General features: G+C 39.4%; 2 protein-coding genes across 11 annotated transcripts; one reads left to right on the top strand and one right to left on the bottom strand.

Moving 5' to 3' along the window:
* Positions 1–9,320: 9,320 nt before the first annotated feature.
* Positions 9,321–96,674, bottom strand: DCAF6 (DDB1 and CUL4 associated factor 6). 10 transcript variants are annotated; one of them, XM_078389820.1, is made up of 22 exons: positions 96,366–96,498; positions 91,592–91,711; positions 84,244–84,368; positions 83,891–83,952; positions 74,421–74,513; positions 73,611–73,796; positions 71,620–71,733; positions 70,627–70,762; positions 68,951–69,165; positions 65,873–65,966; positions 52,795–52,914; positions 52,353–52,595; positions 42,491–42,658; positions 33,054–33,165; positions 31,933–32,048; positions 30,423–30,500; positions 21,500–21,818; positions 14,249–14,387; positions 12,869–13,025; positions 11,011–11,099; positions 10,189–10,294; positions 9,321–9,752 (listed from the first exon to the last, which is right to left on the bottom strand). In XM_078389820.1, the coding sequence occupies exons 3-22, from the start codon at positions 84,338–84,340 to the stop codon at positions 9,688–9,690; spliced, it is 2,709 nt and encodes a 902-aa protein (XP_078245946.1). In that variant the 5' UTR covers positions 84,341–84,368; positions 91,592–91,711; positions 96,366–96,498; the 3' UTR covers positions 9,321–9,687. The 10 variants fall into 10 exon arrangements, with proteins under 10 accessions (XP_078245946.1, XP_020666100.3, XP_020666108.3 ...); XM_020810441.3 differs by lacking the exon at positions 91,592–91,711 and having other exon boundaries at positions 96,366–96,504; XM_020810449.3 differs by lacking the exons at positions 91,592–91,711; positions 96,366–96,498 and adding an exon at positions 95,483–95,546.
* A 522-nt stretch (positions 96,675–97,196) lies between these two features.
* On the top strand, positions 97,197–114,383 carry MPC2 (mitochondrial pyruvate carrier 2). The gene is made up of 5 exons (XM_020810490.3): positions 97,197–97,479; positions 107,643–107,683; positions 109,925–110,009; positions 112,312–112,423; positions 113,771–114,383. Exons 1-5 carry the CDS (start codon positions 97,371–97,373, stop codon positions 113,814–113,816), a joined length of 393 nt encoding a protein of 130 aa, XP_020666149.1. The 5' UTR covers positions 97,197–97,370; the 3' UTR covers positions 113,817–114,383.
* The last annotated feature ends 4,920 nt before the right edge of the window (positions 114,384–119,303 follow it).

Below are 119,303 nucleotides of genomic sequence, written 5' to 3'. Positions count from 1 at the left end.
TATTTCTTGCAGGTCCTCAGGAAAGCCATAGTCAGGAAAGCCAGGGGTCATTGTCCGTACATTCCAGGTGCCCAGCTTTAGGGCAGAAATTTTCTTACAATTGTTGCATGGTGCACGGTTATCGATCTGCATGTCGGGTTTGACCCTAAACCCCACGCACCCCGTGAGGTTAACAGACCGTGGCGAGGTAACACCTTACTGGCTGGGGGCTGCCCAGCTTAAGGCGGGCGGTATCTACCTATTGAGATGCAATGACCTCTCCCACCATCAGAAGTAGCCCCTGGCGTCATGCTCTACGCCAATTGAGCAACGACTTAATACTGGTAACTGCTACTCCCCGTGTTGTTTCAACGCTGTACGCGAAGCTGGAGTGTCCTCTCCAGAGCACGAAGCCTGGGTAAGATAATATGGAGGATAGGCTGTTACCCAGGCAGCAAATCCCCCCTCTCCACATCGCTGAAATAGTCCAGTGGAAAGGCAAGAGCCAATACAACAGGTTCCAACGATGTCGCAGGAGTTGGCAGAACAGTACGAATTACCTCCGGGACTCCAGCTCCGGATTTTTCCTCGAGGTTGACTCCTGAAGCCTTTTCCATCAGTGGATATAGCCACAAGGCAGTGGAGGTTTGAAATCAGAGTTTTCCTTCTCCTAGATGGGCTGCCTTCCAGGGCTGACAAGCTCCACCTGCCGGCCTGATCTCTAATGTAACATGTTACAATGTAACATGTTAACATGCCTTGTAACATGTTAGAAGGCACACACCTATGTTGCCTTGTAACATGTTAATTCATACATTTTTATGTAAATGAACATACGTAGTTTTCCAGTTCAGCTGGTAACTTTGCTAAAGCTCTTCAGCTGGGTCTTTTTTGATGTATTAGTTTCGCTGAAGTCACAGCAGCTGCACATTTCCATATAATCAGATATTATTGTTGGAATAGAGGGAAATCACTTTGGTTGAGTATTTTGTGGAGCTATTTTGCCTCTAAATCCAAGATGCTTCATCATTCTGCCTTAGGAAGTTCCAATCACTGAATTAATTTCATCCCTAAATCCCTCATTTACTTTCTGTCTAAAAGGCAGCATAGCAAGTAAACGAGGAGAGAAAGGGTTCTGGACTTTTAAAACAAAGTTCTTCGAGGAGGGCACTAATCTCAAAGTGTGGGTGAAACTCCACACAAGAGTGCACTGCCTCCAGAGCTAAATCCTCAAGGCATATTTTATTATTGCTAAATAAAAATGGATGGATTAGCATGAACTGTGATTGTGAAGAGTTGGTGCCAGATGTAGCTGAAGCTGGCAACATAATCTTGGCCATGTTACTAGGGAAACACACAGAGAGGCAGAAATATTCTAAATGCCCACCTCTCTGCCACTAGCAAAGTCGTGAGCTTCAGACTTATGAGTGAATGCTTATACATATGCCACCCTTCCTTTAATTCCAAATTCATTAACCTGGAAGAATTAAAACCTTCTATTCAGATGAATGTATATTCACACAGTATGGATACTCGGACAGTTGTGAGAACCTCTCCTCATAAACAAAATAAACACAAAAGATGGAGAAATCTTTCCCTTTGCACATGGAAAAATGGCCTTCTGAAGGCAAGAGCTTCTTCAATGTGTGGAGCTTCTCTGCCCTGGTCCAGAATGTTTTTTTTCATCATATGTGAATAAGGCAACAGGAAAAATGCAGCCACATCTGTTTGGTATGCAAGTACTAGATTCCTATCCAAATTCAATGTAATATTTTATATGAAATATCAACATTTGACAGTCCACCTGTTGGGAAGTGTTGGGAAGTCTTGCTTGTAGGTTCTTGTTGCTCAACAGTCTAATTTCACAATCTTGACACAGTATGAACTTCACTAAGGGTGCGCACGTGATTGTATAGATATATGTGTTTTCACTTTGTGTAACCATGTACTGTGTAGTTCCCTGCAGCACAACTCAGTTGTGCTTCAGGGGCTGCCTTGGAACATGCTGAGAAAGATTTTTGAGGCAATTTTGAGGGAAATAGAACATATGTTAGACAAGAGACTGAGAAAGACACAGAGGGAAAGTGTGATTTCAAAGTATCAGCTATAAAAGACAGTGAGGGAGAAAGTATCAGCCCACATAGCATTAATCAAGCAGCAGCAATGAGGCCAGAGAGTAATAGGTTGAGTCCTGTAAATGAATTTCAGCTCAGGAATGGCTAACAGCATTAAGTGGATAACTGATTTATTGGCTTATCCTCTTATGTTTTGTTTTGAGACTTAAATTGTATAGCTATATGACTTATTTCTTTTGCTGCCTTCCCTCTTTCATCCTCCTTGTTAAGTAAATACTTGGGAGAAAATATTTTTCAAATTTATTAAGATTTTTTAAAACCAATTTTTAAGTGTTTAATATTTGTGCTTTGAGTGGTTACAGGAAATAAAGAAAACTACAAACCTTTGGACAATTTACATTTATACTGGGTTAAGCAGAATTAGTCATTTTTTTCAGTAAGTGCAATCCTATACAATTCCCAGTGAACAAACTGAGATTCATTTCTATGTACAGAAGCAGCAGGCTATTAATGAGGAATTATTTCAATTCATTTTAGAAGGTAATCTATTTATTCAAGACCTGGACAGAAAATGTGCAATGAAAGCAAAGAGGCAGCAATGCAGAGAAAATGCTTAGCATAAACGGAGACAAATTGCCTTCGTGCATACAATATATTGTCACAGTTGTTCTTAAGGCTGAAGTCCCTTGGAGATGCTAGATGAGGTCAGGGATCTTGGGAGGCAAGCCACACAAGTCAAACCTGAATGACAACAATAATGAAAGCCTGTTTAAAGCTTACCAACATAGACTATTCTCTGAGTCAAATTGTCTTGTTTGCCATCAACCTGCCATCAGAACCGTAACCTCACAGTGACCGAGCCAGAGTCTAGATGAGCGGCTATAATTGTGACCAGCACACATTGCAAGAATATGTTATGTGTTCCAACATTCTCCTAGTTCCAAGAGATGGTAGCACTGAGAAGCTTAATGAAAGAAGATTTCCCTGAGCAATGTCAAAAACAAGTTAACAGCCGATTTCCGCTACTAAACAGAGTGGAGAGGAATACAAATACAAGGAAACATGCTACAACAGATTACATATGCTCTTAGCCAGTAATCCTCTTCTGTGTATAAAAAAGGAGATTGTATACAAGAGAACTTTTCAGTGCCTCTGAAAAGACCCTTTAGGATATGTACAGAATCCATGAGATGATCTGCAGTGCTACTTTCCTTGCATGGAAACTTATGTGGGATTGTACTCCTAGCATATAACAAAGAGGATGCCTGCAATTTAGCACAGCAAACCTACAGATCTCTTCCTGAATGCATTAAGAATTCTTAGTGGTGACTTGGTGAGAAGATAAACCCTCTTTATGCAGCGGTGGGCAACCTTCAGAGGTCCACAAACAGAGTAGTTGTTACTCTGTTTGTGGATCTCTGAAGGTTGCCCATCGCTGCATAAAGAGGGTTTATCTTCATATATCGAGGCCCTAAATGGCTCCTGTACTTTTTTCCTCAGAGTAACACCTACTCTGTGGCCTTCATCACCCAATTTTTAAAAAGTAATTTGGGGGCTGCACAAAAGTAATGAGGGTGTTTATGCCACATATTCTCCATCTCTAATAAGATCTCTTGTCTACAGAGATTGTGGCACTGGGAGATCCCAAGACCAGTTAATACTATACAGATAGTATAATATTTCAAATAGCTTAAGGGGGTCAATACAGGTAAAGCATCAGTTCTTGATGTGACTTTCCATCCTTGAGGAAGCAGCCTGGTTGAGCTCTAATATTTATGTGTGGCAGTGAGAATCTGTAATTTGTGTTGCGTTTACTGCCATTGCTACAACACTAAGAGTTTTTACAGAGCGTTTTACATGTACATTGAGATAACAAACTGCTCCTTTTTTTCCTTTCTAAATTTTTAAATACTTTTTCATATTTTAGGGATCTTTCCAGTTGTTGCTGCATTTCTCTTGTATGTAAACTAGCTCTGTTTTGGGAATACAGAAATCCACACCTGGAGAAAAAAATTGTTCTTGATCTTCTATATATTTACACTGATGGTGCTTTACCTGTGCAGAATTACCCCCTTTGGATCCTCAAGACTCAGAGTGTTTGATGTCTGTCTCCTCATTATCTCTGCTTTATTTATTTATTTATTTATTTATTTATTTATTTATTTATTTATTTATTTATTTATTTATTTATTTCTTTATTTCTTTATTTCCTGCCTACCCGGTCTTGCGACTATCTAGGCGGCTTCCAACACATAAAAACCACATATCAATATAGCAAAAAGAAAAAGTAAACAATTTCTTCAAGATGGGAGGAAAATAACAGAAGAAGAAGGAAGAAGGAAAAATTAAGTATTAACCGGAGGGAAGGCCTGCTTAAACATCCAAGTTTTTAATTGGTTTTTAAAAATACCCAACGAAGGGGCTGCCCGAATCTCTGGAGGAAGGTTGTTCCAGAGGCGAGGAGCCACCAAGAAGGCCCGTTTTTTTGTTTTTTTCTTACGGGCCTCCCTTGGCATCAGGCTCCTAAGCCTCACCTTCTGACTTGATTGGGTGATACAGGTAGATCTTGGTGGGAGTAGGCGTTCCGTCAAATATCGAGGCCCTAAATGGCTCCTGCACTTCTTTCCTCAATTTATAAATTTTGGACAATACAGTAGCCATTACCATTCAGCTAAGGGTGCCAAAGAGGATAGGAGGAGTTAGTTTTCCAATATGTTTCAAAAAGTGAAAAGAAACATATTAATAAAATATTGAAAAGAATTAATATAAAGTATATCGTAACACTATTAAGATGTCTTTCTTTAATCAGATGACATCTCTAATCATTATGGCAAATGTATAGTACTAACCTTCCTAGTTGAAAAATAAATGCTCAGGCAATATATACATGAGGTTCCATCTCCAAACATTATTACATGTAAACAAACACAGAAGGTATTTAAAAAAGAATTAACTACAAGGAAATGGGTGGTTTGAAGGCTGTTTCACATTTTACTCTTTTCTTATTATATAATTTTCTTATAATTTATAATACCTATGGGTTGGGTGATGGTAGTTAAAGCATTTAATATTTATACAGAGATTTATAATGTTGAATTTTTAATTCTTATTTATTTAAACATTTTTAATGATCTAGTTTTATGCTTTAATTGCTTTTCTAAAATGTTGTAAACTGCCTTTAGTCCCCTACATAGGGAGAAAGATAGTAAAATAAATAAATACATATCTATATGAGGATGCTGGGGGAGGTCACCAGGAGTTTTGGAGCTTTGTGTCGCCAATATGCAGATGAAACCCAGCTCTATTTCTCCTTCCATGCCTCTGCAGAGGATGCTGTTCCATCCTTTGAGTACTGTCTGAATACCATGCTTGGATAGATGAGGGATAATAAACTGATGCTGACAGAACTCTTGTGGGTGGGTGCCCCTAGTGTCTACAGATTGGGGGCCTCCCCCTCCTAGTGGGGGTACTCTCTCCACTAAGGATGAGGTTCCCAACTTGGGTGTACTTCTGGAGCCAGCACTATCAAGGGGTCCCAGATAGTGTCTGTGGTCCAGTCCACCTATTTTCATCTGAGGTGGATTGCCCAGCTGCATCCCTATCTTGACACCAGGCCCCTCACCATGCTGGTCTATGCATTGGTAGTCCCACAATTAGACTACTGTAATGCTTTCTATACTGAACTCCTTTATATACCAAAGTATTGTAGAGTCAAATGTAAGGCCATCTGTCTGACAGCTAAAGCTTGGCCAAAACTGGGTCATGCAACAGGACAATGATCCCAAGCACACCAACAAATCTACAACAGAATCTACAACAGAATGGCTAAAGAAGAAGAAAAAATCAAGGCCCAGTAAAAGTCTAGATCTCAACCTGATTGAAATGCTGTGGCAGGACCTTAAGAGGGCTGTGCATAAACAAGTGTCCACAAACCTCAATGGATGCAGTGTTATAAAGTAGAGTGGGCCAAAATTCCTCCACAATGCTGTGAGGGATTGATAAAGCCATCCAGAAAATGATTACTTCGTTATTGCTGCTAAAGGTGGTTCTACAAGTAACTTTGAGAGAGGTAACAAGATCTTAGTATAGTGAGAAGAGGATTGATAAGAAGTGGCCAGGTGGTAGAAACAAAGAATCTGAAGGGTGGAAAGTAAAAACAGAGCAGATGGAAAAATCTCCTCAGTAGAATGAAAGTATGGCCAAGAAAAAACAGTTTGCTCAGTTGAAAATAGGAAATAAATTCTGTTTTGTATGTGGAAAGGACATCTCCGGGATGCCTGTCCAGAAAAAGTTATTAGAAAGAGAAGGAATACAGAGTCATCAGTTTACTGTGTCTCAAAAATCTTGAAGCCAGGGTTAAACAGCTCACTTAATGGAGAAACTAGAAGACACGTTGCTATGGAGACAGGAATGTCAAAATTGAATGAGACTGGGTCAAGTCAGGAGAGAAAAACATTCATTTATTTACTGCAATAAATACAGAATTAGTTAAAGAATATGGAGAACTTGAATTCAAGACAAAGTTGTGTGGGACGTGAGAGACACATGTTCGCAATTGTGTGTGTGTCACCCCGATGTGATACTTAAGGAAAATATTTTACCTCACAAAAGTGTCCTAGTAAAAGATTTTGGAGCACCACCATTGTCTGTACCTGTGGCCAATGTACATATTCAGTATAAGGATTTGGAAGGGGAATGGAAGGTAGTTGTGTCTTATGATAACCTGGTCCCATGCCTAATAGGAAAAGATTTGGCAAGACATATAAACAATGTGTGTGTATATATATACCCAATCTTAGGGGCAAATCCAACCCTTGGTGCAGTCTGAGTCTGGAACTGAGGAGGAACCTTTTGACAAAAATACTCCTCTTCCAAATGATTATCCTGAACCTGATGGGTCAACTAAACAGACAAGAGGAAGACGGTTATATTAATGCTTTTAAGGAGAAAATATCCTCAGACCACAGAACAAAAGTCAAATGAAAGTTTGAAACCATTTTTCTACTTGTGAAGTCAGAGGGAAATGAAGCTAGTTATCTCACACACGACAGTTATAAGAAAGGCAGAAAACCAAATAAATTACAAAGTTTCTGCTGTGGTAAAATTTCTCTTATTTTGAAAGACTAGTATGTTCACAAACATGTTAAACAAAAATAAATATTTTAAGTCTGAATAAACAAGGAAAAGGAAAAATAGGAACTGAACCAGAAGTAAACCAAAAGAAAAACAAACAAACATATGTGATGTTTAAAAAGTTTGTGGCAATGGTCAGTAATAAATTTAGAAAAATCAGTAGTAAACATGCAATGTATTTAGAAATACATTGATATGCTCAAGAAAATAGATAAAAGAATAGATATACTGGAGAACGCTGATGAGAAAAATCAGTACAACACATCATACACTGATAAAAATGTACCAATGTGTTCAATGCCCTGGTGGCTATATTGTGCAGATGGGGATTTCCAACTGAGATTGTTTTGGATTTAGGTACAAACTTTACTTCAAGATTATTGCAAAATACTGTACAGGCAGTACAGTGAGAGAAGGAGAAACAGATGGTGATATTCACAATGTTAGTTATCTGGAAAGGCCCCTTGTACTAATAAGGGTTTCCAGAATCACTTATCAAATGCTCATCACGACAGAATCATGACAAAGCTCTACTTGGGAGGAAATTGCTTTGTATTCCAAAGGCAACAACTGTCCAAAAGGAAGAGAAAACTATATCGGAGGTAAAGTTGCCTTGAAAGCCTTATACAATAGGTACTACTGTACAGAAAAACCTTTGAATGAAAGTGCAAGCAATTCACATTCAAAAGTTTATGTGAAGAACTTAGAAGGAATAGGGAAGGAGAAGCAGTAGTTAAAAGTAGAAGAGAAAGTTTGGGGGTGAACAAATGACTGTGCCACTTGCTATAGTTAAAATGGCAGAGTCGTCAGCTCCAGTGATTGCAAATTCTGAAACTCCATTGACATCTGGAAAAACTCATCCAATTAAAAAAATTACTGTTGGTGAGATCCCAGGAAACAGTGCCAGAGAATGTGAGAGCTTCGTTTCAGCCTATGGAACCAAAAGTTAAAAAGCCTGATTACGTGTCCTGCATTTCAAGGTTGTTGTTCACAAATAAACCAAAATGGATTGATAAAAGAAGTGTATATACAACAAGCACCAGATTTCCTTGACCCAGAGTACCCAAAGTTTGTTTACAGGTTGGAGAAAGGACCATATGGACTAGGACATGCAGAAAAAGTACAAGTGATACTGATTTTAAAAGAACTTCAACAAGGTGTTGGGGATAGGTGTCTTTTCAGAGGAGGAAGAGATGAATGTTGTACATACGTTGTTTCATTTGCAAATGATTTAGTAATGACTAATGGTAGTGAACAGTAATATAATTAAATAGCAAAAATATTAAGTTGTTTGAAATTTGCATGGTAACAGGAGAAAATAGGTGATTGGCTGGGGGGTACAGGTAGCCAGTCTATCCAGGACAGCCTGAATTAGGAGGGGCTAAAGGGCTGGAATGGGGGAGGGGGAGAAGTTTGGATGTATTTGAAGAAAAAGGTTGTTTTGGGCAGTTGGGCGGCAAATTAAGAAAAACTGATGTTGAAATCTGTTTCCCTAAAAATTGTTACCTTGTAATAAAGATATCATTTTTTTTCATTCTTTAACCACTTGGTCTTGTATAGCTAATGGCTAGAGTAAAGCCCTTTAAAGTAAGGTTATTTTATAATGTGACAGTCTGGGCAGAGACTTGTCACACATGGCTTCTCCATTTTGGTTCCATTTTTGTTAAATAAATCATGGCATGGTGTGATATGTGATCTGTTGTTGTTTTTCTGAGGTTGTGTTTACCTAATTTTCAGATCTGCTGAGGACTAGATGATCTCCATCCTTCCATTCACACAATCTTTGATTCAGGAGACTGCATCAGTGTACACCAATTTCAGGGTGCATGGCTGCTCTTAGAGATGAGTACTATTCTTCATCATCTGAGCTGACAGCAAAGCTTGTTGATTATTCTGGCAGCAGCCTTAGTTACTAAAGGATAAGTTGTTTTTGGAAAGATCTGCAGAACTGGTTTGCAGTCTATCTGGGCACACTTGATTGCTTCTATGCTACTTAAGTTATGATAAGAGACCACCCATCCGCACAAGACTATTAAAGAGAAAAGGTAGAAAAAGAATCTGTGTATTTACTGAGGGATGTGATGAGTTCTGTTGGATTCATTGGCTGCTATAGAGATCAGACAGACACAAATGTAAAACAACCACATCTTTTAATAGAAAGCAACAAACATGCAAATAGCAGGTATAGAAATTTATTTGAACCAATGTTTTTACTATAAGGTAAGTTATATTAAACATTGATCCAAGCTCCCATGTTTGCAAGTTAAGGGAAAATATTGCACTTTGCATTTTCTAGCACCCCTCATTCATGGCAAAACACTTTAAAAATGTTTTGTTTTGTTTCTTGCACTCACAAATCATGCACACATTCATTCAAAATCAGAATTTTAGGTTACCCAAAAGCAAAACCTTAAAATTGCACTAAAGCTTTGTAAGGAAAAATATAATTCATGACGTATACAAATTTCAGGACGCCTAGCTGCTCTTACACAGGAGTCAATTACTCTTCATCCTCATTTTCATTCTCTTGGCCAGAACCTTCAGACCGGTCACCTTCGAGACGATCTGCAAGACAGAAAGTATTTTTAAAGCACTGAAATGAGTTTAAAACACTTATTTTTAATTTAGAATACAACACTACTGTTGATGTACTTAGTACAAAAGACTACCGTATGTGGAGTTATATCTACAAGTATAATGATGGAATGGAAACAAAGGAACACAAAACAGCACAGTATTATAAATTGTGATGGTGTATCAGGAAACAGCAGTATCTTCGCAGAATGTAACATGGAGGTGGGGATAATAATAAGGCATAATGAGTAAAGTTTGTGAAGTTTCTCCTTTCCACATACAGAGTTCTTCACACCTAGATTTACAGTGTTCTGAAACAAGAAGACATTATTTTTCACAATATGGCTAGAAAAAGAGTGTATGTGGAAAAGTATGGCCTTCTTTCTGACAAGAAACCATGTTAGATATCTCTCTACATTCTTCCTACCTGCTCTTATATGGTTCAAAGATGCCAACATCCTTAACATAAAGGAAGCTGGAACAGTGATTGTGTTTCTGGTTTCTTCCAGCATTAATTCATTTCGAGTTATCACCTACACAGTGAGGTGGAGAATAAAGTAGTTACTGAGCGAAAACTTAACAGACCACACATTTCCTTTCTGCACCAAAAAAATGAAACAACCCCCCCTCGAAAAAACCCAACAGTAGCTTCTGACAGGGGTCTAAAAAAGATGCATGTAGGCATGGACCATGGATAGGCTGGTTCATGTTGGCCTGTCCATCATGTAATCCCCAAGAAAGCAAATGAGCCTGTCCCCAGAGCAGACCAAACTGTGGGACAAATCCCCATCAAATTACACTCTGAAATTTCTTTCTAATTTCTTTCTCTTACACATAAATAGATATTAATGGTACAGACGTACATAGTATTACAGTGAACCCTTGACTTACAGACGGCTTGACTTACAGACTTTTTGAGTTACAGACTTCTCTGGCCGCAAAATTTAGGTTTGACTTGCAGCCTGAGAATTGACTTACAGACCAGAAAAAAAACCAAAATGGAACAAAAACGGCCTATTACGGGATTAATCGGTTTTCAATGCACTGTAAGTCAATGGAGACTTGACCTACAGACTTTTTGACTTGAGAACCGCCTTCCAATACGGATTAAGTTCTCAAGTCAAGACCCCACTGTAACTTCCTCAAAGTGATATAAATAGTATCACAGTAATTATCAGGAAAGAAAGAAACATATTGGGAAAGAAACTTCTATAATTAGGAGCATTATTAATGCAAAAGGCTACCTTACCTCATCAGCAAGTTTCCGATTAAAAATCTTGGACTCTTCTAAAGGTGACCAGATTTTTATATCATAATCAATACCTGATGAGGCTAGAACTAAAGAATTGTTTTAAAATGTGTTAGAAAACTGTTTCAAAACAAAGATTTACATTTATAAATGCAAAAAGTATTTCATGATTGATACACCTTGTTACATCCCCTCAATTTATTTTCATTTTTAATCTCACTCCTATTTTAATTAAGAACTTCCAACCCCTTATTCTGTAATCCTAAATGTGTAATTATTGAAATGTGCATATTTTATAAAGTGCAGTTCAAATAAAGGAGAATACTACTTATAACATTCTTCAAGTAATATTCTTTATGTGGCAAAAGATGTCTTTAATGTGTGTCAGAAAATTAAACAGGTATTTTATATATTCTGGGTTTGTTTTTAATGCTATCTTCTAATTGACACAAAGAAATGTATAACAAAGGAAACAAAACAGAACAGAACAGAACAAAACACAAAGTTATGTGGCAGCTTTAAGAGTCAGAGATATATTTCTCTGTGAGCTTGAATAGATTCCAATCCACTTTTTCAAACATATAGAATACTGCCATCAGGCTATGGACTTGTATATATACATAGTGCAAATTTGTGGCCTATATATTAAGACTTATGTGTCTGAGGAAGTAGACTGTATTCCACAAACGTTCATACTACGTATCTTAAAACAGCAACAAGTTTTTAGCTGTAATCCTGTCGGTTGTAACTGTTTCTGTGGAAGGGTGGGTGATGACATGATCAGCTGGAAGATAATTTTGGTAATTAAAGATTTTCCCCTTCTCTCCTGTGGCTTGTCTGATTTGCAAATACTGTAATCTGTTTCATCTATGGAAGCTTGGAATTCATGTGGAATTCTTTTGTTACTGAATTTCACCATCACCAAATAGTGTTAGCAGGGGGAGACTTTGAGCAAGTAAAGACTTACTCCTTCCATCTCACAGCTTCAACATGATGAAACAGAGAGAGGAGGGGGAACTCTATAATTACCTACAATTGCACCCCACTGGTAACATTATAACTCTCCTGCAGGTCCAGTTATGGCAACAGGATTTCAGCCTTTGTATTTTATTTTGTTTTTGTTACACATGGTGAAAAAGACTATGTGGTGTCAAATCACTTCTGATATGTCCTTCCTATGAATTAATGATCTCAGAAAAGGTCTATCATTAACTACCCTACTCAGATGTTGCAAACTAAAGGTCACATCTTCCTTTAGTTAGTTAGTCAATCCATCTCTCTCTCTTCTTTTCCTAATGCCTTTCACTTCTTCTAGCATTACTGTCCTATCCAGTAAGCCCTGCCTTCTCATGATGTATGCAAAGTACATAACAGCATAATAGCATGAGTTTTAGCTTCTAGCAGGAATGGAGACTTAGTTTGATCTAGAAATCATTTGTGTTTCTGGCAGCCCATGGCATATGTAACAAATAAATTATATGATCTCACAGGTTACTTCCAATTCTGTGATTCTGTAGTATCAAGTATTGCTGTGTCAGATCTCCAAAGCAAGTAAGATAATATTTCTACATATACAATGTTTGGGGTAGAAAGTGGGGAGCCAGCACATATACATATATCTCCAGGGAACCTTTTCTATTATTTCATCTTTTTCCTTTCTTAACAAGAGTTATTTCTGATCAGACAAGTTGGTGACCACCTATTAGCATACTATGCAAAAAGTAGAAAACCCTTCACAATCCAAGAGATTTTTTAAAAATGCCTATTATTTTGGTGGAACATGCATAAAGCATCAATCTTTAAGAATTCCCTTATAAGCTATAGATGAGCATGTGTATATAGAGAGAAACAACCTTACTTGGATCATATGGGTGTGGCTGTAGACAATTTACTACATGATTATCTGCTTCCAGCAGCATTAAGTGCTCAGCTGTGTGCCGGTCCCAAATGAAGATATGTCCACAATCTGAACCACTCATAACAAAGTTGGAACCCCAGAAATTGGCTTCTTTTATCTACAAGGAAAATATATTGGGGTGGGGAAGAGATTCAAGTGGATTTTACTATGGCTAGCATTCATAGCTAAGAAACTATTGACAAAACATATTAATTCTGGTTGCATTTAGACAAAAAGCTACGCTACAGTTTAGCACTGTGCAAATGAATATCAAACTGATGAGATCCCTGCTCTACCTCCAGCATAGTCATGAGTAGGATAATGGAAGTTTTCATTTCCATCTTTTACTAATCACCGTTAATTATAGTTAAGCAAACATCTTTCAATTTCAAAGCATTGTTTATGAAGCTAGCTTGTTTTAAGAACACAAATCAGCTTAACTTTAGGAACTAGACAGACACTTCCAATCTGCAGCTTAGAGGGAGCATTGGTACTTATGAGAAAGGAATATAGGGAAAAGTATGATTAATTTAATGATTTTGGTGCAAGGTAGATAGATTGTGTTTAACACATGCACATTCATTAAAAAAGGGGGAAATTGTAAGCAGAGCACTGTCATGACACATAGTCAGGGGCTTAAAATATACAGCTCTAAAACCTTTGCAAGTATATGCGTTATTTCAGCTCTCCCCCCCCTCCCCGAAGATCTATTAACTACTTTAAAGAGTATTAGACTGTGGTATAATTTATGTGCTCTAGTGACTAAATATCACAATATGTCAAATGACCAAAGTTGAGTTATGTCACATAAGAGTCATTTCACAAAATGGCAAAATTAAGTTTGAAATCAGTCTTAGGTGTAATTTTACTCTGTCATGTTTCAAAGTTTTGGAAAACATGGGACTTTGTCCCCTTTTTTCAAATGATTTCTTAAACAGAAATAAACATAATAGAACATATCCTACCCCTTCATATGGTGAGAAAACTAAAACCTTCATTTTTATCATGTCAAACCTGCTTACTCCCTAAATGTACTGCAGGGTCTGTATGCAGACCTATGGAATCCTGACTGGCAATGATAGAGCTTTCTGAGCAGGAATATTCCTTGCATTTCTGCAATATCCACTGCTTTCATAGACTTTATAAGCTTTATACACTTGACCCCAAGCCAACTACCACTGTAGGTATCTACCATGCTTTTGATTTCCTCATATCAGTGTTGCCAGAACTGTGCCTACCATATTCAAATAAAATTTTCCCCAAGTAATTCTGTCTAAAGGAGACCAGCGTAACACATGTTTAGTATAAACCAGCATATGACCTTAGCAACAAACAATGTACCATTGTCCGGGAGTTCCGATGACCTTTATAGACCATTTTTATGAGAGGACGCCTGATATTCAGTGTTTCCAATTCCTCCATCTCTTTTCTCTCTTTTCTTCTCCTGAAAAGTTCCTGGATGCGAGCAACAGCGGATCTTCTATGGATTATAAACAAAAAGACCATAATTGTTGGCAAGGTACACAATCACCTGATTTAAAGTCCTGTGTACAGTTAGCCTGTTTAATTCCCATTGAAATTATTAGGACTTAAGAAGTTCAAGTGCACATAAGCATTACAGACACACAGCCTACTATTTCTGTTTTTTGTATACAGTGGTGCCTCGACTTAACGACCATCCTTACTTCCAACCATTTCAAGTTACGACCAGCTCCGGCCGCAAAATTTTGCATAGACTTGCGGCTGGAGATTCCACTTAAGACCAGGAAAAGGCAGGGGGGAAAGGTGAGGAATAGCTAACCATTGGTGGCGAAGAGGCTGCTTCTTTGTAGCTCTTTTGCCCGAAGGGTTAGAGCAGGGGTCAGGAAATTTTTTAACTTTTATAGTACAGTAATGTACAATACTGGGAAAGGGATGCAGTGGCAGGGGGAGGCGGCGGCAGGGCCACTACCACTGCTGGGCCCTGGTCCTCGGCCTTGGTGCAGGGGCAGAGGGGGCCCTGATCCTGGCTCCTGGAGGAAGGATCCTCCCACGCCGCCGCCTCCTTCCTGGTGGGCTGCGCTCAATCCTTGGCACAGCGGGGGCTGCTCCCCTTCTCTGTTGGCAGGCAGCTCTTGAGCTGCTTGTCGGGGCTCCTCGCTGCCCTCCGCAGGCATACCAGGTCCCAGTCCTTGGCAGGCAGTGGAGGGGGCCCTGATGCTGGCTTCCCTTCTCCTCCGGCTGCTCACCCCGGCCTCATCCTCCACAGCTGTTGCGGTGCTTCAACGGCGGCTGCCCCAATGAGCAGCTCAGGAACTACCCCCTCTGCCTGTACCAAGGACCAGGATCCAGCAGCGGCGGTGGCATCAGCCCTGCAGAAGGCGGTGAGGAGCCCCAACAAGCAGCTACCGGAGCCAGACCGCCATCGTGGCTGCGCCCACATCCCGCTGGAAGGAGAGGCTCCTCCTGGCCAGGACCTCCAGCTGCTCACCCTGGCCTTGCCCTCCGCTATGGCTGGCCCTGCTACCGCCGCCTTGGCTGCAGCCGGGAATGAGTGCCATTGGAGGACACTTTGAACTGCCTGGTAAGGTAAGGTGCTGTTTTTTTCCATTTTAAAAACTTTCTGGGTGGGTTTGGGCTGGGGGTTATGTTTATGTGATTTTTTTTTTTGCAGTCCCAGTGTGGAACTTGCTCCGATGTGTGTGTATGTATGTATGTATGTATGTATGTATGTATGTATGTATGTATGTATGTATGTATGTATGTATGTATGTATGTATGTATGTATGTATGTATGTATGTATGTATGTATGTATGTATGTATTTATTTATTTATTTATTTATTTATTTATTTATTTATTTTGCAGCCCCAGCACATTCCTATGGGGCTTGCAGTGTTTTTTTGGTATTTTTTTAAAAAAAATACTGGAATAGATTAATCGCATTCTCATGCATTCCTATGGGAAATGATGCTTCGACATATGACCATTTCGAGCTATGTCCATCTTCTGGAACGGATTATGGTCGTAAGTTGAGGCACCACTGTATTATAAAGTAGTTGATTTTACTCTATCTCTCATCCTCCCAATCTCTTGTTTCTTTAAAGAAGAAATATCACAGGGCTTGCCTCTGAAGATAAAGGCTGTAGAAGTTTCCTTTTAAATCACATATATAGTGCCAACAGCTGATTCTATAAGCACTGTCATGTGCCCACAAACGTCAAAGGGTTTCAAATATTTGTTGTTTTTTCAAGCAAATGACAGTTGCAAGACACATGCAGAGTATGCCATCCTGACAGCACAGAGAAGAGCCTCTGCTGTATTTAAATTGTTTTGCACTAGAGTGGGCTACTATATGCCAGCTGTCTTAAAGCTGTTTGAGTTAAGTCATTTAATTAGCTTCAATGGAAAGCTCATCTGGACCCCTATTCCCTTCTCCTCCTCCTTAAAATTAGTTCAGTCTAAATTCCTGAGAACTATCCTATAAGAATGGGACGTGGTGGCACTGCGGGTTAAACCGCAGAAGCCTCCGTGCTGCAAGGTCAGAAGACCAGCAGTTGTAAGATCGAATCCACGTGACAGAGTGAGCTCCCATCGCTTGTCCCAGCTCCTGCCAACCTAGCAGTTCAAAAGCATGTAAATGCAAGTAGATAAATAGGTACCACCTTGGTGGGAAGGTAATGGCGTTCTTTGTCTAGTCGTGCTAGCCACGTGACCACGGAAACTGTCTTCGGACAAACGCTGGCTCTACAGCTTGGAGACCGGGATGAGCACCATGCCCTAGAGTCGGACACGACTGGACTAAATGTCAAGGGGAACCTTTACCTTTACCTATTCTATAAGAACCTCACTGTGCCCCAGACATAACTCTCTGACTAGATGTGAATTCTTGAAAGCTGAATCCAGGACTTTGTTAGTGTTTTTCAATTTCTGTCTGAAGCTAATCTTTTCCCCAATTGTCCTAGCTCTCTTAATCCTGCAGAATGACTACCAGTCAGGCCAAAAGCAATCTTTGTGAAATTCTAGCAGTGTGGATTTTTCACAAGCTACTTTATCCCTTTGGGAAATGAAACAGTCAGAACTTTTCACAGGTAATGTACACTAGATGATGAACATCCACACAACCTAAGATCAATTTGCAATAATACTCTGACAGAGCTGTTTTGCTCTATAAACTAAAGAACTACTTCTACACACTTTCTGATTCACCAGAGGACACTTACTATGGCTCATTTACATGCTCACCCATTTGAAGTTTTGGAAGAATGGTTCAAAAATAAAAATCCCTACTTTCAACATGTGTCTTTGTGACTCTGGAGAGGTAGAACTGATACGTAGAGGTGCCGTGTGGTGTAGTTGATAGAGTGAAGGACTAGCATGCAGGAGGCCTGGGTTTAAATCGCCACTTAGCCATGGAAACTCACAGGGGCATGGAACTGGTGAAACCACTCTTTAAATACCGTTCTCACCACATTGAAAGCCTTATTAGGGTCATTATAGGTTGGCTCCAACCTGATGACACGTAACAACAGAGCTGATAACTCACATTGTGTATATGAGGGGAAATTACTACATCTCTGGTTCACTGAAATTTTCTGGATGAGCAGATAAATTCTATGTTTCCTGTTTTCTGTCAGACTGGAATGCAGCTACTTCCTTCTATGTAACAAAATTTTGCAATGAAGGAACCAAAATCTTCCAGAGAATTCTTTTACTAAACCCATAACTTACATTCTTGCACCTTCAGTGTGAAACATCAATTAGTAATTAAGTTGTCACAGTATTTTATTCTATTTTTCTGCTATCTTAAACTAGCTAGTATTTTGTGTATTTGTTTTGTAACTACTAGTCACTGAGTACAATATTAATTGACTGATTATCCAACGATACCCTTTTAGATTAAAATAATTTTATTGATTATCTAGAAAAGCTGTTTTGATGATTATAGATCTCCATCTATATGCAGAACATTTTACAATGATTGAGAGACACTGAACAGACATCTTGGAGTAAATCTCCAGGTGATACGATAATGATCAGTAAAGATTTCTAACTACTAATAGTTTACCTATGATAACAAAACGTTTTCGTACAGCTAATTACACAGATGAAATTAGGAAAGCTAGAAGGGATAACCAGGTTTAGTTTTTGTGTGTGATCATTTCAGTTACATACACTTAATTTTAATAGTAAAATGTACTTGAGAGGCTGTTTCGAAAGCTTCATGGAAAGGGGGCTTAGGAGGCATCTGACTGTTAGGAATTTTCTCACAAAGTTATTGTGGGAGGGTGTTCCAAGCATAAGAGGCAATAATACAGAAATGACATATAGATACAGATAAGGAAGTACACTATCACAGTGAAGAACAGAGATGACAAGGTCATCCACTACAGTCTTAGCCAAAGTTTTTTAAAAAAAGAATTTGATTTATTTTTAACAAATTGAATTCTTAAAAAAAAGAAGCAGCAGCAGCTCTGGTTTATAAATGTGGGATAGTGCTCTTCTGTATCCATGATTCAAAATGCTAGGAAATGACCCAATATTGCTGCACAATATTGTGCCTGTGTTGGTAGCAGGAAAAAGGATGGCAAGCTTTACACAGCAAAGGGCAGCCTGAATATTGACAACATCAATGACAGAAGTCAAGATGCTCTATAATGGCTTCCAATCTTGGGTGGCTCCCAATCCTGGCTAATCCAGTAACCCCTGCAACTCTGAAACCTTCATTACCAGCCGTCCGGGCTGGGCTTGCTAGGAGTTACAGTCCAAGAACACCTGGGTTACCAAGGTTGCGAACCACTAGTCTACAGGATACCCTCTTGTGCTCATACCATTCACAAAGTGACACTAAGCAATAAAAAAATTCCAGAAGCTCCTTTTTTTCCCATCAGTTCCTTGTTTCTGCGTGTGGGGGGGTTGCTTTTTTAAACTTTGTAACTTGAAAACCCTGAATGTTGACACCACCAGGATACCCTCTTTTGCTCACTACCATTCACCATTGCTCACTTATAATTCACTGTTGAAAAACAGCCCTGACAATTGCTTTGGGTGAGAAGTATTCAACTGATGAAAAACAGAGTCAGCTTCTTGGATTTTCCTTTGCTTCATGCACTTTGTGAATGGTAGTGAGAATAAGAGGGTATCCTGCAAACCATCTTATAATAAACATAGAACTGCAGAGGTAGAAGGGACCCTATGAATTATCGAATCCAACCCCTGTCAAGGAGGACCAGTGAAGAAGTGAACTCCCAACCACTGGCTCCACGGCCAGATACCTAAACCATTGCACTATCCAGCAACTGTGCTTTTGTAATGCAGAAATACTTTGAACATGCCCTACAAAACTGTATGCTATTTCTCTGGAGATACATGGCAAAATGTCCCTTTCTGGAAGACTGTCACTCCATTACTTTTGTTAAAAAGCCTGGGTTTTCACCCCCCACTCTTTAAAGAAGAACTGTTTTTTTACTCTGTTTCCCTGACCTTTCATTGTCTTACAAGCTTCCCCCATGAAGCTGCAACATTATATTTAATTTGGACTGCTCTTGCTAATACCCTATTTCCCTTCATTGTTTTTAAATTTGTAAACTGCCCAGAGTACCTTTGGTTTAGATGGGTGGGATAGAAATCCAATAAATAAATAATAAATTCCTCTAAAATAAGACCTAACCTGAAAATAAGCCTAGTATGATTTTTCAGGATGCTCATAATAAAATCCCTACCCCAAAAATCAGCCCATTAAGTGAAACCCCACCCTCCACAATTGTGCAGCAACCAGAAGAAGATGACATGACTGTACAGTGGTGCCTTGCTTTACGCTTGCCCCACAAAACTGCATTACGACGATCTTTTTGCGATCGCAAATGCGATCGTAAAACAATGGTCTGAATAGGTTTTTTTCACTTTGCGATGATCAGTTCCCTGCTTTGGGAACCGATTCTTCGCAAAACAACGATTTTCCTCCAGCTGAGCGGCGGTTTCAAAATGGCCGCCAGGTAAATAAAATGGCTCCCCACTGTTTTCTGGGACGGATTCCTTGCAAGACAGCCACCAAAAATGGCCGCCCTATGGAAGATCTTCGCGGGACGGTGAATTTCCAGCCCATTGGAACGCATTGAAGGGGTTTCAATGGGTTTCAATGGGCTTTTTATTTTCGCATTACGTTTTCGTTCTACAGCGATTTCGTTACATTTTGTGCTAACCACAAAATGCGGTTCTTGAACAATCTTCTATGGTGGCTCCATATATAACATAATTAGAAGTCAAGAGAGCTGTGATTAAGGCATGGATCACTGTGGCCATACCTACCTTCTGCAAGAGGACTCAGAACTGAGACACCAACTGAACCTAGCTAAAACGACTATTTGTAGCTGCCACCTAGCCTTCCAACAACAATGCTATATCCAGAAGCACCCCAGAGAGGTGAACCTGATCCTTCAGAGCAGAAGTGGTCCCCAAGGCAAGAGGTCCCGTATATGGTGGTGGGGAACACTGTTATTGTGTTGTAAGTGTATATGTTTTATGTATATGATTTTTTTTTGTTATAGTTATAAATAAATAAAAAAATATTAAAAAAAAAAGAAAAAAAATCCCCTGAAAATAAGCCCTAATGCATTTTTGGAGCAAAAATTAATATAAGACCCCATCTTATTTTGGGGGGAACATGGTAAGCCTGTTTCCTTGTATCCTCAGTTTATTACAAAGTCAGTTTTTCCCTTCGAATGTCCTTCACTGAGAATCAATATCTCACTCTTGCAACCTGGATTCTTACCAAATAAAATGAGCAGGTGGGGTCAACCATACTCTTTCAAGATAAGCAAGATTAGTCTTTTCAGTATGTATGAACTATTTTAAATCTGGGGATGTTTAGGGTTGCTTATTTCTGCAGGGGGTAAGTGTTAAAAAACTGTAACTCTAAATTCCTTGCTCCAAACTTCCTCAAATTTGGCAAAGACCAAGAGCAGACTGGCTGCTACACCTGTGCCAAACTCAAAGACCAGTTTCAAAGTTATATTTGTTTGGGCTGTTCCTGTTTCTAGAATTGCCTTGTAGGATGTTGAATTGTTCTGCTGCACAATAACATATCAACTTTAATTACACCCAGGAGAAGAGAACTCTAAATGTGTGAAGAAACTGTATAGAACACCGTTCCATATAGGCCACTCTTGCAGAGTTAGCATATAGATACTATACTCTTACAGAACCTATATGTACACAAATCACTTCAGAAGTAAATCCCACTGCATTTACACATCTGTGATAAATGAGTACTGGACTTCAGTCTCAGGTATGCAGAGTCCAAGCAATTTAAAAATTATCACACTAGAAGCCAATATGTATAGAAAGTTCAAAATTATAGTAGACAATTATGCAAATCTAGTGGGAGAAATAAAAGTACTGCCTTCAAGCTAGGAAAATGCATTGCGGCATAATGCAAACAACCAGCCACAGCTGTAGAACCAGAAGCAGTCAGCAGTGAAATGAAAGAGCAATCTGTAATGCCTATTGTGAATGCAGAATGCCAGCAAGGCATTGATGAGATTTGAGTAGCCATGCCTACAAGGATTCAAAGATTCTGTTCAAGCAAAAGTAGAAAAGACAGCACAGTACTAACCTGTGGCCTACACCTCCACGAAACCGTGCACCAGGTATCAGGACAGGGTCATCATCACTATCATCTGTTTCTTGGAAAGCAGAAGTCCTTGTGGATGATTCTTCATGAGAAGCAAGCCCTGAGGAATCTGGCTGGGACTGAGGTTCAAGATTTGTATTATTTGGGTTAGCAGCTGACTCTGTCCTTTGCTGACTCAAGCTTTCTTGCTTTTCCATGTCCTTGCTCAATGCATCATTCCCTAGATTATGGCAGGGTAAGTCAAGATGAGGATCACTTCCTTGTTCCATACTACTTTCAGGTTGGTCAGACACACTGGTATCTGAAATTTTGAAAGGGGTAGCTGTATTAGCCACTTGCAACAAAAACAATGAAGAATCTTCTGGAGCCTGAAGAAGAACACTTTTTATTTAGCATAAGTTTTTGTGGACTGCAGCCTGTTTCTTCACATATATAGAATGCACCCTCATGAAACACACATATACATACATGGAGGAGGGCCTTGAAATGCAACTGATACTAAATGCAACAAATAATGACATTTGGTTAATTACTACACAACATTTACAATGTATCTAAAATGTCATTAAAACCAGACAGAGAAAATAGGAGAGATTATGTTAAGGTATATAATTTTTATATAGCCTGAACATAATATGTGTGTGTGCAGAACAAGATTGAGATGACGTCTTTCCTTCATCCCTGGCTGATGCAATTTCTCTGCAATATGAAGATTGCCACACCTGTGTGCATGAAGTCACCTTAGACGGGATTGGACCAGACTGATGCCAGAATTGTATTTAAGAAATGAACTCTGTACAGTCGTTCTCTTCTCCTTTATACTGATGTCTGCATGTCATGCTGCTGGTTTGAATACTGAAGTGCTGTATGTATGTATATCCTGTATATATTTTGTAAATACACTGCTGATAAGAAGAAGCTGTTGTGTGCGTTTATCTGCTCTTTACTCTGCGAGAGACAAGATAAAGTCACAGACGCACACTCCCTTAACAGAGGTTATGGGCCCAGCACGCTTCCGCTGCGCTGCAAACGTGAGTAAATGAGTAAATGAAAGAGGAGGAGAGCCTAAGCAGCAGTGATAGTGAAACCAGTTCGTCTGTAAACCCGGGGAAGGGAAGGATACAGAGAGCTGCAAGGATGGCATACAGCACGGGAGGAAATATAGGTGGCCTGGCCATAAATAGACTGAATGAAAATAATTATAGAACGTGGGCAATTAAAGCGGAGATGTTGTTGAGAAAGGAGGGTCTGTTTCGCTACGTTACAGCCCCCCCAGTGCAGCCCAGTGAGGAGGAAGAGGCAGAGCATGAGAGAGCTCTAGCCACGATCATTTTGGCCATTGAAGATTCCCTTCTGACCCACATTCAAGGACTGACAACAGCAAAAGCAGTCTGGGATAAACTAAAAGGCATTTATCAGAGGGAGACGACAGGCACAAAGATTTCTCTTACCAGGAGGTTGTTCCAATGCAGGATGAAACAGGATGAATGTGCTTCGGAACACTTAAAAAATACGAAGGACATGTTTAATCAACTGCAATTAATGAATGTTGTCTTCCCTCAGGAACAGCGCGTTTATATTTTGCTAAGTTCTCTGAATGACGATTACTCCATGCTAGTAACAAGTTTGGAAAGCATGCCAGAAACAGAGCTTTCAGAAGAATATGTGACAAACAGAATTCTCCAGGAGGAACAGCATTTAAAACAGAGAATGCTGAACAAAAAGGCAAGCCACGTGCGTGCTGACCACGAGAGACAGAGATACGCTGATGGCAGCGTGGCCAGGAGGCGGGCGGACGGAGAACAAAGAGGAAGGGTGATGATGACGAAAGCCTGTTTCCTCTGCGGATCCACCAATCACCTGCAACGGAACTGTGACAAAAGCGGAAGTCCTCCAAGCAACAAAGAAGGCAGGAAGAAGGTCTCCAAACGGTTTCAACAAAGAAACGACATGAGGCCGGTCTCCTTGGTTACCAGAGGAACGAGGGACAAGGTTCCCGGCAGCCACACATTTGAGTGGCTCATTGACTCGGGGGCTGTCGTACATTTGACTAATAATAGGGATCTCTTTTGTCTTTTAGATGAAACCAGCCTCAGAAGTGTGATGATGGCAAATTCACAAGAGACAGCCGTTGAAGGACAAGGAACTGTTTACATTCCTTCGTTGAATACTGAGATAAGTGGGGTATTTTACGCTCCTGAATTGTTGTTTAATATAATAAGTGTATCAGCGTTGGCTGAGCAAGGGTTCACTGTCACTTTTGAGAAACAGGAGTGTATAATTAAGAAAAATGGTAAAATAGTTGCAAAAGTGAAGCAAGAAAATAATTTGTACATGTTAAAGAGCCAGACACATGAAAGTGCACATGTGATACATACAAACAAACCACAACATGATAACTGTATACATTTACTGCATAGGAGGCTGGGTCATGTAAATTTTAGATCATTACAGAAAATGGAACATTTTGCCAGGGATGTAAACATAAAGGAATGCAAAAATTACTTGGACTGTAATGTCTGTAAAAGTAGCAAGACAAATGTGGCCCCAAAAGGGAGGAAAAGTGACAGAGTCACAACCAGGCCATTTGAATTAGTTCATGCAGATTTAATGGGACCATTTCCTCCATCATTAGGAGGAGCGAAATATGCAATGGTTCTAGTGGATGATTTTACAAGGTTTTCTTTTTGTTATACACTAAGATCTAAAACAGAAGTATTTGATACATTTAGAAAATGGTTATTTTCAGTAGAGAGGAGATTTGACCACAAGGTGGCGCAGTTGCAAACGGATCGAGGTACAGAGTTTACAAACACTAGGTTTCAAAGATGGTTAGAAAGCCTGGGAATTAGACATAGAAAAACGAGCCCATATAGCCCATTTCAGAATGGTGTTGCTGAGAGACGCAACAGAGTGTTACAAGAGATGAAAAATGCATTGTTGGCAGACTCTGGGTTGCGTCATGGTCTGTGGAGTGAAGCGATACTAACCTCTAACTTTTTGGTTAACAGAATTTATTCTTCCTCGATAGATGACACACCATATTTCTTGTTATACGGTAAGAAACCATGTTTAAAATATTTGAGGGTGTTTGGATGCACGGCTTGGGTGCATATCCCGAAACAACTCAGAAGAAAAGGTAAAAATAAAACAAGAAAAATGACATTTGTAGGGTATGAACCCAATTCAAAGGCATACTGGTTTTTTGATGGGGATAGAAGTGTGATAATCTCTAGGTCAGCCAGTTTTAATGAAGGGGAAAACTGGGACCAAGTACATGCAAACTCACAGTTATACATCCCTCTACACGAAAGAAAAAGTCAATTAAGACAGACAGGAACACTTAAGCATGGCGTGGAGTCCTGTACTGATGATGAAGAAGGAGGAGCTACTACAGATAATGAAGAAGAAGAAGAAAAAGAAGATAGTGGTGACGAAGAGGAGGAAGCACATACTAGTAGTCAGATAGAAACACACACAAATTCACATGGTCCCAGGAGGTCCCAGAGGGCAAATAAGGGTGTGCCACCCAGTAGATTTGGAGTGAATGGTATTACAGTGTGTAATGTTTATATTGAGCCCAGAAACTATAAAGATGTTTTGAAGCTTCCTGATTATGAGAAGAATAAGTGGTTAGAGGCCATGGAGGAGGAGATGAATTCCATGAAGGAACATCACGTGTTCACTGAAACCAAACTACCACCAGAGCATAAGGTAATAGGTAGTAAGTGGGTGTTCAAAAGAAAATTGCAAAATGACGGAAACTACAGATATAAAGCAAGGTTGGTTGCACAAGGTTTTACACAGAAAAGGTTTATACATTATGATGAGATATTTTCCCCGACAGTTAGGTCTGAAACATTGAGAACAACGCTTGCCTTTGCTGTCAGTAAAAATTATGTAATTTACCACTACGATATAACAACTGCATACTTAAACGCAGACTTAAAGGAAGAGTTATATATGGCAAAAGCACCAGGTTTTGAGGGTACTAAACCAGAACTAGTGTACAGGCTAAACAAGGCAATTTATGGTTTGAAACAATCTGCTAAAAATTGGAATGATTGTTTACACCAAGTTTTGATGAAACTAGGATACAAGAACGGTCTAGCAGACCCTTGTTTATATACCAAAAAAGTTGGGAATGATTTAAATATTCTTCTGGCATATGTTGATGACCTATGTTTTGTAGCAAAAGATCAAAGACAAGTAGAGTTGTTTGAAAAACAATTAAAAAAGGAATTCAAATTTAAAAATCTAGGGCCAATACAAAATTATCTGGGTGTACAAATAAAGAAAACAGAACATGGACTTGAATTAAGTCAAGAACACAAAATAAAACAAATGTTAGAAAAATATTGTATGGGAGAGTGCAAGAATGTGAGTACTCCCATGACAGTGGATTTTCAAAAGGAAGATGAAATAAGTAAAGATTTTGAAAATAAAGATTTATATCACTCAGCAATAGGGAGCCTAATGTATCTAGCGAACTGGACGCGCCCGGACATAGCGGCGTCAGTAAACATACTCAGTAGATATATAGAAAAACCTAGTGAAAAACACTGGCAAGGATTAAAAAGGATTTTTAGATACCTAAAGGGAACATATAATTATCATCTAACTTTGCAACCATCAAAAAATTTAAAACTGTCAGCTTATGTGGATAGTGACTGGGCCAACGATGAAAAAGACAGAAAATCTATGACTGGATTTGTTATAAAATTTGGAAGTAATATAGTTGGTTGGAAATCACGAAAGCAAAATTCTGTAGCAATCTCAACTTCTGAAGCAGAGTTTGCTGCTTTGTCAGATTTATGCTCTGAATTAATCTGGTACAAACAATTAACAAAAGACTTAAAGTGTAAAACAGATAATGCAATAAAAGTAATGGAAGATAATACCACCTGTATACAAATGGCCAAAACAGATAGAGTAAAAAACAGGAGCAAACATGTTGATATTAAATATCATAACGTAAGGGAAGCTGTAAAAGGAAAACTAATTGAATTAGAATATTGTAAGACTGAAGAAAATATTGCAGACATATTGACTAAACCGTTGTGTGCTCAAAAGCATGAAATGTGTATAGATGCATTGGGAATGTGTAATGGGTTCAGGCAATTTAAAAATTAGGAGGAGTGTTAAGGTATATAATTTTTATATAGCCTGAACATAATATGTGTGTGTGCAGAACAAGATTGAGATGACGTCTTTCCTTCATCCCTGGCTGATGCAATTTCTCTGCAATATGAAGATTGCCACACCTGTGTGCATGAAGTCACCTTAGACGGGATTGGACCAGACTGATGCCAGAATTGTATTTAAGAAATGAACTCTGTACAGTCGTTCTCTTCTCCTTTATACTGATGTCTGCATGTCATGCTGCTGGTTTGAATACTGAAGTGCTGTATGTATGTATATCCTGTATATATTTTGTAAATACACTGCTGATAAGAAGAAGCTGTTGTGTGCGTTTATCTGCTCTTTACTCTGCGAGAGACAAGATAAAGTCACAGACGCACACTCCCTTAACAGATTATATCATTACTATCTCTGTGTGGAAAACCAGCAATAAATATTGCTAAAAATAAGTATCTGCAGAAGAGTTTAGTCTTGTCATGGTGATTTATAAACCTCATTTCTACAAATACACTCTGCTCACAAAAATTCACAGACCCTATGAATAGAATACCATAATAACCACAGACAGAAATTACAACTACAAGAAAACAGTGACAGATCTGTAACAAAACTAAGAATGAACCAAAGTAGGCGTGTGTGGAAGGTTTCCTACCTGTTCTGTACCCAAATAAAGGGCATAAAGATTGGGGCTCACAAACCTGTACCTTTCAGGAACTGTTCCAACCCATTCAGTCACCACCATGCCATTATGTGTGCATTTCGGGACGTCCATTAAAAAAATCCCATGCATATGGGGAAATGCAAACTGCCATGATCTTAGGGAGCTAGGCAGCTCTGTATATTTGGGGCCAGCATGCTATGGAAAATTTATACTGGCACAAATGAAGCTGCATAAACTGCAGTAGCAAACTGCCACTAATCAATGAGGTATTACGTCTGAGGTTCACTCTCCTCCAAAGTTACATTTGCACTTGAATTAGGAAAGAAAGAATGAGCTACACCTTCACTGCTCACCTCCCTCCAGTCCTAGATCCTGCATAGGTAAACTCTAGTTCCTAAAGTCACTTCTCCAAAGCCCAAGCACTCCTTCTCTGGTTCCCACCATTCTGCAGATCCTGTTCAAGGAAAGCTGCTGTTGGAAAAGCCACTGCTCTCCCCTTGAGAGCAAGGCAATCCGAGGCAATCCTTCCTGACTGGTTCTCACCTTTTCCTGGATCCTATCCAGCTGTAAGCTTCCAGCTGTCAAGTAGGACTGGATCCTCTGAAAGGAAAACATCTGTCTACTAGTAAAACATCTTCTCTTTCCATCCCCACAGTGAGCCATTCCTCTACTGCATGACTAGCACTCAAGCCCTGAAGGGTTTAAAGTCTGCAAAGTATAGGATCTTGCTTCTGCAGTCACTCACACACACTACAAACCCAGGAGGCTGCTATAAAACCAACAAGGCCAAGACAGATGCTTCTCCTTGTCTTCCAAAACCAAAACAAACATGACAGACCTTCCTGTAGGACAGCAAGGAAAAGGCACAGTAGTGCAGACAAGTATGTCGGTCTGCGCTCGAACAAGATTCAAGGAAGAATGTGTGCAAAAGAGTTCATGAACTGTCTTTTAAAATGCACGTACAGTGGTGCCTCACAAGACAAATGCCTCACAGGGCAAAAAACTCACAAGACAAATGGTTTTGGCAATTCGGTTTGTGTGTGTTTGTTGTTGACTCGCAAGACAAATGTTCCTATGGCCATGCTTTGAAAGAAGAATGTTTTCTGTTTTTTGTTCCTCCCTCATGTTTGTTGATTTTTAAATGTTTTTCTATGATGTTTAAAAAGTTAACGTTTTTTGATTGAAATTTTTAAAATCATCTGCACAATATGTATGGCTTTAAAGAGCATTTAATAAACCCTTTGCAAACCAAATTTGACTTTGTTTTGACCCATAGGAACACATTAATTAGATTTCAATGCATTCCTATGGGAAAACACGTTTCTTAAGATGAATTTTTCGCAAGACAACATTAACTGAGGAACGAATTAAATTCATCTTGCGAGGCACCACTGTATGTTCTAAAGAGGGAAGTTTGCCAACACAACACGGAGAGGCTTGTGTGAATCACAGCAAGCTGAAATGAAGTCCACAGACTAGGAAGGGTCCTATATTGACAATACTGAGGACATCAACCAGAGGAACTGCACAATAATAACAAATCCAGTCTCTTCTCCAAGTACCTTTTCTGAGAGAGAAAAAAGGAGTAAACAGGTATGATTGGAGCAGGTTTTTCTCAGTCTAAACAGGTATTTCCATAACCTAAATTATGCAAGAGCTAAGGATGTGTACCAGACCTACAAGATAATCACAAAGGCCTGCATATTAGAGGCTGACTGGGGACACTGCCCCATCAATATTTTGAAGTGTATGAATTTCTGATGTCTCTGTGGTGTGTCTGTCATCTTCCTCCTCTTAATCTGTGACTGCCTGGTGTGCCTCACCATGCAGAAGATGGGAAATGCCTCACTTATAGCAACAAGAAAAGAGCAATGCCCAGCAGGCAAATGTCAGCGAGAGAGAGACAGAAGATGATAGGTGGGCAGGAGAGTGATCAAACTGCCAAAGAAGCTGTAAGGTGGCAGGCAGGTTGGATTGTTTGTATAGAAGATGGCATTGCTTAGATTCTTGCCCTTTAATTTCATAGTGGCTGGACATATCAGGAATCATTAACTGCAGCAACATCAGGTATACATTGATTAGTTGAGGCTGAAGCTGAAGGGCAGGAAGGCAGGCCAGGCAGGAAATACATTAGGAAAGAAGCCAGCAGACCAGTGGATTTGTCTGCAATGAAGCTGGGCTGCGGACATTGTTCTGTTCTCATCTTTTAGTTTCATAATGGCCTGGCATATCAAGTATAAACTACTATGGGAATAGCAGGATGTGCCAGTTTAGACATGTCAAGATAGGAGAAGGCACCATCAGTCAGACCCCGGGAAACCACTGAAGCTAGGAAGCAGGCATCAAGCTGTCACTGAGCAGATTTTTCTCAGACCATCATCATGAGGCAATGTTAACCTTGGGTTATCTGAGCAAAATGATATTGGCTTTAGGAAAATGAACTGCTCCACAAAGTTGGGTTCTGAGAAAGAGCGGTGGTAGCACCATCCTGGCCTTGATACCCACTGTTTCTCCCAGAGTCATATCCCAACAGAAATTCTTGTCACATTTGAGGCACTCAAAACCTAACACCTCAGTGGTTGAAGCATCCAGGATTCATCTGTCACTGTTCTTCATTTTGTGGCCAGCTACTCTGTCTATGGTATTATTTCCAATTTCCACTCTCTTCAATTCAAACTGTTAACCATCTTCCCAATCATATGAATGCCAAAGAAAACAAGGCTCTGTTTTAGTGTTGTTCTACCTATTCCATGCTGTAGTCACCCCCAAATCAAAAAATTATCCCTATTTGGTCCATTTTTGCACATTTCCCTGAATATAGGTACATGTCTGAACTGAAGTATTGTGGCATCTTTAAGACTAACAATTTTATTTCAATGTGAGCTTTAATGGATTATTATCTACTTTTTCAAAGACATAAATTTATAACAGCTAAATTAAAACTTTTCAAAATATCACAAACTGTACCAATAAATCATAGGTAATAATATCCTTTACCTACCAGTAACAAGAACAATTCATGCAGCAGTTTACTTTTAGATTTAAAAAGCTAGAGTTCTTTGCTTCTTTGTATAAACATGCAGTCATTACTACTGTACATACCAGAGCATGATGTTCCAGTGTTTTCATTTGTAGATGTTAGCTCCTCAATATTTTCCTCTTGTGATTCCTCAGGGAGTCCTAAAATTATTTAAAATTGCTTATTATAGCATTAAAGTATTATAAAAATATTGCAAATGGGTATGAGCCATGCCTACAGTTTGTAGCAACATTCTGTAACTGCTATCATGAGACTTTAGTATGTCTTCTAGATGGAGCACATTTTACAGGATAAGTAGGAAATACAGCTAGACCTGACGCAATATGAAACGATTGATCAAGTCAGGAATGATTCACATGTAAACTGAGGACAGAAAAAGGTTGTTCCATTGCAACTCCTTTTTTTAGTTTATAAATTCCAGCTCTGTATGCAAACTACATCAGTACAGCATATTTTGTGAATGGCTATTACGTGAGTTCAACTGCAATATTACAAATACAATAAGAAATACTATAACCCAGTGGTTCCCAGTGTTGGGTAACCCAGGTGTTCTTGGATTGCAAATCTCAGAAGACTGTACAACTACCTGTGCTGGCCAGAGTTTCTGGGAGTTGCATGCCAAGAACACCTAGGCTACCCAAATATGGGAACCACTGCTATAACCTAATACAGACATCCACCATCTTATTTACATACCTGCTGTAATATGTTTTCAATTATTGCCAATCTTTTGTAGGAATACCATTTACACAGTTTGTACACATTTCTAATTTGAGTACAGTAGGACCCCCATATCCATGGTATCAGTATCCAGTTTCACTTAGCCATGGTCTGAAAATATTAAAGGTATTAAAAGAAAAAGAATAAGAAAAAAAATATTTTCACATGTGTTACTACAACAGGCCACCAGATAGAGCCAGATGCCATGTTATGAATACTTGTTACTGGAGAAGACATAGCATGGTTCCTGCACCCTCTAGTGGCCAGTACTGGTAATGCATGTGAAAATAATTTTTTTCCATGTTCTCTCTCTCTCTCATGTTTGCTATTACCCACAGCTTTCAGTATACACAGGGGTACATGGAAGAAAATTCCCAGCGTATATAGGGGTCCTACTGTTATATTAATAAATATTTAAAAACATGGCAGACTTTGTATAAGAGTTCATATAAAAATATGAATGTAAGGCATTTGATGTTTGATACAGGACTTTAGACTTACAATTGGGTACTAAAGCCAACATACAAAGAACTTTGAAAACTGTTACATATTTTTCTGTTGTTTTTCCTTAAAAAGTAACATCCACATGAGATCCACTTTTGAATCTGAACGTATTTTTAAAAGCAGATTGTAAAAGAAACAAAATCAGCAATATGTCTGAGTTAGCAGAAGTCTCTTATATGAGCCCAAAGCTTGTGGTCACCTAGCTTGAAGATTTATATTTAATTTGTGCATGTCAAGTCAGAAAATCTTATTATTCACATTGCACATAGTTTAATTATAACATATAGCTGTCATGATATAAAGGTAGAATATTGACCTTGGAATAATAGCAATAACTTCATCTCTTACTTGATTCTTCACTCTCTGGTGTTGGTGCTTCTGAACTCTGGGATCTTAGGGATTCTTCTTGACCTTCAGGTTTACTGTGATTTCCACTCCCTCTGGAACTTGAAGCTGTGCTGCTCCTAACAGAAGAACGATAGATGTATGCATTTATTTGAATTTTTTAATCTCTCCCTTTACAAAAGGAAGCTTGTAATAAATACAAAACTATTCAGTTTCTCGTTAAAAACCAAAACTAGGATCAGTGCATAACATAGCAAAAAAAAAAAAAAAAAATACAATTACGAATTCAAATCTCAATTAAAACACAGGAAAACAACAACGGTTTCAACCCATTTTTAAATAAGAGCCAAGCCTCCCTAGATACCACCATCAGCATCCTTGGACTCTACCTACTGTATCTGACAAACAGGATACCTTTTTCAGTTTTTTTTTAAAAGGCTCATATGGAGAAAGTGGGTACCCCAGACTCGAGCTATGAAGAGCTGAAAAGATAAATACCATCACTTTAAATTGAACCCAGAAACAGACCATGAGTTACATTTATCTGGGCATAAGGCTCAACAAATACGGTAGATGTTATTTCTGAGTAAACATGTACAGAATTGTCCTCTAAATTCTGTATTTATAAACAAACACAGATATCTATAGTCACTTATTTTATATAATCCATACATTCTGTAATTTTATGTAAACAATCCATTGACTGATGCTGCTTATTTATTCACTGTTGCTTGAAAATGCAATCTCACATTTCAATCCATATTGCAATAGTAGCATTAATAAATATAAAAATTACAATGTAAGCCCACTAATAACAGGAATTTAGTTGTAAGGAAAATCATGATTTCACAAGATGGCATGCTTGTTAAAATTAACTATCCCGATAAATACAATAAAATTATAATTAAAGGCCTTCTCCCATTTTTAACGTGTTTGTTCTGATATTTTAAAGGATACTGTGGAAATAGGATATATTTTCAACAGTGCCTAAAACCTATGTAACCATCCATGCCTTTTAATGCTGTATTTCTTTTCTAATGAAGTTATTATTAAAGCACAACATAGAAAAACTACAATCAATACAACAGACATGACTTACACCAGAAAAAGCAGCAAGGTCTTACCATTCATCTGTGAAGTCCAATTTTATCGTGCTTGTGGTTGTCCCTTCCGTACTGTAATGTAAACTTAAAACAGGTTCACCTGTGCCAGGTCGTGGGCTTGACTTTTCATCTTCTGAAAACAAAGTGTTAGTAAATGTAAATATATCACATTATGTAGTGAGATTACTTCATTAAAAGTATAACTCTCGTTCTAGCACAGTCTGTTCAGAAAAATGCTGTTCAAAGCTCTTACAGAGTAGGTACTATATGCTACTGTATTTTTTTTAATTCTTGGATAGAAACAAGCCAACAATAAATGGAGAAGGTGGGGGAGAGGGAATACATCCTCAGAAATGTTGTTACATTTCTACAGAACCAGATGGGTGTCATCTATATATAGTTTTGATTTATATTTCCAAAACATGAAAATGCAATATTCAGGAATAATGTTTCCAGTAAATAGGTTTATTTATTTAAACCTGATTTAACTCGTTAAGCTGGACTTAACGAGTGGCTAGCCCCTATGGCTGACCTGTCCACTCACGCATCTGCCAGAGGCGGCAGCCCCACTCATCCTTCCAATTGCTCCGGAATTCCGCTCTCTTCCTGCTCACCTGGCCACTTCAGGCAGTGGGAGGGAGGACGAGTCTCCCTGCATGGCTGCCGAGTTGCTAGCCAAGCAGGGAGAGAGTGGAGCTCTAGGAGTGATTGGAAGGATGGGTGAGGCTACTGGCAGTGGCAGACACATGAGTGGATGGGCAGGCTGCAGGGGCTGGCCCCTCATTAAGTCCAGCTGCGCGGGGATATTCATATTCATATATGAATGCTCCCATCTCTTGCCAAAACCCTGTTGCTTGGTGTAGTAAATCGCTCCTGAGCAGGCCCATTGAATCAATGAGGATTTGGTAAGTCTTTAGCATAGTAAGAAACAGTTAAGAGTAGGTTAATTTGAATCAATGGAATGTTGACTCACCAAATCCCCATGCATTCAATGGAATTATTGTACTGCAATCTACTATGGTAAGCAACAAGATTTTGGCCACTGGCTTCTGGTTTCTTAAAGATTAGTGAGTTTCATTTGGCTTAAATCAAGAAGAACAAAATGACTTCTGACATCTTAAACATTTAACTAATAAAAATGTCATTCAGCGCAAGCTTTCTTAGACTACAGCAAAACATCATCAGATGCAGCCCGCATTAAGAGAAGGGCCACAGTCTATGAAAGGAAAAGCCATATTCTATGATAAAACCAATGTAGTCTCTATTGGCAGCTGAACATACTAGCAGACCTTAATACTATGGGTGGATTCATAAGGAAGATAGTGGTCTTTCAGAAAGTCTGTCCTTCTAGCTTATTTAGGGCTTTATACATAAGAATCAGTACTCTGATATATGCTTACAAACTAGAAGACAGTATAGTTGATGCAGAATTTGAATGTGACCAAAAAGGACATGGTAGAAAGGTATCTAACAATTACATTTTGTGCTAACCACAAAATGCGGTTCTTGAACAATCTTCTATGGTGGCTCCATATATAACATAATTAAAAGTCAAGAGAGCTGTGATTAAGGCATGGATCACTGTGGCCATACCTACCTTCTGCAAGAGGACTCAGAACTGAGACACCAACTGAACCTAGCTAAAACGACTATTTGTAGCTGCCACCTAGCCTTCCAACAACAATGCTATATCCAGAAGCACCCCAGAGAGGTGAACCTGATCCTTCAGAGCAGAAGTGGTCCCCAAGGCAACCCCCATAATCCCCACAACTGCAAACTATAATTTAAATGTCTTTTCGGGGAAAGGATTCACAACATCTTCCTATACCTTCTTAGGGCCTGACTCCCATGTTTTGAGGGCCCTTCAACACCTACTCCCCATTTTTTAAAAAACAGCCAGTAAAGAGACAAGATAGGTTTCAGTAAACTACAATAACAACAAAAATACAAAATACAACATTTTATAAGCATTCTTGGGAAGAGGAGGAGGAATCCCAGATAACTGCAGAACAGTGCCCTCTAAGTAGTATACTGGCCAGGAAGTTCTTTGGCTGTGTGAGAAGCAGTGTACAGTAATAGTCTTTCTGGAGTGGAAGGATCAGGCTGTTGTTCCCAAGGGGACACAGTCCTCACATTCTTTAGGAAGGGTCCAGAAGGAGCTAAAATGCATGGTTAGTTGCTTTCAGGAGGACCATCAAAACCAAGAGAAGTAAATCTGCCTATACTACAATGTTGTGCTCTGCTGCTTTAAGCAGGTTTCTCCCAATCCAATTCATGTAACTGCAGAGATCTGAGAAAACTACTTATCAAGCACTGAAGTGGAAGGGGGAAAAAGAGCAGTGTATGCTTCCTTTCATGTACAAAGCATTCTCACATCCATATTATATGTGATCATGACATCCATGTGGCACATGGTTTCCACCCATGTCCTGTTTGATTTAATGCCTTTGTAATCTTGCTGTCTTAAAACTGTATCTCCCTGCCTGACCAGGTAAAACACACAGTAAGGATTTTATATTTGCAGCAATGCAGTTTATTCAACTTTGTGCAAGCTATGATGTTTAATTTTAAATAAATGAGTAAGCATTTCATTTGAAGTATTCTTGTATCACCCTTCAATGTGTACCTTTCCAAATTAAAAAAAAATATTCTCAGTTAAATTTGTGCAAGACTGTAGAGTTATTATTTTTAAAAAGTCTTGACATAAACAGTAAGGTGCATTCTCTTTTCATTTTTTTTCAAGCAGTTAGTAAGAACACGCTACTTACCTGTAACGGCGGTTCTTTGAGTGGTCATTCGTAAGTTCACGCATATGGGTTTCTGCTGTGCCTGTGCAGACATTCATTGAGAACATTCCAGAGATTTGCCTTTGCCCCTCCTCCCTAACAGTCATGCTCATCTACCCAATGGTTGCTCTGTAGTTCCCCCTACCCACCACCAAAACACAATTGGAACTACTGTAACTGACAGGGGAGGTTGGCTGAATTGTATGAATTCAGAGATGACAACTCGAAGAACCAGTTACAGGTAAGTAACTGTCCTTCTTTGTGGTCTCTGTGATTCACACATAGAGGTGACTCACAAGCTCACTTACCAGTTGGTGGGATGTCTGATCAACACAAAAGATAGCACTGCTTGTTCAAGTCTTGCCCTGACACCTAATCTGTAAAGGTTTACAGAAGTCATGCCCTCAGACATATTGGATTGAGGCCTTGCAAATGTCCTGTAAATGAACCTCCTTCATCAAACTCCTGTTGATGCTGCCACTGTTCTTGTGGAATGTCTCCTCAAAGAGGTTGGCAAGGGATGTCTAGTCAGTTCATAAGGAAGCAAGATTACTTCAATTAACCACCTAGAGAGTCATTGTGACAACAGCTGTATGCCTTTTTTTCTCCCTTGATAACAGTCTATTACTTTTTCTCAAAGACTTTGCCCTATCTATATAAAAGGGAAAGGCATGCCTAACATCTTAAATATGAAGAGTTCTCTCCATACTTGATGCTGGTGATGGGAAAACAGCTCGAACAATTCAATGGCTGCCTAGTTCAAAACTGTGTAAATATTTCAGTAAAAAAGTAAGATCTGGGACAAGAGTCAGTTGTTCTTTCTGAAACTGTAAATAAAGTTGGTCACAATATAAAGCAGCTAATGCACTAGCTCTTCTTGCTGAAATTATAGTAACTAGAAACACAGTCTTGTATGTTAATAAACTCAAATGGGTTTTGGCCACTGGTTCAAAGGGAGGTCTGGTGAATTAACATCACAGACAGAGACCACTGAGGGGTTGGTCACTTTATATGGAGCAGATATTATTTAAACCCTTTTAAAATCTTTTAACTGTTGGGTTAGTAAACAGTTTTGAGATTCTGAACCTTCAGGCAGTCCCCAACTAAATAAATCTTCAAAGAAGACTGAAAGTCCTTGTTGTTTAACATGTAACCAAAAATGTAAAACACAATGCATGGTATTGGGGAAGTATGATTCATTTATAGAACTAGCATTCTATACATTTCTTTCATTTGTAGTAGCAACATCTAATAGTAGATTGTTTCCTAGATTCCCTATGTATTCTAGCTATTAAGGGAGAATTCACCATGCTGTTTGTGCAATACATCATGGTAGAATTGTCTGTTATCACCTGTACCACATTTCCTACCTCAATGGATTTGAGTGCCTTTAATGCTTTGTTGACTGTTAACATGTCTAGCTGATTAACATGGTGGGTCTTTTCTTGCATAGACCATGGTGCATACATTCCTGTTCCCTGACAATGGCCATCCCAGCTTGTTAGGCTGGCATTTATAGTTATCGAGGTGTTTTGAATGGACTGGTTTTTGTCTGCCACCCACAATGTTGCAATGCAATTCTGCTATTACAGTGGTGCCTTGCTTAGTGATTGCCTCGTTTAACAATGTATTCACTTAGCGATGAAGTTTTTGGAGTGATCTTGCGCTCCGTTTAGCGATGTTTCCAATGGGGAAATTTTGCATAGCGATGTTCGGGACCTTGCTTCGCTTAGCGATGACAGTTTAGGCCCCCCTGTTTCACTTAGCGAAGTCCGTTTTCACTATTTTAAGTGTGTCTTAAAATGTTCAAAAACTGTTTAAAATGCTTGGAATCGTTAGTGCACCCTGTAAAACCTTTACAAACTTAATTTGGCTTTGTTCTGAGTCTTTGTTAATTTTTGGTGAATTCCCCCCCCCATTGGAATGCATTGAACTGTAGGTTTGACAGCTGATGGGCGGGTATTTGCAAAGATCGCGGGGAAGCCAGCTTCACAAACGCCACTCACTCTCTCTCTCCCCTTGCAGGTCCAGCCTGGGCAAGGAGACTGAGGCACCGCACCGCCACGGCCAGGGTGACTGAGTCTCCCTGCCCAGGCTGGAGTTGCGAGGGGGGGAGGGAGAGAACGAGAGCAAAGCTGGCTTCCCCGCGATCTTTGCAAACACCCGCCCTTCAGCTGTGCTTCGGGCTGGCTGAGCCAGCCCAAAGCACAGCTGATGGGCGGGTGTTTGTAAAGATTGCGGGGAAGCCAGCTTCGCAAACACCACACGTGCTCTCTCTCTCTCCCCTTGCAGGTCCAAGGCTCTCTTTCGGGGGGGCTTTGGGATGATCGTGGGGAAGCACTTCCCCACGATCATCGCAAAGCGATTTCCCCCATTTAAAACATCGCAATGCTATCGCTTTTGTGATCACAAAAACTCCATCGCTATGCGGATTCATCGTTAAACGGGGCGCTCGTTAAGTGAGGCACCACTGTAACTATCTTCACACTCGTCTGAAGTTTTTTCCTTGAATTTGCTACAATTAATGTATTGTAGATACTCATTTCTCTCACTCTCAAAAAGGCTGCAAATAGTGCTATACATTTGGTGAAAACTCTGGGTGTTGTGGCGAGTGGAAACACTTTGAATTCGTATATTCCTACTGCAAAATGGAGGAAATGACGACAGTTTGGTCCAATTTATATATGGAAGTAAGTAAACTACTCTCCTTTGAGCAGTGGCATTATATTTGTTAGTATTACCATGAAAAACGTTTGTGGAGAAATGTACTTGTTGACATAAATAAATAAAAATAAATAAATAAAAAATATAATAGATAATGGTGATAAGGTAGATTAGGTAGCAGAAAGAGTTGTAGTTTCTGTAAATTCTCTAAATTAGACACAACCAACAGTACAGTATAAGTCTGTAATCTCCAGAATTCTCCCAGGATGTTACCTCACCAGGAGTTAGAAATAACTGAGGAGTGACCCCTTGGGTGGATGAGCATGTCTGTTAGGAAGGAGAGGCAGAAGCCTTGAAGCTCCAGATTGTTCCTGAGGAGTGTCTGAGGAGGCACAAAGGAAACCCATATGTGTGAATCACAGAGATCACAAAGAATTTTGTTCTACTTTCAGTTTCCTCTCATGAAAGGATTTTACACATTTCTATAAACTGAGGAATTTTAAACCCAAATTTACATACTCATGATGGAAAGCAACTGAATATATACAAAGCACACACCATGCTCACGCCTATGCAAACCAAGCTGTAATTTTAGAACTTCTGGCTTTGCAAGGACAAGCCTCTTCTAATTTTGTATAGCCCATTACATATTTTCCAAAGCATAACACAAACACCTAAGATTTATATGCAGAATTCAACTCCTGCTTGCACAGTTGTTCCAAGGCAATTCTCTAAGCTGAACTATACCTTCTGCATTAAGCCTTGTTTTGCTGCCATTTGTAAGAAGCTCAGCCATGGTACATCTCTTTTCCAGCAGTGAATGATAATAAAGACACTCCATTGAGTATCAATGAGAAGCATTTACTACTCAGAGGGTTGCAGTGGCCTATAAAACAGTTGTAGTTCAAAACATGTGGGCTGTCAATGTAGAACTGTGTCAAAGTGGAAGAGGAAAAGGCAGGAAGTATAATACTCTAAGCCAGGTGGAAGTCAGATACAACTCTGTATAAGAAGTAACCACCTCCTCTGGATATCAAAGGAGGTAGGGCTGATATGCTCATAAGTACAAAGCTGCTCAACAAGTTCATGTAACAGCCACTAAAAAGGGTCCCATTGTCAGTTCCAAAGCAAAATAAGTTTGAAAGGGGCTTCCTGAGATGAGATGAAACTAAAGAAAGAAATGCAGAGCTGGAAAAGATACAAGTGGAAATCTATGCTGCACTCCAAGGAGAAATTCGAATAAACCCTATCAGCTGGGGTCAAATAAAGGCTACTTTATAAACTGCAATAGAAAAGAAAGACAATCCCTTGCCCAGCAACATTAGTACAAAATGCATAATGTAAACTGAATAGTTATTTGGATCAAACGAGTAGTCTTTATCAAATCAGCAAAGTCTGCCATCTGTAATCAAGCACATTTCCTCTTATCTTCCATGATTCTGTTTATTCCTTCAAAATCTGATCCTCCATGTATGAAGCTGAGAGTGTCCACAACAAGATCAAGGAATGATTTTGACTCTCTTAAGATAGCATTTAGCCATAGCGGAAGATGGTAGTATTCTCAATAACTGATCTGAACCAATAGACAAGACCAGGGCCAACACAGCACCCACAGTAGTATCAAGATTCCACATGGGTGCTTCTATCTTAATTTTGCTACACCTGTAGTGAGTAATGTGGAGAAAGGAAGTCTTTTTCCACCTCACAGCTGGAGGAGAACATGGCTTGCTGAAATTAAGAGGAAGCATATTGTAAATCCCTGATCAGTTCCTGTCAGATCAATCTCATTTCTGAAATAGCCTTTGAAGCAAACAAGAGGCTTCCATTTGTAAATGGTCCATTTAACACAATCAAATTATTCGTGTCTCTGGGAAAGAACCACAATGATGTGGATTTTGTGGCAGACACACCATTGGCAGAGGAAAAGCATGAGATCCAGTAAGTTCTTTGACCTTATGCCATCTTGTTGGTTCACATACCAGGTTGCTGTGGAGTTGCTGGTGGTTGTACTATTATATCAGTGAGTCACAGATTTTTAATAATCGTTTCTCTATCTGAGAACTTCTGCTAGGGTGGGGCTGCTGTGACATTTGAAACCAAATGGAGGGGCTGAATACCAGAATGTGTACGTGGTATAGTGAAGGGGCAGGGACACTGCCAAAATTCACTCTCTACATAAGAAGACTCTGAAAGTGTGGATCTGTACAGGTGCAGATCTACTTTTGTTTTCAGGGCTACAGATTTAATTAATAGTGAACAGATACATTAGAATAATGTGTAATCCTAAATATAAGTGAAAGGAAACAAATCCTACATGATAATGTGAGTTGCGAAATAAGGCTTGACCACTCTCTTCATGTATGCAGTAAATGTTTCAAGACACATACATACAACTTTTACAAGTTAACTCAAGCCAGCTGCCCATCCCTTTTTCACAACATAAAATGGCAAACCAAGCCATTTTGCACAGATTTTCAAGCATTTAGCTGTTGGAACTTCATGTTATTATGATGGACAGGTGAAACTCAAGCACTTGCTTCTGCACCTATACTACAGACTCTACATGCTGTGCCCAGGTATCAGCCCAATTTCTCTACTGCTTTGTTTCTGAGGGAAGGTTTATAAAGATTATTTTTCTTTCTCAAAATCTTTACAAATAAGCCACTATGCTTTGTGAATTTTCAGTATACATATTTAAAGCGATAAGCAATGTCAGGTTCTAAAATTAAGTGCAAGCCTTAAGGAACAAAACTGGCAAGCAGCAGGATTTTTTACAAACAGGCTGAAATCCTGTTGAGTAACTATGCAGGCATAAATGGTGATGACAAGCAGCCTACAAAATGACTCTCCATTTCAACTCATCTCAATTCAAAGCTTCCTATCCTCCCCCTTCAGGCTCTGAGGCTCCATTTTTACCTGGAAAAGCCTTTGTAAACCTCAGGATGTGGGGAGGGAGCTTTTAATATTGGAAAATTACTGACAGATTGTTGCCACGGAATTTGCAGTCTTTCCATATTAGAGGCTCTTCTCCTCCAAGGCTTCCTAGGTAAAAGGGATCCATATGGAGTCTTGGGACCAGGAAGGTCTTTTGGAAGCTTTAAATTGAATTAAAGAATAATGTCACAGTTGATGACATCATTGCAATTTACATTGGAAAAATATAAGTGGATTTCTGCCAATAAATAATAAGATATGTAAAAATTGAATTTATTGGACAAAAGGTTGGTGTACAACTTAGTGTTTATATTTCTTTAAAAAATCTCACTTTACATCTCTCAAAATGCAAGTCCTTGTATCTTACAAATAATTGTTTTTATCCTAAGTGGGTTTTGTGTGAAAGCAAATGATAATTGGAATACAATAGAAAGCAATGCCATATAGCTGTAAATAAATTTAGCAAAAATATTTTCAGGGTTATTTTAACATCAGAAACAAAATTTCCTACATGTTCCTTTATCATGCCCCTGAAAAGAGATGCTTGACCAAGGATCTATGAAAAATCATGCACAGCTTCATTTAGAGAGTGATCTCTGTCCTCTAACTGATCTGAAAGGGCTGCTCATAATCTCACTCCTTTCAGATAAAACTGTTCACCTTATTTGGGAAAGCTGTTAATGCAACCTATGATGAAAGCAAAATAGAGGAGCCCCATTAAAGGAACTCAATTAAAACTAAGTTACATATTAGTGAGTACCACAGTTCATTCATTTTCTCAGTGTATTACAGAGTGAAAAAACACTAATTCTGCAACTGAGCAGTCAATTTTTTATCACATTTTGTTTGTACATAAAATATATTTCTAAAAAAATGTTAAGGAAATAAGGAATAATATAGCCAAATATTAGTCACTCTGGAACAGTGTGATGATAAACATCACTAAATGCAAAGAACAAGCAAGCAGCAAATACATTCGCTGTTTTGTTCTCAAGGGGAAGCATCTGAGCAAACATTAGCAGCAAAAACTATGTAACTACACCAGCTGCTTAATAAACCTTGACAAATGACAACCTGTAGGTTGAGGGTCCTGTGAGGAGCCCTTAGGGGAAGACTGATCAGAGCTGGAGGACTGTTGTGCTGAACCCTCTGCTAGCTCTCGCTGTCTCTGCTGTTCAGCCTTCTTAAGCCTCAGCCGCTGCAGGCCCCTACGGAGTATAGCTAACTCAGGCGCCATTAATTCTGACAGACAGGGAAAAAAAAGGTGTAAAAAGAAACAGACACAGAACATAGGATAAAAAGAACATAAAAAGCTAAAGAGTGAGGTAATAGAAACAAGCAGAGGAACAAAAGCAGCAAATTTTCCTTTTAAAAATGCAGATTACTAATATTCAGCATGGAAATAAAATGTGTTTATCCTCCTAAATTAGAGGAATTATGAAGTTCATCATACAAGCTTCATAGTTCACTGAATTTTCAATCATTTAAGCAGTTAATTGAAAGAAAATGTAGAAAAGCTATGACTTGAAATACATGTGTGTGATATTTTTCTGCACATCCAGTGGGTGGCACCTCCTTTTAAAATATTCATTTGAATTAAAACATCAGTGTAGTTATAGGGAAAGGATAGAACTGAAGCCTAAGTACTGAAGTTCTTAAAATGACTGCTGTTACTCATGATTAAAAAATGTGTCACAAATAGTGAAAGAATGTGATGAAATACAGTTAAGACTGGAAAGTGATCTTAAGACTAATGCTAATGTGAGAGTTCTTACTCAAGAGCCTGAAATGAGGCCTGCTTCCCCACTACTGAGTTTTCCGTTTCTCAGTTTTTAAAATTTTGTATACTGATCTTTGCCTTAATATTGCCTGTTAATGATGCCTCCTTATTCACTGTTCATAGTTTTTAAATACTAGCTTTTAATTATGTTAACCAGCGTTGTATATTCATTGTTTTCAACTTTAAATGTTGTATTTCGTTGTTGTAAGCTACCCTGACTCCTGTTCAAGGAGAAAGGTGGGATGGATGAATAAATAAACAAACAAACAAACAGAAAGTGAGAGTAATTACTCAGTGACTAAAATCCTGTTGTTTAACACAAGTTGCACTAGAGTAGGCCAAATGAATCAGTGAGAATTTGGTGAGTAAACTCCTATATAAGTTTCACTGATTCAAATGGGCCTACTCTATTTGGGACTTGTCTGGCATGAATAAAGTAAGTAGACAACAGGATTTCAGCCAATATGTAGTGTAAAGTATTTTCCAACTTATGGTGAACTTTTCATGGTTTTCTATGTCCTAAAGTAATCAGAAGTAGTTTACTAGTCCCTTCTTTGGGCGGTAATGCACATTGCTGAGGTTTGCACAGGTGGCAGGGCACATAACACCCTCATCCACACATTTCCCAGTGATGTGGCTGGTCCCTCTCCTAGGAGGCACAGTGGGATTTGAGCTTTAAACTTCAACCCCCTGAGCAATATCGGCTCACTAAACTAGTATATTCTATGTATAGTCTGATACATGAAAATGGCTTTTATTTCATGGCACAGTGCAGGTGTTTAGATTGGATAACGGTTACATAGGTAAATGGCCTGTCTATGTACCTGCAGCAAAAATTCTCCACCTCCACTTTCTTCAACCACTATGCAGAAACTTCCCTGTATAGAAATTATCTCATAGCAGATAGCAGAGCTGAAAAGTACAGTAATGTATGACATGATTTGGGGAGGATAAAACCAGGGTTGGTTTTGCATTAGCAGTATTCAAAATTCAGTACACCTGAACTTTAAAAATTCTCTTCTACCTCCTGCATCCCCCAAACCATTTCTGATGGTTCTGAGAGTCCCTCATAGGAAAAGTATCTCAAAGATTAGAAGGTTTATATGGGTAGAAGTGAATTCAAATCAGGCACTGCAATCTGCATTAAGTAGAAGTGATTTCCATTATGACAAAGGCATAATTCCACACAATCAAATGTTTCTAAATGTTTCTAAAGTGAACACAGAGGAAGTTACTGAGAAACGGTAACTTGTCTGTAGCAAGCTGATAATAATACAGGTATTCATATAGAGCCCAATAAAATGGCTCTGCTTACTTGCAGATTCTCATGTTTTAAAAAACCCAGTCTTTACTTTCTAAAAAAAATTGTTGGAGTGACTAATTTTAAAATATTTTCATTGTTAGGGAAGATCAATTGGAATTTGACTTATATGGCTACAGACAAGAACATATATGCTGCATTTTTACTATTAATTAAGAGATTCATATACACAGGTACTTACTGTTTTCCTGTTATATTCCATAATTCTAATGAACAGCAATCCATTTTAAAGCAGAGTTTGAAAGGGAATCTAATTTGTTTCTGCAACTTGTTTTAGGTTTTTAGGCAACATATCACAACAAAAAGTTTGGCGACAACAGCCACAACACAGTGAATTATTAAAACTGTGACTAACTGCATGGAGCAAGATGTGCTTTGAGGGGAGTAAATTCCATGAAAAAGAAAAACCTGTGTGTCTCAGTCACTTAAAGTTATCGCTGAAGCCACCAGCAGCAAGTAATATACATAAAATGCAAATGGAAGAGACTAATAAAATTATGTTATGTCAGTTGTTTTATACTGACAGACTTGCTTAGGGGAACACAAAAGCTTCAGTCAGTGTCCCTTGGGTGAATAAATGTACCTTGAGTATACAGTAGCTCTTTTCCCAACAGAACAGTTATTTAACTCTATACAAGAATGCTATATTGACAGATCTTATATCCATATTACACCAGATAAGAATAATTCAGTACCAAAAAATATTGTGTCTGCATATAAAATGCAAACTTAAAAGAAAAATCTGATTAGATACATGCACGGTGAAAACTTGCTTGGAATGAAATTGAGACCAAAGTGAGTTAGTCACATTAGATATTATGCTTCTGTTTGGCTGTGATGAGCTTCCAGAATGCCTAATTTAATTCTTTATTTCTTATACCATTTTATAATTTTTAAGTCTGTTTCTATTTTGCACTACCTTGTTCAGGGTATTGTATTACACACTCTTTTCTTTTTTTTTAAAGACAGAATAAAATGTAGTTCCTTCCTAGAAATAATCCAGCTCACAATGGCTTTTGCATGGTGCACGTACCACAGAATTTCCCAGTGAAAGGAGAGAGCACAAACCACTAGGCTTGGAGACTTTGGGGTTTTCTTGTGTTTATCAGCCTTCTAAGATACAGGGAAGAGGACACATCCCACAACAAAATCTCTTCCATCTGTTGGTGAGTTGGGACCTCCATTCATCTGCAAGAGGTGGCAGAGGGAGAAACTGGTGACAGCTACTGATTTTTTTTTTGATACCAAGTAATTTTCTCTCTCAGCTTTTTATATAAGCTGGGGGGAAAGAAGCTTTATTTCATGATCATCTCCAAACATGCAAAGGACACAACCACATTAAATTAACTTGCACTCAAAACTGTCTTCAGCTTCCTTCCTGTAGTTGTCAGAATCATGCAATTGCATAGCTTTGGTACATGTATCCAAGGCTATGTGCATACATAATACTTTCCCTTCAAAAAGCACAATATAAAAAAAATCACATTCTACACTCCCCCATTCTTTCTCTCTTCCAAAATAAACTAAGGTAGTCTGCATTTTGCCTGGTTTTTTTTAAATCCCCACTTTCCTTCTTCGTTCTTCTGTTTCTCCTCCAGTTCCCAGCATGTCCAGAGAAGCAGCTGGGTATGAACCCTCCCACTGCCCCTGTCAACCACCTCTACCACCACAACTTTCTAACTGGGTGTCCAGCTGGCTTTTCAGATGACTCCTAAAAGTCTTTTTAAAACTGTCCCTGGCCTTTTAAGGTTAAAAAAGACCCCAAGGCTAAGATAATCTTAGCTGTCCTCATTCAATCAATGATCTTATTCTGCAGAAGTAAGAGCAAATGAAAGACTTCCTTGTTCTTCTAGGGAAGGGTAAAGGAATTGGAAGCTTTTCCTGAGCATGTTCAGAATTATGAATGGCTAATTCTTCCTGTTTATATGTGCCATCTTAAAGGACAAATACTTCATCACATACAGGATTACTAGCTCCAAAGAACAAAAAGGGTGTAGGGCAGGGGTGGTGAACCTTTGGCACTCCATATGTTTTGGTCTACCACTCCCAGAATCCATAGCCTGTATTGCTGGCAATAAAGGACTCTGGATGTTGTAATACAAAACATCTGGTGTATGAAAAGTTCATCTTGCCCTATATCTTTTTTTGTTCTTTGGAGTCAGTCTGTCCTGTACTTGATGAAATATTTGTCCATTAAGATGGCACTTTTAAACAGGAAAAGCAAGTCATTCACAAGTCTGAGCATGCTGTAGAAACAACTACTGTACAGGTTGGTATACTGTATTAAATTTATTGCATTGATTTGATGGCTGCTGCCCTCTAATGGTTGTTTAATGTATAAATTGGGGGGGGGACATATTTTATTTTACAAAAATCACAGCTTTGTAACTATCTGTCCAACCTTCCCAAATATGGCACAGAACAAGACCAGATTGTCTACTACTATTGTGGAAAACTTGGTGCTGATCCAAAACCAGATTTCAAAGTTATTATTATTATTTTGTTAGAGCTGTCCCACCCTTTTAGTATCGATTTACAGAATGTTTTTGGACTCAGCTGCACAAATACCATGGTTGGGTAGGAGCACATTATTTTACATGGTGGGCCCTAAAATTTTATTTTCCATTTTCCTGACTTTCTCCAATTAACTTTTGTCAATTTCCTTGAATGCCGTTCAAATACAATCCCAGTTTTTAAAAAATTGATAATTTACACTGCATTAATTAAAGGTTTTAGGAAAGGTTCTACTCTAAAACTATGCAAGTCATAAAGGCAAAAATATTTGTCATGGTATGAGACATAATATGTTGTTTAATCATCATTTTCTGCAGACACATCTGTTTTGAAATTGTACTAAAATTACATGATCATAAAAACTAATCTAAGCAATCTCAGAACAATAGAAATGTCATTTTTGTTTTATAGGTAGACTAAAAATTATATAAAAAATAATTTCCACTTTGGTCCTCTTGAGGAGAAAGGCAGGGTAGTAATATTTTAAATAATGAATAAATGAATGTTCTATCCAAAATGGTAACTGAAGTCACATTATGAAACTCATGGATTTGAAATTGGAATAAAAATCAAGTAAATTTTTTAAAAAGAAAATACAAGTTACAAAAATAAAGATTGAAGATAGAAAGCTATCACTTCTTTTGTTTCGTCACTCTTTTAGTTTTGGATCTATTGTTTCCTCTTCTATTTTGGCTTCTTTCAGTCTTTTTTAAAAGCATTTTCAAAATGTTCAATTTCTCCTTCAAGTTTCTTTTCTTCCTTCTGAGTTCTTCTTGTTGCTTATGCTGTTCCCCCCCCCGCATGTGTTCTGTGGGGCATGCATCAGCATGCGTGACCAACTGAACTAGTTCCTATTAATTACAAAAGATTCATGTCCTTGTGAATTCAAGACAGACAACAGTTTTTTTATGTAAGTTCTCTCTTAACAGGTTCTCTTATTAACTGAAAATCCACTTTTGACAGAAAAATTGCCATGAGACAGGAAAAGGTGCATTTTGACAACGTTCTACAGGTCGGAGGAACTTTTCCTGGCCATCAAAATACCTCTGTAAAAAGCATCCAGTCCAATGATTGTTGTGGTTTTTTCGGGTCTTTGGCCATGTTCTGAAGGTTGTTCTTTCGCCAGTCTCTGTGGCCGGCATACCTTGCAGTTGTGGACAGGTATATATTGGAACCACAAAACGCAGCATTCACACCAGAATCAAAGAACATGAGAGATACTACAGACTAAAACAACCAGAAAAATCAGCAGTAGCTGAACATGCCCTAAAACAAGCTGGACATGAAATTCTATTTCAAAATACTAAAGTACTATACCGGACAACACCAGCAATCTATGTTAGACTGCACATGGAAGCCAGGGATCATTGCACCAAAAAGACCAGCTAAAGGACACCCATCAATCACAGTGACAGATAATTTCTCCCCCCCTTTGTCACAACAAAAACATGCTGATCACCCTATCTCCTGAAAAAAGACAAAAGCTGTTCTCACAGCTATAAATACTCCATTATCCAACAAACAGCAACAGAGCATGGACAGAGTTCCTACTCCAGTCCTCTGAAGATGCCAGCCACAGAGACTGGCGAAACGTCAGGAAGAACAACCTTCGGAACACGGCCAAAGAGCCCGAAAAACCCACAACAACCATTAGACCCTGGCCATGAAAGTCTTCGCAAATACATCCAGTCCAACTTCGCCATCCTGTTCTGCAACATAATTCTGATAATGAGCCTTGAACTTACTGTGAGCGGCTATGGTTAAAACAGTGCATTGTTGCATCATTAAGTTGATTTGCTGCACACAGAGTTATATGTACAGCCACTATGCTGAGATGTGGCTTGTGTATAATGACAATAATCTAATGTTGATTGGCCATGAAGAACATTGAACTTCAAAGGTTTTCTCTGAATCAACAACTACTACTATGTTTCATCCTAGGTAAAACTTGGCCACTTGAAGTTCATTCAATTTTGTTTCTTTCAACAGGTGTTTTGCTACATTGTCACCCTTGCTTCTGTCAAGCAGCTTCTCTGACATTTTCATATCAATTGTTAACAAATGGGAACTAGAAGATATGTTCTGCAACTTCTCTGATTTAATGCAACTTCTCATTAGCCTCCTCATTAGCTTACAAAGCTCTTCATAGAAAAAAAGTGCCAGTATTTTTTGGTTTTGAAACCTTTGCAGAAACAGTTCACAATCTCCAGAAATTGTTTTCATGAAAGTCATTTTTGCATTTCATGAATGGATGATGTACAGTGGGGTCTTGACTTAAGAACGGCTCGAGTTAAGAACATTTTGACTTAAGAACCACTCTCATAGGAAAATATTGACTTGACTTACATACTTAGATTTAAGAACTAAAAAAAACCACGTGGGAGGCAGGGAAAGTGCAAAATTTGAACTTTCAGTTAACTGTTGGCCAGTGAAAATGGTGCCTGTCTGCTTCCTCACTCCTCCCAGCGTTTAGAGAGTGGATTGGGAGTCTTCAGACTGCCTGGTACTGCCTGGACTATTTTCCCTGCCTTCCCTGAACCTTTCTTGACCTAAGAAAAAAAGAAACAAAATATCCCCTCTAGTGGTCGAAGGCGGAATAGCAGCTTCCCATTAGTTTCTATGGACGGAAAAGAGCAGATACGGATCAAATGGTTTTCAATGCATCCCTATGGGAAATGCAGATTTGACCTGAGAACTTTTTGACTTGAGAACCGCCTTCCAATACAGATTAAGTTCTCAAGTCAAGCCCCCACTGTACTGTAACCTTTATGCAATTTACAGGTTAACTGTGGGGGAGTTTTGCGTCTTCCACTCAGTTCCTGATGTTGTCACAAATAGCAGCAGGTCTATCAAGACACCAAACATAATCCAACCACCCAACTGAGCAGAACTTTGTGGGAAATTGGGTGCTCTCTGTTATACCAGTGTTACTGTGGCGTTCACCCAGGTCATGAATATTCATATGCTATTTGCATAGACCAATTGGAGTGCTGGAGGGTGGAGTCTCAAGGTATAAAAGAATCAGCAGCAGGCGGAGGAGTTTAGATAAACACAGATAAGGTTTAGATAGGGTTTTGAGATGGAGAATTAGAGTGTAAGAGAGTTGAAAGAGTTTTGGAATTTGGGCAAGAGAATGGTGGTTGAGGGTGGGAAAAGAAGAATGTTTGTTTAAGAGTTAACAACATTGCTTGTTCTGTCAACACCTGTATCAATAAACAATAAACAATTTCTATTTGGTTCGTTTAAAATGACATATGGCCTGGACATCTAACATTAAAAATAGGTATTGTTGATGAAATCAAGGGGTGGCAGCTGAGGGGCATGTAGCATGAGCCTGTTGGTGAAACAATCAGTGGCCACATGGAATTGTGACATTTACCCTCTTAAAGGGGGGGGGGTCTTTGAATAAATGAAACATGCTGCATAAGACTGAATTTAGGTCCCATTGCACCGATTGCGACCCTGTTTTAAAACAACTGTGTACAACATGAAATCTACAAGTCTCAAAGCCAATCAGTTCTTCTTCGTTAGTTTGGGTGTCATTTCTTCTTTTATGTTTTTTTTAATTAAAAAGGTGATTTATGTTTGTGCCATCCATAAATATTTGTAATACTTTTGGAAATGATCATGAAAATATTTCTTTTTGAAACTTCAGAAGAGAATCTTCAACAGCAATGGTATGAAGAAAAATACAGGCTATATACCATGTGGAAACTTTATGATAATATTCATCTCCAAAACGAGCCACTAAATTCATCTATCCCTTTTGAACTACATTGTTCAATCCTCCATCAAAACAGTTAACAAACAATCTCAGTAGAAGATGGAAGCATCAACATACATTGCTTCTGTTTTTCCCAAAATGAAACCACCAGTCTATTCACCTGAGTAATTCTCTGGTTTTGTTACAAGAATTAAATGATATAGTCTTCATTGCCAGCTGCAAAATCTACAGACACTTTTCTGTTCCTAATACAGTTCTTGAAAACACAGGCAACTATACTCATTTGAGTGGAAGTTAGGTGTTTGCCATTTTCAACACTTTGAACACATTTTCCAGTTTTTGCTGGGCCTGTCTCTTCAAGCTCTCTGCTTTTACAATCTGAACTTGTACTTGTTTGAACTGAAACATATTGTAATGGACTGCTGACCTGATTTAACTTTCAGGTTCTTCTGATGTAGTGGTCTGTTCGCATGAGACTCCACAACAATTTCACTATTACTTAATTGAAAGGTTTTGTAGCACGCTCTACAATAACATTTGCCTTTGTTTCTAATAACTGGTAATGGCTATGGAAAAGAGTCAGCATAAAGTTTGATATCCAGTCATAATCAAAATGTAGTTTCAGATACAGCGTTGCACAGAAGCACCTACCTGACACTAAGATATAATAGATCTTACAGTACTTGGCTTTCAGCAATGTGGAACCCTTGCTCTACAATAAGAAACAGAACAAAACATGCCCTGCCTGGTCACCTTGTATACTCAGCACAAGTGCTAGCAAGTGAGAAGGAGTAACTGTTACTTTTTCTACCAAGAGGCTAACAATGTTTTCAGTTGTTTCATTAACATTCAACAGGTAATGTTATTCCCGCTCTTTAGACAGAAAAACAAAGAGTAATGGTATCAATGCTACTTTTTTTCAAGGAAGTAGCCATGCTAGACTATATAAAGGGAATAAAACCAATAAAAAACCAAAATATTGTGGCATTTTTACAACTAATCAATTTATTTCAGTTTGAGTTTCCTTGAATTACGACCCACTCCTTCAACTACACGAAGTTTAATATTTAGGCTGCAGGGTTATATAGACAGTATATATGACTCCAGCTTCCTCCTGAGAATACACCCCAAATAAAGGAATTACTTCAGATTTGATATGCTCCTTGTACAAAGTAAACATAACCAAAATAATTACAGTCACGATAGTTGCAAGATAAGCCACAAAAGATGGGAAAACTCTCAACCAAATGTTTGGGCATACAGTGAAAACCAGGAACATCCAAGACGTGTTTAAATCTGGGGAAGAATCCTCAACATTTTAGTACATGCCTTTTGGACAGCAGATCTCAACAGATGACTGTGTTGTAGCAAATTACAGCCAAACTCCAGTAAGAGAGTAAATGCAAAAATCTGATTTTAGAAATGATAGTCTTTAACAATTAGTCATTCCATTTGAGCTTCCCTTTCCTGTTAGCTATATACACAACTTTGGAAAATGTTGGTGTAATAAATCCACATTCTAGTAATATCAAACATTCAACGGATCTATAGGCACGGTATGCCTAAAGTGTTCTAAGGAGGAAACATAACAGCCTACCAGATTGATGGAGTGTAGGAGGTGCAGGTGTTTCCAAGGACGGTCTTTGTTCATTCTCAGGAGATGACAGTAAAGAAGTAGAAGGGGGACTTTCTGTAGATGATGATGTTGAGGGAGCTTGGGCTGACACTGTAGATGACGACGACTGCAGCTGTTCAGGGCCATCTACTTCCATCTGGGCCTCAGTTTCAGTACTTGTCAAGCCAGTGCCAGAAGCAGAGACATCAGATCTACTGGTCCCACCTTTGGAGAAAAACAGGACCTTCATTTTGTTAAAAACAGATTATCAGTGCCACACTATGCTAATTATTTTGCAAATATATCCACAGAACACTAAGAGAATATGACACTGCTGAGTTTGCAGCCTTAAAAAAAGACGTTATCTTTTATTTTATAAAAATCCCCATGTCATTTCACGTTGAAGGCTTTTAAAACCATTCACCTCTAGAACGAGATCGTCCTCTTCCTCTGTTGCTCTGTGCGACTTCACTTGCTTCTTCAAACCATCGTGATAACATGTCAGACATCCTTTGCATTAATGAAACATTAGGGCTCTGTTCACCTATATATAAACAGAGATCTTAATGCTTTTACTGCAAAGCAGCACAGTACATTTTTGCTACTTGAAATCTTGTACATTTATGTCTCCAAAGAATGGAAACTATTTGTAAAAGATGACACTAAACTGAAATGCTATCTGAACATATGAAAGAGAGAATCAATGGCACTTGGTTTTATCTATAACAGCCATCTTTTGTAAAGCTCTAATTCATGCAATATTTTCCAAAGCAATTGCAGTACAATTGTATCACATTGTTACTATTCATACCACCCCTCTCTTCAAGTCATATGTTGTTAGCAAACATAAAAGAATGGTATGGGAGCAGGGAGCACAATAAGGAGGATGTAGTGACCAAACATTGTGCACCAAGGGTAATAAATACAACATCAGCCCTCCTGCTTTCAAGCAGTCCTTTTTGCCTCCATTGATTTTTTCATTTGGAATACAAGATGGATAATTTTAACAGCCATGTTTAAGTACTCAGTACAGAGATCCAAGTCTTCACATGTATTGATAAGAATGTATTCTTGTCATAACAATTTTTATTTGAACTCAAGAAGCTGAAAACAGATGCATTGTAAGTTGTGAATATACATGCACTATCCTGAACTAAATTCATCTTGCAATTTCTATCCAAAAACAAATAAATTACTTTATAGCCTTGAATCTATTATACAGATGCCACAGATCTAACAGAGATAAACATATCATCCAAAGCACGCTGAAGTTCTGTAGTCTTAAAATAATGTTTTTGCTGAATAAGGTATAGCTTGAAAGATTTTCTGGACATGCAGCTCACCACAGGATAATACGGTTTTCGTATTATACTACTTCAAGCTGAGTATGTGGAATGATTGCTCTCCCCCAACAGAAAAGAAAACCTACTCACAAGGAGCTAAAATGACAGGGAGTAGGGTAAACTTATACACTTTTTAAAAAATGATATAGCACTTAGAATGAAAGGAAGCTTTAAACAGAAGAACCTCCACCATACGAAATCAAACTAGATGCAATTTAAAGAGGTACAATCTACTAACAGTTTTATTGCATGCAAGATGGATAAGAATAAACATTCCAAAATCAACCCAAATGTAAGCATGTTCACACACTGTATTTATAAATAAGTATTTTAAAATACTATTTGAAAATATTTGAAATAGGACTTAAAGGGCCAACTATGCCCCCCTCCAGCTTCTGGGAGAACAACTGTCCATTTCCACACAGGCATATACAGAAACATTAGGGCACGGATGTATACAGCCCATCTTCTGCATTTTGTTCACTTCTGATTTAAAGCTAGTATGAACTGATCAGAACTGGGTCGGCTATTGACAAAACATGAAAACTGAAATTTGCTTAAAGTAAACATGGCTTATTTTGTCTTGTAATGAACAAAAATGCTGCAAGGGCATTTACAAACACATAGCAGAGAACAGCACAGATGTTTCTATCTGTTCCTTACAAAGAGTATTGTTTTATTTTAGCTGCATGCAGAACAAAGGAAGATTCCCACCGTTATTTCAATTATTTAAAGAAGTGTAGAAGGAAACTGGCTTGAAACTGCATTTCAATTTTGAATGAGGGCCATGAGCCAGAAAGAAAGGTTACTTACCTGTAACCATGGTTCTTCGAGTGGACCTCTGTGAATTCACACATATGGGTTTAGTCTGCGCCTGCGCTGACATTCTCGGAGCATTCCAGAGCTAAAAGTAACAGTTTTATGGTATGATCCCCCATGAGGCATAAGCTCCTCCCACCCAAGATTCCCCTCAGTTCCTGCAATTTGTCCGCCGGGCATGAGAGTTATACAACAATAAGATACCCGTGACGGACAGAGGGGAGGATGGGCGGGTAGTGTGAATTCACAGAGGTCCACTCGAAGAACCATGGTTACAGGTAAGTAACCTTTCTTTCTTCTTCGTGGCCTCTGTGAATACACACATATGGGTGACTGGCAAGCTTACTTATTGGCAGGTGGGACGTCACGGTAGGAAGGATGCCAACACATTTCTGCCAAATCCAGTGTTACTGCGTGTACCTACATGTAGCCAGTATTGCTTTGCAAAGGTAGATGCCATGGATCATATTGGTGCACGCTAGATGTCGAGAGTCTCGATTCTACTCTGGATGCAGCCGAGGTAGACAGCACTCCGTGGAGTGAGGCTAAAGCTAATTAGACGGTGACTCGTCTGACCGCTGGCAAGCCATAGATACAGTCTGGACCATCGATCTAGAGATGGATAGGAAGAAACTGGACTTTTGAAATGAAAAGAATGAAAGCATCAAAAGAGCCTGTCATCTGTTTAGAAGCTCTGGTAGTGTCCAGAGAAAATGCTGGTGAGCATCTTACATAAATATTGTGGAGCATGTGCTCTAAAGGAGATGATGGTGATCTGAAGAATGATGGTAAGATGAAGCATAGATAAACATGAAAATTAGTCGAATACGTCAGGAATGAGACATTAAAGTAGGAAGTCACTTTATCAGGAAAATTGAATAACAGGTGGATCGAATCACAATCCAGCTATTTCGCGTGTTCCCTTGGCAGATATGACAGCCACTAGGAAGGCTGTTCAAAGTAAGTAATTTGGCATTGAAGAGAAAATGGACTCGAATGGCGGGCACATGAGTGAATTTAGAAATCTATAGACCATTGAGGAACAATGCGTTTACATGGAGGACGGGTGGTACTGAGTCCTGTGAAAAGATGTTTGACCCTAGAGTGAGACAAAAGTCCTACCTACCAGAATAATCTGGTTAATGGGCAACAATAGCAGATATATAACATTTTAAGGCATAAGCAGAAAGCCAAGTAGGCAACAGTTTCTAAGAAAGTTGGTAAGGTAGCTCTTTGTTTCAATATATTTAATAAAGATTTATTTATTTACACATCGACATCGAGTTCATGGTTTTTGAGCTCAATCAAGCACTGATGCCAAAGTGGGAGTATTTCCCAGGTTGCCAAGTTCATGGAAGTTAGGAGGTGAGGAACCAGAGGGAACTGACATGTGTCTCTCTATATCGATCTGAGACAGGCGAACTAGAACCAAGTACCTCAAGGAGGTATTTGGATCGCATTTGATTAGGAATGATGGTGATGGAAGATTCTCCGTAGAATGAAATGTATCGGAGGGAAGAGTTATGGCAAATTCCCTGTCCACTGCCATATGAATATGTCCCCGACAGTGTTTCCGTCCGCACCTGCACAGGAGCAATAAAACCTGTAGTTGGCGTACGGACCCCAGTGAATACATTGAAGGTCGATACTTTCCAATGGTGATAGAACCAAACTTGCAGTTACTTGGATTAGGGATCCTCTAGTTGGTCAAAAAGAAAAGATACCACTATTGGAGTGGTTCGAGGCTGAGTCTGGATTGCTTTAGCACTGAAGCCGTGGAGGTCATGAATTTGGGGAGATGATTGCTAGTAATTTTTTTTATTTTTTAGAAAAACATACACTATAGTACCAGTACAGGTAGATGTCCGTATCTCGCAGGGGAAGGTTATTATCAAACTGATGTCCTGTACCATCTGAAAGACCTTGCAAATGTTGAAAAACTGAATGGCATGAAACCTTAGGAATTACTGATTAGATAATAGTGTTGAGGCTGGAATCTGAAACTTACGGTAGAATACACATGAAAAGATTTCTGAGACCAAGGATGGGACGGATGCCTCCATCCTTTCTATGTATATAATAGCACAGAAGTAGAAGCCATGCATAAGCCAGATGTAGGAACTTGGATTATGGCATGTTTGCCCAGGAGGCAGAGGTCTCTTCCTGGAGGATATAGACAAAAAGAGTGAGTCTAACGTTACTCAAAGGGGAACAAAGACAATTATATAACGTAACCTTGAGAGATGTGGTGACATTCTTGTATGAACCGAAATGTCTGGGAGGCTGAAACTCCAGATATGATTGAAAGGACTATGGGTAGAACTGAAAGAGGGATGAAAGGGCTGTCAGCCCATATATAATTTAGCTGTTTTCCTATTCTGTGTAAATAATAATAATATTTCTAGTGTCACCAGTCTAAGACTGAAGAGACTGGTACCATGTAATGGAAGATATTCAATTCTGTCCTATGTGTCCTTGATGAGCCAGTGGATCGTGACTAGGTGAGCCTTCTATAGATACTAAGGATGCGACAGTAGTTGAAGCCCTTTGCATGTCAAGCAGCAATCCTGTGTTGCTTTGCTAGAGTCGTGGTCTCAGAGCAAGAATTTCTGAGCTCTGTCTTAATGGATTTTAAGAGAGGTAGAATTTGAGACCAAAATTGCTCCAGGTAGGCGCCTATTGTGATTGATAGTTGCCCACATGGAGCAGAAGTGAATGAAGGGAATAAGTCTCCCTGCCAAAGACATCAATGTTTCCGTATTCTTATTAGTAGGGTTCAGGGAAATCATTTCTCGTTTTGGATAAATTTGTTCTACGATGATAGAAATGGAACTGGAGTCATCCCAAAATTTCTATGTCATTTCCTCGTACCTTGTACCTGTGATACATTCTTCCTAGATCTTTAATAGGAAGTGGCTTGGTGCAAGCATCCTTTATTAGCTTCAGCATAGTTAGTGTAAGTGCTCAGCTAAGTGATGGCTGGGTCTGGAAAAGGCGGTTCCTCCAATCCCAATAGACGGGATGCGGTGAACCGAGAAGTGAGCTGTGCAAATGAAAAGAAGCACACTGAAGGTGACAGAGAATGATAATGGATCACATCATATTGGAGGGAGATTCGTTCAAGGAGTGAGATCCGAGCTTATGTCCAGAATTGGCAGATTCGAAGCCAGGACCGGTCGCGCTCGATCATAATGTGCCTTGACACGAGATGGATTGGAATTTGGAAAGCATCTTTTCCTGCCAAAGTGTTGTATGGTAGAGAAAAAGAACAAAGTTTTTTCCATGTTGAGGTCGATCCTAATGGATTCAACGTACATCGAAGATAGTGGCAAAGCTGGTAGCTACGATAGAAAGAAGTCAAACGGACTGACTGGTCAACAGCAGAGAAATAAAGAGCCCGCTCAGTTTGCAGTCCTACCAGCAATTCTGCCAGTCAAGGTACTGCCTCCCCACATGTCTAGGGGCGGCGGCTGGTAACTTTGGGGTTGAGGCTTTTAACGTTCCTGGAATGCCATAGGCTGATAGGAACATCTTTAGGCACTTGCAGATGTTACAGCACAATGAATGTGTCACCTTCTAGAGCCTGAGCAGGTTATCAAAAATAACAACCTTTTTCTGGCTAAAAAGCCATACACCAACAAATGGCAGGTCCTAACCTGTCAGTTGCTTAGACACTGGTTTTTAGGCGTATCGAGCAGCAGTGCGCTCGTGATGCACCTGCAACAGTGCCTCCCAGTGATGTGGAAGGCCTGAACTGTAAGCGTGCACATGAGCTACCTGCAGGGTGGGCAGAACCAAACTCCATAAGTGGTGATAAGCCCTCATGGCAGAGGAGTACGTGGCTACACGGCGACTAAAAACAAATAACAACGCCGACCAAAGAACTCATCTGTTGACAGTAAAAGAGTGTGACCATCTGCGACAACCGAGAGGGGTGTAGGAAGATTGGTTGGAAACTCTTCCACCCCCCAGTGACTCATGTGAGTCTCAAACCTGAATGGGTTAACAGCAGGTTTGATCAAGGCTCCAAACATTATGATGCCGGAGCCGAGTTCGAGGGAGCACTACATCTGTAAAGCGCATGTGGAGGCATAAAGTACTCCATAGCCCATGGCTCAGAACGATGCCAGGTAGAGCGGGATGGTGATGGTGGCCGAGACCTCATAGCTCCTATCCCAAACAAAAGGGACTGGTCCTACGCAACCTTGTCAGTGTGACAGGACCTACCTGAGGAAAATTATCCAGACTTATCAGACAGCAGCAGGGTTCTAGGGTGGACCCTTGTGAGTCCTTATGAGCCTATGCGGGCACTGGCACCTGAGACAGGGCTGCAGGCTACTTTGTGAGCGAGCCCATTGATAAAGAGGGCTGTTTTGTGCCAAATTAACAGCCACCTGCAGGTGCTACCCCAGGCAGGAATATCACCGACTAGCAGGGCTAGTGGTGGGAGTTGCTGCAGCCCCCCCCTTCAGAGGCAAACTAGGGCTGTCAAATGCTGCCAGAAAGCTTTCGCCTCTGCACTTGGTTTTGGAAATAGCAGCCACGTGAACAAGGCCTCTGATAAATCAGGCCCAACACACCAAACACCCAAGGGCGTTACCCCAGACAGGCAAAGCACTGACATGCAGGGCTAGCCGCAGGAGCTGAAGGGGCCCATTGCATCCCCAAAGGGAAAACCCAAGCCTTACCATATGTCGCAGGCACATCTACAGCCTCGGTGTGCAGCTCCCTCCAGAAGTCGCAGCTACCTGAGCAGGCGCACGAAGGAGGGTTGGTGTGCGGCACTCACACACAGAGGCGCTTCCCATGTCAGGAGGAATCACTGACAGGGAAGGAGACCGGGGCAACAGGAGGCCCTTCTTCTCCTAGGGACAGGGCAACAGAGCCCTAACTCCTGCAGGGTCCCTTGAACAAGCCCCTTGAAACAATCATCCATCGATGATTCACCAGTCTCTCTCATGGTTGCTCAGAGAGAGGGTGTGGTGAGACATGCCTCCTTTTCACTCTCTTCTCCTCATGAGATAGAGAGACTTAAGCTCCAACTCTGGAACATCAAATGCCCGCCCTCATGTAGGGCTAAAAAGGGCCACGGCCGGACTGGACGGTAGCGCAGTCACTAAATGGCCAGTTGGAGCAGAGGCTATCAGGCGATCCCAGAGTCTGTGCAGGTAGAGCTGGCACGTCGTCTCCTCAGAGGCAAATTCGCTGGCCTCCGGCAAGGATTCCTCTGTTGATGTAGACTTAGATTTTAAGGACTCCTTGGCATTGTCGGGTCCCCTACTGCGGCCTGCACCTATCTGGGTAAGATGTAGCTTACTCAGGCAGAAAATCATTAATGTGCCTGAGAGTCAAAATGAGTAGGCCGAAAAAGGCGGGAAAGGAGAAAGAAGCAAACAGTTGAAGTGTGTGTGTGTGCGAGGGAGGGGGTAAGCCAAATAGCTGGCAAGCAAAAAAGAAAACAACTCACGGGGGATCATAGATTAGATAATTGAGAAGGGAAAGAATCCAATTTAGAGGGAATTGATCAATAAGCTAAGGGAAAAAACCCTGTGGAAATAGCTCTATGCTCTGTAGAACTTTACAGCACGGCGGAAAAAAGGAACTGAGGGGAATCTTGGGTGGGAGGAGCTTGTGCCTCATGGGGGATCACACCATAAAATTGTTACTTTTAGCTCTAGAATGCTCCGAGAATGTCAGCGCAGGCGCAGACTAAACCCATATGTGTGTATTCACAGAGGCCACGAAGAAGAAGCAAAGCACTCTTTCTATATATTTTGGTCATCTGGATGGTTAAAAGGATACCAGGTAGCAAGGTTGAAAACCCTAGAGAACTGCTGCCAGTCAGTGCAAAATCATGATATTGATAGTTCCATTTAATGACTCAGTACATATAAGACAGTGGTTTATGTTTGCATGTACTGAGAAGGGCTTTTTTCTGCATAACATTCTTCTAAAAGCTAGATTCTTCAGTTTCCTTCTGTTGACCTAGCTAATGTGCATATGGCTGAATATAAAACTTCTGAAACTCTGCTTCTGCAGCTTTAATGCAAAAAAGTTGATAGGAGAACTGAGCACATATATTTGCAATTACTTTCTTTGGAAATGCACTATTCTGACAAAAATATTTGCACATAATTTGAGAGTGATTTAGGATATAATTTTTTTCTGGACACATTAATACCATTTAAAAAATACAGCAGGACCTCTGTGTCCACAGAGCCATTCCACGATCTACCATGAATGCCTGAAACTGCAAACAAAGGCCGCAAGGCCTGCCCCCTTGTATGTTGTATATAGGGCTGCAGTAAACTGTGGATACTAACCCTGTGGATAGGGAGGTTCTACTGTATTACAGTATTCACTTATTTAAAAAATAGCACAGTCGAACTGTTGTCTTGTTTAAAACTAAGCAGTCTGAAGTCTTTTTGTCCACATTCATTAAAACTGTAATTTTCAGGTAATGAAGCTGTTAATTATCTGAGTGATCAGGATACGCACCCGTTGAGGACAGGGATCACATCTTAGAGGTAAAACACACAGTTTGCAGAATATCCCAAAATCAATCTTAAAGGTAAATGATCAGGTAGCAGGTAATGTAAGAGATCTCTGGCTGAGTCTCTAAAGAGTCCCTGGCTGAAATCCTGCTCTTTCAGTTAGACTATGTAAATCTGACATCATAATCAACCACACCAATTTTTCAGAAATAAAACATTTCTGACCTCTCCCAAATGTCCTGAGGCTTCCATGGAATCCCTTTTGTCATCAAGAAGGTGCTGTGGGCCACAGAATGGCAAGGGGTATTTAATTACAGAAAATCACTGCTAGCAGGATGACTCTACTGGACGCAGCAGTTTTTTATAATTAGATTTCATTCCCTTCCCACAGGCTCCCAACAATTTCACAATACCAAAAGGGGTTCCACGGGAGCTTCAGGACCTTTGGAGATGGGAAACGGTAAAAAAAATTATTTCTGAAAAATTGCTGTAGCTGCTGCTATCATCAGCCTTCTACTGCATAATACACAGAACAACGTTTCAGCCACTGTCAGTTGGGGAAAACAATATCAGCCAGATAAACAAACAGTAGGAGCAGAAGTGATACAGTTCTACAGACTGGATTCAAAGCACATTAGTCATACTTAAATACTATTTACAGTGGTGCCTCGCTTAACGAGTGCACCGTTTAACGAAAGATCCGTATAGCGATCCCATTTTGGGGATCGCTATACGGATCAGCCCCAATCGCCGCACTCGCTTTGCGACGATTGGGGCTCCGGCGGCCATTTTGGAGCCGCCGATCAGCTGATCGGCGGCTCCAAAATGGCCGCCGCATGACCCGAAATGCCCCCCCCGCAGCGTTTTCGCGCCCTCCCCTTGCTTAGGGAGGTCGCGAAAACGCTGCGGGGGGGCATTTCGGGCCATCCGCGGCCATTAAAACGGCCGCGGATGGCCCGAAATGCCCCCCCTGCAGCGTTTTCGCGACCTCCCTAAGCAAGGGGAGGGCGCGAAAACGCTGCGGGGGGGGCATTTCGGGTCATGCGGCGGCCATTTTGGAGCCGCCGATCAGCTGATCGGCGGCTCCAAAATGGCCGCCGGAGCGAAAACATCGCTGGAGGGGTAAGTTTACAAACTTATTGGAACGCATTAAACTAAGTTTAATGCGTTCCAATAGGTTTTCCTGCCCCGCACAGCGATGTTTTCGTATAGCGAAGGTTAATCCGGAACGGATTAACCTCGCTATACGGGGCACCACTGTATTTGAGTAGGACTAAAGGCAACCATAGCTAAGTCATATATTTCAGCAGGACTAAAACATAGCTAAGGCCACCGTTTCAAACACATTTACTTAGGAAAGCTCAACTTAACACAGCACCACTAAAAGTATTGCACAATATGCTTAGATTAAACCTTGTGTTGATCAGTAAGGACAGATTTTAATTGGTTGCACTATGAATTCTTTACTAAAGAGGTTTTGCTTTTGGTGAGTTCAATATTAGGAAATAAAAGGTGTCTGAAAAATGAAGCCTATGTGCATCTACTTGTAAGAGAAGAGGCTTCTTAACATCACTAAGGACCCACAAGAATAGGTATGTGTTCTGAAAAGACAGTGCAGTAGGACCTCTGTATCCGCTGAATCAGTTTCCACAGTTTCACTTATCCACAATCTGAAATTACTAGATCCAAAGCGCCAATCATGTCACACAGCCTTGAAATTTAATAGTAACAACAACAACAACAACAACAACAACAACAACAACAACAACAACAACAACCAAGTCTGCAGCCTCCAGGACCATACAGCTTGTTCCAAGGCTGCACAGGCTGCTGACATGTAATCCCGCCAGCTATACACAGTCCCAGTGGTCTTGGCTAGCCTTTCTCCCAGGAGGCACTATCAGGATTTTAACCTCCTGGCTTGGCTCTATAGTTAGGTGCTCCACCCTACTGAGCTATACCAGTTTCAATTTATATCTCTTTTAATCCAATGGGTCATCCAATCAAAGATACACATATTATGTTACTGCCCAGTTCAGCATAATCATAAGAAAAAATATCATAAAACAGAATTCAGAATTCAGTTCTGTAATTACTCATAGGCTATATGAGACCCCTGTGAACCACAACACATAAATACTGGGCATCTATATCTATAGATGTCATATGAAAAAGAAAGTACACCGTCCTCAAATTCTATGGTTTTACATATCAGGACATAATAAAAATCATCTGGTCCTTTTCAGGTCAGAAAATTAGGTAAATACAACTTCAGATGAGCAACAACACATGACATATTACATCATGTACTGATTTATTTAATAAAAATAAAGCCAAAATGGAGAAGCCATATGTGAAAAACTAAGTACACCCTTACTGCTTCCATAGGAATTTAGAGGCTAGGTAGCAGTCAGGTGCTGCTAACCAAATGCCCTTGACTTAATTGATCATTGACAGGTGTGACCACCTCTATAAAAGCTGACATTTTTGCAGTGCACTGGTCTGGAGCATTCAGGTGTGTGTTAACACAATGTCAAGGAAGAAACACATTAGCAATGATCATAGAGAGGTAATTCTTGCTGCTCATCAATCTGGAAGGGTTATAAGGGCATTTCCAAACAATTCCATCATTCTACAGTGAGGAAGATTATTCACAAGTGAAAAACATTCAAGACAACTGCTAGTCTTCCCAGGAGTGAATGCCCAAGCAAATTCACCCCAAGGTTAGATTGTGCAATGCTCAGAAAAATTGCAAAAAACTCAAGTTACATCTCAGATGATACAGGTATCAGTTTGTGAAATGTTAAAATTCATGATAGTACAATTTTAAAAAGACTGAACAAGTATGATTTGTTTTGAAGGGTTGCCAGAAGAAAGCCTCCTCTCTCTAAAAAGAACATGGTAGCATGGCTTAGGTTTGCAAAGTTTCATCTGGACAAATCACAAGACTTCCGGAACAATGTCCTTTGGATACTGTAGATGTGACCAAAGTGGAGATGTATGGCCATAATGCACAGTGCCATGTCTGGCGAAAACTAAACACAGCATATCAGCACACCTCATACCAACTGTCAAGCACAATGGTGGAGTGGTGATGGTTTGGGCTTGTTTTGCAGCCCTAGGACCTGGGCACCTTGCAGTCATTGAGTCAACCATGAACTCCTCTGGTATTTTAGTCAAATGTGAGGCCATCTGTCTGACAGCTAAAGCTTGGCCAAAGTGGGGTCATATAACAAAACAATGATCCCAAGCACACCAGCAAATCTACAAAACTGGCTCGAAAAGAAAAGAATCAAGAGTTGCAATGGCCCAGTCAAAGTCCAGACCTCAACCTGATTGAAATGCTGTGGCAGCAACTTAAGAAAGCTGTGCATAAACAAATGTCCACAAACCTCAATGAATTGAATCAACGTTGTAAAGAAGAGTGGGCCATAATTCCTCCATAATGATGTCATTCAGAAAACTATTACTTTAAGTTATAACTACTAAAGGTGGCTCTACAAGCTATTGAATCATAAGGTCTACATGGTTTTTCACACATGGCTTCTCCATTTTGGCTCTATTTTAATTAAATAAATAATGACACGGTATGTCATGTGTTCATCTGAAGTTGCATTTACCTAATTTTCAGACCTGTAAAGGACCAGATGATTTTAATATGTCCTGATATGTAAAACTATAGAATTCAAAGAGATTCTCTTTCATATTACTGTATTTGCCAATCCACATACTGTTTTCCAACAAGTGTGCTCAAAATGGGTAATAATTAAAAGAAAGAGTATACCAGTAGCAATAAAACATTGCAATAAAAAAAATTAAAAACAAAGTCACTAAAAACTAACTCAGTAAAAATAGATTTCCAATAGAAATCATCTTGACAGCAAATTTAGCAAAACCAATGGGTTTGTCTGCTATCCAATGTGGCATGTTGATGTCAGTTCATACAACTTAATGCTCACTTTTTTCCCTCTCATGGAGTCCTTCATATCCCACAAATCTGCTCCATCGACTCTCTGAGTTCTCCAGAGCAACTCTATGGAGGCACAGAGTGACAGGAAGAATCTGCTACAGGGATGGGGGACATCTACTTGGTAGGCAGATAGCACCCACAGTTCTGAGCTGGCTTCAATCCTATACCAATCCTATGGAGAAGTAAGTCGTGTTGGGACTCACTGGGACTTAACTGCGGTCCTAGGATGGTTTTTAGTAACATATTTCACAGCTTGGACCCACCATATCAGTCTAAGGACCTATCTTGGCTTTTAGTCCCAGTTTGTTAACCAACATTAACCCAAAGCAACCTGGTTTGCATAGCTTGATTGTAAAGGAGAACTCTAATCTAATGCAAATCTTCACAATGAAACTGGCATGTGACAAGATGAAGGAAGGGGAAGGAGATGTGCTTGTCCACAGACTCATACAGTTTACAAAGCTGTGGTCAATTGTCCAGACACAGTCAATGGTCAAAATCCTATTGCTTATTATAGTAAATCACACTAAAGTAGACCCATTTCATCAATGGGGATTTGGTGAGACAACCCTTCTGTAAATTCCACTGATTCAAATGGAGGTGCTCTAACTATAACTTATTTTAGCATAAGTTGCAGTTAAAGGAGACCCATTTGAATCAACAGGATTTACAGAGGAGCTGACTCACTAAATCCCCATTGATTCAACGCACCTACTTTAGTGTGATTTACTAGAATAAGCAATAGGATTTTGGCTAGTGTCTACACTGTGTCTAACCTTATAGCAACATTTAATGTGTAATGCTAATACAACTGAACAAAGTAGTACTACTAGTATTTTTAGTGAAAATCAAGGTACAAAAGAACAAACATATTACCATCTCTCTCTCTCTCACTTTCAGGTCTTGCTCTTGGTCCAGTATCTGACCAATCTCCTCTAAGTCGCAAACGTTTGACAGGAGGCTGCCGTAACTAGGAAAAGAATAAGTAGGGAATCTTAAAATGCAGCCATTGTTTAATCTCTAACAAAGGTTGGAAATGTGTAGGTGCTACAAAAGCCAAGACAGAAAAAGTTGTTTTTGACTATTATTCTAGCAATCATTTACCATTGGCTTGGCTAGTTGAGGCTTCTGGGAGTTACTCTTCAAGTGCTCTTCCTTTCCCCAACACAAACCAATGCTGAAATTCTCATACTTTTATAACTTTTATAACTTGTTTTTTACTGTAAAAGTCTAACTAAAGTAGCTGAACTGGCATTCGATAACATTTTCTTCTAAGGACTGACCTTCTTATCTATGTCATAACACAAACTGACTTTCAAACGTACTTCAGTTTCAAAGGGAAGTTGCCATATGTTGTGGAGGTCTGCATGTTAGGGTGCATGAGCCCTACAGATGAAGGTGATGATATTGACAACAGACTATAGAACTGCAGAGCCCTCCATCTCACCCCAATTTTCTGGAAGAAATTGTCCTCCATCAAGATCAAATAAGTAAAATATCAGCACTGATATTAGGACTGACCAGCTTCCCTTCTGCAAAATTGTTTTTATTCCATTATCAACCCTAGAAAGCATTGAGCTTGCACTAAAAAAACATACAGACTTCTCCATATCAACCAGGAATTTTTTAATCATCTAAAATTTTTAGCACTGTGGAAGGAAGACAATCTACAAAGTAATTTTTAAGTCTCAAAAGGCAAACATAAATACATTTCTTCTGTTATGAAATAAGTCTGTACTGCCTAATAACTCATTATTGACACTTTGAAAGCTGGTTAATCCTTTTTTATTTTGTCGTGTGCTCAATTTGTTTGTTTCCCCTCTCTTACCAGTCATTGTTTTATACATCTGCTTTTTTCTGTGACATTTGCCTCTGCTCTCATTTTATACTGTCAATAACGAGTGTAACTGTAGATATTTATGTTGCAAGCTGTCTTTATTGTCTTTGGGTCAAAAATATGGACTAAAAATATTTTAAATTAACGACATAGTATACTAGTCAATGAGCTACTTTTATAGCCATTAGAGAAAGGTATACAGTACTAGTTGTTTCTAATTAATTTCATCTTCTGCTATGGGCCACAATTCAACTGTCACCACTGAAAAAGTCTGTAAGCATCCTACATCACATGAGGCAATGCTGTCTGTGGAAAATGTCAATGTAATCTAATGCATGCCTGTTCAAAACAAAGGGTTAGCCAAATAGATGGGCACAATACTTCAGTCTTAATTCTTTAAAAAAGCCTTTGGTGCAGTGGTAAAACTGCAGTACTGCTGTCAAAACTCTGCTCACAAATTGGCTTCGATTCTGATGGGCTCAGGTAGCCAGCTTGAGGTTGACTCAGCTTTCCATCATTACAAGGTTGGTAAACTGAATACCCAGCTTGCTGGGGGTGGGCAATGTGTAGCCTGCATAATTAGATTGTAAACTCCCCAGAGAATGCTTTAAGGGTTATGGGGTGGTATATAAACAGCACACTTTACTTTTGCTTTTATTCAAACTTGGTACAAGGTGTTTGTCATTTTTGGTATTTCAGATTTTTTTTAAAAAAACCAAGAACACTAGGTAGTCTTGTTATATATGTAAGCTACACAGACAACAGCTAAACAAGACAATACTGAATAAACTAAAAAATGTTAATATATCTCAGAGATTTATGTATGGTTCTAGAAATGAATTTTATGGCAACCCTAATCTTAATACAGAATTTTCAAAATACAGGAAGGTATTTTTCAAATATACTGAATGTATGATTCTTTGAACTCCAACCACTGATTCTTTAAAATTCAGAGATAATTTTTAGCAGCAGTAGCAAGAGGTGAGAGGAAATATACATTTAATGTGTCAACAATATAAAATAGAATTATTTCCACAAGAAACATAAATAAATTCATAGGCTGTTTTGTTAAATTCACATCCTCCCTTTTTGTCTTAGGCAGGACAGAAAACATTTGCAGAGTATTGCATGATTCTTACAAATAGTGCCAGATGAACTTTTCATGTTGCTATTTCTGTCTTCAAGAAAACATTCTGTTATCTACATGTGACTACTACTATATCTAGAGTAAAATTTCATAGTAGTAAACTGGTCCAGAAACTTTCTGTAGCCATAGCATGGACTGGCAGCTCTGGAAAGCCCATTTATAAATGAAATCATTTAGAATGCCTATACATTATGGGAAATCTAACAATTACTGAATTTACTTGCAATTTTCTCATGATTTAATACTAAATAATGTCTAATTCAAGTAGTATTTTAAGAAAAACAATTTGTTTTACTATATTTTGAAACACAGAATGCAAGGTAGTGATATTTCACATACTATTAGGGATAATGTGGACAAACTGTGTGTAACAAGCAGTGTGTGTACAAACTACTATCATTTCCATGAACATATGTCCACTGTAACCAAAATAATAACGAGAATATATAAGTACATATGACATTGGATGTAAGATCTGCCTTGTGTGAAGAGAGGAAATGCACAACAGCTAATGTCAGAATTTGGGTGATCCTCTACAAGTGGCACTTCTATAGGGAAGAAGGAATTGGGAAGTTAGCTTCCACCAGCCAAGTTGGATGCACTAAATCTGGATTGAATTAATAATATTCATTAGCGCAAGAAAGAAACCTGAGAAAAACCTTATATTTTAAATAACAAAACTAATAATGTCCAAAGTATGTGACTAATAATGAACTGATTTTCCTCAATCACTGAATTTAGTCAATTTCGTAACTATTATTTTGCTTACCTGCTTAGATTACTATGATTTCAACCAGAATCTACCAGAAATATTATCTGCCTCATAATGTACCATATAAAATCATATATTGTTTCAATCTTAAATAAAAGAGCATTTTAAAAGACATCAAGCTACAGCATCTGTCATTTTTAAAATGAGTATTCTATGTATAGTATTTATTGCCATCAAAAGTCATCATGGAACACTCACTTCTTCTCTTCTTTCTTCTGCAGAAGGAACTTTAAGTTCTCTAGCTGTGTCATCCTTAGGATCAAACAAGTATATGTAGTCTGAAGAGTAGCTCACAAGAATTTCTTGCCCATCTTCACTGTAGCACAGAGATGTTACCCTACAGGATTTGTTATTAAGATGGGGAGGAACAAAACGTGCCACCAAACCTATAGTTCCTCGGCCTGCATAATTACCTTCACGAGAGAAAAAAACTGAACTCAGTTTCCATTATATATAATCACATATACATTACTTCTACACAAGATTGAGGCTTTGGGGAAAATGCCAAAATAGACCTGTCTGATCAGTTTGAAGTCTTAATTAGTTTACAAGAGCAGCCAGGTTCCTACAGGAAGCCCCAAAAGTAGGACATTTATGCAGTAGAAACTGATACTGGGAGACAGAATCCCTCCGAAGTCAGCGTATGTCCATCATGACTATCAGCCCTTCATAGCTGTATCCTTCATGAATTTGTAATCTCTATTTAAAGTTATCTATAATTATGAAACATTGTATTTTGGTGGCAAAAAATCCATAGGTAAGCCATACACTGTATGAAGTACTTCTATTTCCTCTGTTCTGAATCTCCCATCATTTACATTCATTAGATGAGTCTAGCTTCTGAAGTTTCTAAGGAGAAAAATATCTTTCTACTCATTTCCTCTAAACTGCATCTTTTCATATAGCTTTATCACAATCCTTTATTCACTTTTTTTCTAAAATGGAAAGTACAGTGCTCTTCCTACTTGCACCGATTTGGGAGGAGGGAACATTAGGACTCACTCCTTCAAATTAATGAGTGAAGTGAGGAACTCATATGCATCTATTTTGTGCCCAAAATATTTATTTCGAAATAGGGTGGCACTGCCATCCTCTCTCCAAAACACTTCTCATACAAACAATATAAAGAGTTACACTAACTACACAGCAGCTCTTCAGATTCAGCCTACCAATATCATAATGACACCATAGAAGAGAGGTCTAGGTAAAGTGCAGCCCTCCCAAGGCTCTTTCTACGAGCACTAGCCCTCCCCCAGCCCCCTCTTTTTCTTGCAAAAAAATGTGAACCGTGGTTGCTAAAAGCCTTCAGGAAGCACAATTCAACTTTTAAATAAATTACAGGTTTCAATGCATTTTTGCATCCACAAAATAACAGTTTTTCAAAACTAGAAGTGGATTTATTGCCACTTCTAGCTTCCCTTTTTATGCTTTATGTTTTTGTTTATTTATTTGTTTTGTGGTCTGTACAGCCCCTAGAGGGTTAGTGGGACAGAAAATTAGGTCCAAGGCCACCAAAGGTGCCCACCTCTGCTGCAAAACAAATCCACAGTACTTTTTTAAACATAACTTTATCTACATAAACACTCATCATCTCCTCTTTAGGTTCCACTGATCCAAATGGACCTACTCTACTTCCAACTTACCACATGACAACAAAGTAAGTCACAAGTACAGTAGTCCACTCGAATCAATGGAATTTATCGAGGAACTTACCAAATCTCCTCTGATTCAATGGGCTTGAGTGTGACTTATTATGATAAGCAACAGGATTTTAGTCAATATGTTTTTCCAATAATTGGCCTCAGTAGAAGTTCTTATTAACAATGGTATTCAGAATAGGTTGTTTTTGCAAAGTCACATATATATTCTCCTACCTGTTGCTCTTGTGCCAAGCATTCGGCGATCATATATTCTTACTGAACTATCAGAGCATCCAACTGCAAGATAATATGGAATTGGAGGGCAGATAGCTACGGAGGTGGCAGCCCTCCGACAATTTATTAAAATATCCTAGAACAAGAGGAACATTGTTTATAAAGTATATGAACACCTAGAGTTAAATCCTATGACATCAGGTAAAATCTAAATCACCATATTTTATAGAGAACTAAACTGCCCCTCTGTTAAATGAAATTTCAAGCATAGCAAGGCAGACAGACATAGCCACTGTAAAAGGACTGAGAGAATAAAAGCATGATAGGTAAAGAGCAATCTGAATAGCATGTTCCATAGTATTTAATCTACAAGTTTACGATTTTCTTGTAGAAAGAGGCCAAGAAGTAGATCACAGGGGCCAAGAGTTAAACATTGCCTAAGCTAGTTTAAAAGGATTGAACTAAGAGATTGAGATAACAGTTAATTGGATGCAAAGAGCAATGCAGTAGGATTAACAACCAAAAATAGATACAACAGTAACAAAGCAACCCCAGTTATGGAGTTTATGAGTAAGGAATATAAGTAAAAAGCATAATTAGAAGCAATTCCTCAGGATAACAGTTTACATTTTAAAAACAAGTACTGTATTATATTCTACATTTAACAGAAATTCTAATTCTTAAGTAATCCTAATGTTCTTCCAATACCATTGAAATATTGCTTCACAATAGGCTGTTGTAATATAAATGAAATGTGCAATTAAATCCAAGTTTATGAAGTTTTGGGGGGCAAGACAGTTCAGATGTGTTATAAATGATGATATACCAAATCAACAATACATATTTTTTAAAAGTCAGACTGTCTTTCTCATTCATATAGTTTTGTCTCCTAATATCTTGGTTCCTTTATTAGAATCCTTAGCAGAAGCACTCGAGCAAAATATACTCTGAATATAATCTTTATATAAACTTTCCTATAAAAGTATTTCTTACATCTTTACAGTCTTCTTTTGTGCAACTTGTCTTGATTCTAGTATCAAACCATCTTACAGTGCCATCCTCTCCACAAGACAGAAAAGTATAGGGATCATTCGGAACTGTCATGATCTGTAGTGCAAACAATTGGTATCGTAAGTCACAGAACTATGGTTAGCTTTGAAATATAAACCATGATCAAAAGACCTATCTGATAAATTTTGTCTCGTATTCTGTTGCTAGTCCCAACTAATAATAGACCCACTGAGTTGCTTGATGATAATTCAACACTTACCTAAGTCAACGTGTCTCCTCTACTAGGCGCTAGCAATAGGATACTGCTTTTGTGTACTGAGAAGGCTTGAGGTTTATCTTAAATAGCAATGTCTACCCCATTGACTGATTGATTAATTGACTGATTGATATACCACCCCATTAGTGCACATCACTACTCTTGGCGGTTTACAACAATCGATAAAACATAAAATACTAAAAAACAATTAAATAAAAATTAAGAATTCATAAAATAAAAACAAGTGGCACCAAAGACAGTTATCTGACTGATGGCAGTACAGGGAGCAAAATGAAACCTCTTTTGAAGCAGGGAGGTATAAAAATCAGGTGGTCTGAGCACAAGATTTAGGGTTTTTGGAGGTGCGTTTTTTAAAACTCATTAGGCAAGTCTTTGAGAAGTCAGTATATCCTCTTCAGTTCTTGCCACAACTAATAAGTACTGTTTTACAGTAACTTTGAATCAACTGTGTGTGTAGAAAAAATAACTCCAGTTTGATTGATATAGCTTTGAAAAGCAACACAAACTGAAAACTCAGAAAGGGCTGAAAAACACATTTCATATTTACATACACATTACTTCATTATAATATACACACATGTGTCATATTTGCCAGCGTACAAGATGACTTTTTGGCCCTGAAAAACATGCCTCCAAGTGGGGGGGGGTCGTCTTGTACGCCGGGTGCATGTCCAGCAAACCCTCCCTCTCTCCCAGCGAAGTCACTTACCTGGTAGTAAGACCAAGTAGAGCCCCGCTCCTAGCCTGGGAACAGCCTGACTCTAGCGCCGAACAGCTGACTGTTGGGAACAGCACAGAGGAGGCAGCCATTCTGAGATGCAACCACATGGCTGCTGCCTTTCAAAATGGCTGCCGCCTCTCCAAAATGGCTGCCGCCTCTCTGCTGTTCCTTCTTCCAGCAAACCCTGGCTCTCTCCGAAAAGGAACCAAAAGGGGCAAAAAGATCTCTCCCCATGATGCAGCCAAAGCAGAATCACGCATGCGGAAGAAGGGGTAGTCTTATACAGCAAGTATATAACAAACTCTACATTCTGAGTGGGAATGTTGGGGGGCCATCTTATACGCCTAGTCGCCTTATACACCGGCAAATACGGTAGATAAAATATGTCACTTTACAATAAGTTCTTGAGTTGATTCACAAAAACAGGTTGTCAATTTGGGACCCTTCAGGAACTCTTGTTGGACCAGCCCTAACCAGCAGAACTTATGGGAAGAGGTCCACCAAGCTGCAGACTAAAAACATCTGGATGCCGCCACCTCCAAAAGCCTTCCAACAATAACCAATTTTCCCCAATTATAAATTGCCCAGAGAAAGACTAGGGTGATTTGGGGCATGGCGGGAGACTGGGGTGATTCTGGGTACACACAGGTAGGTGGAGATAAACATTCACTTATGTAAGGGTCTGAATGAAACAGGACTGGCATCAGCCACTTCAACTCCAACCATTTTTTGAAGAATGGCATAGGATTCTGGAAAATTAGAAAGGAACACAGCTCTCAGGCTGAAAAATGTCACCGTTTCCTGATATAAAGAGACATAACAGAAACTACGAAACTGTACTTATGTGATCTTCTTAAATGATTGCAAATTGAGCAAAAGGATTTGCTCATCTATTCAGTTCCAACTTCAAATTATGCATTTATAAAGTAGAGTAAAACATTTTCCAACACTCATAAAATGTTATACTGAAGGTACCTCATAAGTGGTTCCATAGTGGCACGTGAATTGGCACTGTCTGTTGGTTTCAGCATCTTGCTCAACATTAGTATAAAAAATGACTCCATCTCCAGAACAGGACACAATCTGTTTATCACTGGTACAAGGTAAGAATTTTGCACTAAAAATATTTGCCCGATGTCCTGAGTGGATAGTTGTTAAAACCTACAGAAACAAGGTTACTGGGTCAACATGTTTAGATAGTTCGGTGAATTAGGAATAAGACAGAGCTAGAGACTGGAATTTCAATTCTCCACCATGCCTCCCAGGAGTACAGCCAACCTATGTAGCTTTAGGCAAGGTGCACAGTCCCAGGACATCCCTTGAAGAGGGCAATAATAAACAACTTCTGAATACTTTTTACCTATAAATCCCTTGAAAGGGTCACCCTATGTCAGAATTGACTTGATAGCAGACAATTATTATTAGCAGCACTGGAAAGAATGAACTTATTTTTCTCTACTGTCTTATTCCAAAAAGATCAAGGCATGCCACACCATTTTAACTTCACCATTCTGAAGTAGATTAGACTAAAAAGTCATAATTTGTTTCAGATCATCCACTAAAGATCCTAGCTGAATTGGGATTTACTATAGTTACCCAGTATCTGCACTAAAACATGTATGGGTTAAGTGGAAAAAAGCAGAGAACAATCCATGGTATTAAGATAACATTACCCACAGTAGATGCACTTTTAGGGTATGTGTAACTATGAGATTCATGGATATGTGCATTCATTAGCAACATTCTGAATATCCAAAGGAAAGGCTAATAAACAGATTGTCTTACCTTTCTACTATAGGGATTAGTAATTACAAGATTAGTATCATCAGATCCAGATAAAATATATTCTCCTGTATCATTCCAGCATATTGTGTTCACCTGTGGGCACACATTTAAAACAAAATTAATTTTAAAAAATCAATTGTCAAAAAGAAAAGGAAAAAGCTAAGTGACTATAAAACAGACCAGATAGCTAGTATGATATGGAAAAGATGTTCTCCAAATAAGATATCCTTGCAAAATAGTAAAATTAAAATTTCCAAGACACACATACACTCAGATCCACTGATGTCACCTTTCCTGCATAATTTAAAGTTACACAAGTGGTTCTGAAATTAATGCCAAAGCAGAAGTCATAACCTATATGCAGTTCTGCAGGCACAGTTGTGCAACTAGTTGCACAGTCAATTGCACTATCAGGTATGCAAAGTGGACTACCTGAGCAAAACTCCATCTGAACTTCCACAGACATTACTATGTCAATCAGAATAGGATTTCAGCCATAAAAAACACTTGACCATTATAAAACAAATGTATTTATTTATTTATTTATTTATTTATTTGATTTTTACCCCGCCCCTCTAGACCATGTCTACTCGGGGCAGCTTACAAAATAAAACAAAACAGTATAAAAATGTACAAAAATCCTTTGGATTTGATGTTCAGATTCTCCCTCTTCCCACTCTCTGTTGCCTTTTTGTTTTATGGCACTTTATAATATTGCAAGCTTAAGAACAAGGACTGTCTTGTTTTGATCTGAATTGATCTAAAATCTGTTCTAGGAGAGTTTTAAACTAATGAATGAAATATAAATGCTATAAATCAGTTTCACCACACTTTATAGATGGAAGGCAAATCTCTAAATTGAATTATTTTGCTGATTTTATCTTGTGGTACTGAGTTCTACCCCTTTCATGGATTGCTGCCTTGTTGTAGTGAAGGGCTCTGATTAATTCAGAGAAGCTATGGGCTATGTCGTGCAGGGACACCCAAGATAGACAGGTTATAGTGGAGAGTTCTGACTAAACACAATCCACCTGGAACAGGAGCTGGCAAGCCACTCCAGTATCTTTGCCAAGAAAACTCCATGGACAGAAACAAAAGGCTAAAAGATATGACACTGGAAGATGAGCCCCTCAGGTCGGAAGGCGTCCAACATGCTACTGAGGAAGAGCGGAGGACAAGTACAAGTAGCTCCAGCGCTAATAAAGTGGTTGGGCCAAAGCTAAAAGGATGCTCAGCTGCGGACGTGCCTGGAAGTGAAAGGAAAGTCCAATGCTGCAAAGAAGAATACTGCACAGGAACCTGGAATGTAAGATCTATGAACCTTGGTAAGCTGGATGTGGTCAAACAGGAGATGGTAAGTGCAGCGAAATGCCAACAGGTGACGTCATTCCTGCCTGTCCATCACAGAAGCTCAAAGGAGAGGAGCCAAGGATAGGGCAGCAGGGGCGGAGTTAGAGAGACAGTTGGAGATGTGAAATGGCAGTTAGGGTTGAGAAGAGAGAAGAAAAGGGTTAGAGAATTGAGCAGAGAGTGTTAGGAGAGGGAATTGAGAAGGTTAAACAATATTGAACAAGCAGGAATGAAGTTATAAGTACTATAAGAGAGATACTGATCAAAAGTATATAGTAGTTATAAAAGTTAATAAAAGTGATTGCATACATAATCCAAGCTGTGTTAATACCTGAAACAGTTCATACATGATTTACCCTTATGATTTACTTGACAATAAAAGAATATTTGTTAATTAAACCTCTGATTCCTAAGTTCAACAACCCTTCATTTTGGCAGCACACATGTATAACATAATTGGTATTAGGAGAATACCTGGTGGCAGTGTGAAGGAAAATGGACGTCATCCTTTGTGAGGGCCATATAAACAGGGGCTACAAAGACGATCGCCACAGTAAGAATCAACATTGACATCCTGGGCAACAATGAACTAAAATGGATGGGAATGGGAGAATTAAATTCCGACAATTATCATATCTACTATTGTGGGCAAGAATCCCGTACAAGAAATGGAGTAGCCCTCATAGTCAACAAAAAAGTGGGAAAAGCTGTAATGGGATATAATCTCAAAAATGATAGAATGATTTCAATATGAATCCAAGGCAGACCTTTCAACATCACAGTCATCCAAGATTATGCACCAACCACTGATGCTGAAGAGGCTGAAATTAACCAATTCTCTGAAAACTTACAACACCTTCTAGAACTGACACCAAAGAAAAATGTTCTTCTCGTTATAGGGGACTGGAATGCTCAAGTAGGGAGTCAAGACATAAAAGGAACAACAGGGAAGTTTGGCCTTAGAGTTTAAAACGAAGCAGGCCAAAGGCTAATAGAGTTTTGTCAAGAGAAGAAGCTGGTCATCACAAACACTCTTTTCCAACAACACAAGAGGCAACTCTACACATGACATCACCAGATAGGCAACATCGAAATCAGATTATGTTATCTGCAACCGAAGATGGAGAAGCTCTATAAAGTCAGCAAAAACAAGACCTGGAGCTGACTTATAACAATACTCAAACTTAAACTGAAGAATGTAGGAAAAACCACTGGACTAGTCAGGTATAATCTAAAGCATGGGTTGGGGAACAGGGGTAAATTACCCCATTTGGGGTAAAAATGAAAATCCTGGGGGTAATGAGTAGGCTGCTACCCCCCAACCTTCCACCCACCCCCACCCTCTGCAGCCAAAGCTTTAATTGTAAACCACCTAACCATGTTACTTCCTTCGTTGCAGCAGGGAGCTCCTAAATGCTCCCTTCTGTTAGAGAGATCAGAGAGATAAGACTAATTGGATGCAGCTGGGGATTAGTCCCGGGCAATCAGCCAATCCGGGGCTTCTGAATGACTACTTCCTCCGGAAATGACTGCAAACAAGCAGCAGGAGGGAAAGGAGCAACCAAGGGAAGGAGGGAAGAAAGGTGCGAGAGACCTAGGAGTTCGTCAAGCTTATTTAAATGTACAAAATGGAGGGAGGGAGGGGTGTGTGTGGGGGGCAGGCAAGCAAAAGTGAAACTGAATTAAGGGGGGAGGGTGGCTTTTTAAAGTGCTGTCTAAGTTTATCATCCGTTTCTTCCCAAGAGGCAGGCATCTTTGAATTTTGTGGCTGCTGTCTCCATCTGCAGTGATCATGGAGCCCAAGAAAGTGAAATCTCTCACTGCCTCCATCTCTTCCTCTTCTATTTGCCAGGAGTTGATGGGACCAGTGGCCATGCTCTTCCTTTTTTTGATGTTGAGTTTCAGACCATTTTTTGCACTCTCCTCTTTCATGATCATTAAGAGGTTCTTTAATTCCTCCTCACTTTCTGCCATGCTTTTGCATAGTCAATGAAGCAGAAGTAGATGTTTTTCTGGAACTCTCTGGCTTTCTCCATAATCCAGCGCATGTTAGCAATTTGGTCTCTAGTTCCTCTGCCCCTTCAAAATCCAGCTTGTACTTCTCTGAGTTCTCGGTCCATGTACTGCTGAAGCCTGCCTTGGAGGATTTTGAGCATAACCTCGCTAGTGTGTGAAATGAGTGCAATTGTATGGTAGTTAGAGCATTCTTTGGCACTGCCCTTCTTTGGGATTGGGATGTAGACTGATCTTTTCCAATCTTCTGACCACTGCTGAGTTTTCCATTGATGATGATAAAAAAAGCACACTGGTCCTTTGATATTGGGCTGTGGCACCAGGGTGGGTGACATGACCTTTAGCCTGGTTTGTTCCTTTTTGCACACCACACATAGAATGATTAAAGTGGTAGGGAAACACCCCCCCCCCAATTCTGCGTTGGTTGTCTCTAGAAAGCATGTCATTGCTACCACCACTCTGGCAGCCACTAATGATCTTTTGCAAGCTAGCAAAAATTTAATGCAACTTGCTAGGCACATTGGACACCTTACTACTCCCTATACCACACCATGGCTGGAGTGCAATGTGTTCCAGCAAAAATAGTGCACATCTTTATCAAATTTGGTGCATCCTGCTAGTTCGGTAGACAGCCTGTGTAGATTCAACAATATTTTTAATTCAAATAATGTATGATTTCCTTCCTTTCGAATCAAGGGGGTAATGTCGGCGTATATAAATTTTTTGCGGGGTAAAAGGTAAAAAAGTTCCCTGACCCCTCATCTAAAGCAAATCCATTATGAATATATAGTGGAAGTGAATAACAGATTTAAGGAACTCAATTTGCTGGACAGAGTGCCTGAAGAACTATGGATGGAAGCTCATAATATTGTACAGGAGGCAGCAACAAAAACCATCCCAAAGAAAAGGAAATGCAAGAAAGCAAAGTGGCTGTCCCATGAGGCCTTACAAATAGCAGAGAAGAGAAAGGAAACAAAATGCAAGGCAGCAAGGGAAAGTTACAGAAAATTGAAAGCAGACTTCCAAAGAATAGCAAGGAGAGACAAGAGGGCCTTCTTAAAGGAACAGTGCAAAGAAATCAAGGAAAATAATAGAAAGGGAAAAAACAGAGATCCGTACAAGAAAATTGAAGATGTTAAAGGCACCTTTTGTGCAAAGATGGACATGATAAAGGACAAAAATGGTTGGGAACCTAACAAAAGCAGAAGGCATCAAGAAGAAGTGGCAAGAATACACAGATAAATTACATCAGAAAGATCTGGATGTCCTGGACCACGCAGATACTGTGGTTGCTGACCTTGAGACAGACATCCTGGAGAGTGAAGTCAAGAAGGCCTTAGAAAGCATGGCTAACAACAAGGCCAGTGGAGGTGATGGCATTCCAGTTGAACTATTTAAAATCTTAAAAGATGATGCTGTTAAGGTGCCACACTCAATATGCCAGCAAGTTTGGAAAACTCAGCAGTGGCCAGAGGACTGGAAAAGATCAATCTACATCCCAATCCCAAAGAAGGGCAGTACCAAAGAATGCTCCAACTACTGTACAACTGCACTCATTTCACACACTAGCAAGGTTATGCTCAAAATCCTCCAAGGTAGGTTTCAGCAATATGTGGACCGAGAACTCCGAGAAGTACAAGCTGGATTTCGAAGGGGCAGAGGAACTAGAGACCAAATTGCTAACATGCGCTGGATTATGAAGAAAGCCGGAGAATTCCAGAAAAACATCTACTTCTGCTTCACTGACTATGCAAAAGCCTTTGACTGTGTCGACCACAGCAAACTATGGCAAGTTCTGAAAGAAATGGGAGTGCCTGGTCACCTTATTTATCTCCTGAGAAATCTATATGTGGGACAGGAAGCAACAGTTAGAACTGGATATGGAACAACTGATTGGTTCAAAATTTGGAAAGTAGTATGACAAGGCTGTATATTGTCTCCCCACTTATTTAACTTATATGCAGAATACATCAGGCGAAAGCCTGGAATGGAGGAATCCCAAGCCAGAATCAAGATTGCTGGAAGAAATATCAACAACATCAGATATGCAGATGATACCACTCTGATGGCAGAAAGTGAGGAGGAATTAAAAGAACCTCTTAATGAGGGAGAAAGAGGAGAGTAAAGACAATGGTCTGAAGCTCAACATAAAAAAAAACCCAAAAAAACCCCTAAGATCATGGCCACTGGTCCCATCACCTCCTGGCAAATAGAAGGGGAAGATATGGAGGTAGTGACAGATTTTACTTTCTTGGGCTCCATGATCACCGCATATGGTGACAGCACCCACAAAATTATAAGACACCTGCTTCTTCGGAGGAAAGCGATGAGAAGCATCTTAAAAGACAACATCTTAAAAAGCAGAGACATCACCTTGGCAACAAAGGTCTGCACAGTCAAATTTATGGTTTTTCCAGTAGTGATGTATGGAAGTGAGAGCTGGACCATAAAGAAGGCTGACCGCCGAATAATTGATGCTTTTGAATTGTGGTGCTGGAGGAGACTCTTAAGAGTCCCCTGGACTGCAAGGAGATCAAACCTATCCATTCTGAAGGAAATCAACCCTGAGTGCTCACTGGAAGGACAGATCCTGAAAATGAGGCTCCAATATTCTCCTTCCCCTCCACCTCCTCCGTCACCCGCCTGCTTGCTTCCCTTTCCTTTCCTTCTTGCCCTCCTCGTCGCCGGCCATGAACTCTATATTTTGAGTGGAAATGTTGGGGGGGGGTGTCGTCTAATACACCCAGTCGCCTTGTACGCCGGCAAATACGGTAGGTTTGTTCTCCTTGCAGTCCAGGGGACTCTCAAGAGCCTCCTCCAGCACCACAATTCAAAGGCATCAATTCTTCGGCAATCAGCTTTCTTTATGGTCCAGCTCTCACATCCATACATCACGACAGGAAAAACCATAGCTTTGACTATTCGGATTTTGTTGGCAAGGTGATGTCTCGGCTTTTTAAGATGCTGTCAAGGTTTGTCATCGCTTTCCTCCCAAGAAGCAGGCATCTTTTAATTTTGTGGCTGCTGCCACCATCTGCAGTGACCATGGAGCCCAAGAAAGTAAAATCTGTCACTGCCTCCATATCTTCCCCTTCTATTTCCCAGGAGGTGATGGGACCAGTGGCCATGATCTTAGTTTTTTTGATGTTGAGTTTCAGACCATTTTTTGCACTCTCCTCTTTCACCCTCAGTACAAGGTTCTTTAAATCCTCCTCACTTTCTGCCATCAGAGTGGTATCATCTGCATATCGGAGGTTGTTGATATTTCTTCCGGCAATCTTAATTCTGGCTTGGGATTCCTCCAGTCCAACCTTCCGCATGATGTATTCTGCATATAAGTTAAATAAGCTGGGGGACAATATACAGCCTTGCCGTACTCCTTTCCCAATTTTGAACCAATCAGTTGTTCCATATCCAGTTCTAATTGTTGCTTCCTGTCCCACATATAGGTTTCTCAGGAGATAGATAAGGTGGTCAGGCACTCCCATTTCTTTAAGGACTTGCCATATTTTGCTGTGGTCCACATAGTCAAAGGCTTTTGCATAGTCAATGAAGCAGAAGTAGATATTTTTCTGGAACTCTCCAGCTTTCTCCATGCCCATGTGGTTACCAGGGAACATGTTTCCCTGGTTAGCATAAGTCATCAGTTGGGGTAGCTGATGGGAATCCATCCTCTATGCTAGTGCCAGAGGCAATGTGCAACTAATAATGGTGTAATCATTTTTAACCAAACTATGCCATGTGTGGTATGGTTATTTGGTATTCTGGCCCAGAACCACCATTAGGCTCAACAACAAATACTTTGTAAAAAAAAACTGTCTTAAAATTTTAAACTATGTATCTTCTGTAAGACTCCAGTCCTTATTGTCTGACAGATGAAAAAACCTCTTAATCCATTTTCACCACATCATACATCATTTTATACACATTTATCATGTTCCAGCATATGCACTCTTCTTAAACTAAACAAGCCTACATGTTATAACCTTTCCTTACAGGAGAGTTGCTCAAGCCCTTTCATTGCAATTTACTAAGCCTGGTCATGCATCTTTGGTAAGAGACCTTGTAAAAGGCCTTTTGGAAGTCCATGAAACAATGTGTACATTATCTACATGTGCATTAAGACTTTCAAAGAACTAAAAAAAATTAGGGAGAAGTCATGATGACTCTTTTCCAATAATACATGCCTTTTTATATGCATTTGATAATGTTTTGCACTGATTTATATAGAAGAGATGGGATGTGGTGGTGCTGCAGGTTAAACCACAAAGCCTCTGAGCTGAAAGGTCATAAGATCAGCAGTTCGAATCCACGTGACGGAGCGAGCTCCTGTCGCTTGTCACAGCTCCTGCCAACCTAGCAGTTCGAAAGCATGTAAAAATGCAAGGAGATAAATAGGTACCACCTCAGTGGGATGGTAATGGCATTCTGTGTCTAGTCGCGCTGGTCATGTGACCACGGAAACTGTCTATGGACAAACACTGGCGCTATGGCTTGGAAATGGATGAACACTTTCTCCTAGAGTCGGAGACGATTGGACAATTTATCAAGGGGAACCTTTACCTTTACCTGTGTAGAAGACATACTTAGCCATATGTCTTGTGATATACAGTACTGGATCTCTTCTGGATCCCTATCTAAAAATTGGTGTAATACTGGTTACTTGTCACAAGAGATGTTCTTACGGAAATATTACTAGTTTTTGTCAGATCTGCAATTTCACATTCTATTTATTTAAGAACTCTGGAGACGGATACCATTTGAACCTGCATAATTTGCCAAGATTAGGATGATCATTATCACCACCACCACCACCATTAAAATCACTAAATTGTATTTTAAGCCTATCCATGTTGTAAACTGCCCAGAGTGATTATCAGCCAGATGGGCAGTATAAAAATGAAATCATCATCACCACCACTACCAATAACATTTTACTTGATATATATCCTGCACAAAGCAGCTAACAATTCACATAAGAATACAGTTAAAATCACTGCCTCAAAAAACCTAGACCTCTTTCTTTTGTCATCATTTTCTGCCTCGGCTCCTAAGACTTCACTCTTGAAAATATTAGTTCAGGCCTTGGTATCTGAACTAATGAGACAAATTAAAGAATTTATTACACTGCTTTGCCGTCTTTACCCTGTTTTAGTACTCTTATTGTCATCCAATGATCCAACTGCCTATCTATCTGGTTTTGTACACTTGTGTATTTAAAGAAACTTTAATGAATTTATTTTGTCCAAACTGGGATTTCTATTTTTTTCCCCTCTGTCTAATCAAGACTTCTATTTTCTGCAGCAGTTCTTTTCCCCTCCCAAAGAGCTTTCTTGACACTTAATGGTGCTGCTAACCCCTTGGATTTTGTATTAATACTGAAGACTTGTGGTATACATCAATACCTAAGTGTCATTATTATGATTTTGAGTAACATCCAAACATTCTGGACAGGTCTGAGCTTCCTGACTTTTCTTTTCAATTATTTATTTATCAGTCCTCTCATTTAGAGAAGATTCCTCTTTGAAATAAAATATAACTGTGCCAGAATTACAGTGGTGCCCCGCTTGACGATTACCTCGTTGTATGACGAATCCGCTGTACAATTAGTTTTTTGCGATCGCAAAACAATGCTTCAATGGGATTTTTCCATTTGACGACAATTGGTTCCCTGCTTCAGGAACCGATTTTTCACTTTATGATGATCAAAACAAGCTGAACATCCGGTTTTCAAAATGGCCACCCACTGTGCAAAATGGCTCCCTGCTGTGTTCAGGACGGATTGCTTGCATTACAGGCACTGGAAAATGGCCGCCCTATGGAGGATCTTCGCTGGACGGTGAGGTATTTCACCCATTGGAACGCATTAACCGGTTTTTATTGCATTTCAATGGGCTTTTTACTTTCGTTTGACGACAATTTAGTTCTATAGCGATTTTGCTGGAACGGATTATCGTCGTCAAGTGGGGCACTACTGTATTCTTCTAAAACCATGAAAGGCAAGTGCTCATTTTATCATGGAAAAATACAATCCAAAACATTTAACTTATTTTTAAAAGCAGCTTTAAAAATGTCACTTGCTTGTTTTTAAACAAGAAATCACTTACACAGCCATCATGCACATTCAATGTTGCTTCAAGTTTTAATCTTTGGATAAATTCTCTTCTTCCTAGAAAAAAAATGAAAAAACAGCAAACAAGAGCTTAGACAGTAAGTTCATTTCTTTAAAACGTGTCATTTCCCTTTCTAGACCAGTTATTGCTTTGCTACTATTGCTGAAATCTCTAAAGCACAACATAAGCCTTTCTGAAGTTCACAAGGTTTTCTGAACAGTGGATGAACTCCTTCTCAGTTCTGTCCAAAAAAAAACTATGCAGTGAGCCACCCAAAGGAGTACCCAGACAGAAAAAACCAAAGTAGATGACCACCAAAGCAGTACAATGTCAGAGGCAATACGTACCCACCCCCAAACTTGAGAAGACTGCCCCATTGGCCTCAGCACCTAAAATGTCCTGGTTTCCCCTGGTGTCCCTTCCTTGAGGAATAGTGCATCCCATATGCCTCTGATCCCTCCTGTTCTTTCATCTGCAAGGACAAAAATGAATACTTCCAGATGAGTGAATTCTCTTTGCTTTAAAGAAAATATTAAGGGTAATCAAAATTTGCTACAATAAAATGAGAAGTCTAAAGTTCAAAATTAGCTTCTCAGCATCCACTTGTAAAGAAAGTTTTGTCTTTCCCTGTCACATATGAATTTTACTGTAGACCTATTCAGTTACTGAGTGATAAAGAGAACAAATAGCCACTGTAATTCTGAAATATACACATATTTAGAAATACTAATTTATTTTCTTCTGCCAAAAAAATCCACAAAGGAATAGGGATGCACATACCATGGATACATTTAGGTAGAAGATTTTTAAAGCATCTAATCCACACACAACAATCTGTCTTGGATTTAAGAAAATTTTAAACATAATTCAACACAGAATGCTGCAAGTATATGTTTTCTATGTAAATAAATCCAGGTAACATAATCCATACTCCCAATACAGAAAACATTACAAATCATTCCTGTCAGAATTCAGTTTTATGAAATGACTAATTAGATGAGTTGATAAGTGTAAATGATAGAACTCTTCTTCATGTGTTTCTCCATAAACACATGTCAATGATATTTTTTATGTGTACTGTTTCCATAACAGGCTAAACACTGCATCAGTGGACTGGCCCAGTTCGTTTTAGGTCTGGAAAAGGAAAGCTTTCACCTCTAGAGATCCAATCTAAGATGACAAGAAATCTAACTGTTGCTTTACAGGCAGGCCACATGATTGCCCCACATGTAACTTTACAGATTCTGTATGAAGCCTGTTCCACACAATAATCACAGCCATCAAGCAAGTCATGGTCATTTTTATCATACAACGTCTTTAAAGGAAGTTCACTGATCTTTTTCCTATTGAAGATGTCTCCAGAACATAGTGGAGATGCAGATTATTTAGTTTCTTCAGTGTTGACTACAACAGAATCTTCAAGGGAACACGCATCCTCCACTCATTTTGTTTTTAGTATGAGGTGTGGTTTTTATGCCATCTATTAGTTGTTTTCCTCCAACTGATTTTATTCTTAGCAAACATTATATAGTCATTGACAAACACATAAATATGGTTAGTGGTTTCCTGAAGCTGATTGTACATTCCCAGTTTATTCTACCACACAATAATTTAAAAAAACCAACAAATAGTTTTCAGGCAAATTGTGCAACCTTGTCTTAGCCTTGCCTTACTGCTTTTTGAACAAAGATGCAAGGTGGATTCCTCATAATTAGAACCATGCAGTTTCTTTATTTGTTCAGATGCGTTAACCTACGTCTCTTCAAGAAAACACAGATTATAATACTTAAGTGGTATTGACAAATGACAGTTTTGAAACTTTAACCTCTGAACAAGAATCACAAACTCTATTTTTTCCTAAAGAGAAAGTTGTCTTAAGGTAAACCTATTTAAGCCTCATTATCCATTTTAATTTCAAATGAGAAATGCATTTTGTATTCAGGTGCTCAGAAAACCTATTTTGCAAGCAGAAGCAATTCTGATGTCTTTTATTACAACTGATATAATCCTGATGCCAAATGACTGCATGGCTAAATATAATCTTTCCTGCTCATCACAGATAAAGTTACAAGCAGTTGAGTGTTCAACTGAAGTAAACAATGTTATGGTGACAGACAAAAATAGACCACCTATTATTAATTCGCAAGAAAAACATTTTATTCCCACTATAATTCTTAAGAGAGCATTTTATTCCCACTATAAAGAAAATGCAAAATAAAATGTGCATTTGTGATTTTAAATGGTATTGAAGAAGTACAGTACAGTACTGCACTTTGCGTGTGTGTCATTTCATCTAGAACATATTTGCAGAAAGTATCAATTTTTTAAATAGCATAACTAGTCCTTAAGACTGAAGTACAGTGGTGCCTCGCACAACGGGTGCCTCACACAATGATGAATTCACACAACGATGCCTTTTTCTGTTAAATTTCCCGCCTCACACAGCGATGTTTCCTATGGGGGATTTTCACACAACGATGTCTCTTTTTCGTTCCTGTAAAAGTGTCTTACAATGTTTGGAAGCTGTTTTAAATGCTTGCACTGGTTAGCCCACCTCCTGAAACCTACGCAAACTGATTTTGGTGTTGTTCTGACACTTCGTTAATTTATGGTAATTTTTTGTTTTCTCCATTGAAAACAATTGAATGGTCTGTCTAATGGTTTCCAATGGAGAAAACAAAAAATCATCATAAATTAACGAAGTGTCAGAACAACACCAAAATCAGTTTGCATAGGGTTCAGGAGGTGGGCTAACCAGTGCAAGCATTTAAAACAGCTTCCAAACATTGTAAGACACTTTTACAGGAGCGAAAAGGGAGATCGGGAAGAGCTTTAAAAGGCAAACGGAGATCAAAGAGCCCTTTCCCGATCTCCCTTTTCGATCCTCTAAAAGTGTCTTACAATGTTTGGAAACTGTTTTAAATGCTTGCAATGGTTAGCCCACCTCCTGAAACCTAAGCAAACTGATTTTGGTGTTGTTCTGACACTTCGTTAATTTATGGTAATTTTTTGAATTTTCTCCATTGGAAACAACTGAATGGTCTGTCTAATGGTTTCCATTGGAGAAAATTCAAAAAATTACCATAAATTAACGAAGTGTCAGAACAACACCAAAATCAGTTTGCATAGGTTTCAGGAGGTGGGCTAACCATTGCAAGCATTTAAAACAGCTTCCAAACATTGTAAAACACTTTTATAGGAGCGAAAAGGGAGATCGGGAAAGGGCTCTTTGATCTCCGTTTGCCTTTTAAAGCTCTTCCCGATCTCCCTTTTCGCTCCTGTAAAAGTGCCTTACAATGTTTGGAAGCTGTTTTAAATGCTTGCACTGGTTAGCCCACCTCCTGAACCCTATGCAAACTGATTTTGGTGTTGTTCTGACACTTCGTTAATTTATGATGATTTTTTGTTTTCTCCATTGGAAACCATTAGACAGACCATTCAATTGTTTTCAATGGAGAAAACAAAAAATTACCATAAATTAACGAAGTGTCAGAACAACACCAAAATCAGTTTGCATAGGTTTCAGGAGGTGGGCTAACCAGTGCAAGCATTTAAAACAGCTTCCAAACATTGTAAGACACTTTTACAGGAGCGAAAAAGGACTTCGCAAAGCCATTGAAATGTATTGAGTCGGCTTCAATACATTCCAATGGAGGAAACATTGTTTCACACAGCGATGTTTCCTATGGGGATTTTCACTCAGCGATGGCAATCCGTTCCAACTGGAACGGATTAACCGGTTTTCAATTCATTCCTATGGGAAATGGTGTTTCACAGAACGATGTTTCACACAACGTTGATTTTTTTGGAACCAATTAACATTGTTGTGTGAGGCACCACTGTATTCAAATGTGGGATTAAATAGCTAGTTGTTCTGGCTTTAAAAAAAATCTACCGTTGGTAGGCGAAGAGGCCACTTCTTTGTAGCTCTTTCGCCCCAACGGTTAGAGTGAGTGCAATCGGAGGAAGCTTCGGACTTCCTGGTAAGGTAAGGTGCTGCTTTCTGCTTTTTAAAAACTGCTTTGGGTGGGTTTTGCAGGGTGGTTTGGACTGAGGGGGGTTATGTTTCTGTGCTGTGATGGGTCTTTGGGGGTTTGCTTTTTTTGGTATTTTTTCCCCATTTCCGATGGGTCTTGAGGGGTTTGTTTGCTTTTTGGGCTCCCCCCCCTTTCCGATGGGTCTTGGGTGGTTTCCTTGCTTTTTTATCGTTCCCCCCATTTCTGATGGGTCTTGCAGGGTTTGCTTGCTTTCTGCTTTGCTTTTTTTGCATTTACGATGGGTCTTGCACGCTTCGCTTGCTTTCTGTTTTGTTTTTTACATTTCTGAGTCTTGCACGCTTTGCTTGCTTTCCGCTTTGCTTTTTTTGCATTTCCAATGGGTCTTGCATGCTTCGCTTGCTTTCTGCTTTGCTTTTTTTGCATTTCCGATGGGTCTTGCATGCTTTGCTTGCTTTTTTTTTCATTCCCCCTCGGCCGGAATGGATTAATCACGTTTCCGATGGGCCTTGCACTGATTTGTGTGTGTGTGTGTGTGTGTGTGATTTTTTTTTCCTTCGGCTGGAACGGATTAATTGCATTTCGATGCATTTCAATGGGAAATGGTGCTTCGACTTATGACCTTTTCGAGTTACGACCGGAGTTCTGGGACCAATTAAGTTTGTAAGTTGAGCTACCATTGTATTTCGAAATGTTACTTCAAAGATAGTTAAAAATTACAATGTGTGTGATAACATTATCAATATAACTACAGTGGTGCCCCGCATAGCGCCGTTAATCCGTTCCGGATTAATCGTCACTATCCGGAAGCATCGCAATGCGGGTGGGAAAACGCCATAGAAACGCATTAAACTTTGTTTAATGCGTTCCTATGGGGCCCAAACTCACCATTATGCGAAGATCCTCCATAGCGCTGCCATTTTCGCGCCCTCAGTAAGCGAGGAAATCGCACGAAAATGGTTGTGGTGGCCATTTTGGAACCGCCAATCAGCTGGCCGAAAATGTGGCCAGCGCTGGGGCAGGGGATGGCTCCCCTGCCCTCCTCCCGAGCACACGCTGGCTTTTTCGGTTGGCTGACTGGCCAGCGCTTGGCCAGGAGGGCAGGGGAAGGCTCATCCGCCCTCCTCCCGAATGCACCCCGGCTTTTTCGGCCAGCTGACCGGCCGGCGCTTGGCCAGGAGGGCGGGGGAAGGCTCCCCTGCCCTCCTCCCGAGCGCCCGCCAGCATTTTCCCCCAGCTGACTGGCGGGAGCTTCGGAAGGTCCGAAGCCCCCACCGGTCAGCTGGGGGAAATGGGGCCTATGGGGAAAAATCGCAAAGCAATTTTTCCCCATAGGGAACATCGCAATGCGATCGCAAAATCTTCCTCGCTATGCGGATTCGTTGTTAAACGGGGCGCCCGTTAAGTGAGGCACCACTGTAATCTGGTTAAACTAATATGCTGAACTTTTAAAAAATATTTTTGATAATATAATCATTTTCATAACTGCTGGGTTAGTTATTATATGTTCATCATATAAGAAATATTCCATAACAGTTTACTAATTCCCATTTCAAGTGTTTGAACTTGTGAGACAGCAGAAATTTACTCAAAATGTGTCTGGTCTTAATCCCAAAAGTGCTGAACAAACAGTTGTTTTCTCTTACAGGAAATGCAATGCTCAGCAAAGACCTCTCAGAAGTCCCATAAAGATTTCAAATTACAGTACTGCGAAAATTTGCTTTCAAACCAGTGCTGCAGCTATTAGAAGTGCCATTCTATTAATAATGAATTATATGGCTATCAGCCAATAGTTCATATAAAAGCTTCAGCTTCAAGAAAATAGCTGCCTAATTATACTATAATAAAGTTAGGCAGGCCTGTGTTCATTCGTACACAATTATACCTTCAGTTACGAACTATTTTGGTAAAAAAAATTATAACACCATACATAATTCTCAAAATATAACAAGACAATCAACATAAACTCATTATAACTTTTCCTGACAACAGAAATAGTTACATCTTCTCTTAAACTTAGTACATTCTTACCCTTTCAACTTTACCTCTGAACTATTTTCATCAACCTCTAGTAATGTGGACAGCGTGACAGACTAGGAATCAGTATATCTTGGTTCAAGCCTGTTTGCCCCTAAAAACTCATTGGGAATTGGTAAGAGTAAAACCACTCCTTAAATTTCTCACAATACTTGAAAACCCTGTTAGGGCCAGTCAGATATGGTGACACCTAACAGATTATGTCAGAAAACAGATTAACTTTCATATAAAAACTATATCTTAGATTACAGAATCCTAAGTATTACAACCCTTAACTTAAAACTTTTACAGGTTTAACAAATAAAATATCTCTAGAACACTATATATAAAATATGAATCTGAGGGGGAAGAACATATAAGATCTCAGGCTAAGTAGAAGTAATGGAGAGCAACTACAGTGGTGCCTCGCTTAGCGATTGCCTCGTTTAATGATGTATTCGCTTAGCGATGAGGTTTTGGAGTGATCTTGCGCTCCGTTTAGCGATGTTTCCAATGGGGAAATTTCGCATAGCGATGTTTGGTACCTTGCTTCGCTTAGCGATGACAGTTTTTGCTTTTTTTAAGTGTGTCTTAAAATGTTCAAAAACTGTTTAAAATGCTTGGAATCGTTAGCGCACCCTGTAAAACTTTTGCAAACTTAATTTGGCTTTGTTCTGAGTCTTTGTTAATTTTTGGTGAATTTTCCCCCCCATTGGAATGCATTGAACTGTAGGTTTGACAGCTTGCCATTGAAAATACAGTGGTGCCTCGCTTAACGAGCACACCGTAGAACAACGAATCCGCATAGCGAGGGGTTTTTTTCGATTGCAACTGCGATCGCAAAGCGATGGCCCCAATGGGCAAAACTCGCATAGCGAAGGTCGGTAAGCATTTCGCTTACCGACCTTCGCTTTGCGACCCGCGGATCAGCTGTTCGGCGGCTCCAAAATGGCCACCGGAAGCCCCGAAATGGCCGCGCGCAGCGTTTACGCGCCCTCAGTAAGCGAGGGGAGGGAGCGAAAATGGCTGCCGGCCATAGGAAAACATCGCGGAACGGTGAGTTTTTGGCCCATTTGGAAAACCCAATGGGTTTTCTTGATCCGTTCAGCGATGTTTTCACATAGCGAGGATTAATCCGGAACTGTAGAAGTTCCTGCTCTAGTCAAGTACGTATACAGAAACCTAATCTGTAAGTGTTGAAAAATCAAGGTTATTGTTGGGAATCTTTCGAAATATTAGTATTTCCCTTACTGGGAAGCCAGGAAAGAAATATTCAGAGTAATGGGAGAGAATGATAAATGACAGGCTGGTGGCATATCCGGAGAAACACTCTCTTTTGACACCACTACAGAGTGGGTTTTATAAAGGAAGACAAACTATGGACCATGTCATTTGATTAAAAACAGTGACTTGGAAGAGCTTCCACTCAAAATAATTTCTAGTAGCTGTATTCCTGGATGTAGAAGAAGCATATTATATGGTTTGGAAGAATGGTTTGATCTGTAAATTACACATGATGAGTTTGAGGGGCAAAATGTTCTGGTGGTTGCACAATTTCTTGCACAGTTAGACATTTAAATTCATGTGGGATCGGTTCTTTCTGAGATTTGTTTTGTAAACAATGGAATTCCCGAGGGGAGTATAGTCAGCCCTAGTCTCTTTAACATTTTGATCAATGACTTGCCTTCTGTCATCCCTTCTGGGTTGTTGTCAGCCTTTGCGTTGATGACTGTGCATTAATGTACAGGTGAGGAGCAGATCTCTTCAGGATGCAGAGTCTCGGCTCAATGCAGCCTTGAGTAAACTGGAATAATGGGGAAATACCTGGGGCTTTAATTTTTCACAAGCTAAAACTGTCAGCATGTTTTTCTTTCATTTGGCAACATAATCAATTACTTTAAAAGTAAGCATTAATATTTTGATCTGTATTAAAAAACAGACTAGTAGCCAGTGAAAATGCAAACAAACAAACAGATGTTCTTACTGGCTGATCCCAGTCAGAAAGCTTCAAGTTTAAATCGGAAATAGCTCACTTTCTAGCAGTCCTAACCAGATAGCCTTAATAACATTGGTTCTAAGATCAAGATCATCATCATCATCATCATCATCATCATCATCATCATCATCATCATCATGTGCTATCAAGTTAATTCTGATATTTAGTAAACCTTTTCCAGGGTTTTCCAGAAAAAGAATATTCAGCAGTTGTTTCCTATTCCTTTCTTCTAGGGATGCCCTGGGACTGTGCAGCTTGTCCAAGGCCACACAGGCTGGCTCTACTCGCAGGAGGCACAGTGGGGAATCCAACTCCCAACCTCTGGATCCATAGTCAGATCCCTAACCCACTACCACACATTCACTGAAATTAAAGGACCACAAAGAAATTACTTGAATGGTTATGCTGGAGCCAGGACTAATACTGTATTGAGTTTAGGTCCTTGTTACGAATCTTTAAGCTAGCTGAATAACCCAGTGGTTTAGGTATCCAGAGTTTGATATCCCACTGTGCTCCCTAGGAAAAGAGCCAGCCTGTGTAGTTATGGGCAAGCTGCACCGTCCTAGGGAATGGGAAATCACTTCTAAGTACTCACTACATCAAAAACTGTGGAAAGGGTCACCATAAGTCAAGATCGACTTGACAGCATGCCATTATGATGATGAATCTTTATCTTGCTATGAATCTCACCCACCACTACAAAAGCAATTTTCTTAGGACGTAAATGGACTAGGAAACAAATTAATAAAATACACTACAGTATTTTAGAATAGAATAATCATTGCTGATCTAATTAATCAGCATTCTGAAAACAACTTTATATGTTATTTGTTTTGCAAACCCTAAACATATTATATGGCACAGGCTACTTTTATTTACAATTTCTTTTACAAAAATATGATAAATATTTACAATTTAATTACTTTATTACTGATAATTTAATTGAAACCAACAAGAGTTTGAAACATTTAAATGTTAAATGTTTCAGTATTTGTGCTCCTTTCAGGTAATCTATGCAATAATAAAGAATGGGCAAGATTCCCTTTAAGGTGTACGCCTGCGTGTGTGTGACTCCACCCCCTCAGCGATAGTTTTCTGTCCCTTGGTTCTGGTTGCGACATAACCCTACATGGGGGGGGGGAGCAGAGTTGCATATGCATGAGGGGCATAGCCCCTCCCAACAGGGCTGAAAATTAGAGGGAATTTTGAGTATGTGTCTTTCATAATAGACACCATACATTTGCTACTTCAGTATTCTTTGAAAGTAGTGGTTCTCAGCCTTTTTTGAGTTGTGACCCTGTTTATTGTCATGTTCCTCAACATGGTGGTAACATCTATGATGCTGGTGCTCACCCTCCTACCATTCCTGGTGCCGACTTCATCACCACCACTTCAAAAATGGGGAAGGAATAGGCTGGAGGTTAAAGATACAGAGAAAAGAAGTCAAAAGACTTCAAAGATGGGCTGGGGGCATTGTAGTACCCAGGGAGGGGGCAAAACCTTCATGCAGAGAGAATCCCCCTCAGAAACTGGCACAAAGTTCTCCTTGCATTCATTGCAGAAGAGATAAACCATTTATTTTTATGTCTCCCTCCCGGAGGTTTGTTATTTGTGGGGTTTTATTCTTCCTCCTCCTTTTCCTCCCTTTCTCTAGGATCTCCAGAACTGATGTATCATAGTTAAAATCACTTTCTTGTGGAAGTGGCAGCAATTATCTTTACACTGGTACTGTATTTATATTTTTGTAAAAAATAGGCCCACTCACCCCTTCTCAAAATGTAGAGGCTCCTTTCTCCCCCAAAGGGCCTGTGTTTCATACATATACCTTCACACTCATTTTAATATCCTGCTCCAAAAGGTCAAGAAAGAAAATATTTGACAAGGGCAACAGCACATAAGGTGGCCTGTGACTCCTGGCAAAACACTTTGTGATCTTCTTGGGAGTCATGACCCCCAGGTACAGAAACACTGATTTAAAGAGAACCACTATTGTTTACTACTTTTGCTTCCCACAAAGACAACACAGAATAATGCTTTAAGTTACTTCATAGATTCTCAACCACATCAGCAAAAACTGACTTATGAAACTGATCTAATCTTGTCAATATTTCTCTCTAGGATTAGGTGTTCTTTAGGCGAAAGGTCAATCCCTTCAAAAGATAAACAGGAAGTCACTACCTGATAAGATTTTAACACACATCACAGCTAAATTACTGAAGAATTTAGAAAGCTTTTACTGAATTGGCTTCTTATTAATATATTCCTCTCTTTAGCAGAATTTACAACTGTTTGGTGTAAATAAAGTTAAGGAAACCAAAATGAGAAAATACTGCTCAACTGTAATATTTACTCTTCCTCTAATAAGAATCAATAAGATACAAATAAATGATAATCAATAAGAACTTGCCCCCTTATGCCAAAGACATTTAAAAATTACACTGGATCGAAGTGCACAAAACATCAATCTTAAATGTTAGCACAACTAGATACACTTAAAACTTTGAAAGAGTCATCAAACACGGCAGCTTGCCATGATCCCTCCAAAAGCCTACTATGTTAAAAGAAGCAATACTGTGCTCTAGCTCCCTGTAATGAAGTGGGGAAGTGACAAAAATATTCAAGTGAGCTGTGTTAGGTAAGTGTAACAGATTAAAATACATGAGGGCCTTTGGCTGCTCAGGAAAATCATTAACAAAGGTCAGTCCCAATCTGCAAAAGTAATTTACTTGGTTGAGTGTCACTATGAGGTTCATACCAGGTTTTTAGTTTCCTATTATTATTATTATTATTATTATTATTATTATTATTATTATTATTATTATTATTATTATTATTATTATTATTATTATTATTATTATTATTATTATTATTATTATTATTATTATTATGCATTTCTCCCAACAAAGGGCCCAAAGCGATACTTTTCCTTCTCTTCTACTTTTTAATAAAACTGCTTTCCACAACCATTGTTACAAATTTTGAAGCATTTACAACCAGTAGCCCAGCTGCATCCTATACAGCTAACCCCACAGCTATGTCGATGAGCTTAGGATCAAGCTATTTCTGCATAAACTGTATGTCTACAAGAAAGAAAAGAAAAAACTATTTACTAAGCTGTTTATATCATCTTGTAATATCACTAGGTAATTAGTTCCCAGTGACAATGAGTATAAGAAAAGCCTGTGACTGTGGTCAAATAGTGGAATGCTAGTTTAGATTAGGCTGCTAGTTTCCATCTATATCAGTCATATTCGACAAGGTCAACAGGAATCGAATATGCCTGGATAAACATCATGTAAATGCAAGTCTTCCATTTGCTTTTACTATAGAATACTGAAAATTTCCAATAAAATTTCAGCTAAATTCTAATTGCCTCAGCACATTCATAGGAAAATTCTAAAGAACTGTCTGAAGTCTTTCCATATAAAACACACATACAAAATAGAATAATAAAAGCAAAGTTTGCGATCCAAATAACATTTATGTCTCTGAATCAAAATCAATTAGAAGATAAAGTGCTGTAAAAGGTAAAGTGCAGATACACGAATTCATTTAGAAAACATTGGAAAAATAACTTACTATAAGTGCACACTATGGACAAAATCTTTCTATAAATCTACAAGTGATTTGTATTACATTTCTCATGCAAAGCAGTAGAAGAAAAACCCTAAAGCCACACATTGTCCGAGTCAAATGCCATCAAAACCTAAGTACTGTAAATCCTGAGCCTGTTTAGTTCCGGGCAAAAGCAGGTGGAAACACTAAGTGTTGTTAGTACTTTCCCCTTCCGATTTCTTCCTGCAGGCCTCTTGGGGAGAAAACCCTACAACCCCTATTTGGTTCAACTGACAAGTGCAATGATCTGCGCCGGTGGAGGGGAGAAGATAAAGGCACTATCAATTTCTCTTCGCAAATGATCCGCGTTAAGGAAAGTACCCGATTTTTTTTGGGGGGGGGGTGTTCAAACTGCGAGCGAAGTATTTTTAGAAATTCTCCGGAACAGGTTGTGCCCATTTCGTTTTTAAAGGGAAAGGGTCAACGTTGCCTCGTTGCCAAGAAAGCGTCGTGGAAACATAAGTATGTATGTGTACACGTGTGTACTTATGCGTGTGCCCGCGTGTGTAGGTGGGTCGGATCGCGATTCCTCGGCGGCTTCCCCCACCCACCCCCCGTAGAGAAGCAGCCGCCGCTCCCCTCGTTCATTCCCCAAGCCCGTGGCGCTGACGCGAGAACGGGACTCGCAGCGGACAAGCCAGTCCCACACCGGGGCCGCTGAACCCCGCCCTCGATCGCTGTCCGGGAAGGACCGGGCGGCCACGGGGCGCGGAAGAAGGACGGGAGCGAGGGTCGGAGGAGGGGGGGAGGGAAGGGCGACACACGGACTGCCGCGGTGTTGTACCACCACCACCACCACCTCCCACTCCCAGCGCCTCCTCAGACCGCACCCTTTCTCCTTCCTCACCTAGGTATCTTCTCCGTAGCAGGCCGGGCTCTTCCAGCCCCAAACTCCGCTTCCTCACATCCCACAGGAGGTGGGTGCAGCAGCTCCGGGACATGGCACCGAGCGCAGACCAGGAGGATCGCCCCCGTCGCCTCCACTGCCCGCGACATCAGTCGCTGCCAATTACTGAGGCCGAGGCCGCTGTCACCCCCTCCCCCGCCTTCACCATGGAGACCCGCGTGCGCGCTCCGCGCGCGCCTAGCTACCAGCGCTACTCAACAACAATATCGCCCCTGTCAGACAGCTGCCTAGGCTCCTCCTCCTGCTCCTGCTCCTGCTGCTGCCGCCGCTGTTCCTTCACTCCTCCTCCGGCCATGGCGCAATTCACGAAGAATGTCGCGAGAGCTCACGCAGCCCTTCGCTTCTCTTTCTCGCAGTTTCAGCAATGGCCGCCACGAGCGGTTGCCGTCCTGGTATGGGGCTTTGGGCACCGCATGAGGGAACAGTCGCTCAGCTACCTGGGAATAGGGCACACCTTTTGTATAGTGAGGAAAACCTGGCTATTCTTTCCTTCAAGCCTCCTGTATGCTGACAGTCCAAAGGTGTCACTAAACATTATGAAGAAGCTTATAGAAAGCTGCTAAGCGGACATGTTCATTTTGACAGCCAGTTCTCCGTTAACGAAAACAAGAGTTTCAGTCGTCATCGACCGTCGCCCACCTCTCTATCGTCATAAAAAAGGGACACCAAACTGACCATAAAAATGTCATTAACGCTCTGTGGTAAGCCGGTAATGGACGCCCCTCTAAGTGTCCAATAGCGCGAAGCCCGGCGGTTAAGCCCCGCCCCTTGCTCCGTCGGCGAGCAAATCAAAACGTTGCAAAGGGGAATCGTCATAGCACTGGCTTATATTTTTCGGAGTAGGTCGGTTTATTCTGCTCAGTCTGTGTGAAAGAGAAGGGCAGCGGGTCGCAGAGGGAGACCTTGTCCTACTCGCTCCCGCCGCCGCTGTCACCGCACATCAGGATGGCGGGCGCTGCAACTGCGGGCTTCCGGGCCTCTTATCATCGTTTCTTGGACCGGATCGAGCTTTTATTGCCGCCCCGGCTGCGCCCTTTGTACAACCACCCAGCAGGTATTGGAAGGAAGGTGGAAATGGGAAACGTTTGCTCGTTGGAGACAACCCGTGAGCGTCGATATGTGTGAAAAGAAAGGCTGGTGTCCCGGCCATCGAGCTGTATCCTCGGAGATACCTCCTGGTCACCAGAAGAGAGCATAGGGTTAGGTACAGGGGTTATCACATCGCATCATGGGGACAGAGAACAAGCCTCAACTTTGCTGTGTCTGATTATCCCTTTCCTTTTCACTGCCATTCTTGGAAAATTTTCCAAGGCATGGAAAGCGACCCGGTGTGATATATTGTTTAGAATCATTATTAATGGGTATACTGGAATTAAAACTCATCCACAGAGTTCGTGGTGCGACCTTGGGCGCAATGGGTGTCTCCTAATCACTCTCACAAGGTGGTTGCGAGAATAAAATGTGGAAGAACAGGAGCTATGTATGCCACTTGGAAGTCTTTAACAAAGCAAAAGGTTGTAAAGATACAGTAATAAACGTACTTACAGATCAGAGATGGTAAAATGGGTGCCTCTAGAATCTCATCAGCCCTCTCCTTTTCTTCCAGTGGAGACAAACTTGTGCAGTTAAAGGGTTTGGATGGAATGAGAGGCACAATCCCATTTTCTGTTTTCTTGTATAGCCTGAATAACAGAAAGGCTGTTTTCCAAGGCTTTTGCTCTCATCACTAAACAGATTCTTTTGGGGAAATAGATTTTTATCTCCATTTCTAGAAATGAGAAGAGAACGAAGATGGCCAGATAGGAAAATGGAATTGTACAGTATATGGAATTGTCATCTAGTGTAGACCAGGAAAGAAGAATTGTCAAACTACATATATTGATTTTTTGTTTTTGTTTTTTACATAGCTGTTTTAAAATCAAGGCTTTCTTATGTAGTATGAGTCAGACTTGCAATTACTTTCTGTTTTTAGAAGATATTCTTGTGAAGCAATGTTATTTTGGTCATGCTACACTAGTTCTTTGAAAGGGCATCTGTCTTGAAAATATGCACTTTAAGCCATTTCTAGGCCTAAAGTCAATGTTGACATGTTTGTCATGCCCTAAAGGGTTAAAGAAATCTGATTGCTCCTTTTCCTTGTCATGTTTTAAGGAAAAGTGTTACCTGCTGGAGGTGATTTTTGTCCTCCCACCCCCCAGTATATCATCTTGCTTAGAAGCATCCCTTATGCAACTACTTGCTTCAGGATTTTTTTCAGTAAAATGTGCCTTAATCTTTTTACCTTGACAGTTCTAAGATTTTACTGTGTCTTGATGTTTAGGTACATAACATAAACAATTGTGCTTTTGTGGGTTTAAAAATAGTCTAGATATTTGAGGACCTCGTTTGGAGTTTCTTAACAAATAGCAAAAAACAGAAAACTGTATACAATAGGTGAAGAATGTATATTGCCTGCTGCAAAAATCATGGTTTCCTGCATTTATCAACGAGAAAGCTGCCAAGGACCTTTCCTTTATACCTTCATCAAATGACACAGTTAAGAAGCAAATTGATGGTTTGTCAGCTAATATCAAGGAATAGTTATTAGAAAGAATTTGCATGTCCCCCTGCTTTGCAATATAATTGGACAAAACCACAGCTATAACAGAGTGATTTTACTGTGCTATGTTCGGCATGAGCATGAGAAAAAAATGTTTTTTTCCTCATTTGTACACAGTACAGCTGAAGAAATATTTAACAGCTTTAAAAGTTTATAATATCTCATGACATTAATTGGTTGAAATGCAATGGAATTAGCATAGATGGGAAATGAACAGTGTCTGGAAAACTTACTGAACTTGTTGCACAGATTAAGAAATCATACTGTTGGTGACTTGGTACTATTGCTGCATATATAGGGAAGGTCTAGTTGCTAAGAATATATTAGAAAAAACTAAAACAGATCTTAAATGAATCAATCAAAGTTGTTAACTTTATAAAAAGCAAATAATTGAATTCAAGACTTTGAACAGCTTTGCAAAGATACGAACAGTGAACACCACCAACTTTTGCTACACTGTGAAGTTTGTTGGCTATCATGAGGTAATGTTTTTTGGGCATTGAGAGAAGAGATAAGATTTTTCCTCTTGGAGAAGCAATTTCACCTCAATGATTGGTTGACAGATTTTTTCTTGGTTAGTCAAATTAGTATATCTGTCAGATATCTTCATCCATTTAAATATGCTCACTTAAATCTTCAATGAGGTTACCATTTTTCAAGTTGAATACAAGATCAAAGCAATTATCAAAAAGTTGGAATTGTGGCATCATTGCCTTTCAAACTGAAAATATGAGACAATTCCAAACATCAAAAATTTATTGGATCCACTGATGAGTTGTCTGAGAACACATCACTTACTGCATCATTTGGAAGATTTGCAGCATACTTTCCATGAATATTTTCCTATTTCTGATGCAAGGAAAAAATGGATTAGAGATCCATTTTCACTTAATTTGTATGGACTCACAGCAGCAGAGGAAGGCAAGCTCATAGAAATATCCATGGATGGTGCTCTGAAATGCAGTTCAGGGAACAGACTCTTCCAAATTTCTGTGCCCCCCCCCCCCAGAAGCAGATTTTCCAGAACTATTGAAGAGGGCTATGAAAGTATTACTGCCTTTTGTAACAACATACTTGTGCAAAAAAAATCATTCTCTGCTCTTGTTTACCTTAAAAATAAGTATAGAAGCCATTTGAAAAACATACAGAACTCAGAATACAAGTTACAGCTATTAAGCTCAATAAAGCAGCGCTTGTAAGTGGAATGCACCACCAGCCTTTTCATTAATTATATTAATATAACATGTTCCCTTTCCCTCTCACCCAACTTGTGTTTAATGAGGTACAATTTTGTACAAATTATATTCATATCATTTTCTAGCTTTCATTTTCATGTGAGTTTTTTTATAAGTGTGTCATATTAATGATTTATATCTGCTTGTAATTTTAGTTTCTCCAGCAAGAATTAAGGATGATGATGATTATAAATTTGAATGGAATCATTTCAATAAAAATATTACAAAAGGAGTGTGTGCATTAACAGATTAACTTATTTCTCATCTCCAAATTTGAAGACCCCCCATGAGAAACTTTAAATAAATATTTGATGCCCTTTAGAGTTTTAAAATCTTGAATTAAGTCTTGGTGGTCTGCAGCAACAAAATATATTTTAAGGGGGTCTGTGGTCATGAAAAGGTTAAGAACCACTGCTATGGAGTACTCTTCCACAAATTGTAACATTGGTTTCCAGTTTGAATGGCTTTAAAATGAGATTAGATAAATTCATGGAAGCAAGAGCCATCAATTACTGCAAGTCATGATGGCTATGTATATAATTTGCATTATTAGAGGTAATATATAACTAAACATTAGTTGCTGAGAAACACAGGTAGAATAATGCTGTTGTGCCCATGCCTTTTTGGGGGTTCCCCAAATCCAGCTAGTATTCTAGTTGACCATTGTGTGAACAGAACACTGAACTAAATGCTTTGATCTGACCTAGCATAGGACTTTTCATGCTTTTGTTAACCACAGTTTTCCTTTGGATTTACTCACAGTGGAAAAGGGGAAACTGTTCCTAATCTCTTATCTGTAGCTATAATCCATTCTAAAACTACTTGCTGTTTATCTTTCTTCTTTATCTGACTCTAGATTTCTTAGTGTCTGTATCTTTCCACTGTGCAAACGTTTGAGAAAGTTCATGGCTGGGCTGTATAAAGAGAAAAAGAATAAGAACAAATACGTTTGGCAGTTTCTCTGGTGTAAACTGGGTGTTAAGGTGTTTGAGTGATAAAGGTAGTTACAGTATTGTAAGAATCATTTTGCTTTTATACTATGTGCAAAATGTAAGCTGTTGCTTCTGTTTCTGCTGCCAGGAAAAATCACTTTTATTGGGAGATATAATAAGTATAAAAATGCATTATGCCTGGATCATATAGATGACAAATAGTGTAGGTCATGGAAAGAAATGTAAGTGAATCAAAAGGCCTGGTGTCAGACATGTTTCGTAAGAAAAAGCCTTATACAATGAATACATATAAAATGGTGCCTTCAGGATTTAAACAACAGTCAGGGCAGTGTGAGTGCAAATACTGTATTAATTGATATCTGAGACAGTATTTTTCAAGGAAATAGCTTTGTTAGTCTGTCTCAACATATTGGCAAAAATAAAGGAATGAAAGAGAAGGATAAAGGCTAAATACTGCAATACTTTAAAGACAAACAGATTTATTTCCAGTACACGTTTTTGTGGTTCAAAGTCTTTTTCAGACATGTAAATACATGGGTGACATATTTGCACTTGTGTATCTGAGAAAGTGGATTTTGATCCATGAAAGGTCACGGTGAAAGAAATCTTCTGAAATACGTAAATCTGTAAGTCTTTAAAGGGCTACAAAATGTTACTACTGTTTTCTTCTCCCACTGTACATCTGCCAACTTATTGATACAAATTTTGTCCTCATTTTAAAAAAAGAAATGCAAGTTGTGACATTAATTTCAAGTATGCATCATTGTGAAAAACAGCGTCCAATGGCTTCAGCATGGTATCATCTGTCATTTAAATCAGGAAATGAATTGCTTAAAGCTTGTTATGAACTCTGTAGGTAGCCTTGGGCAAACTTTTTGCTACAGACTGCTGTGCTTTACTCTTTACTCTTTACTAACCTAACACACCAGATTTTCTGAGAATCATTGAAATAATGTATGTTTCACTATGGAGGTTGGGTGTTCAGTTCCCTACTGTGCATTCCAGAAGAGCCAGCTTACATGGCCTTGGGCAACCTGCACAGTCCCAGAATTCCCCCAGAAGAAGGATATGGTGAAACGCTCCTGAGTACTCTCTACCTAGAGCACCCTGAAAAGGATTGCCAGAATTCAGAATTGTCTTGATGACAGTTTTATTTATTTATTAACTATGGATGCAATACTAGCCTAGTCACCAGATTTTCTGAGAATCATTGAAATAATGTACAGTATGTGAAGCACACATGTGAATGATTCTGAGAAAATCTGATACAGTATTTCACATGTGTATAGATATTCAATGTCTTATGAAAGAAGGTTTTCTGAGCAAAATTTTATGCTGTTGAATTTAGCATCTGAGTATTAACTGATGTTGAAAGCTCAGACATCCTACATTACATACACAAATTCTGACCTTAGAACAGGTCAGTTTGATGCCCTAATTTGATAAGGGATGTTTTCCTTGAACATAAGCTGCAGTATTTGGAGCCTATCTTTTTACTTCTGGTATCTGAAGTGCTAATTAACAACTCCATTTCCTATTCTAGTTGTCTGTTCCATGCTTCAGTCTGTGAAAGCTCTGTCAAGTGGCCAGCTCCCTGAATTGTAATTGTTGCCATGCAGTGGAAGTTTGGTGTTGGCATCAGAAAGACCTAACTTGATGTTTTCTTTTTGTTCTTTGTGTAGCTTTCAATAGAAAGCTCTTTAGAATTTCCCAAACACACCAAGAATAATTGAGCCTCTGTCTTGCAAAATATGTCTATACTTACAGCAAATACATTCAGAAAGCCTTTATAATACTGTTGGGAGAGTAATCCTTTAGTTGTTGAAAGCAGCATGTAGATTTACATACATCAGAACAGGCAGAAAGTACTGATAAATTTCTGGTTTATTTATAGTATATCAGCATGAGCTTCTGGCTCTCAGTGGTAACAAAAAGCACCTTTCCCATCATAAATTAGGCTGGAATGAGGACAGCTTTGGTTGTGGGGAACAGCAGTAGATTTGTGTGTGAAAGAAAGCATGCCAACTCCACTTCACCTACTAAAAATATGTTTCTAGGCCAAACTTATGACCAGGTATGCTTTTTTCATTTACATCAACCTACATTTTACAACTGGCTCTGGTTGGTGGACCTTGGAGATTTAGTTAAAAAGTAAATCACAGAACACTGAAGTATGCCTATCCCTGATCTACATCAGTGGTTCTTAACCTTTTTGAAAGAAACGCCCCCTTGAGCCATTGAGGAAGTTATCATCAACCCCCTCCCCGCGGTGATGATATCTTTTTTATTTATTTATTTATTTATTTATTTATTTATTTATTTATTTATTTATTTATTTATTTATTTATTTATTTAAGACACTTAAATCCAATGACCCCTGAAAGCAAAACTAAATTCTAAGAAAATGAAATGCCCCCCCAAAAAGTAACATTTAATGATTTAGTTGCAAAAAGAAATATAAAAAGGGCATAAAAACAAATGCAGGAACTAAAAATTTCAAGACATAAAGTCTGAAACGAAATTAAAATTGGAGGAAAATATATACATTCATGCCCACTGTAAAAAGGCTGCAGCCATCTTCACAGGTTTGGCTTGCTCCAGCGCCCCCCTACCGCCCCCCTTTTGCTCCAGTGCCCCCACGCTGCCCCTTTTCGTTCTACCGCCCCCCTGAAAAATGAAATCGCCCCCTGGGGGGCATTATCGCCCACGTTAAGAACCACTGATCTACATGACCACTGGAGCAAGTTCAGAGGAGAGCAATAAGAATGATCTGGGGACTGGAAACTAAGCCCTGTAAGGAAAGACTGAAATAAGTAGGCATGTTTAGCCTTGAGAAAAGAAGACAGAATGGAGATATGATAGCACTCTTCAAATACTTGAAAGGTAATCATACAGAAGAGGGGCAGGATTTGTCCTCTGTCACCCCAGAGTGCAGGACATGTAATAATGGGCTCAGGCTACAGCTATCTACATTTAGGCTGAATATCAGGAAAAATGTCTTAACTGTTAGAGTAGTATGACAATGGACCCAATTACCTCAGGAGGTGATGCGTAGTACTCTAGCATGTAAGCCATTCAAGAGAAAAACTGGACCACCATCTATCAGATCTGCTTTGATTTGGATTCCTGCATTGACCAGGGGGTTGGACTTGATGGCCTTGCAGGCCCCTTCCAACTCAGTTTTTCTACAATTCTACTGTATGATTCTATGACTTCACAACATTTCTTTATCTTGCACAGCTTCATTCAAGAACAATTTGGATATAGTAATTACAAATCGTTCTTCTATTACATTTCTGGAGATTGCAAGCAATCTTTGCTCAAACATACTGAAACGTCCTTGAGCTTTACACTTCCATCATAGAGAATTTAGATTTCCTTTGTTCTACTACTACTCATGCATGTAAAAGTACTTAACTCAGCTAAATTCATCTCATTTCCTCCAATAAAACAAAGCAGTTATATGGAAAACGTAAGTATTAAGATATAAATTTTAGTATGCAAGATGATTACTCAATGTTTAGAGCAGAACACTTCTCCAGAAAGATATAATATTGCCTTTATAGACAACATTAATGAAACAGACAATCAGAGTTTCTAAAAATTTTAGCTCTTTAAATTAGAAGGCAAAGCAAATAAATTAGGCTCGGATAGACCGGAAAGTTACAGATGTTTACTACTTGCGAACAATCAAGTATGTTGCTTGCTGTAATGAAAACATTCAATTTTTGTTGTATCTGTATATTTAAGGTTTTTTTAAAAAAATCTTTAAAATATTTGAGAGTCTCTGATACTAAAATCTGGACCTACACATGTAGCTGCCAGAGATCTGATTGGTGAGTGTGTACACACACACACACGTACACACACACACACACACACACACTGTTGCCTTATTTAATAAATTCATGTCAGGAGTCAATTTTATTATTTTGGATATGGATAATGAACTCCAAGTAAGTTGTTATATCCTAATGTTTATGGAGCAAAAGTGTGTGTGTGTGTATCTACTATCTGTTTATCTACCTAATCTATCTATCTATCTAAAGACAAAGTTATGCCTTGATCCTTTCCCAAAAAGTAGGAAGTCTCATCGATTACAAGACTCCTGTGGTTTTTTCCTACAGTGCAAAATTCAGAAGGGGTACATAGTTGCTGCTGATAGTTTCAGCTGCAAATGTTATTTTGCAACTTATTTAGTAACTGGTTATTGTAGTACCTGTTTTACAAGTCCTCTGCAGTTTGTGAAATCCACTGTGCCTTTCCTGTCTTTGTCAAGGTATTTTTTTATTTACTGATCACACATGTATTGCCTATCTTTAGGTTTTATATGTAGTGTCCTGTTATAAAGTGTAAAACTTAGTGTTAGATGCCACCAACTCTTAGAGAACCTGACCATCAATTATTGGTTCCCAGTGTATTGCAAAATACTCTTCAGTCCCTTGGATTAACCTCTGGAACGGAGTACTGTATTTTGAAAATAGAGAGTTCTGCCATTACCTCAAAGAGACTACTGTATTGTGTTCTAGGTTTCTTTCATTTATACCTGTAAGTATTTGTAACAGTGTCCTTTCATAGTAAATATATCTCATCTTTGTTCTATAAGCAAAATCATTTGCTTAATGGCCAAATTCTTCAGGTGGTATCAAGAGAATATGCAATTTAACTTTGGAAGAGTGCAGTCATGATGTGTGCTAAACTTTGTCAGATTTCACATGAAATGCTTTTAAAATAATTTAAAGACTGTAGTCCTGTTACATAACTTAAACCAGTGTGATGGTATGATGTCACTGGCAGGGGGCAACTCTTGGTAATTAAAAACTTCCTAACTTCTGTCCTGTGGCTTTTCCAACTCCCATGTAATCATTGCATGGAAACTGTAGAAGCCACAGGATGGGAGACGGAAGGTGTCAATTACTAAAAATCACTGCTTCTGGAGGATGTTACTAGCAGGGGGAGATTTGTAGTAATTAAATACTTACTCCTTTGCATCCCAAGTTGCTATCAGTTTCCCTGTGATCAAAGGGATTAAACAGGAGTTTGAAAAGTGCAGGACAGAATTTGGAAGTTTTTAATTATTGAAAATAGCCTTCTGCCAGTAACATCCTAATCTTTCCTCAGGCATAGTTTGTGCAACAAGATTTCAGCGAACAGTTGTTGCACATAATTAATAATGGACCATTCTGTGACTGCAAAAGCTGCTGCAAAGTCAGATAAAAGCAGCTGTGAATCTATATTGTATATTCTACTGTAACAACTAGTGATAACTGGGGCGTTCGTTCAGCAGATTCTCTACCACTGTTACAGTTGCTGTGACCTTCTCCAGACATGGAATGTGGCACAGCTGCCTGGGAGAGGAGAAGAATGCTCACATAGCTTTGGATTTCCTCCTTTGTTCCCCAGGTTCCATACGATTTCCAATGCTAGGTACATTCAGGTCAGAGCAAATCCACCGTGTCAGGGCAGAAGATCATTCTCTATGTGTGGTGTGAACATCATCTTAATTTGCTCCTTTCATCTTGGGAAAAGTATGTTTGTCATAAATCCAATTCCTCTTCTCAGATATTGGGATGTATCTCATGAAGGGATGTGGTGTCGCTGTGGGTTAAACCGCAGAAGCCTCTGTGCTGCAAGGTCAGAAGACCAGCAGTCATGAGATCGAATCCACGCAACGGAGTGAGCTTCCGTCACTTGTCCCAGCTCCTGCCAACCTAGCAGTTTGAAAGCATATAAAAATGCAAGTAGATAAATAAACAGCGTTCCGCATCTAGTTGTGCTGGCCACATGACCACGGAAACTGTCTATGGACAAAATGCTGGCTCTATGGCTTGGAAACAGGGATGAGCACTGCCCTATAGAGTCAGACATGACTGGACTAAACGTCAAGGGAGACCTTTACCTTTTCCTATCTTATGATTAGTAAGTTCCTTTCATAACTTCTAACTTATATAGTGCAAGGCACAACTATTAATTTTCTTTTTTCATTTTTTTACTAACTTATGTCTAGCTAGTACACCCAAGCTATTTGCTGTTTTGCACAATAATACAGTAGCTTTGTGCAACTTGTACAGGAGATTGTACACAAAATAATACAAGCAGTCCTGTTTCAGAGATTTAGACATGTTGGTCTATTTCAGCAATAACAAAACAAAAAAAGTAGTGCAGTGGTATCTTCAAAACTATCTTTGAAGATGTGGATTTTATCTGCATAGGTTCACTCTGAAACAAATTTGTTTGTCTTAAAGATGCTGCTGTATTTAGTTGTTGCTGAAACAGACCAACATGTTTAGTTTTCCCTTTTTGTTGTAAAGATACTTAGTTTCTTTCTTTCTTTCTTTTTTTCTTTTTTGGCTTGCAGGTCTATAATGTGTAGTTCTAGTTCATTATGTGTCATTTGAGTCACACAACTAAATAAAGTATTCTCTTACAGGTCCCAAAACAGTGTTTTTCTGGGCACCAGTTATGAAATGGGTAAGTTGACGTGATGGATCAGTACTTAGTGCTTAGAGGTCCATATGTTGGACTCTGATCTGGATGTGTCAAAGTTTGATATTTTGAATGTATAGAGTTAAAATAATTAAGAGGACTGTAAAAATGCCATGTTGACCTTGCACACTGTGCTTTAAAAATGACGTTTGAACAGCTGTGTGACAAAAGTCATTAGCTAGAGCTCCATCCAGCCTGAAAGCAAGGTCAATGTACAATAACATTGGCTTGCAAAATAATTTTTCATGACTGACAAATGAATATGTAAACAAATGATAAGGAAACACCAGAGAGAGGGGGGGGGCTGCTGGAGTCCTAATATGCTCATAGAGCAAATTGATACCTGACAAATTTTATTCACCAGCACTTTACACTCAGTGGCATTTTGCCTATCCAGCAAAACCACACCCAAGTAAATTTCTATGGGACTAGTTAGCTATTCCCACAGTAATAGCAATAGAGATTTCCATTAAATATTTTCTACATTTATAGAGATCAGTAATTGACTACACCAACAAAATTCAGTTGTTTATAGTTGAAGAGTAATGTAAATGACTGAGAGAAATATAGAGAGGCAAGAGATACATATTACACAGGCCACACAACACCAGATACCAACAACACAGATACTAGGCACCAGACATCAAAGAGCTACAAACATGTAGCAGCACAGCAGAAGACTGCATTTCCAGAAGACAGCAACAAAACATCATGGATTTCCCACCATAGATACAAACTGGTACAGTACATCGCTGGCTTGGCTATGTGAGAACATTACTGTGTTTAATTTGCTGTGTCTGTCCTCCTAATATGCATAAAGACAAAAAATATATTTTACTTTATAATTACTTTTAAGAAATTTGATATTTTAAAAGCTATATTCTCTACTCTTTGAATGTCTTTTAAGACTATAAGCTCCTGCATTTTTAGAATGCATACTACTACGATTTTGAAATGTGATTGTAACATGATTTAAGCTCTGCCCACGGCTAAGTTTTGTTTTTGAATGTACTTTTATTTGCAGCTTCTTATAGTTGTAAGAATTTTGGATGGCAGCCACACTTGCAATTTTTCACAAGTTGCAAGAATGTATTTCTGTTTAAGTGTTTGTGTCTACAGTTTTTCATAGCTGTAAGTTTGATTTAAGTATAACCTAATGTGCTTGTCACTTCTTTAAAAGTTACCTGTTTTTAACTACTGTGTAGTGTTTTTATGCATGTGGAACATAGAAGCAATGTAGATAAATAAAGCTTTTAAAAATAGGCAAACTGATGTTGCCTGGATTCAGTGCATCAATGAAGACTTGTATTTTGATACCCAGATGAATTTTGATGCGACTTAGAATGGTTATCTGATTTCATGCTGGAATTAACCCTTTCAGGAGTAAATGCCATCTGTGATGAACACAGGCATGACTGTGTTCCAAGAGATCTCTAAAGGCCTATAGGGTTCACGTGTCAGTCTTTATGACCTGACATATGAATCTTGTCTGTAAAAGGCAAATTAAAAATGTTTTTTATTAGTGACCAGCCTGCATTCTATTAGCAGTGGCTGCTGACATTTCATTTGAGAGGAACAGTATACATATTATTATTATGTTTTATCAACATAAATATATGGTATGAAAAAAAAAGGATCTACATTAACCAAGGTAAAAATGCCTCTTGTTCACCAGTATCCTTTAATGACAGTTTCACTCTTTTTTTAAAAAAAACCAGCCAGCCCCACAGCCACCCACCCCCACAGCCTATCCCCCACCCCCTTCCCCTCCCTACCTTAGCTGCTGCTGCCTTCCACCACTGCCTGGTGCCGCCATAATCTACTGCCACCCGCCCCCGCCATCCATCACCACCCACTGTGGTGACCTCCGGAGCCACGGCCTGCGATAAGGGACACTGGCTGCCCTTTGCAAAGATGGTGGCTGTGGCTTCTTTTAGGGCAGGGAAGTTGCAGGCACCATCTTTGCAAAGGGCAGCCCAGATTCCCTTAGCCTCCCTTAAGGGAATCCAGGCTGCCTTTTGCAAAGATGGTGGCTGCAGCTTCTCTTAGGCAGGAAAGCTGCAGTCACCATCTTTGCAAAGGCAGCCTAGATTCCCTTAAGTATACTTGCATTTATCATAGCTATTTGTATTCTGACTAAACCACACAGTCAGTAACATCTGGGTTCTCACTGAAACATGAACAAACTACTACAGTATAATGTAGGTGGCTACTTTTCTTTTACAGGGTCTGGTATGTGCTGGAATGGCTGATATGGCCAGGCCAGCAGAAAAGCTCAGCACGTCACAGTCTGCTGTGCTTATGGCTACTGGTATGTATATTCTGTGTTTAAAAAATCTTCAGGTACTTTTAAATGTGCACAAATGAAGATATAATTGGGGAACATGATATAAAAGCAATTTCAGAAATATACAATCCCTCACTCTAGCAGGAACACCTACAAATGGATTTGTTTGAACTAGTGAGACCTTAGTCTAGGAACTTTGCGCTACAAAATGTCCTAACAGGAGTAAAGTACAACATAAATCAAAACACTTGTGATCAGAGCACATTGTTCACATTGCTAAGCTGCAGTCTTTATGGAGATGGTGGTGTGTCATTTGCATACAGGATCTTCAACTATTACTTGACCGTTGGTTAAAATGACTTAGTTTTTCAGGCATGACTCCTCAGATAGTCCCGTTCTTTTGTTAGTAATTTTTTGTTTGCATAAGTGACCAAAATTTCTAGGCTGTGGGATGTGCTGTGAATCTCCTCCCTCCTGTTTGATTTTTCACTAGTTACTCTGTGATCAAAGCCCTGTGCACAGACTCTTTGCTGAATGGTAGGTTCCTTTAAGAATATGGCACTTTATTTCAGCACTTTTAAATAACAGGAAGCCTTGCCTGCATTTACAGGTCTAATTTGCTTATCAGTGCACTTCTAGAAACAAGCGCCATTTGATTAGAACTTGTTTCCCTTTAATTTTGGATATTACTCTTGTTGATTAGTAGTAGTAGTAGCGGGAGTAAATTTTTATTTCACCCATCTAGTGATAAGCAACTACTCTGAGCTGTTTATAACAAAAACACATAAAAACGCCCACCCACCCCCCATGTACCTTCCAAAAATAAAAAATAAAAAGAACCCTCAGTGGTGACAGTAGCCAGAAAATAAGATTTAAAGTGTAACAAACATTATAGCTTATTGAGAGTTCTTGAAAGACTTCTCTGCAAAGATGTGCTTTAATTAACTTTTTGTATGCAAGGAGGAAAGGGGCCTGGCATATACCTCTGCTGGCAGAGAGTTACATAATGTGGTGACCACCACTAAGAAGGCCCAGTTCCTAGTCATAGATTTCTGGGCCTTTCACAGGTGGCAACCCACAGTATCATAGCTTGGGTAGAGCAGGTAGCATGGGCAATCTCAGATGAAATGGTTCAGCAGGTTTGAGTATTTGTAGAGCCACAGGACTGGAGTTCTACTCATCATCATGTCTCCAAGTGTCATAGGTAAGCTGCACAGTCCCAGAACTCCAGCAGGAGGGACTGATAAACCACACCTGAGTAGAGGTCAGTTCCAAGTGTTGCTATCTTTCATTCCATAAATTCAATATTAAGGAAATGGTTGTTGTGGGTTTTTCGGGCTCTTTGGCCGTGTTCTGAAGGTTGTTCTTCCTGATGTTTCACCAGTCTCTGTGGCCGGCATCTTCAGAGGATTGGAGTAGGAACTCTGTCCATGCTTTGTTGCTGTTTGTTAGACAGTTGAGTATTTATAGCTGTGGGAACAGCCTTTGTCCTTTTCAGGAGATAGGGTGATCAGCGTGTTTTTGTTGTGTATGTATTGTAGTGATAAGTGGGAGAGATTATCTGTCACTGTGGTTGATGGGTGTCTTTAGCTGGTCTCTTTTGTGCAATGATCCCTGGTCCTGTGGCTGTACAGAGTTTCTTGACCTTCTGCAGGCTGTATTTTCCAGCACTGGAAAATACAGCTTGTATTTTGTTCAGTTTCAGACTTTCCTCTTTTTTGTTGAAGCTATGTTGATGTTTATGGATTTCAATGGCTTCCCTGTGCAGTCTAACATAATGATTGCTGGTGTTGTCCAGTACTTCAGTATTTGAAATAAAATTTCATGTCCAGCTTGTTTTATGGCATGTTCAGTGACTGCTGATTTTTCTGGTTGTTTCAGTCTACAGTGTCTCTCATGTTCTTTGATTCTGGTGTGAATGCTGCACAAAGACTGTTCCCACAGCTATACTCAACTATCCAACAAACAGCAACAGAGCATGGACAGAGTTCCTACTCCAGTCCTCTAAAGATGCCAGCTACAGAGACTGGCGAAACGTCAGGAAGAACAACCTTCAGAACATGGCCAAAGAGTCCGAAAAACCCACAACAACCATCAGATCCCAGCCGTGAAAGTCTTCGAGAATACATTAAGGAAAATATTAAATTTCATATACAGTAATAGCATTTGGTCCAGAAATAACTGGAAGTACATACTTAATATATAGGAGTGTTGACATGTTTAGATTATTTGTGGCTTCTGATCTAAAAATCTGATGTAACAAATAATGTTGACATATGAAGTCTACTTGTTATGTAATCTTTTCATTTTCTTTATAATTTCACAGGCCTTATTTGGTCAAGATATTCTCTAGTTATCATTCCTAAAAATTGGGGTCTCTTTACGGTTAACTTCTTTGTTGGGTGTGCTGGTGGCTCTCAGCTCTACCGTATATGGAGGTAGGTGTTTTAAGTAAATAGGAAGATTTCCAACTATCGTTTTCTTTCCTGAAACAAACTCAGAATATTTTGTCATGTACAAAAGGTTATAGGGAAGAAATGTATTAAATCTTTTTGTGTCATACTGCTAAAGGCAAGGATACCTAACAGAAGGTAGATGCTGGCAACCCTTCTCTCCCTCCTCTCTGAAATTGCTATGGTCACCTGAACCCTGTGGTGTGGGTCAGGCGAGTGCCCCAGGTTCTAACTCAGGCTACAGGTAATGAGAAACCCAAACATCAAATTTAAGGTCCCAGTGCACACCTTGGGAAATTTACTTATTTGGACAAATCCCAGAATCTGGTGCCAAGCATGATCAGTAACCAAACAAATAACTTTCCTAAGTTCTTCTCAAGCCTTGCAAAATGATAAATCCCATCAGAAATGTACTTAGCTATGCAATAGCTCTCTCAAACTGATTAGCCCTCTCCAAGTTGTTTTCTTTTATACAACACTGCTTTCTTCCCCTACATAATGATATGTGGCAATGTGAGAATCAGAATGTTCAACCATCCTTCCCTTCTCCTTTAGAAACAATTGTGAAATTAGGTTCTCTAAATGAGATCTCAGTGGTTTCTGGCTGATTTTTTGCCCAGTTATATTGTGTTTCATCAGAATAAATACTGTGTTTCCCCGAAAATAAAACAGGGTCTTATATTAATTTTTGTTCCAAAAACGCATTAGGGCTTATTTTCAGGGGATGTTTTATTGTTTTCATGTACAACTATCTACATTTATTCAAATACAGTAACGTCATCATCTTCAGGTTGCTGCACAATGGTGGAGGACGGGGTTTCACTTAACCAGGGCTTATTTTTGGGGTAGGGCTTATACGAGCATCCTGAAAAATCATACTAGGGCTTATTTTCAGGGAAACAAGGTATTAGTTGTTACAGCCCTGAATGTGAGTTTATGTTTCTTAGTAGGTCATTTGGAATAGCTTCTCTCAGACAAGAAATTTCTCACCCCTTTTCAGGGCTCAACATACTAAAAATATTGGCTGATATATGCACTGACTTTCAGGTTCTAGGTAACATTGTTAATATATCTGGAGTTTTATCCATTTTGACTTGAGCAGAGTGAATGGGTAGAAGGGATTTCATGTAATAGTTAACACCTTAAATTTTACTAGAAAATAATAAAAAAGGTGCAGTGAGGATCATCTAGTATTCCTGCCCTGCCCCCCTAGATTAACCATGCATAGTCTTCCTAAAGTAATAGCTAAACTTCTTTAATTCAAACATGAATGGCCATATTACTTTGTGGAAAGTACTCATAGTTAATTAATCATATATATTTTTCTTACAGGTATAACCAACAGCTAAAGGCTGATGAATTGGCAAAGCAGCAGTAGAAATTCCAGTTGTTCTCATAAACCTGTTCACAAGAGAGCTAGTCTTGATCATGTTGTTGCTCAGTGTGAATTTTTACTAAAATGAACAGAGCATGTTTTTCTATAAACTTGGAAAGCACTCTCTTTTAAGTTTCAAGTCTTCAATTAAAAAAGTAAAATAGATCTTTTTAACAATACATTATGCCCAATATGTTACACTTATTGTGAGTAGAACTAAGATTACTGTCTCATTCTACTGTTGCAATTCAGTTGTATCAAATGGCCCCCAAGCAACAATTGAAGTAGCAAGTTGGACTTCTAATGTGGGTTTTGCATTTTTTTAAAAAATCTAGACGCCCATGGAACATGGCACTCATTTTTTTCAACTGTGAATATATGTAGAAGGTTCTGAAAATTCTACTTTGAAATATTGGTTTAATTGTGCCTTCAAAAATTAAGAGTCACCCTTTTTCAGAATCTAATAATGTTAAATAAAACAGAAATTGTAAGAAATCTGGCCTAGACAATAAAAACTTATGTTGTGGGGTGCTGGAATAAAATATTGCTTGTGTAGTTTGCTACTGAAAATGATTCGTGCTCTCATCATGCGAAGTATATATGAACTACATACTAGCTTGGATCCTAAAAACAGCAAGCAGCAATTAGTGCAGAGTGTGGTGCCTACCACATGATGTTAAGCATCCTTCAGTCTCGAGAGACTATGGTAACATGTTCTGTATGGAGGACTTGGAACAGCATCTAGTGTGGCTGAGAAGGCCAATTCGAGAGTGGTAATACCTTTCCGTGTTGTTTTGACGCTGTATGCAAAGCTGGAGTGTCCTCTCCAGAGCACGAAGCCTGGGTAAAATAATATGAAGGATAGGCTGTTACCCAAGCAGCAAAACCCCCCTCTTCACGTCACAGAAATAGTCCAATGGAAAGGAAAGAGTCAATACAGTTGGTTCCAGCGGCATCACAGGAGTTGGCAGAATGACGCAAACTGCCTCTGGGACTCTGGATTTTGCCTTGAGTTTAACTCCTGAAGCCTTTTCCATCAGTGGATATAGCCACAAGGCAGTGGAGGTTTGAAATTGGAATTTTCCTTCTCCTAGATGGGCTGCCTTCCAAGGCTGATGAGCCCCACCTACCCGACCTGCTCTCTAAAAGTGTAGAAGTATGGTCCAACCCCTAAAACTTTCCTGACCCCCCCCCCAGGTGTATGCAGGCACATGTTATGAAAGAGTAGCCAGTTATTAGCTATTTAACTTACTGTAGTTTTATTCCAGGGAAGAGTGTTTGTGTTTTACCTTAGTTGCCAAAATAACTTGGGTGCTGTGAATTTTGATGCACAAGAGAAGGGGAAGGGAGAACCATTTGGTGTTCAACTCAGCTAGTAAAATGCCTTAAGCCAGTATGGATTCTGAATGGTGAGTGCCTCCTCCTCTAAAGTTGCTCCATAGAGTTAGATATCTGTCTAGTAGTTTTGGTTCAGTGTAGGATACAGCTGCTGTTGAGAAAGGGAAATCAGTGGTAATTAGGCAATATATCCCATCCCTTCTATAAACAGAAGTATGTTTTACTAATGGAGGTGCTATTGGATCCAAACCGTTTTCAATTGTTTAATCTCAATAGTTTTAGAACTGCAGAACTGGAAGTGACCCTATGGATCACTGAGTCCACCCCCTATCAAGAAAGCACAGTGAGGAACTCTCAAAATCTGGCTCTGCAGCCAGATGCATAACCCACTGGGCTATCCAGCATTTCACAGCTAAGAAGAAAAAGCATAAATGGGCCTGTTTGTTAATATGGAGCCATTTTCTGACTTAGCCTTGGAAAGTTAAAAGGGACTAAGTTCAGCTAGAGGGTCACAGCTTTTGCAATAGACAAGTCGCTGTAAAAACGTACCCTCTACCCAGTTGTGCAATTTAGACAACATGAAGGGTGATCAACTGGACACCAAATAGTACAGGGAGTCCAGTGTTTATGAAACAGCACAGATTTGGCATTAGGGAAGCTATAGCTCTTGAACTTCAGTACTGAATGTAAATGTTCAGAAGGCACAAGAACTTAATATACTTGGTTCTATAAAATGACCTTTTATAGAGTAGTTCATATTTAACTGGAATGGTAGATTCAAACTGTAGTGCTGCCAAACAGTCACTCTCCACATTAATGCAGATGCATCTCCTCACCAATACAAAGAAGTTATATGCAATTGGTTTTGCTAATTCTAAAACAATGCAGGCTAAGAACTATTTGCTTTAATAACTCTGTTCCTTTTTCTCAGCAGAACAAAGTCGATGCTGTCCCATAGTTTGTTATTCAAACCAAGCAAACTAACATATGTGCATACATACAGTATGTAACCTTACAGTGTAGAAATGAAATTTGCCTTCCATTTTATATGTATACCTGCTTCTTGATGGATCTTATTGAAATGTTTTCCATAGAATAATAATTTTAGAAAGGGATTAAAAGAACCCTGTGGATCATCAACTCCAGCCCTTGTCAAGGAGGCTCAGAAGGAAACTGAACTCCCAACCTCTAGCTCCGAGCCAGATACCTAAACCACATAGTTTCAAATCTTTTGAGACCTTTATTCTCAAACATATGAAAATGTTTGCATTGTAATAGAGATAGAGATTTGAAATACAGAGATATCTATGCATCATAACTATTGAGTTTGTAGTTCTGCTGTTGTAGCTTATACGAATGATAATTAACACAACCAAGGCAATTGGTTCTGAACTTTGAATTGAGTTTTATAAGAACTGTTGCTCTTCAAGCAAGTTCTTGCTTCTACAACTTCAAGATCCACTTATATTTTAAAGCTAAATGATAGAGGAAAACAGCTTTGCTTGACAGGCAGGGGATTTGATGACAGCATTAATAGTAGCTATCTATAGTTCTTGTTTCTCTGTAAATAGAAAAACATGAGAATAATTGTGGAATGATTTATTCCAGTGGTCCCCAACCTTGGGCCTCCAGATGTCCTTGGACTTCAGCTCCCAGAAATCCTGGCCAGCAGAGGTGGTGGTGAAGACTTCCGGGAGTTGCAGTCCAAGAACATCTGGAGGCTCAAGGTTGGGGATGACTGACTTATTCCTCCCCACAATACTTAGCATATAGTGAGCAACTGATCATCTTTTGAGCGTATGAGAAAGGTAAAGGCATTTCAGTGTCTGTTCATATTTGACAAATTACAATACACACAACAAGCCACTAATGGAAAAAGTTTATTAAAATATTCACAAGAGTACAATAGAAAACATGTAAATATCCAATGAGATGTGTGTTCAACTCAAAAGCAAATCAAAACAAATTGACTGTGACCTCTGATTCCTGCTTTAGCACTAAAACCATGTAGAAATAAAACCTTTCCCCAAATTATACACCTATTTTATAGGTGTCTTCCCCTTTCTCTCCTCCACCCCTTCTAACGTAGCAGCATCATAATGTGGTGCTTTCCAGAAAAGAATGAACTGGCTAAGGGGTCCTGACTGCTTCCTGCAGCAGCTGCTTCTGAGACAGGGAGAAAGGACAGAAAGACAGTACAATACAAAAATTCAATTCCAATTTTTTAAAAGTGCAGAAACAAAGTAGAAGATGGCTCAATAGCTTCACTGTATGAACTGCTACAGAGCAACCGGAGTTCTTGAGAAGAAAGTCCAAGTTTTGGTAAATTTACTTTCACATTTGGGGTTCTTTTGCTGCCTTTCACAGAAAAGGGCATTAAGTTCAGCACCATAGGAAAATTGCTTGAGGTATGTCCCTCCCCACTCTCAACACTATTTCATTAATGGAGGCATGTGGAATTCTCACCCATTCCACACAAATGTAACAGTTCTGGTTTTAAAGGTTTCAGATAGGTACAACAACATACAAACAAGACTTAACAGACTTCAGGGCTTATTTGTTGATTATCAAACACCTGCTCATTTCACCAGTACTGACTGTACACTGAAAGTAAAGCATTCCAGTTTCATATACAGAGCAAATTACAAGGTACATGGTAAGCTAAACTATTTCCAAAAAGTAAGACGAAACAATTCCAGTTTCTCTATTCAAATACAAAAATGTTGATACTGCAAACACCCAAAGTACTCCGGCAAGACAATGCTTCGTGCACCAACAATATTAACTAATAATCTGAAGATCTTTAACTCCTTCCCACACCCTATGGGATAAAAGCATACTTAAACATTGTTAATTGCTGGTCAGAGTTGCTGATAAAACTACATTCTAAGAACTATTTGGATGTAACGTAAAGGACCGTAGCTTTACCTGCTTTCTTTAAAATTGGGGGCAGTTTACCTCCACTGAAATGGATGACAAACTAAAGTTTAATAGAACTGGACTGGACTTTTAACTTAAAAAAAGACAACATCCACAAATTAAGCAAAGCACATAAATACCCCCCCCCCAATAATGAGCTAATTGATGTCCTTACAGTGCCATAATTTTTCCAAAAATGTTATTGGGATACATTCAAAATGGACAGGGCAAAACGGGGGACCAAATAACACAGCTCTAATTTCCAGAAACTACACCTTAAGAGAGGCATTTTCAGCCTTGTAGGATGGGGCATGGTAGACAAAAACTTGGGGCAACACCAAATACTGCATAACGGGGGTTGGCACTAGAACACTAGGAGGGTCAGATTCAGTTTCAGGTTGTCAGGCTCCATACCCTTGCTTTGCTGTTAGGAAAAGCATCCAGTGGCCAGGATCTAGGACTACATATCAGTTGATGAAAGAAGTTATGTTAGTGGTTCCAGGAGGAAGTGGTTCTCTCCCCGCAGATGTTCAAATCCTCCAGAGCAGAATTTTTAGGCGGTGCAAAGGTCTGGAGAAAGAAGGAAAAGGCTATAGTCCTGTGGAGGCACAGTGTATAGGGATGTTCATGAGGAAAGGACTTGCCTTCACATGGAAAAAGCCCTATCAGCAGGTCCATCAGAAGCACTACCCCACTGAATCCTAGTCAGTACACTTTTCATTTTGCTTTGTCACGCAGCATCCAAGCTACAGAGACCCTATCATGAAAAAGCTACACACTTAATGCTTATCAAACAGTTCATTACTTAACTTTGAAGGTGGCAGTGAGCAGCAGCACATTTACCAAGGGGACAGGAGGACAACAACAAAAAGATTCACCAATGTACTGTAAGCAATACTGTATTCAGTTTCTTCTAAAGTATTATGGAACTGGAACATACAGTGAGAACAAAGGACAAGTTTTCACAAAACATTTCCATACATACAAAAAGTAGATTATGTTAGTTATTCACAAAGTATGGTTCAAAGTATATAAATTAGCAAAGAATCATTCAATTAAATTTAAAGATGGATCTCCATACTAAATCATTTTAGTAATTCCAAAATCCCAGAGAGCATTTCAAGCAGAAAAAGTTTGAGCCATGACAAACACTTATGATAGAAGTGAAAGAGATATCCTTCTTTCATTCCTCCACTAATCATATGTAGGTACTTCCTACTAAGATGTGTATTC

This window comes from Pogona vitticeps, chromosome 3 (genome assembly GCF_051106095.1).
Source record: "Pogona vitticeps strain Pit_001003342236 chromosome 3, PviZW2.1, whole genome shotgun sequence".
NCBI classification, from domain to species: domain Eukaryota; kingdom Metazoa; phylum Chordata; class Lepidosauria; order Squamata; family Agamidae; genus Pogona; species Pogona vitticeps.
This window is presented reverse-complemented; position numbering and strand designations above follow the sequence as displayed.

Coding starts and splice junctions, on each gene's coding strand:
- DCAF6 (XM_020810441.3), bottom strand. CDS start 84,340: ATGGGATGCACTATTCCTCAAGGAAGGGACACCAGGGGAAACCAGGAC. Junction 21,819..30,422: donor CACTGGAACATCATGCTCTG/GTATGTACAGTA, acceptor TCAAAATTTCAG/ATACCAGTGTGTCTGACCAA. Junction 14,388..21,499: donor CGTGGAGGTGTAGGCCACAG/GTTAGTACTGTG, acceptor TATAATCCATAG/AAGATCCGCTGTTGCTCGCA.
- MPC2 (XM_020810490.3), top strand. CDS start 97,371: ATGGCGGGCGCTGCAACTGCGGGCTTCCGGGCCTCTTATCATCGTTTC. Junction 110,010..112,311: donor TGCTGTGCTTATGGCTACTG/GTATGTATATTC, acceptor ATAATTTCACAG/GCCTTATTTGGTCAAGATAT. Junction 112,424..113,770: donor CAGCTCTACCGTATATGGAG/GTAGGTGTTTTA, acceptor TTTTTCTTACAG/GTATAACCAACAGCTAAAGG.